Consider the following 129,449-nt stretch of genomic DNA (forward strand, 5'->3'; position numbering starts at 1 on the left):
AGATGTAACAAAATAGATCTTATTATTAATTTATTACCAAACAGAAAACAATAAACGTGCGGAAAAGGTGGTATACCGCAAACATGAGGTGCAAAATTTGTACACCATATCCAGATTTCGACAATTAATGTCTCTTCAGTGATGTTAGGAATCGAAACGGTATTTGGAAGACCATATAATTTACCTCAATTTAGGATAGACTCTTGAATTTTGAAAGAGTAAAAATAGGATGAACGAATCATATAAACTCGAAAGCAAATATAATACAAGCCCAAACGAAAAAATATAAACAAGTCTTAATTGAAAACAACGTTCAAACCTATGATTGCGTTGGATAAAAACCGCAATTTTTATACGTGTGCATGCAAAACAAATGTCTTGGTAGAGGGGTCTAAATACAGCACAAACAACATTTTCAAAAAGACCAAATGAGTGAAAAAGTGTATTTTAACAAAACGCATTTGACTAGCAGGTCGAACAACTGATGTTCTTAAACCCTGCTGACTGCAATTGGCGGTTGCCAAATAAACGGATCACAAGATGTAACAAAATAGACCTTATTATTAATTTATTACCAAACAGAAAACAATAAACGTGCGGAAAAGATGGTATACCGCAAACATGAGGTGCAAAATTTGTACACCATATCCAGATTTCGACATTTAATGTCTCTTCAGAGATGTTAGGAATCGAAACGGTATTTGGAAGGCCATATAATTTACCTCAATTTAGGATAAACTCTTGAATTTTGAAAGAGTCAAAATAGGATGAACGGATCATATAAACCCGAAGGCAAATATAATACAAGCCCAAAGGAAAAAATATAAACAAGTCTTAATTGAAAACAACGTTCAAACCTATGATTGCGTTGGATAAAAACCGCAATTTTTATACGTGTGCATGCAAAACAAATGTCTTGGTAGAGGGGTCTAAATACAGCACAAACAACATTTTCCAAAAGATCAAATGAGTGAAAAAGTATATTTTAACAAAACGCATTTGACTAGCAGGTCGAACAACTGATGTTCTTAAACCCTGCTGACTGCCATTGGCGATTGCCAAATAAACGGATCACAAGATGTAACAAAATAGATCTTATTATTAATTTATTACCAAACAGAAAACAATAAACGTGCGGAAAAGGTGGTATACCGCAAACATGAGGTGCAAAATTTGTACACCATATCCAGATTTCGACAATTAATGTCTCTTCAGTGATGTTAGGAATCGAAACGGTATTTGGAAGACCATAAAATTTACCTCAATTTAGGATAGACTCTTGAATTTTGAAAGAGTAAAAATAGGATGAACGAATCATATAAACTCGAAAGCAAATATAATACAAGCCCAAACGAAAAAATATAAACAAGTCTTAATTGAAAACAACGTTCAAACCTATGATTGCGTTGGATAAAAACCGCAATTTTTATACGTGTGCATGCAAAACAAATGTCTTGGTAGAGGGGTCTAAATACAGCACAAACAACATTTTCCAAAACACCAAATGAGTGAAAAAGTATATTTTAACAAAACGCATTTGACTAGCAGGTCGAACAACTGATGTTCTTAAACCCTGCTGACTGCCATTGGCGATTGCCAAATAAACGGATCACAAGATGTAACAAAATAGATCTTATTATTAATTTATTACCAAACAGAAAACAATAAACGTGCGGAAAAGATGGTATACCGCAAACATGAGGTGCAAAATTTGTACACCGTATCCAGATTTCGACAATTAATGTCTCTTCAGTGATGTTAGGAATCGAAACGGTATTTGGAAGGCCATATAATTTACCTCAATTTAGGATAGACTCTTGAATTTTGAAAGAGACAAAATAAGATGAACGGATCATATAAACCCGAAGGCAAATATTATACAAGCCCAAACGAAAAAATATAAACAAGTCTTAATTGAAAACAACGTTCAAACCTATGATTGCGTTGGATAAAAATCGCAATTTTTATACGTGTGCATGCAAAACAAATTTCTAGTTAGAGGGGTCTAAATACAGCACAAACAACATTTTCCAAAAAGACCAAGAAAGTGAAAAAGTATATTTGAACAAAACGCATTTGACTAACAGGTCGAACAATAAATGTTCTTAAACCCTGCTGACTGCCATTGGCGATTGCCAAATAAACAGATCACCGATGTAATAAATGGATCTTAATTATCAATTTAATACTAAACAGAAAACAATAAACTTGCGGAAAAGATGATATACCGCAAACAAAAGGTGCAAAGGTTTTTGTACACCATATCCGGATTTCGACAATTAATGTCTCTTCAGTGATGTGAGGAATCGACACGGTATTTGGAAAGCCATACAATTTACCTCAATTTAGGATAGACTCTTGAATTTTGAGGAGTCAAAATAGGATGAACGGATCATATAAACCCGAAGGCAAATATAATACAAGCCCATACGAAAAAACATAAACAAGTCTTAATTGAAAACAACGTTCAAACCTATGATTGCGTTGGATAAATATCGCAATTTTTATACGTGTGCATGCAAAACAAATTTCTTGTTATAGGGGTCTAAATACAGCACAAACAACATTTTCCAAAAAGACCAAGAAAGTGAAAAAGTATATTTGAACAAAACGCATTTGACTAACAGGTCGAACAACAAATGTTCTTAAACCCTGGTGACTGCCATTGGCGATTGCCAAATAAACAGATCACCGATGTAATAAATGGATCTTAATTATCAATTTAATACTAAACAGAAAACAATAAACTTGCGGAAAAGATGATATACCGCAAACAAAAGGTGCAAAGGTTTTTGTACACCATATCCGGATTTCGACAATTAATGTCTCTTCAGTGATGTTAGGAATCGAAACGGTATTTGGAAAGCCATACAATTTACCTCAATTTAGGATAGACTCTTACATATTGAGGAGTCAAAATAGGATGAACGTCTCATATAAACCAGAAGGCAAATATAATACAAGCCCATACAAAAAAACATAAACAAGTCTAAATTGAAAACAACGTTCAAACCTATGATTGCATTGGATAAAAACCGCAATTTTCATACGTGTGCATGCAAAACGAATTTCTTGTTAGAGGGGTCTAAATACAGCACAAACTACATTTTCCAAAAGACCAAATGAGTGAAAAAGTATATTTGAACAAAACGCATTTGACTAACAGGTCGAACAACAAATGTTCTTAAACCCTGCTGACTGCCATTGGTGATTGCCAAATAAACAGATCACCGATGTAATAAATGGATCTTAATTATAAATTTAATACTAAACAGAAAACAATAAACTTGCAGAAAAGATGATATACCGCAAACAAAAGGTGCAAAGGTTTTTGTACACCATATCCGGATTTCGACAATTAATGTCTCTTCAGTGATGTTAGGAATCGAAACGGAATTTGGAAAGCCATACAATTTACCTCAATTTAGGATAGACTCTTGAATTATATAAAATGACTGAATAATAGCCAACGATTAATCTTACGGGGCGATGGATCATATAATTATGATACAGTAGACTACAAAATATAATATATAACCAGTCTAAAAGGGTACAACATCACCAAAAAGTAACAATAAAATGAACAAATGTAACTATAAATATTTCTGATAACAAATATCCCTCATCAGTATGATCATGATGTTAAATGAATCTTATCAACCTATTCTCATTATAAAACTATAGCAATCTTGAATTCTATACAAAAAAAACCCAGTTTTACCAGAACATCATAGAGACGCTAGTATAATTCTAAAATTTCCAAACACGGCGCAACGACATACCTAAAATGAAAATAGTAATAATTTGCGATATGAGCTTGCACAACTTTAAAATACCAAAGGTGACGACAGTTAAGATGTTACAACAACTGCGTGGAAATACATTCCCAATAAACAGCACTGACCGATCTAAGCTTGTATAATATTTGAAATTTGACAACGGTAGAGTAATTAAAACAGAGGCTGAGTATTTAAACACCCCAAATAAATAGCAGTTTGATAATGATAAGAAAACTAATTGAACGTGACTGCATACTTTTACATCCATCCCAAATGAGTAGAAGCCTATAATTAAAACTAGTACAATTAAAAAATTCCTAAAAAATGTATGCCTAATCATCTTGTACAAAAACTTCCAGATTATGTTCTATCGTCGAGGGCGGACAGCTGGTTTTTACAATCACCATTGCCCTGTCAAAAACAAATGCTGGTGCACGACAAGTTCTGTTTGTAGCATACGCAAGATTTGCTCCAAATAGTTGTACAAACAAGGTCCTGTAAAAAGTCAGAGGACATTGGAATTATAATACTAGTATACTGAACCCATGGAGCTATTCACAATATCCATATTCCAAAGATGAAACAGGTGGTGGATTTGGCGATATAAGCATTCATCCAGACGTACACTTAAGAGTGAAACTCGAAGAATGTGCTGTCTGAAAGATGCATCTGAAGGAGGTAGTCTCACTAAATAAGCACCTTTAGAAAGCGCCGACTTCACTCTTGAGTTTATTCAGATCATCATGTACTGATTGAGCATTGCTTCTGGAGTCATATTGATCAGCGATGAATTGACTTTTCACTGCAACAGATGTGTCAATATTAGAACCAGCTAGATTAACAGACTTTGATACATGCATGGGTTTTGTTTCGAAGCCTTGGAATTGTCTTTTTTGCCAATTCAGATTAAAGAAGACGTGTCATATCCTGTAAGAGCGTGAGCAGCTGGTAGTGTGCCAGACATCAGTGGTCCAATAACTAAAAAAAAGTTGCATATGTCGTGAACAGGTAAAAACCGTCTTGCGTCTTTGGTTGAAGAAACGCTTCCAGTCTGAAACCACAATCCATCATGTTTGACATCTGAGGAAAAGACCTTATTAGAAATAAAACATAAGTTTCTGATGATTTTAATATAATGCGACCTCTGGAATAACTTTTTACCATCTGTTCATTAGCAAACAGAGACGGCAGAATAAAACTTATATCTGCCTCTTCGGTCACCTACAGATCCGTTACAAAATTGCGTCACAGTCTATAGATTTTGAAAAGATCCCGCTAGGAATATTTCGTCATAATCTTACAAATCAAAACCATTGTAGTGCTTGAGTGCATAGTCACCTACAAATCTTATCAACCCTTGTTTATTTTCCGGTGCACAATTATAGAAATTTCTTACACTCTCTAATTGATCTGCATTCGATGACTTGAAGAATCTAAGATCTACCACCATTTGAAATATACGTTGTTGTGTCTTTGACTCATTCCCCATTTTCTTTCTCAATTTTACTCATTATTCTTTCTGCTGTTTTTGTAGAATGTTCCACATCATATCGATTAAACATGTCCACGACACACCCGAAGTTTTCAAAACAAGCTATTAGGGTCTTCGGCCAAATCTCCAAAACTGTTGTACATTTTTACATAGAGACTTTGTAAAATACTCATACCATCTCTGATAACGGGTGTGCTGGTTTTTAATGCAGGGATATCACACACTCAGCTAAAGGTATACATATCCGTACAGTATCTCATGAGAGTGCATTGTAATCATTATCTATATGAAAATAATTGTCATCTACTAACCAGGCAAAAATATTTATCAGAGAGGCAGGAATAAACTGTAAAGCTGTTGGAATAACAAATTTTGACGGAAATAGATAGTAATAATTTGAATTTTCGAACGATCATAAACTGCATTTCACATTTTGTCCGCATCATGAAGGATCTGAAAGAAAGGAACAATATGTATCTTGCAAACTATACGACAACGAAAATTCTTTTTTTTTCACAAACAGATCATCATAAAATTGAGAATGGAAATGGGGAATGTGTCAAAGAGACAACAACCCGACCATAGAACAGACAACAGCAGAAGGTCACCAACAGGTCTTCAATGCAGCGAGAAATTCCCGCACCCGGAGGCGTCCTTCAGCTGGCCCCTAAACAAATATATATACTAGTTCAGTGATAATGAACGCCATACTAAATCATGTAGACTTTCTGTTACTTTCTGGAAAACAACATCATGCTCCGACTGATTTGAAGCATGCGATGCAAGTTAATTTTTTTCATTTCAGCCAGTAGTAAACAACGCATGCTGAATGATGTAGCGCCTTGTCCTTGAAGTAATCTAAAGAGAGTAAACTTGCCACTGGATAGTCTGCCTGGTAATTTGCGTCATTTAAAACATAACCGGCACGCTCAAATGACTTGACATGCCTTAGTTGCTTATCTCGTTGTATGACTTTTCCGCAGAATAATCATTTGAAGTAGTAATTAATGCCATGGAGCGTGATTAAACGAAAGTTGATTCATCATCAACCGCATGGGTTTTTTCCCAAATTCAAATGTATCAAAATCTATTCTTCTTGTACATGTATTGGCTTTATAACACGACCTTAGCCATTTTAATTGTTCTTATTTAATGGAATTAGCAGTGCCTATACTTTTCCGGATTAATTCGGGTGTTGCCAGTGAAACAAGATATAGCTATTCAGGTGTTTTCATTTTCAGTCTTCAGATGGATATGTTATGCATTTCTTCATATATCCCTTCAAATTTTTCATTTTGGATTATAATTCGCAGTGTTTGAAATCTATTCGAATCAATGTGCATAAAAAAATTGGGATTTATTTTTATATGAATTCACTTCTAGATGCCATTTAATTTTGCTTCTTAAAATGTGACTTTGACTGGATTGTCATAAATGTATCAAGGAGGAAATAATTCATTCAAAATGTTTTGTGTGGATTTCACATGATGATGTACATGTAAAAGCCAAAACAATTTTGGAGTATACCGTGCAGTATTTTTCTTTGAAATCTATTAGGATGTTTGTGCTGAAAATACTGTGTTCTCTCAAGGGAATTCTTTTTTTATAAGATGGGATTTAGTTCATCAAAAAGGTACAAAAATTCAAAACTGGAATGCCAGATATATTGAAGAAACATATCAATCTCTGTAAAAAAAAACTTCATCTAAGATACTGGTAACTGGTCCTGTCTTAGTTCGTGTTTATTTTGAAAGAACGAGAAAAATGATTGAGATGTCAATAATAATGTGTTTCAACACATACCCCCTACAACGATTCAGTGTCTTAGAGATCGACTTTTCTATATTATGACGCAAGAAATTATAATAATCTATTATGTATTGGTTAACCATTCTGTTTTACTGGGTCACTTTGGTATTTATGTACATTGCAATTTCCTGTTTGATTGATTTCAATTCAATAAATCCTAAAATATGGCATATACTCAGAAAAATATTCATTGATAATACAGTAATCGACTATCCAATTAAATAGTCAACTTTTAAAGCTGGAATGTGTTCCATTTAACAATTGTTTGTTTTCCTTTTATGGTTTAATTGATTTAGTTCAAAACCTGATGAATAATTTTTCTATATTCAAAAATCACCCTTGATTTTATTTAACTTTCAATAGACGCTTTTGAAAGGGGTAGCATTTCTGTCTCTCTTTGCTATATTGGCAGGACTATGTACACTTAGTGACCTTTTTCTAGACATTTTCTAACATTTTAAAGTCATTTGAATATATGAGTTGACAAAAAAGAACTAAACATCGGCTTGAGTACAAGAAATCTGAAATCTCGGACAACGATTCATTACAAATTCATAAAAGTATTGTATTTTTACACATGTATTAAAACTTGTTATTTGATAAAGTTTTTCCACTTGATCGAAATAGCACGTGCAAATCTATTTTTGTTCAAATCAAATTCGTTACAATATATGCACAGACCGTTTATTGTGCACTACTCCGGAATTTTAATCAGTCCCTGGTCTACTAATGACATCCGCCGTAATGCTCATAACAAGTAAAGTTCTGGTGACATTTAGCATTCGATGATGTTATAAACGATATTGGAGGACGGGATTGTGGCTTCGACAAAATGAAACCTATACGTGGTCATCTGTGATAGATGTTTCATTATGGTAACAAAGTAGGTTTTTTCTTTGAGACGATATCATCTCTACCGTTTAAAACCTTTCCTGTGAGCAGGAACCCGCTTCCAGTGAACTCATTATGGAACATTATCCATGCATTTGCGTATAAATTGGAGAATATTATATGTTACTCTGGGTCTTCACATGAGATTTAGGCGCATATTTCCTTTCAATAGTTTATATCCCCTGGGCCGTCAGCACAAATTCCCTACCAGTCTGGGATATTTCACTCCACTATAATATGCAGCTTATACCCAGATACTGCTGAATGTTGTCAAAAGTTAAAAGTGAGATTGTTGAAGTAATATAATTTGTCGTTAAGTTCAGATCTCGATCGAACGGTTAGTGATTCGATGCAATGCATTGATATAAAGAGAGAAAGCCTTCTTTCTGCATCTTCGCAATCCTTTACTGATAGATGCGGTCCACATCGATTGTCCCTTAGAACACATACAGCTGACTTCTACCCGTATAAGCCTTAAAAGTAGCATTTTTTGTGTTTACTTACAATCATTAATTCGTACGTGTATCAAAAATTGTCATTATATTGTTTTTGAACAATTTAGTAAAATGAAAATTAAAATTGAATTGAATTTAAGAACATTGTAAACCACAAAAAACTGTTGAAAGTAGTTTAGACTGCATATATGTGATTTATAAAAAAAATTATAGATTCCAAAATATAAGGACAAGAAGCTAATCATTTTTTTTGATAGAGTTAGGGACTCGTTTTATAATGTAAACATTTAAAGATTTAAAAATCATTCATTTTTCAAAACATCTCCTTATTCTTATGTAAATACTTTTTTTCAAAAAGTAAACATCATGGCTATGTTGTAAAAGTAACAATCGATCATGCATGTTTTCTATGAAACCTTCGATATCGATGCAGTGACGTAAGAAATTCAATGACGCTAAAAGAACAGTATATGGAATGCAATCAATTAGTACAAATTATTATAACATTATTTAATGTTTTTCAGTTAAAAACAATCAATATCGAATAGATATCAACCCATGTGTCGATGTGAAATGACTGGAAACCTTCTGATAAGTAAAATCAATCTGGATTAATTTACATTCTTATTGTTTTCATTGAAATTCAAATACGAACAAATCTATAACTCTTAACAAGGACAACAGTGGTGCTGAAAGACAACAAGATATACACGACACCTTTGAAATAATTGCGTACTTATATATTTCCTATTAATTAGTGCGACGAATACGGAATCAATGCGTTCGTTCAGTTAAGAAAGGCAAACAAGTTAAAAGAAATTCGATAATTGGTAGTTATGAAAACGGGGGTTTGAATATGATTGAAATTGAAAGTCACTTTGAATCACTAAAAGCATTATGGATAGGTAGAATCTTAAATACAGATATTGCCAGATGGCAACTTATACCTTTAAAATATTAACAAGTTTTCGGAAAAAATTGCCTAGTAGTTTATATGAATATGGATTATAATAAAGTGGATCAACATTTACCAAATATTCCAAAATTTTATAGAAATGTATTAAATGCTGGATGAAAGCAGGAGGAGGACAGACAGATAAACCAAAAACCTTTTACGAAATTAGAAAACAAATTATTTGGGGACATAAATACATTAAATTTGATAACAGAAGTCTATGTTTCATAAAATTGGATAAACGGTAATTTGATTTATATAAATGATATTTTAGATGAAATTGGGAAATTTCACAAGATGTAATTTTGCAAAAAAAAGATAATAAAACCAACTGGATAGCTGAGTTAACATCCTTAAAAAACGAAATCCCAAAGGATTGGGTACAATGTCTTAGATCAGAGAATTCCACAAGAAGTAGAGTCAATGTAAAAAGACAATGTTTGTCAATAAGTGGTAATTATATTGACATTTCTTTTTTGTCAAATAAGTTATTATATAATAAATTAGTAAAGACAAAAAGTTGTAAAACCGATTGATATAAATATATGGTTGAATGTATTACCAATTACAAACAGAATTTCATTTGAAATCATTGTACAACTTTATTTTTTACCATTTAGAAGAAGATAAATTGAAGATGTATCGATGGAAACTTTTGCAAAGTATATTACCTACAAAAAAGTTAATGATTAGATGGAAGGTAACAAACAATGATTTATGTAACAAATGCTTTACTGAAGAAGATTATCATCATACTAAAAAGTTGGAAGAAGTCAAATTCTTAGTCAATGTGAAAAAAAAACATTTATTAGATTGATGTTTTATGATTTATTAATATAATAGAATTGTAAATTATATTTATTCTTCACAAGGAGCTTGGACTTGTTGAAGACAATGTAACAAGCAATTGATGGAAATAAAGAAAAAAGAATGGCAAACATATAAAACGTTTACGTTATCTAGATATTATTTCTTTTTACATTGATAAAACATTTGGTAATCGTTTATGAGACAGTAAACCAACGACACAAATAACAATACAGACATCTATGAGGGTCAACATATCATCTTCAACAACAAAAAAGCTGTGAACAGGCCTATGGTAAAAAAAAATCACTATTCATGCAAATAATAAAAAAAAACCAAGAACAACAACAAATAACAACTATAAAATACAATAAAAAAAACTAGATACAAACTGGGAAAACCAAACGAAAACACAAACAATTGTAATAACACACGCACTATCGAAAATAATAACAGTGTAATTAGATATGCTCCCATACAAACAGTCTAGTTGTGTACAGAAGCATTTTAAAGTGTAACTTGTACAGTTATTTTTATTTTTTCATTTTTCTTCTCAGTAGTATGTTTTACCGAGGTATTTTTACTGTTTCGCTCTTTTCTGTATAAAACATCTGATATAACTATTCTCGTTGAAGATATTACACCCTCTCCTTGAGCTATATTGCGATCACATTGTCCGTTCGTTCATTCGTTCGTCCAAAACGTTTTTATACTTTTCTCATTGACAATAGACAGAATGACTTCGTATTTGTCACCAGCTTGCCACTGAAGATTCGTAGCGTGTGAGCATTTTTAGGATCTATTATATACCCATTTCCTGCTTGTCAATGCTGTTCGTTGTCTGTGTATTTATACTATTTATAAAATGTTGAATTACTCGAAATACTAAAGTTTTCAACCCCTAGGCATATATTGGCATTGGTACAACTTTTAAAAAAAGTTTTTTTTAAGGCTGTTCAACTTCGTATTTTATTTGTTCGATTAACTATTTTGATTCTAGTGTCACTGGTGAGCCTTATGAAGATGAAACGCGCGTTTGGTGTAAACTAAATTATAAGCATGGTACATGTATCTTTGATAAGTTTTGTACTGTTCAATATGTTGAATGAACTAAATATTTTCTTTACACATTCATCCCTCTTCCTGTTTGTCGTTACTTTGAATAACGAGTCGGCCAATGTTTAGCACGGCAACACGTGAAACTTCTTGTTCATTTTGTGTATCATTTCCCAGCCTTAAAATTTAATATATAAATACCTGACTTTTTGGGACAAGACTATTCTTTGAATCCTCGAAAAATATTTTCTCTCACAACTTTTATTCATTATAATATAAAAAAGATAGAGAATTTAATAAGATTTATATAATTTTCGATTCAAATATATTAAGCCGCAACAGGACAATAAAATTTGACTTGACTTTATTGAGTAGGATATCATACCACAAATTTTATCTGATAAAGAGAATAATTAAAAATTAATCGATGGCGTCAAATTTTAATATAGTTAGAAATAATAACGAAAATATAAAAAAAAAATGTGTCTGAAGACACAAATGCCCTCATCAAGCTTGCTTATAATATGTGAAAATACTTTTGGGACGAACGAAAGGACGGACGGTGAACGGTAACACATAATGCTCCGTTCGCCTAGCGGCGGGTCATAATAATACTATATGAATACTGCGTTCGAAGTGGTTTTCTGGATTTGCCATCATCAGGAATGCCTTAAACCAAAACAATGTTATCCAATGTAAGGCAAAGATTTAAAGTACACGAGCATTTCATCTAACTAAGTACTAATATGTCAGTCGAACTCCTGACGTTTCTTATATGATGTTTCAATATTCATATTTACTACAGGGTTATCATTTTTCTTGTCTTTATAAAAGTGGGCGACTGACTTGTTTTACTTGCAAATGACATAACATATTGAAGCAAGTTGTATATGTCAGTAAAACAAATACCCAAAAATATTGAAGCCTCTGTAAATGGTCCTTTTAATGCTCAACAAAACCTCCTTCCAAATCATTAACAGCTAACGTCTACATAAAACTCATCAGTGGCCCTTGATTCAAAAATAGTTTACATTTCAAATCACAAACTAAATTAAAGAGCATCAAAGAGCATTAAAAAAGTAAATAACGAAACGTTGTGTGATATACCGTTAAGACAATCTATACTCGTACTATGAACAACAAATTTATTAATTTTGTAAAAAATGTTTATTTCCGTACTCCTAACAACAAAAATTATTATATTTAAATTTACCTGTGTACATTGTTTTATTTAACGCCATTTTGTCCTAGGTAAGAGTTGTCTGATTGACAATCTTCCTACATCTTTTTATTACTAACGTAACGTCTATTTTATATAGGCACCTATGTATTTTGTATTTATATTCTGTCATAGATCAAACTTATTCGTTAAGTGTATGTTTACTTGTTTTTGTTTAAATGTCTTTTTTATCGAGTTGAGCCATTTCAATTGCTATTTTATAGACTGAATTAGACTATTTACCGGATTTGTAATAACATTAGCAACACGACGGGTGCCACATACTATTGTTTGTCTGTTTGTCTTTTTATTTTTGGCCATGGCGTTGTCGGTTTGTTTTCGATCTGTGAGTTTGGCTGTCCCACTGGTGTCTTTCGTCCCTCTTTTATAGTGTGTCTTTTTATGTTGTAAGGGTGTTGTTAGGGTGAAGGTTGGCACCTGTTAAAACGTTTAAATTAGCTGCATTTTAATGCACCTGTCCTAAGTCAGGAGCCTGTTGTTCAGTAGTTGCCGTTTGTTGGTGTGGTTCATAAGTGTTTCTCGTTTCTCGTTTTCATATAGATTAAACCGTTGGTTTTCCTGTTTGAATTGTTTTACACTAGTCAATTTGGGACCCTTTATAGCTTGCCGTTCGGTGTGAGCCAATGCTCCGTGTTGAAGGACGTACTTTGACCTATAATTGCTAACTTTTTATACATTGTGAGTTGGATGGAGAGTTGTCTCATTGGCACTCATACCACATCTTATTTATATGGAGTAGATCAAACCTTAGTTTTGAATTGCTTAAACAATCATAAATCTGTTATCTTTCATGAGATATCTAACATATTTCAAAACGGGGATTTAGGGTAACTATCAAATTACCTACTCGTCGGATTAATGAATACGACGTGAATACTAATACATTATCAAAATCTGTTGAAGTATATACAATCAATGTCATTCTCCTTTAGCAATAGTAATATTTACATATAAGGAGATTTTTCATGATTGCCAATGAGACTCTTTTATTCAATAGAGACCGAAAAACCAGAATGTAAATAAACATACTCGATCGTACGACCTTCATTGTTATACTTAAAATCAGTCAGCTTTAAAATGCCCCGAAATCATAAAATGTGAAAAAAAATTAATGGTGAAAACAAACTGCCTGATTTTTGACAAAACAATAAAAGCACTTAATCACAAGCTACTGACTTTGGACAGGCACATGAAGAATGCAGAGGGATTAAGCATGTCTGTGAGTCCCCTTTCCCCTAACCGGAGACAGTGGTGTTACAAATATTTATTGTCGAAATGCGCATTTGGTGCAGACAAATATTGGTACCGTTAATGTTATTACAGTACAACATAAGGCAAATTATAAAAATAATTTGAATGGCTTGACTCATCCGATCGTCACGAAGATAAAAAAAAAACAATCAAGATAAAGACAAAAGACACGATGTACCGATCTAAGAGTACTCGCCGTTAATAAAAGCTAGTTCGAAGTTAATTTCAACTAATAGATAAAGCATGTTTTCCAAAACTAAAATATACATTTAAACTCTGTTACATATAGTCATCATTATAAACTTATATACAGATTGAAAATGTTAGCTCATCGCACATGCGATCGTCGCCCGTCGGCATCCGTTAACTTTAACAAAACGCTTCTCCTCTGAGACGTTAAGCCAAATTTAACCAAACTTAGCTACAATCATTATCGAGTTTTTAAATGTGCCTATTGACCCCGCCGTCAAACCAACATGACCGCCATGGCTAAAGATAGAACATTGAGATAAAGATGCAAGTCTATTATCTTGAAAACCGCTATAAACATGATAAATAGAGAAATCCGACAGGAGCAAAACTATTGTCATTTTATATCAAAATTGTCAGACGACGTCTTATATGAGTTATTGCCCTTAAATGACAAATTTTACCAATTTTTGTCGTTGACTATTATCTTCAAAACTATAATAAATAGAGAGAAACTTTAAATGACAAAAATGATTAGCAAGACAAGATCTACAAATTAGATAAAAGCTATAAATCTTCCAACAACGACTCCTTATTGGAGTTATTGCCCTTTAATGATGAAGTTTATCATTTTAAGCGTTCTTGCCTGATATCTTAAAAACTATAATAGATAGACAGAAACTTAAATAGCAAAACAGGATCTACAGATAAGTAAAACAAGACCGAAATCGTATTGAATGATGATTTTTACCTATTTTTAGTGTTTTGTCTATTATCTTGAAAATTATAATTGATAGATAGACACTTTAGAAAGCAAAAATGATACGCAAGATCAGATCTCCAAATAACCGAGCATGGTAGAAATTGTCTGATGACTCCTGATTGGAATAATTGCCCTTTAGTGATGATTTCTACAAATCTATTTTCGTGTTTTGCCTAATATCTTTAAACTTATATTAGATTGATAAAAACTTAAATTAAGCAAAAATCATCAGCAAAACAAGACCTACAAATATGTTTAATGTGCAAAATCGTCAGTTGACTCCTTCTGGAAGTTATTGCCATTGCATGACAATTTTTACCCATTTTTAGAGTTTTTGTCTAGTATCTTGAAAACTATGATAGTTAGTTAGACACTTTAAATAGCAAAAATTATCAGCAGTACAAGATCAACAAAAAAGAGATTTGTGTCATGAATTATATTCTAGTCCCCAATGTTGGAGAGTGACCATTGTCGAAGACGCAGATAGGTCTATGTAAGCGACACATGATCTTTAGAGTCTCTAATTTAACTTAAATTGGTATTCAGTTTTTTATTATTATTGGGAACGTGTTCTTCAATAGTCAATCGGCATTGCTATTGCCACAAACGGTGATCGTCTTCTTGTCTTTTTTTTTCGGTGTCGTAGATGGAATTTTTTACGTTATTTTGTGCTTTTTTAATTATGATCTTGGTGCAATATCGATGGATTGAATTTTGAATGCACACGATAGCTGAGCATGCCTTTATAGACAACGCCTTGTTCATATCATTCATTTTGTTGACCTTTAATACAATATAGAAGAAGACAAAATAGAATATTTGATAATTTTAATCACATCCCCGTTCACCACTTATTAACAATATTCATATATAAAAAGTGTATGAGATATATACCTTGTGACTATGAAAGTATAAAAACAATAATAATAACACATTGTGTGACATGCGCATGTACATTATGAACAAGAAGGGAGACATAATGATTAAATATGTGCTTTTTACACGTAAAATATTATGACTCCTCATACTACGTAACAGTAATGACAATTTAAAAACAAACATTTTATTTAAGTTTTAATCCCACTGAATGTATCTTTGATCGTGTGACAAAGTGCAAATAATTGTTCCTTAACAAACGAATTCAATCATAATCATTTCGAAAATCGTAACAGCTATTTTGCTATTAGTCATGATTCAATCTTCATAAAAAGATAAACATAACATTGCTCAATGGTTTATTTGTGTACATGTTAACGTTAAATGAAAAATGCATTTTGACTTATTTATTTCTGCTAACACATTTTGGCCACGTTTAAACAAATTTGCAATATATTTTACAACAGAACCTATACTTTAAATGATGAGCTGTATTAAATGGTAGACCGTGTAAACAATATTCAACAGTTCAACTTTTTTCAGCAGAAGTAAATGAATAAATATGCTTACAAGGATGCATGTGCTTTAAATTGCGAATAGCTAAATGATTACCCTTGCATCTTGTTTCAAACCTGGAAGTATTTGTTAAAAGTTTATTGCAGTGATAAATGAACATATTTTTTAAAAAATGTATCAACGTTTTGTGGCAGCCAAAAAGTGTAGAAAATTTAGCGTATGTTTAACAGCAACTCATCAGCAATCATACCACATCTTCTTATTTCTATTATTAATATACATTACTGGTTTTATAACAAGACCTTTGGCTGGAACCTGGGAGGGCATACCATATTATTTCTCGTTGGTAGACGGTGTCAATTTTGTTAGTTGTTACTGTTATCTTTGTTATGTATTATGTATGGCCACAGATGGGCGACTTCGCAATAGAATCTATGGCAAATGTGATGATTTCATCTTTCCGGTTGTCAACTTCCAATTTTTCAGCAGTAACATACCCTCTGCCCTATCGTATGTCATAAATATGATAATTAATAGAAAAACGACTGAAATAGACATTACATAAGTTTAACGGTCACCATCACGAATTGGTTGACCGAATCAACTCACTAGAAATATGCGATCTTATTCGAGATAACTGTAGAACTGCTAAAAAAAATCTGGTAATATTAATCAGGTTATTATATATTTGAATATATACCGCTTAAGAGAAAGACATACTAACAAAGAAGTAATGTTTTTCTATCACACAAATATAATGCGTAACCCCTTATGAAGTAAGAACTGCCATTATTCACCCTCAAAGATGTATTGAGGAAAGTAAGATTTGGGGCTTGCATCAAGACATGATTTTATTTGCAAATAAATTGAACAGGTATGGGATATCAATTTTGTTAAAAAGCTCATTACTATAAAATTTGTTAAATTTCCACAGCATATGAATATGAGTATATACTATGTTTTAATTTGAAAAAAAAGTATGTTCATTGTTTTAATGTAAGTTTTTGCTATCTGTGATATTCATTATTGTAATACTCATTTCACTATAAATAACCTTTTTTATTCAGTAATTTTTCAAAGAATTTTTGAAGTATTTTAGCTTAATGCAAAATTGTATTAATTGTAAAATTGAAATGAAAATGATTTTACATCATCAGCCAAGCTAAAAGTTATATATAAAGATATTCCAACAGATATATCTTCCCGTCATATTTTTTTTATCTTAATATCACATAATTGCTATTTCCTTTGTATTCTTCCATAACAAGGTACCAAACAAAACCAGGATAACAAATATGTTCCAGCCAATTGACTTTTATATATATATATATATATATACATATTCGTTGTATGTGAACAAATCTCACCAAATCCATAACACACGTATACTATAAATAAACATATCATATGCGGAATACGGACTTGAAAAAATAGATATGCTCGTTCCTGGTTTAAATTATAAGCCTGTATCTTTGAGAAGTTATTTTAAAACATTTGTTTCTCCCAAAAGTTTACGATACTGCATTTATTTTCTGAAAGATGACAGCAAAACACACACAAACCAATAAGATTACTTTAAAATGAAACAATGCGACATTCGCAGATAGTTTTTCTTTTTACCTTAACGATGAAATTGACATACGATTAAGGACTATTTTGTTTTACAAAAATCGCTTAAATAAAAGATATTTTTCATACATGTTAAACGGCTTAGTAAAAAGCATTGTGTGGGACCAAGTACACTAATCATTCTACGAAATCAAGTTTGTTTTCTTAAATACTAAACGTTAGGATGAAGTCGTCGTCGTTCAGCTTACCTTTATTAATGTCCCAGCCTCATAATATTTAATCCGTTAATGTAAATATGAATAGTTTCATTCTACTCAGATTTCTCTATCTAGGCAATCTTTCCTTTGGCTCATGCCAATTGAATATTCATCTTTAACATCAAGCTTGGAAGCAACGAATGCAAAGTGTCTGTTGGAAATGTTTTATCAACAACAGATTCCTAAATATTACATTACATTAGTCATTATTACAGCAGAATGTTCAATTATATTATCTATTTAGTTAACTAGACTGTTGATCAATGCTTTTGATGTGAAGATGGCGTTCCTGACTCTTCACTTAGACCTTCTTTGACGTTGTCAAGAGGACTGAAAATAAAACAAAGAATAAAGAATAAAACACAGTAAAATATTTAGCTTTTTAGAACATAGCAGGTTACAAAATTATTAGATAGCGATAGAATATTCCAAAGGTTGATTTATAAAAAAAATAATTTTGAGTGTTATTGAAATCATCCTTAAGGGGTGGCACGTTTGAACGCGTAGGAAGTATGTTTTAGATGCTAATTGCTTTCGGAAAGTGACTTCTCTTTAGTTTGATCAGTTTATAATATCAAAATTTCAGTTAAAAATTAAAAATTCAAATTTCATTACACAAGAATTCACTACAGAACCGATGATATTTCCATCCATGTATAAATAAATCTGTCCGAGATTATTCATCCTTTAGCATTTAGATAGCATCTGAACTTTAAAAAAAATATTGATAACTGAGCACATGATGAAATGAACGTCAAAGACTGGAGTAAAGATGCAATATTTAACATTATAAACAAACAGAGCAGATTGAAACCCCATTTTTTTCTCTTTTGTTTAAATTATTAAGCAGACTGGTGATTATAAAAATATTTATAGAAAATTGTGATTGATCTGTTGAAAAAATTATGCTTTATAACAGTATTTGCCAGAAGGTTGATGAGAAATAGATTGATAATCAGGCATTATAACATTATTAATGAAACAGATGTCGACCGTTCTTTGTTAAGACTTAGATATCCATGTATAAATTGAAAAATATAAGACAAAAATTATTACTAGTAGGTAACTTCATACTATATTAAGGGCATATGACGTGCATTACTGCATACATTTAACAACAGGTACTTATAATCGTACAATCGAAAATGGAAAACATTAGAATAACAGTAAGCCTGTATAAGATCTCCAAAAAGTAAAATACAATGTAATATAACATTTTTTTTGGGGAAATGAAACATTCAAAATAAAGATATTACAGCTCACTAAAATACACATTTATTCAACGAATCGGTCTTTTTCGATGTCTTGCTATTTTCATATTTGCCTCAACTTCTAGAAATAAGTCTTATTCAGGTATTCAGGTACTTGTGTAGTAATGCTGTTATATCTATGGTGGCCGGATGCGGCCATTTCGCGTTTTCGCGTTTTCGCGTGTTCTCCTTTCACTTTGCAAACGCGAAATAGAGAAATCGGGAAATCGGGAAATCGAGAAATCGAGAAATCGGGAAATCGAGAAAGCGAAATCGAGAAATCGGGAAAAAAAGAAATCGGGAAATCCAGAAATCCAGAAAGCGAAAACGCGAAATCGAGAAATCTATTTCCCGTTTTCACGTTTTCGCTTTCTCGTTTTCTTGTTTTCGCTTTCTTGATTTCTCGATTTCTTTAATTCCGATTTCCCGATTTCCCGATTTCTTGATTTCTCGATTTCTCTATTTCCGATTTCCCGATTTATTGATTTCTCTATTTCCCGATTTCTCGATTTCTCGATTTCTCGATTTCCCGATTTCTTGATTTCTCGATTTCGCGTTAAAGTGAAAGGAGAAAACGCGAAAACGCGAAATGGCCACATCCGGCCACCATATATATCTGATTTGAAATTGCAATTCTATGAAAAGATCAGAAGCTATCTAAATGTGCGTGTGGATTAATATTATACTTACACGCATTCCATTCTGCTTACACTAAATAATCGCAAGAGATATGACCGTTGTTGATTAATTTGCTGTGTAGTTGGCACAAGGAGGTATTGTCCTGGGTCAAGGAAGAATCGACCCGAGGTCTCTCTATATTCAGCATATGTTTCTTCATTTTCAGGCATAAGTGGATCATTATGATCAAAAAATGTTTTGGTAAGTGCAACAGTTGGCTTGTTAAAAAGCTGAAATACGGATAATATAGTTATATTATTATGTGTGTGTGTGTGTGTTTGGATTTCAAAGAAAAGAAATATTCGAAATTTCCGTGTAATCATTTATTCATTAGAATGCGGTTTTGACAAAATGTTGTTATTATCACATACATACCTGAAAAATTTCAAATCCAATGGCGAACATTTCCCCACCATCTAATTTATGCTGCCTTTGGAAGACTTGTAGTAATGATACAACAACCGGAAGACGACCATTAAATCGTCGCTGAACGTTTACTGAAAAATGAAGAATATATGTATTGTTAAGTTGTACTTACAATGCAACACATGATATCTTAATTGTCTTGGTTGTTTTTCAACTGGAAAAATTTATTTTCAGAGAATTTGTTCAAAGAATTAAATTTGTTGTAAAATATAATCCTTATCAACTATTAAATGTTATTTCTGTTTCATGATACTAGTATTCGAAATATAATTTTAAGTGAATCGCTCTTATGCATATACAGTTATATACCAAAATTGCCTATGTACTACGTTTATGTATCTAAAACAGTGTAAAATTATTACAAACTATATTTAGATATGAAGCGTCAAATTGTGTTTTTGAAAATTAAATGATAAACTTACTGTCTGTATGGAGGGTAAGAATATATTGTGGATTTGTATGGAAACTTTCACACTCAAGCCATCCACCAGCATTTAATCCACGTGCCCATCTACCATAAAGATTCAACTGATACTCTGTAATTCAAACATGTCTGTGTAAAGTATTTGAAAGGTGATCTTGCAGTTTTGTTTTTGATAGTTGTGAAGTTATCGACCAAAGCTTCCTAAATGTTCATTTGGTTCCTTGTTTTAGATTTTTTAAATTTTTTTCGATCTTTATTTACTATTCAGCACGTATATGTTTTATAAGGTAAAATTGCTTTTCAGGATCAAGAGAAAAATCATATTTTTATGTCCCATTTATTAATTAAAAAACCCCACTAACGTACAATTGGAAAATATAAAGAAACGTTATTATCAACCTGATGTCTTTGTTTTAGCTTTTTGTATATATTTTTTTCTTAGTGCTTTTTCAGCAATAACATCAATAATTACCAACCTAGAAATACTTTAATGTTACTAAAATAACTATCTAACAAACTAAAGCGCAATGTCATATTAAACTTTATTTCAATAACCAACTTTTGAATAGAGTCCGTCTAGAAATGACATGCGTGACGTAAATCATTTTTAACGATACAGATTTTCCAGCAACATAAAAGAACTATCGTGAATTCAAAAAGGCTCAAGTATTTATTTTATGCAACACTCGTGTCTTCTATGATGAACATATATTATCAGATTTTATATTTTATTGTTCTTTGTTGGTATTTCAGGAAATTAAATGGATAGAGATAAAATAAAATGAGACTGAAAAAAGAACGCAGTCAAGCAATAGACCTTTTGTTTGATGGTAGTCATAGAAATAAATGTGTCATAACTCAGTTTAAAATATAACGACAAATGAAAGTTTGAACTCTTTTAAGGAATACAGATACGTTATCACAACAGAGTAAGGAAATAAAATTGAGAATGGAAATAGGGAATGTGTCAAAGAGACAACAACCCGACAAAAGAACAGAAAACAGCCGAAGGCCACCAATAGGTTTTCAATACAGCAAGACAATCCCACACTCGAAGGCGTGCTTCAGCTGGCCTCTAAACAAAAATATGTACTAGTTCAGTAATAATGGACGTCATACTAAACTCCGAAATATATAAAAGAAACTAAAATTAAAAATCAAACAAGATTAACAAAGGCCAGAGGCTCCTGACTTGGGAAAGGCGCAAAAATGCGGCTGGGTTAAACATGTTTTTTGAGATCTCAACCCTCCCACTATACCTCTAGCCAATGTAGAAAAAAACAAACACACAGCAATACGCACAGTAAAACTCAGTTTAAAAGAAGCCCGAGTCCGATGTCAGAATAGGTAACAAAAGAAACTAAACAAAATGACAATGATACATAAATTAACAAAGGACTACTACCAGTTACTGACATGCCAGCTCCAGACCTCACTGAAACTGATTGAAAGATGATGTCTTCATCATATGAATATCAAGCACAATACCTCCCGTTAGGGGTTTAGTATCATACCATCATAAAATATATGAGAAGAACATAACCCGTATCATGCCAACAACTGGTTTTAGAATAAATGTGTTTATTTCCGATTCAAAGACCCTATAAGTGAATCAATATTAAAGCCAAAATATGCCATTTTTAATGACCTGACAACAGTATCGTAACTATATCCTTTAATAAGTCTGTTTAACGGTTTTGTTAGCTTTAGATGTGAATGCCGACATTTTTGTGCTTTGTAAAGAATATACCGATGATAAAATTTAGTAAATGTTTTGACTAGTTTGTGATATCGAAAACCCTGGTGTACTAATTTTTCGGTAATACATAGATTTCTTTCTTTAAAATCTAATACGTTGTTACATAAACGAGTGAGTCGTACAAGTTGAGATATATAAAAATATTTTGAATTCACTCACAAATCAGATGCCTTAGTGTTATGTAGCATAAATAAACAAGTATTAAAATTATTGTAAAATATAACCCTCATCAACTATTAAATGATATTTCTGTTTCATGATATTCAAAATTTAAATTTAAATGAATCGCTCTTATGCATAAACAGTTATATACCAAAAGTGCCTATGTACTACGTTTATGTATCTAATACAGTGTAAAATTATTACAAACTAAATTTAGATATAAAGCGTCAAATTGTGTTTATGTATCAGATACTCAATCGATTTATGACTTTTGAACACCGGTATACTACTGTTGCCTTTATTATACACGAGCAATTTGTGTTTAATACAAATCAAATATGAACTTTGGCATAGTGCGTATATATTAGTTACACACTTAAAGATTTAGATTGAATTGCCATCTGTGTTAACATTGGCCAAAAAAATAAAAACAAAAACAAAACCAAAAAACTAACAAAAAAAACAAAAAACGGCAAATCCACTTCGCATTATACGATGAATTCCAAAAAAATACCTTTTTTATTCTTTTTAATTTCTTAAAATGATAACCTGGTGTTCACGTTTTTGAATTCACGGTTGCTATTACTCAAAGTTGACATAACTCAGTAAATTATGTTTCATTTACGATCATCGTTTAAGAAGTATATATGAAAAAACCCAAATCAAGTAGAAATACTAGTCGTAACACTTAATACAAAGCTTTATTCGCCCCAATGTTTCAGATATATATAATTTATTCAGTCATTTTCCTACAATTAAGTAGACTCTTAGAGTAAAATAAAGTACTGAAACATCTACATTGACTGAACAAAACGTCCCGATTGCTACTTGTCTATTTCGACAATTTTACACTTACTATTTTCTCCTCTCATCACTCTGACTCGATAATACGCATAACGTCTTAAGCAGGTTATATTTACCAATAAGGGGTACAAGCAAATTGATATCACTACTGGTTTGTGTATAACACAAAGTTTAAAGTCTTCTCTGATTATAAACATTTAATCTTGTTTTTTCATACAGCTGTCCTGTTACCTGTTGTCTATTGTCTCTGGCTAACACGTTTAAAGTGTTATTTTTTATCAAAGTACTTCCGTTTCCATGTAAAGTTGAAATATGCTTTTCTATACTCAAGTAAGCATTATACAACAAACCATCAATATATAATGTTCCGTTGAAAAGACGCATTTTGTAATTAAATCTTATAATCACTAAGATAAATGTAATGAAAATATAAAATGATAAGAAAGGCAATATGTTAAAGAAAAGACCATTTCAATCTATAAGTACATGAAAAATATAAACCTATCTAACCACACTCCCCGTAAAACATGGTCATGCTCAAATATGTTTTCAGGTTTGAGACATTTGAACAGATTAAAGTCGTTTAAAAGGTATACATATACAGTGCAATCGTTTGTAATCTAAAACTTAAGGAGCATAGAGTGACAATGTGTCATTGTTTGTTTCCAGCGACACGGAATATGGACTAAACAAATCGCATCCAGTACTTCATTTCTTTTTAGGGCTATGATCACGGTTTTACCAGGATTTTGGTTTGATATTCTGTTTTAAATAGGAATATACTTTTAGAAAATTGCTGATTCTCTCTGATTGTTGTACATCGGTCCTTTTGCTTTTTTAGTTGCATCACCCCGTGTTGCCTTCCGGTTATCGATTTTTTATTTCCTTTAAAATGACGTTGTTTCTTTCTCTTTTACCTTTTATTGATTTAACTACACGCAAAATTTTGACAAAGTGCTATAACATCGCAATTGATTATCTGGAAATTATTTATCCTTTCAAAACAATCATAAATGGTTTTTCTGAAGCTTACGATTGAGATCCGTTGCAAGCTTAACTACAAGTTTAGTCTTCAGTTTATACATGGTGCAAAATCACTACACAAAACTTGACAAAACCAAAAGCACAGGAACAGCGCTTGTGTTACTTTTTTTCATTCTGAAAGTCATTCTGACCTTCAATTTGGAGTAAAGGCTCACAAGTAGTTCAAGGCGGATTGAGAGGATTTCTTAGTTCAAATTTGGTTGATAAAGTCCATCGTTCAATTTTGACAGTTTTTATGGACTTAAATGGATTTACTTTGGAGTTCGGTATTTTTGTTATACCTTTTGAGCTAAAAGTCGATCACGCTACATCTGTGTATTTAACAACACTACTGGGGGATAATATCAACAAACTATATCCGTCAAAGAAATCTAACAAATTCTTGATACATTTTAATGAAATTAAAAAAATTCTGAAAAACAACATATTGATAGAGAGAGATAGTGGAGTAGTACATATACCTAACGCCATAATGTTGAAAATATAGGAGAACGGGGAAACATTTTACGGTCTCCATACAGCACGAGACACACGAAACGAACTCTGTTAATATATTGAAAACAATTATAATCACTACACCTATTCGCTAAAAGCAACTGACCAGCATTATTATTACTATTTTTTCTTTCCAAAGTTACAGAGTGACCTGCAACATGGAGCAAAGATAACACATCACAGTTAGATCAAGACGGCCCCTAGCGTTTATACACTATTTGTTGGTGCTTCTCTAACATAATAGAATTTTCTCTTATGTTTGAACATACCTGCTTTATCACTTATTCCATCATGGTCAAAATCAGGAGACAAGTTGCAAACAATCATATTGCAGTATTCTTTCCTGAAGTCTCTATAATTCATCCAGAATTCCCCATCATCTTGTGTCTTTAATTCTAATTCTAACTGTACAGATTCAGGTACGTGACACCACTCGTCACTCCTTAAAACAAGAATTTAACATGTACATTTATTTTCAAAATTCCGTATAATATTTGACCACGTGATGAATGAAAGCAACATCAATAGAGTTCGGTAATTTTGTTATACTTTTTCTTTGGCCAATTTTGTAACGTCAGGAAACAACTGATTGTCTCAATATACTTCGGCAAAGTCTTGGTGGAGTGAAGCAATATGCACATTTTTTGTCATATTACATTATTGTAATATAACAGTTCGAATATTGTCTAATCTAATCATTAATTTTCAATATGGTGTGGATACATTGTTTAATAAAGTTTGAGTTTGAGCTTCATAACTTTCTTTTAGTAAAATATATGCAATATTTAAAAAAATAATGTCATAATATCCGTATACGTATTGCATACATGTTTACAATGTAAAAATACGTATGTATAAATTTACCCGTCACACCAAGCACCGTTCCACTCTGTATCACCCCAAGGATTTCTCATTCGAATAAGTTTAGCAGTATTTTGTAAGTAAGGGATTTCTTCCACTCCGGTAATGACATAACTGTGGTTGGACACCATTCCTTTCTTTTCCCGTTCATCACGATCGCCTTTATCCTGGATGGAAAAATGTCAGACTTCTTGAAGGTTTTTAGCATGTTTTTCGTTCAGAGCAATTTGAGAAAATAAAACATCTAAAACCAGTAAATTACTAAAGAAATATATCAATACCTGTTGACAAATAAGCAACGGAAGTTTACTGATGTTCAAAACACGTAAATTCATTATGAATAAACAAACCAAGAAAAAAAACCCGAGGGAATTGCATAAACCTAAAACGAAGTGAGAATGGGTAAACATGGAAGATAGATTGATACAACAAGTAATATGTCAGGAATATTTTTCTACTGAGAGTATGAATTTCTACCCTCTAATATATTCAATATAAATATTTTATTCAAAATCAATAAATCAATTTTCATCAAGTTAATGATCCCTGCATTGTCTATTTTGACCATCTCACCTTTGTCAAAATCTTGATGTCAAATATTACTGGTGGCAAAAAATAAAACATTTAAAGTAAATTAACCAATATAAGCACACAACCTGCATATCTTTGACAGATTCCGTATTTTCTGTTTTTAATGTAAACGTTTGGTATCAGCGCGCACGGTAAGTCTTTAAGGAATAATTCTCAACAGATATGCTAGGTCAAAAATTTTTCTGAATATTTGTTGTATCTATACTTTTTACATTTTAAAACGTTTTGGTAGTTTATATATTTATTTATAGGTCCGTCTATATAGGAAAACGATTGTCTTCTGTCAAATAAAAGAGACTTCCATGATAATTAAGATTAGCCTTAATAATGTTTGTTACCCAAAAAAAGATAAATAAGAATTTGGACTTCTGTGAGTAGAAGACAGATAATATATATTACTTGTAAAACTGTTTTCTACAAAGTGTGCATTCGTGTTCTTATCTGTCCAAAAATATACACAGTAAATTTGACAATGATAGTATATATAAGTAATAAAACTAATAGCTACAAAACCAGGGTAATAGAGCCTTGATGAAATAAAACGTGCTGTATTACAATAAGATGCAAAGCATTTGGCAAATATAGTGGTCATTAAATTTATTTGTCTTATCATGTAATGGTTTATCTTGATGTTTTTTTATAAATCTATATCTTTTCCTTGTCTCCATCTCACACTTGGTTATATCATTTAATCATTGTTTCCTTTTATAATGCATGTACCGTGAATTGTAATATATAAGGAAGCATATCTACATCTCTTTTTAGAGTTTTACAAAAAGACCAATTTAAGTTCAGTGTTCATGTGTTTTCATACCTTGATCAGATATAAAATGGCCCTGTCTCCCATCTTCTCTTTTAAGTTTAATTTGCAACTTGAACACAGCCAATAATGATATTCTTCCTTTGAATAACGGTAATTATTAAGAAATATTCTTTTTTTGCAAAAACTCTACCAAAACTTCATTTCTATACTATAATGTTCTTTAAAAAAAAAATGGTTAAGGAAAAATCCTTTTGGCCTTTTTTTCTGGAAAAAATTCAGGGAATCACTCACCTGTATCAAAACCGTCAACTAAATTTTAATTGATAAAGTTACAAAAATCAATTTTGTTGTTTGAGGTAAATCTATGAAAACTTAATAAATGACTTTTAAATAGGTTTGCCAAAAAAACACAACAATTAAAGATATAAGTATATGTGCTTGAAAACTAAAATTATAGTTGTAGAAAGAAGCTAAAATCTGAAACAAAAACATTCCGTGAAAAGGAAGTAAACGGTGTGTGACAACTAAACGCTTTCCTTCAAGTCTGCAAATTCCAATCAAAGTTTCCTGGTGATCACTAGCCACATGCATTAGTGAAGCAATTTTTCTAATACATGCTATTCTTAGATTACGTAATGGTGGCTAAGGATTGTACACTTCTTTTTTTCACCATGTTTTCGAAAGATTAATTTGACCTTACTACAATTTAGGCCAGTTTTAACTATATTGTTTCTATAACGATAGTCAAGCTATTCTTGTGAACTTATATTTGTTTCTTTGGACCATATATTTTGTTTGCTCTTCTTTTCCTCCTTTATCCAAAGTTGCATTGTGACATTTACGTTCAAAATGACAGTTTCACAAATAAACGGTTTCGAGAAGACTTTATCTGTTTTCCTTTAAACATTTATGATAAACATATTAATATTGAAGAATAGAAAAACGACTCAATAACAAGCTTCAGGTAGATAATCCATTAACGGATACAAGATGATCCCCAAAAAGGATGAATAGCAACCATTTGATTATCAATAAATTCATTTATAGGCAGCGCACACTACTTTAAACTAAACAAACTCGTATACGCAACTGGGACGTATATAAGATATTCCGAAAGGGTAAGCATGTAGACGCGCCTTTTAAACTGTCCTCTACTTAGTAATTTCTAATATCTGTTTTTGAGTCAAAATCGGTATGCGAAAGGGAAACATTACATTTTAGAAGGTTTTAGTGGCGGTAGATATATGATGGCCAATCAGCTCGTAATGCTGAACTTGGTACGTTTGATATGACGTCACCATTTCTGTCTAACTGTAATCCTAACAGTACCTTTTGAGATAGCTATATAGTTTGTTCGAAAATCCCTATAAGTGACAAATGCTCTTGTGTAAAAAAATAGTTGTGAAATGAAAAATACAATACACAGGAGACATGCAAATTACTATAGTAATCCATTTGATAAGGGAATTTACGACTTGATTTTTCCTTGGAGCTCGGTATTTTTGTTATTTTACTTTTTTATAGGTCTTAACGTTACGTTGGAAGCACATTTTTGTTTTAGCCACCCTTTGCAACCAATTGGTATGCAAATATTAGAAAGCAGGAAGAAGACAGGTTTGATTTCTAGCTTATTGAGATTTAAAAATAAAAAGCAGGTTATATCTGAACTGAAAGTTATTTGGAATAGTACATAATCTAGTTATCTGAAGCTGAATGAAAAGTTCCGTTTATCCTCTTCCTTTCACGCAATGAATGAAAAAGCACATGCATGAACTCTGTATACCATTGATATGGTGATATTTACATCCCTGTCCATGTTTGTATAGGATGAATACTCAACTGGTTCAATCTATATACGCATAGGAATACATTATATAACTGAATAATGATTTAGACATCAATATCAAATGAGAAGAGGCAAACAACAGCCTAAACGCATGAATTCTATTGTCTCCATTCTATTTTTTTGTGCTACAATGTATAAATGTTAAAGAAAATATGCATTCTTAATACTTCTTTATTGTTTTTCAAAATGAAAATGGAAAAGAAAACATGACTACAATTCGCTTAGTGTCGCTATCATGCACATGTACGTCAACTTTATATTTCATTAGCGTAAAAGTGAATGTTTATTTACAATACTATATAATGTGTATATGTAAAATCATCGTGATAAATATAAAGTTAATAGCAAATGACAATCATTTATCGATGCCAAAACATTCTTGTCTTACCTCAACTTTGATTCTAATTCGACATCCCTGAAAGAAACACAGAGGATAAAAGCGAGACAGAAAGATTATATAAATGCCAAAGATTGGTTCATTTTAAATAATATCGTTAAAAGAAAACATGATTTTTTTTCCAAATACTATCCAGCGAACAACCATTCTGTAAGTGATATGAGAAACTTTTCCTTGACAAATCCTAGGAAATGCAGAAAAAAGAATAAATAAATAAAGCAGAAACTCAAAAAGACTATTACGAATAAGAAAAAAAAGAATGATAGTGTGAATATGAAAATGAGTGCGAAAATATTTGATTAAAAAAAAACAGATAAAAGACTATGTAGAACCGAATGTTACGTTTTATGCATTTTCTTTTACACCTTGCACTTTAGAAGGACGCTGAAAAACTTTATGTCAGCAGTTTGTAGAAAAATGAAGAGCTTATAAACCAAAAAGGACAAAAGGTACAGACAAAGCTTGGAAGCATCAGAGCTTTGCAAGAGGAAAATATTATCCTAAAATTTAGAATAATTTCCAAAATTTTGTAACAGCAAATAATTTCGTGCGTCCCAAGCGTTTTTCTGGTTAACCTTCACCAGTAACTCTCAAAACTAAACAAAATTTAAAGGCTAGTCATGAATAAATATGTAGAATCATTGGGCACTATATGATCAAAAGGTACCAAAACGAATAGTCAACTTAATTTTAGTAAGCCTTTCCTGAGGTTGCTGAAACCTTGGTTTGGTATTGAAACAGTAAAAAAAGAAGCGGAAGATACCAAAAATGATAATCAAAATTCGAATAGAAACCAACAACACCATAGCAAAAAACAAAAATTGACGAAAGAAAACAATAGTCTACAAATGCTACATAGAAAATTAAAGATGAACCCCACCAAAAATACGTGGGTGATATAGAGTGCTCCAAAACAGTAAGTAATGTTAACACACAAAAATAACTACAAAGTAGGCAAATGGCAATTTTTTATATTCATTTTTGCTGCTGAGTTTTAAAGATATATCAAAACTTTACATAGTAGTTCAAAAGGATCTCAAGCTTTGATATAAGAAGTGTCTCTTTCAAGCACATTGTGTACTTTGCAATGCATGTTATACTTGTTGAAAACTTAATAATCGATTTGACTATATTTGGACCACTGTATATGACTTTCAGGAACGACTGGTTACAATCCTGTCTGTAAGTCAATATGTATTGCCTAAATTTAGTTTTCAGCGATGTATGTTCTTTACATTTATGCTTATCTTTGTTATTTATCGTGTGCAAGTATTTATTTCAGGGTTTTAAAACCATTTAATTTTCCTGCAAGGCAATGGATCAGACATTCCTCTTGCTTCTACTTATCATGGAGACTAAATTTGAAGACATTTTACAAATCATGAAAATAGCATGTTGTCTAAAGATAAAGTTGCAACTGCGATTACCACAAACGAGTATATAACTATGCATGATACACCTTCAATTCTTTTAGTTTAATTCACATAGTAAGACATGTCAGAGTAAAATTACAGCTTGTAAAACAACGCAACATTAATATACATCGTGGAAACATTTCATTAATCATTCAAGTAATTTAACTTCCATTACTTGTGCACCTACCGTATCTATGATATCCTGCATTTCAAATTCAATGAGATACATGCAATCAACAGTGTCATCACATTTTTAATTGTTCTATAAAATTCTATGTGTACTGTTTCCTTTCATTCGTATGGAAACTTTGTTTTTTGCAAGAGCGATAAGACATAACAAGGTGATTTGACAAATTGTAATTCATTCAAAGTCGAGTAGTTATTAATAGCTTTTTTTTTTTTATCTTGCATTGATAATTTCCATGCGCATGATCAAAAACATCTAAAGGTTACACTTTGATTAGTAAAACGTTGGTACTATCGATGTTTCTGAAAATTATCCATTTTTTTTCTTGATTAACGAAAACAAAGTATTGACTGTCAAAATGATAAATTGTTCAAAAAGTTATTATGAAAATTAAATTTACTAATATATATGGTTTCGATTCGTATTAACATTCATATACAGACTCCCGGATTTGTAAGAGTAAAGACATTTTATTTTATTTGTTTAAAGTTACAAAGAAGATCTGAGAGTAAAACAACTATGTCTTTTGATTCCAGAGAATAATCCTTATAGAGTCACTAACGATATCAATGTGTTGAATGGAATTTAGGCAACAGCAGTTAACCGATATTTAAATCTTGAAAATCGATTACAAATACAAGAATACAATCAAACACAGACATTTAGAAGATAGTAAGCAAATCGTGCTATGCATGCATCCGCCAATCCACACTCAGTCAATATTTCACAATCGGGAATCGGACACCATCGGTAAAATTACAAATTAGACGTCTAGTCTGGTATCTAAGATCTAAGACTGCGAAAACATATCACTAATGAGTAGAGGAACACACATCTTGTATCGGTCTGCCAAATCATGACGGTGATCGCAACATTTACTATATAGTATGCAGTGTTGATTTCAGTCTTCCTTCCTCGCAAATCTTTAGGGGGAAATGGGAAGTTGACAATTGAATCTTTACACCAGAGACTAAATGACGTTTGAGTAAGCATCTATATGTCACTGTACGGCCTTCGACAATGAGCAAAACCCGTACCACATAGCAAGCTATATATGCGCTTGTTTCATTATAATAGCAATAAGGTGTGGTATGGATGCCAAGGAGACAAACAACTTTTCACCAGAGACCAAATGACGTACAAGTTACCAACTATAGGTCACCGTACGGTCTTCGAAAATGAACAACAATAATGCATCGCACAGCAAGTCATAAAATGACCCGACATGACAAATGTTAAAAAATTCAAACGAGAAAACAAACCGTCTGATTTATCTACAAAACAACAAACGCAAAACAGATATGATATGCAACAACAAACGACAACCAACACTGAATTACAGGCTCCTGACTTGGGACAGGGACATGCATTATGTGGCAGGGTTCATGATGTTTTGGTGCACTCAAACCTTCCCCAACCTGTGACAATGGTGCAACAGCACAACACAAAAACAAACTATACAAAACAATAAACAAAAACAAGTATGATAAACAGTTACAACAACCAACGACAACCATTTCGGACTTGGGACAGGCACATATTGAATGTGGCGGGATTAATCATATTTGCGGGCACCCAATCTTCTCCCTAACCTTGGATAGTGGTGTAACTTCACAACATAAGAACAAAAAATAAAAATCAATTAAAAAGAGTTCAATTAATTTTATATATACAAAACAATCAAAAACAACTAACAAAAGGACTTAAGGCACACAGATCAGATCTGAGAGTACTCACAGTTTCTAAAAGCTAGTTCAAAGTCAATAACAACTAATAAAACAATCATGCATCTAAGACCAAAGCATTTAGTGTAAAGATGTCACAAACAGACTGAGAAACATGATATTGTGCAATGTCATGTATAAGAATCGACAGAATGTAGGACCGTAAATGTTCGTAGCTGTATAGAAATAATATTTAGTTATGTTTTAAATTTTATTTTAGACAATATTTGTTTTAGATTACGTACTAAATGTACTTGCTACAATAAACTAACTTAGACAAGAATTTAGTGGCGGATTTTGAAGGATCAAGATATAAATATGAATAAAATGAGAGGTTGCATATACGGCAATGAGACAGACATTTAGAAGTCAACATATAGTCTTCAACAACAAACAAATCGATTCGTGTTAATTTAATACATTAATAAGGTGTATATGTGTTTTCGCTTTGTTGCATTAATTTTCACTAGTGTTTCGATACCAAAAGATAGTAGATCTTTACCCTGTACTCTTATAACGCAAGAGTTAAAGTTTATTATCTCCGTTTTGGTTTTAAATTTTTTTTTAAAGTTACTGACCCTATAAAAGTTTTCATTGAAAATCCTTTCAAAACAATAAAATTATCCTATAAACATGTACATGTCATACATCTCCATTCAGTTGTCATAAAAATTGATAAAAAGGCGTATGCAAAAACATGAAAGGGAAACAAGGAATTTATTTCTATTATGACAACATTCGGCCTTGCTTTCTCAAATTTAGTGTTGAAAAAAAACCGAATACTTGTAGTGCCATTACGCCCGGAATAAAAACAAAATATCATCACTAATTAAAGGGAAGCATGTGCAATAAAATGTATTCGTCAAATTATTATTAAGGAAGACATGAAAGAGACCAACATCATGTCTTTGTTTATTACCCTGTTTGGCTGAACATTAAGAAAAAGGAATTAGAGGCATTTGTTTTAATAGCGTGAAAGAATTTATATCAACAGTGTATATATAAACGTTCAAACTTTATATATAAACGTTCATACTTATATATACATGTAATAGTTGTACCTAATTGGCGAGAGAACTAATAAAGATATACCAAATTTGCGAGAGATCAAAGACGTTATACACCCCCACTAATACAGTTTAATAAACTGATAATATTACATGACCAAATAGCTACCATAATTCATAATTAGGCAAAGCATGGGATTAAATTATTAATTGTTCACGATTTGTATTTTTGGGATTTTTATATGGGGAATCATGTAGTAAAGGGAGTACAGTTATTCTTTATAACGATTTCAATACACAATAGTAGCCGTTAACCAACTTGTATTAATTTGGTTTTGCATAATGTTAGACAGTTTAGAACACATTGACAATGTTAAGCATGTCGATTTTTTTCCAAAGTCGATTGCATTTAAAATTATTCTCCACCAGAACGTTCATAGCCAAAATTTATGACATTCGAATAACTATAAATACATGGGAAACTACAGAACAGGCCTTAATCGAGAAATCAAAACTGAAATAATATCAACACTATGTGCAAGATCAGGTCAACGGAAAATAATGTGACAGAACATGACACTTTGGTACGTCAAACTAAAACAATACAAACTTCGATCAGACCAAGAAAAGAAGTATTTCATTGTATCATAAATAACCAGGCCAGAAAGCTACAACGATACCAAATAATGGAAAACATGCAAATATGAAAGGAGTAAGTTTACGACGGATTAAAATTGGCCCTAAGATTTTGATGTTTTTTTAGTCAGGCAAAAAACTACAAATTTCACATATAAATAGTTGTGATATTACTATTAATACAAAATAACTTCATTTTGGCACATCACATTAAACATGACGAAGTATTGACTCCTTAAGTATGCATTATTTGTGTTGTAAGGTCATATTTGGTCAAATTTTCAATAATTCTTAACAGTTTTTAGCATAATTTACTTTGGCCGCTACCCATGATCCAGAATGTTTTTGTGTCCAAGGATTCAATATCATCTTTAGCAACTTTTGGTACAAAACATTTTTTATCCTAGGTTGCGGCACGAGTTTCCTCAAGCTTTTAGGTCCAAAAAGTGCACAAAATCATCGTATTTTGACAATATATCCAAATAAGCTGATTTTGAAGCCAAATATGTACTTTTATGAAGACATCCATTTAAGATCCAAATTAGAGCTATTTTGAAATTGTGTGATTAAGTTGAAATTCAAGGCCATATTTGGCCTAAAGTGAACCTTGTCCTTTATTTGTTCACGATAACAACGTCCGTTGATTGCAACCCAACTTGTAATAAAGACTGCATTATAAGCTAATTTGCTGTCATACGCAGGAAAAGGTTTTTTTTCCCCTCAATTTTACTCAATTAAAGGAATGATGAATTTTACTGCACAAAAGAATCGTGGTATTTTACTGGTATGTTTATATTCGATGTTAGTAAAGACTAGTGCTATAACTTTGATTGACTATTTCATAAAATTGAGAATGGAAATGGGGAATATGTCAAAAAGACAACAACCCGACCAAAGAGCAGACAACAGCTGAAGGCCACCAATGGGTCTTCAACGCAGCGAGAAAATCCCGCACACGGAGGTGGTCCTCAGCTGGCCCCTAAATAAAAGTCAACCTTTTTATTCTTAGGTTGCCTGTATTATCAAATTTCAATGCAAAAGATGCAAGCACTCATTTTCATGTTTACGGGATTTTTTATTCCATATATGTTGATACTATTTATATGCTTCATTAAGCTTCACGCCGGAAGATACAGCGCCATGCTTTCAATTGGTTATTCCACGCAATATACAGTAGGGAATTGGAAACAGGCAATAGAATGCATGATGAATTATCAGTAGTGCAGTCCGTGCTAAAATAAAAAGGTCGATACTGATATCTGTGTGCATTTCGCGTGTTTCTTGGATAAACTTCATTGGGTAGAAATTGGATCATTAGTTTGGAAAGCAAAATATATAAACGTGAAAGGACAAACAAAGCAAATGACCTAAACAATACAGTCATAAATTCATCAGGTCATCTTTGCCTATTTTTGTTGTTGTTTTTGTTGGGGTTTTTTTTTTGACGTTTTGTTTAACTATATCTTGAAAAAAGGTCAGGGATATATAGGCAAAGACAAATTCTTGTTTTGTTTTTGTTCATTACAATGTGAAACTTTCGTTTTATGACTGAGAATCTTCTCAAATGTCTCCAAGTTTGCAAACTGTGGTGGTCAGATGTTGTTTTGTCTGGTATTCCTTACATAGCTTGAAAAATTAAATAAAATTTCGATCTTGTTCATTTTTGTTTTGATTTAATTCATTACCAGAAAATGTAAAGGTTTTGGAAATCGCTCTTTTCGAAAAAAAAGGTAACTGCTGAAAGTGGTTTATCAGCTTAAAGTAACTGATTTTCTGCTTCATTCATAAAAAAACCCAGGATTAACCTAAATTACAAAAGCTAAAACCAAACGTTTGAAAAGGCAACAATGTATATATAAAACCTATAAAATGATCAATGAACCATAATTTCAGGTATACGCACAAACATACATAAGAATAAAGGGAGAAGAAACCAAACAGAGAGAGAGAGCCCAATATAGAGTCTAAGTGTCCACATGTTAGGGATTGGTCATCTCCAAAAACTAGAAAGGCTATTCAATGATATTTAAGTTATGCAACTAAAATAAGGTTTGCCTCTAGATATTTTGTCAATAGGAAGCTTATAGAAATTTAATTTTAGTTTTGAAATGTATAGGTATACTAAGTAGATTTACATATATCAAAATGCACTTTTGTAAATGGAAACAGGAAGGATATATGGAATAGAAAGCATAATGTATAATAAACAGTGCTAGCTAGGAAGCAACTACAAAGAAGAAATTACCTTTAGTTCTTGGTATTAGAAAATATTTGATACATCTGCGTGTTTAATATCTTTGACAGAAAGAGCGTTCTATACAAAAGAAAAGCAATACCACTTTAAAACTTACAACACTCAAACAGCCAATAACAGCTCCGCACTGAAATGCTGCTCTTATGAGGTAGAAATCTTCTTCTTTTAAATCAGCAGGATTGTACCACTCGGCAAGTCCCCCAGTCAAATCAGTGAAAGCATCAGCTTCGAACCCATATTCCAATGCTTCGTAGGATCTGTTAAGTCTGAAAACGTAATTCAAGCAACAAATGTATCGTTGTTGGCGAAAAAATAATATCGTTGATTTAACATTAGCATTTTTTCCAAGAGTGACGTGTTTGAAAAGACTTAAACAGTTATTGACATATTCTGCATCAGTTTCCAGATTGGTAAAGTTTGAGATAAGTAAAACCTTCTTATACATGATGGATGGTTAACAAAATCTTATACATTTGCTTTCTATTAAAAAGATTAAGATAAGAAATTTGCAAGCGAATTAATAAAGTGTTGAAACGAGGGCATTTCTTTTACCACTTACACATTTTAAGTAGCATATGCGAGGGCGTTACTTAGTGATGTAATTCATATACATTTTAAGAGCACTTGATTACGAAGATGCTAAAAATGAATTCAATTAAAATCGTTAACCCAAAGAACAAAGTTAGTTTTCCGCTGACTTAAGGATGTGCAAATTGCAGAAACTGTCTTCTGATATCATGTATAATGTATTCACAATGTTACATCAGCTGTCCACTAGAAGCTGTTGTTACTAAAAAAATGGTAAAAAGCTCGTCATAAGTAACACATATGTGAGGAGTTATGTCAAGAATGGAAATACCTTCTTCAACATGACGGATGGTTAACAAAAAACCTAACCTAGTTATGTCCCTTTATAATGTTATATGCAAGCGGGGACATCGTCTGATCTGTGTCCCATGGACACATTCTCTATTTATTTTTCTTATGTTGTGCTGTCACCACACTGGCCGAGCTTATGGGAAGGTTAGAGCTTACAAACATATTTAACCCCGTCACATTCTGCATGTGCCTGTCCAAAGTCAAGAGTCTGTAATCCAGTTGGATGTTGTTGATTGTACTATCTGTCATAATTGATTTTCGTTTATTGTTTTAACATAAAAAGTCTGCATTTTTCTCTTTTGAATTGTTTCACATTTGGTATGCAGGTGCCTTTTTATGACTTACTATATGGTATAAGTTTTGTCTAATTGTTGAAAGCAGTACGGTGACATAAAGATATCAATAGTGATGATTTGGTATCAGGTGGATATTTGTCTCATTTGTAATCATACAACCTCTCCTTATTTTATATTTAGTTGTCCATATACCGTTCTAGTACAATGCATCCGGTACCGTGAAATGTTATGGTCTTAAACATATTTGATGCAAAAACGTTTGTGGTATGGACAAATGATGATATAAAATGAAATATCAGTTTATGAATTTCGTGCTTCCAATGTGTTTTTCTCGATTTACCTTCATCAGGAACGCTCTGGTGCAAAAGTCCAAAAGTCAAGGATGTACATTGTATGTCAAATACATTAGGATGCTACATGCATATCACAAAAACGGACATAAAAATAACCAAATTCACCTAAGATCTACTCCAATAAAACAAATAATGTTTAATAGCTGTTTTGTTTAAAAGTTGTTGTATTCATTCTTGAATGAACACGAATAAAAGTGAACCGTAAATTTACTTACTTTGCATAGGCTTTTTCAACTAAGGACACCCAAAATTCGGTAGGATCTGATGAATGAGCAAATAGTATATCCCCATTCACAGTTGGTAGTAAATCGTCTATATATACATCAACCCATTTTCCAAACTGCCAAAACCGACAGTGGAATTTCCCATTATATGCTGAAGTTCCGAATGTATTGTCTACTGGTATGATCTATAAAAAAATCATTTATTTTGTTAAAAAAATCAAAATGATAATCTTCACAGCTGATGAAAGTTCATTCATATGTTGTCGCAGTGAAAAAAAATTGACAAAAATTGATTATGAGACTTTTCGGACATTTTGTAAAAGATTTTGTAAAATCACTGTATTTGTTATATTTGCAATATTTCACTTAGGGATTTTGTTAATTTTATTGTAAAAGATTTAAGTCAAGTTTAGAAGATTAAGATAATCCAATTTCATGTTTTAATTTGATTTTCAATTAGCGACATTTTACTTCAATTGATCTATTATTCGTAAATGTTTAATGTATTTAATTTCATGAATAAGTCTATATGTTCTATTGTTAATTATTATCTATGTGCTAATTTTTCTGTAATCCCTTAATTGAATTTTCTCACTCATTTGGAGAAATATTTGTCAAGTCTATTCTAGTAATTTTTGGTTTGTTATATAAACTGTGTTATTATTTTGATGTGGCAGATTGGATTTAGTATTACACTGAGCAGTTCCAACTCTGTACAATTGTATTCCATGCTGAACTTATTAAATTATACATCGCTCTAACCAGAGTCGTCTTTTGTTGCAAGAGTTAGTCCCAGAGTCAGAGGCGGTACAGACTAGTCGTATTGTTTATTGTGTGTGTGTGGTTCCAGGCCAACACATTACCCAGTCACAAGATACACCCAGTTTCTATTTGTGACACATAACGTCATATTTTGAACCAAAAAAAATTACGGAAATCTAAAACACGAAACTAAATGATGTATTATTAGCTTTTAACAATCTGAGTGATCCATAGTTAAGTAATGATTTCTAAGATCATTTCTAAATTTAAATGATCATATATCATGTTCTGGAAAACGGATTAGAACTTAAAGAATAACTAAATAAGATGTCCTTAACAGAATGTTACTGCGGTTACAGAAGACGAGTTTCTTTACAAAGTTCTTTTAAGTTCAGCAATTGTTATCCCTTAAGTATACTCAGTAACATGTGTATGCTTCTTATTATGGAAAACGTGACATAAATCGCAAAATTCTATTTTCCGTGAAGTAATCGATTATATTCCTCCTATTAATTATCAAACGTTTTGCCAATTAAACTCATGTCAGCAATTAATGGTGATGATGTCCTTATGTAAATATTTTGAAAGGAAGCACACATTTCAGGATATAACATATTTTTTATCAATTACCTTTTCCATCAACTGCGGCTTTTCCGCAATCGCAGACAAAGTTGAAAGGAACCAACAGTCATTTAACTCCCCTTGCTTCATATCATGTCGACTGGTTCCGTCTGATACCAACACGGGATTAAAAATTATTTCCTGTTAAAATAAAATGTTAGAAACATTTTCACGTGTAATTTTTTTCGAGAAAGAGGATTTTTGTTTAATTGTCTCTGGCTTGCATTTTATATGAAAAAAATGGAAAAGAAATATTTTTTTAAAATAATTGACGAACATGCTCCCATGCTGTCTGATTATAGCAAAAATTAGACACAGGAATAGTATCAGTTCTGCATAGTTTTTTCAGTCATTAGTCATTTGTCTGCTTTGCAGATAGGTCAAACCTAAATGTGAGCTTTCTTACACTTCCTATAATATAAATGTGCTAGAAGCAACAAAATTTTTCTCTCATCTTTTTAAAAACAGTATTATTGTATATATGAAAATAAAAAGATATGGTATGATTTCCAATGAAACAGCTCTCCACAAGAGACCAAATGCCACAGAAATTAACAACTATAGGTTACCGTATCGCCTTCAACAATGAGCAAATCACATACCGCATAGTCAGCTATAAAAGACTCCAAAATGACATACGTAAAACAATTCAAACGAGAAAACTAACGGCCTAATTATGTACAAAATAATGAACGAAAAACAAATATAATACACAGCAAAAATCGACAAACACTGAATTACAAACTCCTGACTTGGGACAGGCACTTACAGTATGTGGCAGTGTTATACTAGTTTGAAGGCGCCAACCCTCCCCTTACCTGGGACAGTGGTGTAATAGTACAACATAAGAACGAAATATAAAAATCAGTTGAAAAAAGCTTAACTCATCAGATGGATACAAATAGAAATACATCTAACAAAAACACAGACTTGACGTGGCAGGGTACTTATACATCCCCACAACAAAAAGACACTAAGTACATATCTGAGAATACTCGTAGTTACTGGCAGCTAGTTCAAAGCCAATAACAACTAATAATCATGCATCTAAGACTAAAATATCAATCAGTACATATGCAACATCCAATGGATTTAGTATAGAGACGTCATTAACAGTCAAAAAGAGAAAAACATGACCTTGTGCAATGCAAAAATACAGGTATCGACAGATTGTAAAGCCATGAATGTGTATATGTATATAAAAATGATATTTAGTTAGATTTTAATTTACTGATAACAAATCAATATTAATACCAATAAAAACAATAATCAAAGATCTAATTACAGTGTTGAATTGGTAACCTTTTAGAATAAATTTATTTAAAGGATCGGTAAGTTTATCCGGATCGTATCTAAATTTCCGGGCTTGGTAAACAACATCTCTGCAAAAATAAGATTGTGCTATCCCGTTTGAACAGTTTTCTACAGGTACAACCAAACTTCAAAACCAAATATTTATATCTATGGAAGAATTTAGTAAAGGTTTTAAATAATTTGTGGTAACGAAATCCCTGACTTAATAATTTACCAGTAATACATAGATTACATTCGTTGAAATCCACGTCACAACAGACACGGGCATAGCGAACGAGTTGTAATATATAAACACCATAAGATGGTGCCAAGGGAACATCACCGTCCAAAAAAGGAAAATTAACAATAGTGAACGATTAATAGTCCCTTTTGTCGTAGTGTAGAGTTTCCCGTGTAAAACAGAAATATTTAAATCTAGGAAAGGACAGTTATTACCGTTTCTATCTGATTTATTTAAAGTAAGTTCCTTTGGGTAAATTTCGGCAGTATATTTAGAAAATTCGTGATTATTCAACGAAAAAATATCATCAAGATAACGGTAAGTATTGTTGAATTTATCAATTAAATGCAATTTAGACGGGTCTGTACTGTGTTTGGTCATAAACTGTGATTCATAGCAGTACAAGAACAAGTATGATATTAAAGGGGTGCAATTAGTACCCATAGGAATACATACAACATGTCGATAAACTTTATTGATATAGTATTAAAAGAAATACAATGTTAGGAAGCGTCAGCTGTGCTATGGCCAAACTATCCTAGTGTACTGTTCTTGTAGAGTAGTATTTCTATTGTATTGGTTTCAATGGGAGAGACAGTTAGAGAGGATTAGAAAGTTGATGAAAATTATTTGAATTTGAGTTTAACATTTTTTAAATTTATAATTTACATGATTTTCCAACACTTGTGCGGATGAAATCCATAAATCGGAATATTACTGAAATTATTACACTCTTATAGTCCCTTGTAGATAATGTTGTTCAAACATCGCGAATTTTGTTTTATGCACATTTACATTGATATCTTGAAACTAAACCATTAATTTGTCTTTGAAAAAAAGTTTATTGGTAAACTTTCGGTCTTCGATGGGGTTTAGTTTGGAATGTTATTTCTTTACCCTTTTTTTTTTAGATAAATACAGAATTTTCTGCTATATTTTAGCATTTATTGTTTCTTTGCATTTTTAGAAATAAAACCTAACATGGTCATAACCTTAAAGTACTCACATCTAGCTGTAACATTACGACTTTCAGTAAAGATTCAAGGCCGTGGGAAATTGAACCTGCTTTTGAAAAATCACTTAGAATTGACCTTTTATTTTTGTTGCACACCTATCTATCTAAAATGTACACCAGCACGAAGCGCAGCTAGTTCGTACTTTTCCCTTTTATCTGGCATATGAACAGTGAATCCAATCAAAAGTTACTTTCCTGTCTATGACCGGAAGATTGTCTTACTAACAATGGACGTAATTTAAAAATGACGTGATCATAACTGTCTTGTAGTGGATGAAGTATTTGATTTAACGTTAAGAAAAATAAAAACAAAAACGCATAACTAGTTTTTATTTGTTGATAGGATGACATAAACGTATTTTTGATATGTTATAATGGTTAAATCCGACAAAGCCAAGATTTTTTATAAGTGTGTAATACATAAACTATCTTTTTCCTGTCATTGTTTTTAAATTAATTGTGATGAATAATTTGCTCTGTTTTACGGGTTTATTATACGATTGTTCCGTAGGCCAAATATTTTAATTAAACTGTTTGTTATTCCTTGGGCATACTCATAACTTTCTTAATCATGGATATTTTTCGACACAGATCAGAAATTATATTTCGTATATTTGATTGACACAAGTTGGCCATATTTTCCACTTGTAGTATCTGTTTACTTGGTAAAATATTTCCTATAATATATCGGTCTATTCGTTGGCTTAGTAACTTGTAATGTCATTTCAATACTTACATTTGGTCGTTTCCAGATTATTTTCTTTGCGGTCACCTTATGTTTAAAAATGGAAGACATATCAGCACGAAAGTCTGGATCAACAAACAGTTTACCATTTCTTCTTGCTTTCTGAAAGATTAATTTCAAAATGTCTTACTTTCAACTAATCAGGTTTTGCATATCGAGAACTAATGTAAAAATTTTAAACCATCTTAATTGTCTTTTTGGCAGTTCGCCAAAACTCTTTTATCAATCATACATTTTTTTGATAAATAATTTGAATTCAATATAACGCGAGTATGTGAATATGTTCGTTTCGTATTTATTATACACTTTCATGTTATTTCCATATTGTATTCTGTTCAAACAAAACGTAAAAATCATGTTATATTCCCCATACATCTACATTTGTACTTAGCCAAAATGAATATATTAAAAGCAATCATAATGACCACTGTATTGATACAGTATTCCCTCATTCAATATTTTTTGTTTCGGTTGACGAAATGTTGCGTCCATTCTTACATATTCTTAAAATTTAATTTCAGTTGTGGACAAAATGGGATTCTCTTGGAAATCAATTGAAAGACCTTGTCATTTTTGGAGCGAATCTCTGCTTTTTATCATAGTTGTGATAGGCTTAAGGTGTCTGGATCTTTATCGATATGATAATTCACCGGAATAATTCAGGTTATCCCCGTGATCAACTCTCCAAACTCGTTAATATAGCCATTGTAGAACAGAGATATATAACGACTGAATCATTAGAGTTGCAAAATAATTTTAAAAAATGGAGAATGTGTCCGTGGGACTCAACATTATAAAGGGGCATAACTCGAGAACGGTAAAAGTGACGCCACCCTAATTCAAACTTTATCTGTTTTTTTTTTTTTTTTTTATTTTTTGTGGAAATAAGCATTGTGTATAAGTTTCATAATATTTGGTTTCCGTTCACTAACTTTAGTTTGCCTCAACCAATTTCGGGACGCACGTACGTACGTACGGACGGAAAAGGGTAACACGTAATGCCCCCTCCGCTGAAAAAAAGAGGGTAGAAAATCAAGCAACGAATTATTTAAGTTTCAACTCCATCAGACAAAGCTTACCTATGACGGATTTAGCTGTTCTATTTGGGACGTTTTTATTTTCATTTTCTGATTTGTTTATATTTTTCGGCTATCCAAAAAAATTAGATCAGGAACGTAATGAAGGTAATGAAGGTAATTCCAGAAAGACATGTTTTTTGAACGGAAATATAATCATTTTGTTTTTTTACTTAAATTTCGACAAATGTTCCAAAGAAGAAGACCCCTCACCTAAAAACCTTAAAACCTAAAAAACAAAATAACAAAAAATAAAATACAGAAAAAAACATAAATAACAGTGTGACACAAAATCTGTTTCGACCGGAGCCAAACGTTCGGACAACGAAAGGTGTATACATAGATTGTTATCTGTTATAATCATCTGATAATTTTAACTTTCTTCGTTTTACTATTTATAAGAATAGAATTTAATAAATTGTGTAGAAACTTGACTACGTGGCAGATTATATCGTCGATTTTCATACAGTTCTATCGGTCCAGTTGTGCTAAATCAAATTCGAAAGTACCGAATAAGGTGGTTCGAAACGCTTTTCTGGATTTACTTTTATCTGAGCGGCCCAGATTTTAAGATAATGGGATAAAAAGAACTCTTGATTACTGATTACTGCTTTATGTTAATAAATATGTATGCAAATAGCAAACACAAAACAGAAACCTTAAGCCAACCATTATGTTTTGAAATTACCACGGACAATCAGCCATATGATTCGCCAAGCTTTAAATTGGACACATGTAGCTTTTTGGCACATTTCGAATAATTGAATAAAGTAAAGACAACAAAATCAACATCGAATGATAATAGAAAAAAAACAAACAAACAAGAGACAGTCATACCACTGCTGACATTTCTAACTTTGGATAGGAACACAAAAAACACATGTTTTGTTGAACTAGTTTCGGTACGAAATATTTTGTAATTTTCAAGAGCAATTAATTCTATTTCCGTTTGCAGATGTAAAATGAACATATTTTCAACTGTTAATTCATCATTAACCCCGTGTCCGACATATAACATTAGCATTATCAATTAGTTTGGAAAATCGGAAAGGAAAAAGGAAATTTCACAATTATCACTATGTCGCATTGCAAGAAAATTGAAACACTTTCCATTATAATGCTTTATCTGCGATAAGAGTAAATTGTCATCTTTACTTTAATCTATTTAATTCATTTGACATTTGATATTCAAATGAATTAAGTACAATTTATGAAGGCTGAAGATCAATATTCCTTGATTTTCCTGTAAATATCTTTAATGGTTTTCTATTTTCATAGCGTTATTAATTCTGTTTATTCCATTTCAATAATTGCATTGGTTTGAAGGTCTAAATTTGGAACATTACTTTACGCTTTGTAAAGCGTATTATTTTCAGATTCAGTAAAATGGGTTGTATCATTATTATCAAAAAACTGTTGATAAATTTTCAAAGAAATAACAAGAAATACAACATCTTATGGGTTTTATAGTTTAAAGTTTATACTTTAAAAAATATATATAACCCGGAAGGAACGTAAATGTTTTTTCAAAATCATTTTATTACACGTATTTTACATTCCGGGAATTGATCATGATTGACGGACGAAAATAAATAAAATATTATAAATCTACCAAAATAACGTCCTTCAGATATTAAAAAAGACATTACATTACTATTACACATTTTTGTTTAGGGGTCAGCTGAAGCCCGCCTCCGGGTGCGGGATTTACTCGCTGTGTTGAAGGCCCATTGATGGCCTTGTGCTGTTTTCTGCTCTTTAGTCGGGTTGTTGTCTCTTTGACACATTCCCCATTTCCATTCTCAATTTAATGAGTCTGTTGGATATATTTATTTATATATTTTGTCCACGTATTTTATTAGGGTTTCAAACTTTTTACATCTAGTGCAAAGCAGAAAAATCTGCTAAAATAGTCTCATTTTGAGATTTTGTAATTAATATTTAGGATTATTAAATGATATGAGCAAATCAGCCCTAATACGGACAAATCAGCATGTTCAATACTGATGACGTTGCCCTGTCGATATAAATCAAGAGTTAATATTGCTTTTCGGACAGGGCCAATACGGAAAAAACAGGGCCAATACAGAAAAAAACAGGGCCATTACGGAAAAAAAGCTGTATGGGCCCATGGGCTAATACGGGACGTTCACTCCCGGTTTAAATTTTCTTACGCCTTACTTAGCTTTGGACGTATCGTTATGCATAAAACACATTTGTATTATTTTTTTTTAACTTAAAATCAAGTTTAAATGATGTTCAGTGTTTTGTAACGTCTTGAAGTCTTGAAACGGAAATGTTTCACAGCCTTTTCGAGTACTACTTTCGATTATTGACACTGTTTCATTTCCGTTGATCAATCATCAGAACGCAGACGATCCAAGAGTAAGAATAGTTAAACTGTCTGATTTATTCTCTCCAGCTACTTTATATTTGCTAGATAAAATGAATTGTAATAGCATAATTATTATTAAGTACTCGGACGAGAAATCAGAAATTACACCTGACAATGTTGACAAAATATCCATGGACGTGAATGCGAAAAGACAAGTTCAGATATGAAATTCTGTATCTTCTTCACGGTAAGTTTCTTATTTTATTCTAATTAAAAGAATTAAAATCATTTAATAAAAGTGTTATGAACTGGCTGTTTCTGTATTGGCCCTGTTATAGATTCTCGATCAGCTGTATTGGCCTCGACTCTGCGAGTCTCGGGTCCAATACAGCTAACCTCGAATCTATAACAGGGCCAATACAGAAACAGGCAGTTAATAGCACTATAATATTTACTTTTGAGGTACAGCTTTACCCAAAAAGATATTTTGGTACAAAATGTAAATTACAAAATGTGAATGTATGTAAAATATCGTTTTGGTAAAGCTGTATAATTATATATATGTTGACCAAAAATATGCGCGAAATGGCCTTGTTACGTCAAATACGTAAATTTCTTTATATCTATGACATCATAGTGTCATTACTGTTTGCACTTAATTGTACAGATTACATTTATATGTTCTTTTATAAATGAAATTAACATAATTCTGAAACTAAAACGTATATCCGAATTACAAAAACTCAGGCACGTGCAATCGTATAACGGCGATTTTTGTTGGTCTATTCGATTTAATGTCATTGATTACAAAATATGTAAATCATCGTTGTACAAGAATAAGAATGATTTTTGTGTGCAGAATCAGTCAAAGAAATGAATCTTCCCCGTTGCTCCCTAGTTTCAGTTTTCAATGTTAACATTCTTTTCTTTTTAATAACTGAACATGCCTTAAACATGCGTTACCCATTTCCAGTTGAGGATTGATTGAAGTTCGGTGAATACGTTTCCAAATGAGTTGAATTATTGACTTGCAAGCCAATAATACATTAACGATGTTTTAAGCTTATTTTGACGAATTGAATCAAACTGACTGCTCATAGTAAAATAATATTTCACAATTCAGCTTTAAAATATGTTTTATTTTGTGTCAAAATTGTAACTAATGGCCCTTTAAAATATTATCTTAATTTCAAAAACATATGTACATCTTTTCAAAACAAGTATATATTATATTCTTGTATGATTACTACAAATGCATTTTCATGTAAATATATGAAAATGAATATAAAATAAAGTCAATTGGTACACACAAACACACACATAAAATAATCTTGAAAACAATAATGAAAATTAATAAATAGCAAATGCATGTAAGTAAAATAAAATTGGATTAAAACAACTCTTTACATTGTGTAATTTCTAACGAGATGTCAACATTGTGAAAGGGTTATATAAATTGAAAGGAGTTTTATATTAAACCCCACTAGGAAGTATCTTAAAATTATTATGTCCATTCGTCCCTCATATATTTTTGTCATATGTTCCTCAGAAACCACTTAACAGAATGGTTTTATTTTTGGTCAGTAAATTGACAGTGATGAGTTGTAACGTATGATCACTTTACTGCTCTGTTAGAAACCTACGTCCTGCTTGCCGATACTTTGTTTTTGTTCTCAATATGTTGAATGAACTGAAATTGTTTGTCACATATTTCTCAAAAACGGATAAACTAAATGACATCATATTTGACAAGCAGCTCAACAGTGATGACTTGTAACGTTGGTGCACTTTTCTGATCTACCAGATACCTACTCCCTAATTTCCTATCATTGAATAACGAGTGGGTATGCTGAGCACAACAACGCAAGTTATTTCTTATAGGTAGACCTTATATACAGCTATATATTGTTCTTAAAGGTTATACTAATAAACACTATATAATGTGAGGAAAAGTATTGATGAGTTGTAGTAATTTTCAAAGCGCCCATAACGCCACATTAGACTAAACATCAATTGGTCAACGCGACTGTTAAGCAGCAGAAAGTCTTGTGTTTCTTATCGATTATTCCAGCGATGCTCATGTTTATTCCAAAAAAAAACATGTTGAGACAGATAATTCGATTTCAGATGACAGGATGATTGGAATACATTTCAATTCTCAGTTGGAAAACAAATATTTACATTTTTTGCTATACACTATCGAAAGCAATTAAACTTAACGCAATCAATCTACTGGATATATTTTATCCTGTTTTTGAGACGTTATAAAACATCTAAATAAATTGAATCCTAATATGATCATACGACAATTACATTGTAATGACGTCAAAGTTGAACTATTGTATGACCCTTCATGAAATACGAGTATTAGAATTGATATTAAACATAAATCGTTTATCATAACAATATCAAATAACAATACTCGTGAAAAAAGTAAGTTTCTGAATTTTTGCGTCCTCTGATTTATAGATTTATTAAAAAAATAAAGTAAAAGAAATTTAATGTCAAATAAATAATATATAGGAATCTTAAAGGTCACCAAATGGTATTAGAATCAATGATTTACGAAATGAATTAATAAATATGCAAAAATAAAATCATGCAAAACAAAATAATTATAATTTTGAAGAATATACATTAAAAGAAAAAGATCTCCGAGATCAGTATATTACGGCAAATTCAGAATGATAAGCAAAATTATTAAAAAAAGTAACATATCTATAACCGTTACCACAAAAATGATATTTTTTTATTTTTACAGTACGATTTGAACTCTTTTTATACTTATTCTTTATAAGTGATCAATTTATGGGCGTCTCATGATACTATATAGATATAAAGAAGATGTGGTATGAGTGCCAATGAGACAACTCTCCATCAAAGTCAAAATTTATAAAAGTAAACCATTATAGGTCAAAGTACGGTCTTCAACACGGAGCCTTGGCTCACACCGAACAGTAAGCTATAAAGGGCCCCAAAAATTACTAGTGTAAAACCATTCAAACGGGAAAACCAACGGTCTAATCTATATAAAAAACGAGAAACGAGAAACACTTATGAAACACATCAACAAACGACAACTACTGAACATCAGATTCCTGTGTCCATTATGTTATCCCATTAATTGATGAATAGAAATAATTCTATTTTGACACGATTGGAAACCTTTCGGAATTTTGGGTCCTCGATGCTCGCCAACGTCGTACTTTATTTGGTCTATCTAACTTTTTTATGAGAGCGTCACTGATGAGTCTTTTATAGACGAACCGCGCGTCTGGCGTTCAAATTTTTAAACCTGGTATCTATGATGAGTTCATTCTCTACTATTTGTCCCATTGTGCCAAATAATGGCTGGAATCACAATCCCTATTTTACCAACACTCCTATCAAAGACATCTGTATAATAATGAATTACAAAACAAAAACAAAATAAATGGCATGCTGGGTTCAAAGTAATGCATCGCAATGATTCCACGCTACATTAAGTGCTGTACACAAAGAACCATTTTTCAAAATAGAAGAAGCAACAAAAGAATAGTAGGCTACCAAATTACATGCAGTATGAGGTGAATCAAAAACAGTGTGCGTGCTTGGGTACCAAAAAGCATCTATTATATAACTACATGTATGATAATGTACAATGTGACAATTGTCACTCTGAATGTGATATCATGTCAGATATAAAGAAAATGTTTCAGGAAACCGTCGTTCATCGTCAGCATGATATTGTACACTATATCAATTTCGAATTAGTTTATAATGCCTAACTACAGCAAAAAATAAAGGTAATGCGACAAAAAACATTTTACTTGATTGTGACAGGGATATTGATTAAGATCTCAATCCATCTCCTTTGATCTTAATCAGTAAATTAACAACGTGTCCATAAAAGAACATACAATAAAAATATACAGGAAAAGCATTTAACGATAAAATAACGATACAATAACAGTGAAACAGATATAAAAAATACATAAGCACAATATTTCAAGTCTATTCTATCCATTAAGAAAGGTCTGAAAGACAATTCCGAAAAGTGTTAGTTGCATAGGCAAATAGTAAAATACTTGGTGTGAGATGTCCATTTTGATCAAATGCCTTTCTTCCTCATTGAATCTCTATATTTGTGATACAATCTAGTAAACATGGTAAACATTTCGGTCAATTTATGATATCTTTATTCCACAGTAAACACACTTATTAGACATGAAAATATTACGTCATTGAAATCTGAGAAAAATACACGAATATCGAACCAACTTAAAAATGTGCATTCCATATATGACAGCTAATGAATCATTCCCATCAGTGAAAGAAAAGATAACAATAAGGGAGGAAAAACATACCGTTTATTAATGAGTATTATTTGAAAACCTTAAAATTAACAATAAATGATGCATGCGATTTACACCCAAAAAAAACGTATATATAGTTACTTGGATAAGATAGTGTGGTCAATGTAAACTAGTATTATATTATTCCTCAAATAAGTTTGAGACAACCTACTAAAAAACTAGTTCTGGCTTTATACTGAGTACTAATATCGCCAAACTTATCTTCAAGAATTATAACGAGTTTAGCTTTATTCAAAATAAACAAAACAACACAGTTCATTGGAACAGTAGCATAACAATTGTATCAATCCAAAACAGAGACATCTATATAGGTCATCTATATAGGTCAACATAATTTTTTCAACAAAAGACTGGTGCCTCTACCATATGTCGAGCTCTAAGTCGCCCACGTCTACATGAAGCAGTTGTAATAATAATGGATAGAGACAACCAAAGGGTATGCATGCATGTCAAATATGAGCAAAAGGATATGAAAGGAATACGTCAATAAAACAGCCATGAAACAACAAAAAAATCGTAAAAGACATCTAAAGTCGAACATGCATTTTTCAACAACAATTTTGATTTGTTCTCTTTATTTTTAATTTTTTTTTTAATTATCTCATACTTTCTTTTATTTTTTTATCATCAAGTTCTTTAAATGTATATTGATAATGCATGGATTCCTAGCTGTAAATAAAGATAAGAGAAAATGTGTGTGTGTGTGTGTGTGTGTTTTAACATGTATTTCTATTGACTTCAGAACTACAGAAAAAAAAGTTTTCAAACACAAACGATTATTCATCACAGCATCATGGTTATGTATTGCTTGTACTTCCACATATATTAATTTAAAATTAATCTAAAGTGAATATTACATTTAAAGCTGACGTTCCTTAATGTGTATCATGTTCTCGTAAACTTGCAATAATATGGATTCAATTTGGAAACCAATGCTCCCAAATGTCAATATTTCAAAGGACAAATTATTTTTTTCTATATTTATATTTGAAGTTGATATTTATATGTTGAATGAGTTTGCTTTAATTGCTATAGAATAGATATATTCCGCTAATTATGTTCACCAACAGAAAGTAATCAACGCGTAGTTAAATATATTTGACACACTGCGTCTTGTATTTCTATGAATATTAGCTCTCTGTATGTGTACGCGTGAAACGTAACAGTAGTATTATTTTCATGTTGTATTCGGATCTATTTTTATGATCATTACTATTATTATGCATTAACGTCATCCGATATTTCTAGCGAGTATTACAACTTTGGTTCAAAAATGTACTCAGATTTCACAGCAGTATGGTGAATAAAAGAATTTGAAATGTACATGTAAACAGTAAATGTAGCCTTACAGTTCACAAAAAAAGACAAGCAGTACACCTTAAACAAAAAAAAATAGAAAATTATTGCAATTTTTTTTTTTTAAATCATTGGTTTCTTCTTCGCCAACTAGGCGGTATTGAGGAGTAGGAGCAAAGACCGGTATACTCGAATACAGAAAAATGTGTCTGAGAAGGTATGCATATGTCTTCATGTTGACTGTCCTCGGTGAGCTAGCACGCTATAAATCAAATGCAGCGTGTCAGTCAAGTAGAAAGTATGAAACATTAACATGACTGTTATCGTCCTGAGAACGCATGCTTTATTTACCACCAGACGTTGAGTAGAAAGTATGACACATTAACATGGCATTGTCCTGAGAACGCGTGCTTTATTTGATAATAAGAGTACAGAAATGAATAAAGTGCATTTACCAATATATAACCACCCACTGAAGTAGTGTTTACAATATAAATTCGTCTTGATGCCTTCCCTTTAGGATGTCATTCATTGTCATCACAGACATACGAAGCTTAAGGCAAAGTAAATTGCAACAAAGAAAATATTTATACTGTTGCTAACATAAATATTTGCTTTTTGCGTCATCTTTCAATTTAGGATGGAATATAATAGTATTTTGTTGCTTTGGAATATTATAATTAGTTCCTAAATAATGAAATAAAAAAAATGGACATTATCAAACCATTGTTTGCAATAGACTCTTTGTACAAATGGAATAATACTAGCAATAATACAATATGCTATGAATTTAAATTAATTGAATGCAAGTCATATGCAATTTGTTGATCATCTGTATGGAAAGTATACATTAGTACTTTGTTTTTATTAGAATCGATTTTTACAAAAACAGCATATTTCTTTTCTCTTAATCCTACTGAAGAAAAGTATATTGTAAAAAAAAAGATTAAAGGTAATTTCGCGATCATGACATAAATTGTGAATAAAAAGTCGCATGATAATATAATTTTTATAATGTTTTTAGTTCGTGAGGATCAATAAGAACATTATTTCTAAACGTACCTTTTAACTTCCGATAAGAAATTTAACGATTTTTTATTCTTAAGGCAGATCTTCCTATATCTCTTAACTCTCATTGGAATGGATTTAGCTTTTATGATTAATCTGAGTTTGAGAGTAAATATATCTAGTAGATAAAGGAATCGATCAATCATTGCCCATGGTTAGAAATCAAATAGCAAGAGGATCGAGACAGCTGAAACATGGACCAGATACATTTAGAGTCACACTACGGCATACGTTAATCACGCAAACACCAATGATACCAAATAATGATATGCTAATAATGTGAATTATGAATACATTATCTTCACGTATTCAATTATATTTTCATACATGACGTTTATTTTGAGAAGCTTTCAGTACTTTTTTGAAGGGAAATCTAGAAAAGCGCTTCGGATGCACAAATCCCTAAACTTATATTTTGATTTTATATCACTGGGTCGATGCTGCTGCTGGTGGACTGCTAGTCCTAGAGAATATCATCAGATCAGTAGTCAGTGCTTCAGGACTGTCATGATTTAAAACATGTTTTCTTACATTCTCCGTTAATAAATTTAGAAATCATAAAGAAAATAGGGTTCCAAATTCAAACAAAGTTTCCCTTGGATGTACTTTGTTATTCTTTTTACCCTTGTATGTCTCTTTCTTCATGTATTCAATTACTAATACTTATACAACCTTGGCTTTCCGTTTTTAGTGTTAGCATTCCCGATAAAGGTAAATCCAGAAAAGCGTCTTGGGCGCACAAAGTTTATAAAGTGCTATTTCCTTGGTTATGCATGTTAGACAATGTCAAAACTGAAATGTACAGCTTAAGCAATAGGAATTTCAATAAACACAGACGTTATATTAAATGCTTGCCAAAAAAAATGCTTCCTCGGTTTTTGGTTATACTTTTTGTACTTTTTGGTTTATAAGCTCTTCATTTTTGTAATAAGTTTTGGATTTTGAAATAGTTTGGCCCCGAGTATCCCCGAAGAGATATTTATTGTCGAAATCACTATTTAGTGTAGTAAAATTTGTACCGTTAATGTTATCGCAAGGGTAACATATACTTAAACCTTAAAAAGCAATCAGATCAAAAATTAAAATAAAAGGTGCACAATTACAATTTAAATGAAAATATTCTGTAGTTTTGTTCCAATGACACAATTAAATCATATGATAGGTTCAAATCCCTCCCACTATGAGGAAATAGCAAATCTACACCGCTACGACAAACTACAAAAATATCTGACCAGGAATAAAATCGGAAATGCATGTGATATGAAGTAACTTTGTCCAGTTTCGTTCCATTTCAATGTAATTTTAAAAGATATTTTAAATTCTAAAAGATTTTGTGTTGACATAGGGACTAAGTTCACAAAACACGGAGATGTAAGCATACCCCAATTATACAGCATTCAAAATTTACAAAAACCTTTAGAGGTCAACACACGGTCTAGCAATATGGACATTAATTATAAAAGCTTTTAATTATATTAATGATTATAGGAAATAATTTTAGAGAAAACACAGTTACATGAATTTCTAGTCTAGAATTTTTTTTCATATTTAAATTGACGAGAAACGGAAAACAAACGTACATGTACATAATTTTTTTCATATATTGGATAGTGGGTTGGGAAGTTATTTCATCAAATACTTAACTCAACTTTAGTCTGGGAAACTTGGTCTATTTATTAATATACTAAGTAATTGGCCTTAGGAATACCTTTCAATTACTGCGAGAATTGGAACTCTTATATCGGTTCTTTATGTGGCTTTTGTCATTTTGTATCCTGTTTTTCTTCGGCTTATCGTCTTTGCTTGTTCCATTACTACATGACATGTGCATCTATTATTAAAATATTCTTCAGGTCGAAAAAACTCAGGGAAGAAAAAATAATAAACAAGTTTAAACGTTTGAGCAACAAGACCAATAAGAAAAAAACTGAAAAACTAAATTGCTCGACAAAGCGGAAACTAATTTTGACATGGAAATAAGTTTCATTTATGTAAACAATTTTTAAATATTAAAAGTAAACATATATAACGTTAATTATGCAACTTTGGAGACACACTTATAAATATGATCATAGACTACTGAAATCCGTTGGTGGACCACCACCTATAGTAGAAATAGTAAAGAAAATCAGAGAGAAACCAGACATGTCCAGTATACCGAAGGTTTAAGAAATCCGAAGCACCGATTCTTAAAACAAAAAAACATATTATAAATAATTATAAGACTAAATATGCAATTGTACAAACAATTCAAATTAAAAAATATTAAACATTTCTCCTCGATCAATCTTTATTATTTTGTTGTTAACAACGTAAATACACAGTTTTGTCACATTTTTATTTTTCGACCGATTTTTATTCTTGTTTAGTTGTTACCAACGCACATATTCAGTTTGCGGTAACATTTTCAACAAATTTTAATTGTTGTTAAGTTGTTACCAACGCAATTATTCAGTGTGTGGTCATCAACCGTTAATATTCGATCTGAAATAAACAGTAAACTTGTAAACGGTAAACAAAAGTAATTTTCATCCTTTCAAAAGATTATCCAACACTGTTAGAAAGGGTTTACCGGTGGATGTCGAACCGTTACAATAAAGGTTATTTTAAGGAAAGTTTATTCAACCTAGTATTGAAATAACATTGAAGTATCAATAGATATAAATAATAAATGATTGAAATATTATATTTGAAACACCATTGTTTTAGAATCGATGTATACGAAAATACTATTTTGATGCTATTTAGCATTTACTATAAACCAGTAAAAGTCAGAATGGACAGTATTTGTACTCTGTACTGATTCTTACTCAACCATCCTGAATAAGTCTGAATTTACTGGAAATTACTTAATCCCAATCTTAATCATATTCGACTGTACTGATCTGTAGTAGACCCTAATCTAGACCATACTTAAAAGTCTGAACTAGTACTTGACCAGTTTGAAATAGTCTTAAATAAAGGCAACAGTAGTATACCGCTGTTCGAAACTCATAAATCGATAGAGATAAAAACAAATCCGGGTTACAAACTAAAACTGAGGGAAACGCATCAAATATAAGAGGAGAACAACGACACAACAAAAACACAACATTAAAATGTAACACACACAGAAACGAACTATAATATAACAATGGCCATTTTCCTGACTTGGTACAGGACATTTTAAGAAAAAAATGGTGGGTTGAACCTGGTTTTGTGGCATGCCAAACCTCCCGCTTTTATGGCAACGTCAAACACAACACCAAAACGACAACATCACGTGACAGGACCACAATACAAATAAATGGGAGAACATATAGGACAAAGAAACACACGAATAATAGCTAACAAAAGGTACTAGGCTTAAAATTCAATACGCCAGACGTGCGTCTCGTCCACACAAGACCAACCAGTGACGCTCAGATGAAAAAAAGTTTGAAAGCCAAAACAAGTACAAAGCTGAAGAGCACCGAGGACCAAAACTTCCTGACCTGTACTTAACCCGTTCTCAATCTGTTTTCAATGTCTGAATCATACACGACCAAAGGTCTGAACTGTACTCGACCAATTCTTAATCATACTCGACCAGTTTATTTCTATTTTTATTAATCTTGATTTTGTGACTGACTATATTTTCAAACTATTAGACGATATTTCTTGTCAGTTTTAAATAAATGCAATTAAGACTTGCATTGTTTACGTTTATGATGAATACATTACCATTCAGAACTATAAAAAAAAGATTAAATTATACACAAATACAAGCATATACTACGGCCATCAAAATGACCATGCAAACAACTTTTAAAGTTAACATTCAGAATGATCGACTAAGAATCAGTACATTTGAGTACGCACACTGCCCGTTTCGGGTTTTTACTGGCTTGTAGTGATTTACTTTGAAAGGTGACTTTGACTGCGCTAATTTACAGAATAAGATATTGTGTGAGTGTAGTCTTATAATGGTAATAATTTTTCGATTTCTTTCGAAAAAAAAAAATTTTGTCCAATGGCGATTTAGCATTTGCTTTCATATTCTAATTAAGATTTTCACACTGAATGAAATTCGATACAAAAATATCATAACTATTATGCTAAAATATAAAGAGTATAACCCAATTTAAAAATAATACAAAGTCAAAATGGACATTTCATATCCTTTTAATATGCTCATGAATGTTAAGGTCCGATGTGTAATTGGGGAGGAGATAGTTTTAAATGCAACGAATGATTGTCGCGTTGTATTTCGGAGACAATTAAATGTATTATGGATACTGTTTATTTGATAAAATAAATATCTACAGGTTGAATATATTTTTCCCTACTTAATTCCTGATTTACACCAATTCATTCCATTTTCTTTTTTTTTATTATTTGATATGCTATGTTACATACAATCATATCTTTCTTTACTGAACAATCTGAACAATCATTCGTGTCTCAAGTATTAAATTGAATTTAGAGGATACCATCTACCTCTAAGTCTTGTTTGGTTGTTGTATATGTATCATTTACTTTTGCCCTACACATCCTTTTATTTTCTATTTTATTAGAATTGCTAATAGCGTATACCAATAGTATAACTAATATAAATTCTTGACTTTAAATTCATAACTCTTTACTTTTTGAAAAATAAAACAGTTCACTACTTGCATACATGTTTTGAACAGCTGAACATTATACATTTGTGTTTTCCCTGGTTGTTCACAAATATAGCACAACAAGGATGATATGTTATAGATAATGCATATTTTAAGGTTTTTCTTGTCGTAGAACACCCCGAGGTGTGTTCTACGACAAGAAAAACCTTAAAATATGCATTATCTGACTTATATACCGTCAAAAAAATATTGTTTTTTATAAAGATTTGCAAAATTTAGCATCCTATTTTACCGACCACACTAAAGTGGGATATTCCTTTCTCTTGCGTTCAGGTTTTAATACGCCCTACGGCTCATTTGGAATGTGAAATAAAACTCACTAATTAATCTAGATATAAACCTTAGAAATTATTATTATCCATACACAATAAAAATATTACTGTAACTGCATGAAGTAAGACACAAATGGATTGTTACCATCTGATAACGGTGTATGAAAAATACAAGACACTTTGTAAGTAATTTATTGTACCAACTTAGTTTATGGAAAGGGGGAGGTGCTATGTTTTTTTTTTTTGCCAATTTGTAATGACATTTTATCGCGGAAAAGTGATTATTTTTTCAATAATCAGGATATAATTATATACCCTCCCCCCCCCCCCCCCCACCCGACCTCATTGTGAGGTACGTGAATGTTATTCAATAGAATATAAGAATATTTTATTAGTTAATCATTCGATAGAGTAAAAGGTATACATAAATGTTAAAAAGTTAAGAAGTGACACGAAGGGGGCACGAAATCGTGATACATGTACATGTTACACGAAAACGAATATCAATACATGCTGTTCGGTGTGAGCCAAGGCTCCGTGTTGAAAACCGTACTTTGACCTATAATGGTTTACTTTTATAAATTTTGACTTGGATGGAGAGTTGTCTCATTGGCACTCATACCACATCTTCTTGTATCTATGTAGGTCACAGTATGATTTCCTATTCAGTGTGTATCGTCCTGAACATGCATGAAATATTTGCCACTGGACGTTAAGTAACCATCAATCAATCAACCTATTCAGTGTGAATCAATAAGATTTTCGAAATCTTACACACAAATATGATAAATCTGGCTTTATTTTAAAGTGCTATGAAAGTTTTACATTAAAATTTATCTCGCATATATGATAATGTCTCTGTATTGTAGCGTTAAATTAACAAAACTTTCACATTATTTGTTTCTAAAATTAAAATTCGGGCAATGACGATTTTTTTTACACCTATCATAGATTGAACTTTAAAAAATAAATTACCAAATCGGCAACAGAAACTATCAGACAAATATAATTTTGAAGTAAATTATAATTTGCATTTTTATCAAGGAAAATAATGACCTCACACAGGTCATTATTTTATGCCTTTGAGCATATTTCATTGAAACATGGTATCGTCCGGGTTGATTCTTCGAAAGAATGACCTATCGTTCTGAAAGAAAATAACTCCATATAGGTATATAAGTTTAAATCAAAAGAAATTTGTTATTATAATTACGAGTTTATACTGCTTTCTGTAGTTGTAGAAGACTTTTACTTCTTTATTATAAGAACACTTGCTTAATGTATTATAATTCTGATATTGAAATGTTCGAATTCTTATTCAAACCAAACAAAAACTGCTCCCGATTTAAAGTTTACTAGTGTACTATAAAATTATTACCTTATACACTACAATAAATGATGTACTTACTCCCGCCCCTCCTCCGATGCCCCCTGCCTTGACCACACTTGTCCAGTTCCGTGGTGTTAGCTTGTCCTTTCGGACTTCTGTTTGTTCAGATGAGTTGTCAGTCGTTGCAATTTTAGGTTTTATAACATCGTGGGTTTTTCTTGAACTAATGGTAATTGTGCATCCCATTTGAGGCATAAGTCATATTTCCCTACGGCATAATTTTTTAATATGTATTCCAGTGTGTCATTTTAATCAAATTCCGCTTTATTTATGTCGATTTAATTTTCCAAATTATGAATTTACTCTCTTTTGTGGAATTGAACATTCTTTATGTTTGTATATACTACTTGAGAGTCAAAATCCTATAACAAAATGAGAGTTTACTATACTTCACTATCCGTTAGCATGTATTGATAATACCCTGAACAAATACGCTTAATAAAAACAAACTACCTAAACTAAATGAAATCAACATCATCAACACCACGTGGTTACGTTTCAGCAGGTATTGCAGGCGGACCAATCAATACCAATTTTACCTGAGTTAAAAATGCTTTTAGTTGTCTCCCCTAACAAAAAGAAAAAAAAGTATTGTAATTTAACCAAATATCTGATTGTTTCATCAATCAATATAAGGATCCCGTGTCTATGAAATTTTGCCTTTTATAGCATTGGATCGATACACTATTGAATTTACAGAAGTAAAACGCATTGAAACTATTAAACGGTGATTGGTTTTCCATAACATTATAAATAATAAATGAATATCTGACGTCAGAATATTTAATGTGATTAATCTCCAATTGAGCATGGTTGAACATGCAATACAGACATATGAATAGTGCCCTAGAGGTTGCTTAATTCACGTTTTGTATTGACTCTGCAGATATAATACAAAGGTCAGAGCAAAGAACGAACATAATTTTTCCATTCTTGCTTTGAAGGACTGATCGATACTTTCATTTTGGTAAATCTAAATTATTGATAACAATTATTTGACTAAGAGTATTTAAAGGAATAAGTTATACAAATGTACATTTCCATATAAACAGAATATTAAGTTTATTTCTTATTACATGACCTACTCTTAAACAATCTTCATGGACTGGTAACCTCCAGGTAACATTTCTTAGATTCTTTCAGAACTGTGACGTATACTGCTAGATGACGTTACATCAAAATTAACGATAAGTTGGAAAATTTTCAAACTAATAAAAATATTGACTATTAACAACAAGACATTATCTTTCCATTTCTTTTCTTAGTCCTTAAGGCTGTAAATTGTAAAAAAAACACAAATACAATCAGAATACAATTGGTAACTAGAACTCTGAACATTCTTAAACTATACCTATATTTATGTCAATTGTCAATGTGGTCCTTTTCAAACATTTGATAAAAATATATGTAATAGACGTAAGTCACACAGAAGAAGAAGAGAAAAACATGAATTAACCAAATGATACCTACCTAGTCTTTGTTATGCACGGAGGTTCATAAGGCAAGGACTAGATATCCAGACTACAATGCAAAATTAATATAAAAAGGAAACAAGCTTAAAATCAAAAGACAAGTTCTTTAGCAAACCCTTTAACGTAGACTTTTAGCAATGCGATCCTTAAAAAAAACATGAATGGAATTCGGTGCTCTTAAAGAGCATATCTTGTTCAAAGAGGTTTACATTTTTAATATAATCGGTAACACATTTTCAGCTTCAGGTCTCACTAAGTAGCAGCACAAACTTAATTGGTTAGTATCATATAACGATTCTGAATATTCGTTCTATTGGAAAGCCTCGGCGGCGGGTAGTCAATGGTTCGGTTTCCGGCCTGGTCCAACCAAAGACATTAAAATTTGTATATGTTGCTTCTCTCCTATACACGTAGCATTTTGATTTAGATAAAAGACTGGTCGGCTAGGATTAAAAAATGTATGTCCTGCAAGGGAGATGACCTCTACTGTTTAATTTTATCTAGTCCATTAGCACGTTAAAACTCGGAGTCAGTGTGTTGGTCTTGTACAAAGCAGAATTTATGCATATTAACATTTTCTGGTTCTGATATGCATTCTATATTTGCCACTGGATGTTAAACAGCAATCAGTCATCATCTAGCACCACTTCTATTTAGGGACTTGGGACAGGAACGTGATCAAAAAGTAAAATAACAAAAATACCGAACTCCACGGAAAATTCAAAACGGAAAGTCCCTTATCAAATGGCAAAATCAAAAGCTCAAACACATCAAACGAATGGAAAACAACTGTCATACTCCTGACGTGGTACAGGCATTTCTTTATGTAGATTAAACCTAGTTTTATAGCTAGCTAAACCTCTCACTTGCATGACAGTCGCATAAAATTCCATTGTATTGTCAACAATGTGTGAACAAAACAAACAGACATAATAGATAAAAATGTCAAAAATTGGGGTACAGCAGTCAACATTGTGTTATAATCTTAATCACTATAAAAACAAACAAATATGTCAAGTGACGTGATAAAACTTATTTTTTTCAGATCTCAACCCTCCCACTTTTCATCTTGATCAGTGGAAAACATATATAAAAATCGTTCAATAAAAAAGAACATAAAATGAAAATTAAAAAAATAAACATCTAGCTTTATAAACCAGTAGATAAGATAAGAAAAATATAAAAGTTATCAAAGGTACCAGGATTATAATTTAATACGCCAGACGCGCGTTTCGTCTACATAAGACTCATCAGTGACGCTCAGATCAAAATAGTTATAAAGCCAAACAAGTACAAAGTTGAAGAGCATTGAGGACCCAAAATTCCAAACAGTTGTGCCAAATACGGCTAAGGTAATCTATTCCTGGGATAAGAAAATCCTTAGTTTTTCGAATTATTCAAAGTTTTGTAACAGGAAATTTATAAAAATGACCATATAGTTGATATTCATGTCAAAACCGAAGTGCTGACTACTGGGCTGGTGATACCCTCGGGGACGAAACGTCCACCAGCAGTGGCATCGACCCAGTGGTGTAAATAGTTATCAAAGGTACCAGGATTATAATTTAATACGCCAGACTCGCGTTTCGTCTACATAAGACTCATCAGTGACGCTCAGATCAAAATAGTTATAAAGCCAAACATGTCAAGTACAAAGTTGAAGAGCATTGAGGACCCAAAATTCCAAACAGTTGTGCCAAATACGGCTAAGGTAATCTATTCCTGGGATAAGAAAATCCTTATTTTTTCGAATTATTCAAAGATTTGTAACAGGAATTTATCAAAATGACCATATAATTGATATTCATGTCAACACCGAAGTGCTGACTACTTGGCTGGTGATACCCTCGGGGACGAAACGTCCACCAGCAGTGGCATCGACCCAGTGGTGTAAATAGTTATTAAAGGTACCAGAATTATAATTTAATACGCCAGACGCGCGTACAGCAAGAATGTACAGAAAGAATGCTCGCAGTTATTAAAAGAAAAAAAGCTCAACGTACTTTACAACGCGCGTCTGGCGCAAATACTAAATTCCAATGCTGGTATCTATGATGAGTTTATTTCCAGATTATAAAACCATGCCGTCTTAACTGTACTATCCGGCGCAACAAGAACAAAAAGACATGACCTGGTGAAACATATGCAGAATTTCAACGCAGATAAATCAAAGAAAACGTTTTGTCTTGTTTCAATCAAAATTTATAGAATCATATTCATAGAAAAAGGAAGAAGCAATATGTAATTGATTTCTAAATTTCTAACGCATAGTGAACATGATGACGGTACTTCAAGAAACAAGTGCCATGCGCGGTGAAATCTATTATATTTCATAATATAGTAGCAATGGTATCTTTTGAGCAGTTAACCCAAAGATTTAAGGTTGAGTTAATAATATTTTAATAACAAAAAGGCTCAATAAGACCGTATCTCACTGCAAATTTCTATTTTATGACCATATTCGCAGTAATCAATACTGTCGTAATTGTATTCATCTTCAAATATAGATGAACTGTGCACAGGCACTTGTCTATGATTTTTTCAATTTTAATATAACACAAGGTAACCAACTGGTTGTCTATCCCACTGAAACTTGTTATGTCGTAAATATATCTTACATTATCTACAAAATGATGTATAACACGCTTATTTCTGTTGTCGGAATCATATATCCAATGAACATTCAGTAGTTTATTTAGGTTGTAAAAGGTAGTAGCAAAAATCAAATATATAACTTGAATTGTGTTTATCTGGATTTTTTTTTTTAATTCAAAACAATTTATTTCCAATATCCTGTTACAATTACCTTACAAGCTCGACAGAGCATACATACCTTTTCCACTCCTGTCCGAGGAAAACAGGCAAATAAAATGTCCACTTTACAACTCTCCTAGATTTTAATGGGTTTTTTTCTGGAAATGAAATAGTTATCTGTCTTAAAGTTAGCTTTTTGCTACATACTACAGAAATAAACAAACACACAAACAAACAAATATAACATACATAAACAAAAAATCAAATATCACACAAACAAAGGAACAAACAACGTGATCCTATGGAATAGAATGTGTATTGATTCTTAATATAAAATCGACAAACGCTATTATTAATACACAAAAGAACAGCGCTTTTATTGTTGTTCTTCTCAAATTCACAAGGAGGTCTTCAGCGATCGAGGACCAAAAGCTTCCCAGCATCTCAAAGACGGATCATATGCACCATGAATGTGTCAGAGAATTGTACCTTTTTCTGAACTTACATATTGATTTGTTTGTTAAGTTTGAACAAACAACACTAGTCCTTATGAAAATATTTTACTAATAATTGGATATTAATATAAAGTGAACATCAAATTAATACCAATTCGAAATTATTTTTTTTCAAAATGGATGAAAAACATGAAGAGTGACAGTTATATGCCATGGCGTTGTCAGTTTGTTTTCGATCTATGAGTTTGACTGTACCTTTGGTATCTTTTGTCCCTCTTTTATACGCAGAGTTAAGTATCAATTAATGGGTGTTTTCATAATGGCCCTGTTATATATACAAGGTCTGTAATAATTAGCTGAGGATGTCTGCTATGGCCTGCTCTAACATAATAAAAAAATATGAGGTTGAGTAATTAATAAGAATAGAAAAATTTCCAGTAGATTACTTTATAAATGATTCAGTGTCTGCCTACTTATTACGCGAATTGAAAAATAAATGAAATCAAGTAAAAAATAGTATACTTTTGTTAAATATTAGTTATTATAAACCACATAAATTTGTTCAATTAAGTGAAAATTCTTATTGGTAAATTGCATTGATATTTGCTGACTTGATTGAACATCTACACCTATTGTGTTCTGCTATTTTACAAAGACTCCCATACCACCTTAAAACATTAATTCATTAGGTTTTACCCTAAAATTAAGAAGTTAAAAACCCTAATGCAAATATGTAAGACAAAATTCAAAAAATATAAATACTGATGTTTGACAGACTAATGTCAAGTATGAACATCTGAAGGACGTTATTTGGTAGATCTATAATATTTTTTTGATTTTCGAATTCAAGAGCCAAAAGGGTTATCATACCTTCTCCTTTCTTTAATTGTTTTCCTTGGACAACTTAAAGCTGTTTTAGTGGTAGAGGGTCTTAAATGCTTGTAATTAGAAAATAAGTAGCTTTACAAAAAAAAACCTTTAAATTGGACAACTTCATATGGCCAAATTTTGAGTACTTTGCTTATTTCCGTAGCGGCCATTTTGCCTTATCATGACGACAGCCATTTCAATAGATTTATACATACCCCTAAAATAGATATGAAATATGCCGAAAAATATCCAAAAAGCTTGGAATTGGATAGCTATACAATTTCTAAAGAGCTTACCTCTCAATGTCACACTGTCAAACATTAGATTCAATAAGCGAACATTCATTTCAATGACATTTTGAGGGTTAAAGTTTTTCTAAAAGGCTTTTAAAAGGGCAGGTTAGCTTAAATTTACTTGAGATATGACCGTCTCAAATGAGATAATATAGAAAATTAAGGGTATTTTGGGAATGTACGGATGTACAGACGGACCAGGGTAAAAATTAATGCCCCCTCAGCTAGGGAGGGGGCATAAAAAGATGCCCCCTCAGCTAGGGAGGGGGCATAAAAAGTTGTGAAAGATATAATATTTTAGATCTTGCAAATACATGTAATAATACATTTCAGCAATTGGCTGTACTTTTAAGTTTTTTATTTAGTCTATTGTTTGAGATTGTGTATTGACCTCAAAACGTCTTTCAATTATCTTTGGCAGTGGATTGTTTTCTTATTGTTGTACATGTATATTAATAATCCTTGTGGCATTTATTTAAATGAATATGAAAGGAATATGACAAAGTAGATTGAAAGGATGAACTTCTTACACCAAAATACTAATACAAAATACAAAATACTAATATGCATGTGCATATACATGTAGTTTTTAAGATGATGTTGATGGTGGTCTTATTGTAATTTACTGAGGTTTGAATTTTTAATTTTAAGCTGTAACATGCCCAAGATTTAATGTCAATAGACCATGACAACCATGACGAAGGGGGTTGACAACTAATCCCCTTGGATGAGATGTTGTAATTCTGATACATGTACAACAACACACCAAATATTATTGACTTACCAGTACTGGTTCCCCACAAACTGAACTAATCAGATTCAGCATACAACAGAGCTCCACATAAGAATTCACAAATGGGTTTTTTCTATGTAATTGAGTGAAATAGTTTTTTTCAATTGCATTATTGACTCCAATTCACCCTTCAAGCAAATATCCAATTGGGTTTTTCACCACCAAGCTCTTTAATGTATTGGGGTTTTCCATTAAAATATTGAATTTAGGAATGTTATAATGAAGTTATACCAAACCGAGATGTTCTTCCATGATTTAAATATGTTTCTTTCATTATTTATGTGATGGCTGTTTTATTTGGTTTATACCATTGATGAGCAATTGTTCGTTTAACCTTAGTCGGGTTTGTTTTAACTGTTCAGCCAGTTTTGTATTTTCTCTCAAATTTATATAAACTGCTATCACTAGTGGGGCATGCAGTAACTAATTACCTTTCTAGAGCACATTCGATCACCCGTCGGTTTATTTGGGGTAGGTGTGGCTAAATTTTTAGATTTTTATGTAGTAATTGTGAACATTGGATCCTGTAAGACAGTTTTGCCAGTCCTATCAACTGTTCAAACGCCAAAAAAAATAGTTGGATGATATTATATATATATATATATAATTAAGATACACCTTAAAACTTGACTGGAATGACCATGTTAATGATATGACCGGCCAGGGGTGGTTTAATGACTGAGATCAATGATATGACCGGCCAGGGGTGGTTTAATGACTGAGATCACACTCAATTTAAATGATCCTGCAACATCAGATAAATAAATGACAATGTTGTACTACACTTGATACATGAATGTTTTTGTTTAATTGTATTTACATAAAAGTATCTGGTCATTGGTTGTCCCTTATTGTAACTTTTGGTTTCCAATGCTATTCAACTATATATTTGATTTTTGGCGTTTTACTGTTACAAACTAATTTTATTGTTGCACCGTAGATTAGTCATATGGAGATGAAACCTGTGTTTGTCATACTAACAATATCCTCGTTAAGGCGCGTATAGTCACCATAAATGCATGGTTTTCTGTCTGGATGAGCTCTGCATGAACCCGTGCGTCCGAGGAACGCTTCGTGATAACACTAGCTGGGTCTAGTTATCATAACTATCCCTCAGCTAGCAAAAAGAAGCTGAAATAATAAAATTTAGAATGGAAATGGGGAATATGTCAAAGTGACAACAACCCCACCAAAGAGCAGATAACAGCCGAAGGCCACCAATGGGATCCATGCAGCGAGAAAATCCCGCACTCAGAGGTGGGCCTCAGCTGGCCCCTAATGGGCTGAATAGTGAAATCTGTGTTTTAAATTAATATTCCTAAAGTAATGAACATAGAGATGTTCTCGCTCGGACACACACTCCATGAAAACATGCTTCTATTTAACATTTTTACTGGAAATTTACTTTCGTTTTAATTCATTCATAATTTCATTATCATAAATCCCGAGCAATACCAAAATAATTATGATCACTTACACTAAGTTGATAAACACAGAGAAGACCGTAATCTATTTACATCAGCACATTTACCTTTTTGAGCAAAAGACAATTTCAACTGGGACCCAGATCAACTTTTTGATGTAACGCTCTATTTTAAGAATGTACGGACAAGGGTTAAACTTAATGCCCCCTCCACTACGACGGGGGCATAAAAATAAAGGGAGGTTATTTCAATAAATATAAATCAGGCAACAAAGTTAAATACTGTTCAAAGCATTTTTGAATTATTATCTGCAAACTGGGAAATCCCCCCTTTTTTATGAATAAAATCCCATAACTCTGAAACCTAAAACCTTAAATTTATAAAATTGAAACGGAGCTTGCATCAATAGATATAAACAATTAACCAAAGTTTCATGACAAATGACAACTGCTTAAAGCAATTTTGAGTTAATGTCCGAAAACATGGAAATCCCCATTTTTTGATGATTAAAACCCCATAACTCAATAATGTAAAGTCTAAAATTCCTAAAAATCTAAAGGGAACTCACATCAATAGATATAATCAATTCACCACAGTTTCATGCAACTGTGAAATTCCCCCTTTTTAATGAATAAAATCCCACAACTCTGAAACGGAAAAAACCTAAAATTTAAAAAATAATCAATTCACCACATTTTCATGCAAATTGGTGAAAGCGTTACTGAGTTAGTGAAAAAAAGCATTTTTAGAGTTAATGGCCGAAAATATGAAAATCACCCTTTTTTAATGAATAAAACCCCACGACTCTAAAATGTAAATATAAAATTCCCAAAAATCTAAAGGGAGCTCACATCAATAGATATAATCAATTCACCAGTTTCATGCAAATTGGTGAAAGCGTTACTGAGTTAATGAACAATATGCTGGCAACAGACAGATCAGGGCAGACAGACGGACAAAGGTATACCATAATATGTCTCATGAACAGGCGTATGAAAACTGCAGGTGCCATACCACGACAAAACCCTACGAAGGAAACACTATAAGGGAGCTTTCATTAGAGTTTTATGACTTGTTTTTACATAAATTGTCATCCAGACTTTTTTTTGGCAAAGTGTCTCATCCTGCCTTTTTATTTTACTCAAACTCTTGTCCTGACTTTTTTTCAAATTTCATCCTAGTCCCCCCCACCCCTACATCGACGCCATAGTAGTTCAACCAATCGGGGAATGTTTATTTGGGGCATACATCTATTTTTACTGCAGGTTTTGGCATATTTCAATCGAAATTAGAGAAAAATGGAATGATGTTAGGAGATACAAAACAGAAAATAATAAATATTTTTAGCAAAAGATGAATTGGATCGGGGTTCTGTGTATTCACATTATTTGTACAACTCTCCTTACTGATGGCAAAAAATGGAATTTCCGTGACCTAAATGGTTCGCGAAAATTAATATTTTTATATATAGTATAGTAAATATATCAATTGTAAAATACATCGAAATTAATACAAATGATTTTTTTTTTCTTTTTTGGTAATTTCATTTGACAAAGTTTTTAACAAATTTTCCCTAGTGTAGAGATAAAATGCACATAATTAAATGTAAGAACTTATCCACCCTTAACCAGTCGACCTGTACCGACAGAGTTATCGACCCTTATTTTGACTTGCATAGCTGCGTATGTGAAAACAAGAAGTCCAAACATAACAAAAACAAGAAAGAAAACAAAATCTGTTGTGCATGTACATAGCCTCACCCTAAAATAAAACAAACTATATTCTAAGCCCGTCCTTAACTATAATATCAAAAGCAAATAATAGTTTTATTCTTAACTTTATCTAAATTTTGACAAAATATTACCTACCTTGTAAACACTGAAAACTAGATATTTTCAATGTTTGTCCCGTTGTAGCAAGGATGCTATCGATTATAAATTCACGGGGAAAAGTTCTGGTAAATATCCAAAATAGAAATAAGTTGCAATTAAAACAAAACTACCATTTAATGTTATCATTTTCTTCCTTAAATAGCAAACGACGAGTACTGCAGTTTATAGGAGCTTATATACCACATCTCCTTATTTTTATATTGATGCTAAATTGGTTTAAAATGTTACAATGCGAACAAATTTCCTGAGTACCAACTTCAAATTATTTTTTCTACTGGCTGTATACCTCTCTAGAACATGCTAATTATCCGTATATATATGCAGCTAGATCAGAGTAGTTCAGGGAAAAACTTTCAAAGGGATAGATTAATATGCAGCAAAGATTAACTTAACATTTTTGAAATTAGGTTACTAAGCAAGTTCAAACGGACCTTATCCCAATGTAAACATTGAATGTGAATTGATTGAGAAGACCACAATTACATGTACAAAAATCGAGATGACCTTTTGTTAAAATTGTATAAAGATGTCTATTTTATGAAAATATTTATCTTTAATTTTTTAACCTGCACAGACAGACTTTTGAATTGTTATATTCACGAAAAAACATTATTTTATATATTGAAGAGCAGACCGGTGTACTCGAAAACTTAAATGTGAAAAATAAGTATATTTTGGGAAATTGTAACATGCTAAGGACTTTGTGGAACACTCCAAAAATTAGTCACACGAAAGATCTTTAGAATTTGTTTGTACTTGATACTTTCCAATTTTTGTTATCAATATGCAGCAATGATAACACTTTTTGATTTCAGTTATACAAGCTTTTAATGCAATTATCTCGATAAATACTGAACATATTTTAAAAAAAATAATTTCTTTTAAATGTACCATTGTAGTTAAGAAATAACTTTTGATCAGTATCGTCACCGGCATTGTTTTATTGTTGATTTTCTCGACATTCATAAGAAGAGTGAATTTTCTATTGTATTCGTTCACTAGATTTCCCACTGTTACGGTAACGTATATTTATAATGACAAACTAGTTTGTCGGTCAGCTTGGTTTTGACATTGTGTTCTTATTACACATTTGTATAAATGTTTTCTGACTGTTCTCCTTTCTTACACATCTAAGTTGTTGATATAATATATGAATAAAATCTGATGTCCTATATGTTCACAGTAATCAACAACTTTTGTAATGGAATAGGCATAAATGAAAATCTTGCTGTAATACTATCGTTTATTACAAATTCTAAATTATATGAGAAGACATTTATATCATAATTAGATTTTATAGAGACGCATTGTAGATATGACAAATTAAGTCTAATCTTGTGGAAGGGAAGAATAAAAGACTTTAAAGCATAAATTCGACGTATTTACAATATGATATGTAACACTCATTTATATATCTACATTGTAATACATGCATACTAGTGGTGAACTTATCACCATCAATTGTGGATAGTTCGCCACAAAACTTTTTCAAAAGGAATTTGCTGTATAATCTCAAACGATACAATTTTAGATAGAAGCTTAGACGTTGGAAATGTGGATGAAATACTAATTGTGTACATTGATTCATTTTATAATTGCCTTATTGCCATCATTGATAAAGATTTTGAATAGTGTAGACGATCACATTTTGTAATACTTTAGAAATTTGATACACAAGGAATTATAATATTATGATCTAAAGTATTAGTCTTCTTGCATGAGTAGAACCTATTTTACAACTTGAATATGCAATTTACTATGTCTGTATTCAAATAGAATTCAAATATAATATAAACACTATTGCATTTAAATGACCTTTATAATTAGAGTCATCGTATTTGGAAATACCTACTTCCTTGTTTACGTACTTACTATTCATATACACATGTAACTTGGTCCTCTTTTAATACTTCAGACAATATTCGTAAATTTCAACAGGTTCAATAATGTCTTAAATTCCTTAGCTCAATTTGAAAACGATAGCTGTGACTTCTTACTGTTTTCATTATAAAGGTAATAATAAAAGCAGCAATCAGTATAGTTTCATAACTGCTACTATTTATATTAATATTTTTTTTTATTAAAGAAATGCACATTTATATCCCTAAAGGTTGAAGGCATTTAAACAATACAATTTGAGTAATAATACCTGTATCTAAGCAAATTTACATTTTTTTAATCCAAATATTGGTTCATGACATGTACTTATTTGAAACAGGAGAATATGAAAACATTTAGAAGAACAATGTACTGGAATAAGGGAGATAATCAGCATAAAATCCACCAAAAGATATTGTTTACCAGTGGGAAATCTATTAACAAAAGATTACATCCCCTTTAAACACTGAAAACTAGATTTTTTAATGTTTTTACCGTCGTAGCAAGGACGCTATCGATTATAAATTCACGGGAAATCGTTCTGGTAAATACCAAAAGTAGAAATAAGTTGAAATAAAAACAAAACTTCCATTAAATGTTATCATTTCCCGCCCTAAATAGCAAACGACGAGTACAGCAGGTTAAAGGAGCTTTATGCAAAATTGGTTTGAAATGTTGCAAATAAATTCCTAGAGTACCAACTTCAAATTATTTTTCTATTGGCTGTATACCTCTCTTGAACATACTAATTATCCGTATATATGTGCTTTTAGATCAGAGAAGTTCAGGGAAAAACTTGCTAAGGAATCGATTGATATGCAGCAAAGATTAACAATTTTGAGATTAATTAACTAAGCAAATTTAAACGGATCTTATCCTATGGCAAGCCGCTCTCGTCAAAACTATGTTTAAACCATTTTTCGAAAATTTACACACTGAGAATTAAAAAAAAAACACAATGAGATTGAAAACATAAAAACACACACTGAGAATTAAAAATTACACACTGAGGTTTCAAAAAGACGCACTGAGATTACAAAAAATGAAAAACAAACACTGAGAATTTAAATTACACACTGAAATTCAAAAATACACATTAAGATGAAATAAACTGAAAACACACACTGAGAATTTAAAATTACATACTGAGATTTTTGCGCACTTTTTCTGTGCACATATCTAATACGCATACTTAATCTGAATCTATTACAAGCTTATAATAACTAGGGGACAGAACTAAAGACCAATAGAACAAGAGAAATACTCACTTACTTTCATTACAAAATATAACCAAATGGTAAAAAACTTTATTAAAATTATAAGAAAACATTGGAACAATCTGCAAAAAGACAAACTATGCAGTGAAATGTTTACCCAAGTGCCTATTATAGCATATAAACGTAATAAAAATGTAAAAGATTACCTTGCTAAATCAGGATAACAGTTGAAAGACTTTTGAAAAGGAACCCTGCTTGAACAGTTTTAAGCAAAAAATCCCGATAAACTGTTAGTAATAATCTGAATTATAGGCAACAAACTTATGAATATGAGTTGGTAAAAAAAAACGATGTTAAATCTTGAAGTTTATTATGAATGTTGGTTGAAGGAGCCGCATTTCATTATAGTGACGAGAGTTCGGGAGACAAAGATATTAATCTTTAAATTATTCATCTCATGAATATTTATTAGTAATGTGCATATTAATCTCAGTGTGCATTTTTGCAATCTTAGTGTGTAATTAACAATTATCAGTGTGTGTTTTTCAATTTATTTCATCTCAGTGTGTAATCTTAAATTCTCAGTGTGTGTTTTTCATTTTTTTAAATCTCAGTGTGTAATTTTGATTTCTCAGTGTGTGATTTTAGGTTTTTAAATCTCAGTGTGGTTTTTTTTTTATTATTCTCAGTGTGTAATTTTTTTGAAAAAAGGGTTTATACATAGTTTTGACGAGAACGACTTGCCATATTATCCAAATGTAAACACTGAATGTGAATTGATCGAGAAGATGTACAAATACATGTACAAAAATCGAGATGACTTTTTGTTAAAATTATATAAAGATGTCATTTTTATAAAAGTATTTATCTTTAATTTTTACTAAGATGACATTAAGAGGTCATCCGTAGTAATGCAATGGCAAATTCTGAGTGTGCATTTGAACACACATTACTGCGTATACATACTTGCGCAGTTTTTATCGAGTGCAAAATAGCATTCTTAATTGCTTGATGTCTATTAATATTATTAGTGAAATTTCACGGAAATTTTTGTTTAAGAACATTTATTTATGCATGCTTTGTCGTGAAAAATGTATATCAGTATAAGCATGTTAAGGTAGTCACACACAAATATGTTCAGAGCAGTAAAAATTTAATTTTAGAAACGATTTCATCCTTTTTAGTCCCCCAATGACGTTGAAGTAGGAAATTGCAAGTTCACAACAGTATATTCGAGTAAAAGTAATGATTGTAGTTATATTTCGGCATTTTCTCAAATAATTATTCCTTATGTCATGTTCCTTCACAATTGTAACATTACAATATTCATGGAATGTTGAGTATTGCATTTTTTACAGGTTTTAAATTTTGAAAAATTCCCTGATAAGAAAATTATTGATAAATTACTTTCCTCTAAAAATTGGAACCTATAAATTGCTGTCTACTCATAAACACCTTTTTGATAGATGGAACGATACAAGTCCTTCTTTCACTTTGTTGCAATAAAAACTTTGCATCAGTATTGATTTAACAAAGTTACTAGTATATCGATTGAAGAATTTATAGATTCTTTGACTTTGTTTGCTGATCAGATAAAAAAAACCAAAAAACATAGTGATATTTATACATTCTAACACAACATCAATTGTGAAATAATATTACTCTTCTAGAGACTATTCAATTTTCAGGGTTGCGAGAGCAATATACATATTGAAGATTTCATTGTCAAGAGTGGAGAAATAACGTATTGATAGATATTCTGTAGGGGAATGTTTCTCTTCAGCTTTTTCTACAGTACATGCATGACATGTATGTTAGCAAACTATCTTTTTCAATGACCTGCAAAGAGATGGGTTCTTGTTATGTAACATCGATGATCGTCAGGCATTGTTATTGGTAGCCTTTTTCATGATGTAACAAAAGCAAATTCAGGGGAAAGCAAGATTTTTTAAAAGGGTTTTATGCTGAAAACGATATATTTTCCAATGAGTGAGGGGGGGGATATGCTCTCTATAACCCCCTTTAATCCGTCACTGCCTCTGAATTACTAATTGAATTTTGACCATTGAATAAGTGATATCAAACCCAAATGTTGTTTATAAAAAAAATGATATGGTTCAGAGAAAGCATTCGATTAAGAAAAAGAGAAATAAATTAGGAACACGCACACCGCTTTTATGTGTGGGTAAACTGCAGGACCAGTGCAGCGCCGTCTAGCGAACCAACAAGAGAAAGAATTGATATCAAGTTCTGTTGTTGATACTTCACCATAACTCGTGTTACAATTAAACATAACTTTCCATTACAATAAAATACAATATTGAAAAACTAAAAATCTAGACAATGCATGCTTCAAAATTGTGAACATTGATATTGAATTGATAAAAGATCATTTGCAGTGGACTGAATTTTAACATTTTATTATACCCCATCTTGCTTTAAGATTTGAAACTTCAAGATAAGAAACTATATGAGATGTACAAGTGCTGCTGCTGGCTCTAAATTGTCAAAAAAATCCAAACATCCACAAATCTAGAAATGGATTTAAAAAATTACAAACAATGAAAAGAAAACTGAACAAAATGCTGAAATGCAATATGATATCATACAGATCACATTATTTCTGTCAATAGAAGTTTGAGAAATTTTTCTTAAATTTAAATTCAAATGTACTACAAATAAACAATGAGTTTCAACAAATGGAAAGAGTCCTTTATTTAAACTATTGGTTAAATAATGAATGAATTTAAGGTGATCAGTAAATAGAGTCTGAATATGCTTTTTAGAAATAATAAAGTGTTATATCATAAAATTAACTGCATCAGCTTTAATTTTTTATCCAAATCCATATGTAACTGCTCAAAGAGGCGAAGGCACAATTGAAAAACAAAACAAAACAAAGCTGACTTGAATACTGTAAATTCAGAAATTATTGCTTGCATTTGATATTGTGAGTTTTGAAGAATCATGGACAAAAATGCGAGATTAATGATTGTAATTTCAGGAAAATCTGTATAGTATCAAATATCAGAATGTGAGTTCTTATTATTGCGATAATCACTAAGTCGCATTATTTGCATTAATAAAAACCTCACAATAATTTCTGAATTAAAAGTATTTAGCTTTTCAAGCTCTATGCTCTTCATTGTCTAGGCCTTGATGTGTTTGAAATACTGTCAATTTTGCTAACTTTCACCAAAAATCTCTATCTTATTTATAAATAGATTATTAACATTTCAAAGTTGAAACATATATACGTGTGTCAAATATCAGAATGCTAGTTTGTATTATTGCAATAAGGAACGGATCCAGAATTTTTGAAAAGAGTTTTATGCTGAAAACGATGTATTTTCCAATCAGGAGGGGGAAGAAGGCATGCTCTCTGTAACCCCTTTAATCCGTCACTGCCTCTGAATTACTAATTGAATTTTGACCATTGAAGAAGTGATATCAAACGCAAATGTCGTTTAGAAAAAAAAAATGATATGGATCAGAGAGATCAATCGTCTAAGAAAAAGAGAAATAAATTCAGAAACACGCACACCGCATTAATAAACACCAGTTTTTGAATTTAAGGCCATTGTTAATGGCCCAAAATGATAAACTGGAATCAGTACATAAATACTTAAATGAAGTGTTTACACAACAAACGTGGAAATTACAAGCATAGTGACACCATTTATACAACCAAATGTTATTGTTGATACAGAAAAATAAATTGAAATCTCAAAATGACAACATGTAAATCATTGCAGAATTTATTTTTTTCAAATTATTGAATGTTTTTTAGTCATCTACTTCAAACAACCCATAGTTAAATAAGATGTTATATGATCGCCAATGAGACAACCATCCACTAGAGTTCAAACAATGTGGCTGTAAGCAGTTATAAGTCACTGTACATACATCAACAATGAAAAAACCGGTACATCGTTTTCAGCCAGCATAGGATAGAGAGGAATTGTGGCTTGGTGGCTTTCCAGTGGGAGCTTACAAGTGGTACTCTAGAATCAGATAAATAAGAAAAAAGGGAGACCAGAAATGACAGGACTTAGCCGCTTGACTATATATAATGTGTCCCATTACTTTACCTAAGAGGAGCTGCTCTATTCTTAGAAAAGAAAGATGTTTGGGACTTAGCCAGAGCGAGAAGAATTTTGAGACATAGGAACAACAGAATAGACGCGGGGCCACTATCTATATATAGGCCAATCTGCCAGCTTTTCACCCGCCTATGAAAATTAATGCCTAGGTCGGGAATTGAACCCACGTTCGTCTTCTCCATTGTTCTCTATGAACATGTATAAAATATATTAAATGCAAAAAATGCAGCTGTAATGTGAACATGGTAAATTGACTCGTGACATCATTGTAGCCTCAATTTTTACAGGGACATAGCTAGACCTTTCTTCAGGCAAAGTGTATTATATAACTCTTGAAAACAATAAAATATCATAAGTAAATACTAACTATAGTTACTGTTAATAATAAGAACAAAAAATTGGTTATTGCTGAGTAAACATTGGAATCCGCAATTTTGACATACTGGGAAATAAATTCTTTTTCAATCTTTGAATTAAGGATATTGCACCAATTGCCACCATATCCTGCATAATCAGTCATGTGGAAATATATCTTTAAATTTGTTTCTACACTTACTATGCTTTGTTTCAATTAATTTAATGTTTTGATTTCATAAATAACGGGACATCGTTCAAAAAGACGACGAAGAAAAAAATATAGGTGGCGCTGATTATGGTCGTAAACATTTTACATACGGGTACTTTTTGTGTCGATAGATTGACCTTTATCTGCGAAATCCTAACCCGAATAATATGTCGTTTATATTACGCTCAATATCGATCACTATATTGAAAAGGCGAAGAGAATCGGAGACGGTAAGGGCTTGAATTATTCGAGTTCGTCAAATCCAGGCGTTTGCCGTTCAACTGAATGTAGCCATTCAGGCAATGAATGAACATTTGCCTTATAGGTCATTAAGATGATCTTCTACACCACTGTCATACATATATTGATATGATATAAAGCAGCACTCCAGATTATAATGATAGTAGGATGATTCATATAGGTGTATCAAAACAACAGTACAAACAGTATTACAGTGAGATTGAAATCCCTATCATTTATTCATTATCCAACAGATTTTGAGGTAATCCGAGTAGTCAGTACTTAGTACTTTGATTAAACCTGCACAGACAGACTTTTAAATTGTTATGTTCACGAAAAGACAATATTTTATATATTGAATGTTCACGTGACAAGAGTAGACCGGTGTACTCGAAAACTTAAATGTGAAAAATAAGTATATTTTGGGAAATTGTAACATGCTAAGGACTTTGTGACATGAAAGATCTTTAGATTTTATTTGTACATGATTTGTTTCCAATTTCCTTTTTTCATCAGTTTGACAGATTAACACTTTTTATATTTCAGTTTCACAAGCTTCTAATGCAATTATCTCGATAAATACTGAACTGTATTTGCATGTATATTTCTAATAACACAGTTTTACAAATAATTTCTTTTAAATGTACCATTGTTGTTTGAAATAACTTTTGATTAGTATCGTCACCGGCATTGTTTTATTATTGATTTTCTCGACTTTTTCATAAGAAGAGTGAATTTTCTATTGTTTTCGTTCACTCTACTGTTACGGTAACGTATATATATTATGCCAAACTAATTTGCAAGTCTGCTTGGTTTTGACATTGGCGTCATTACTTGCACATTTGTATAAATGTTTTCGGATTTTTATCCTTTTTTTACACATCTATGAACACAATCTGATGTCCTATTTGTTCACAGTAATCCACACCATTTGTAATAGAATAGTCACAAGCAAAAATATTGCTGTAATTCTATCGTGGATTACAAGTTTTATATTATATAAGAAGAAAAAATAGATTATATTTAGACGTTTTAGAGGCGAGTTGTAGATATGACAAATTAAGTCTAATCTTGAAGAAGGGAAGGCTAAAAGACTTTAAAGCGTAAACTCGGTCTTATTACAATATGATATGTAACACTCATTTATATATCTACATTGTAATATACATGGATACTAGTGGTGAACTTATAACCATTAATTGTGAACAGTTGGCCACGAAACTTTTTTGAAAGGAATTTGCTGTATAATCTCAAATGATAAATTCAAGATAGAAGCTTAATTAGACGTTGGAAATGTAGATGAAGTAGTGATTGTGTAAATCGATTCGTTTTAGAATTGCCTTATTGCCATCGTTGATAACGATTTGAATAGTGTAAACGATCACATGTTCTAATGCTTTAGAAATTTGATACAAAAGGAATTATAATATTATGATCTAAATTACAAGTCTTCTTACATGAGCAGAACCTATTTTACAATTTGAATATGCAATTTACTATGTCTGTATTCAAATAGAATTCAAATATAATAACAAGTAATAGCTTTTCAAAAAAAAGGCTAGCCGTCTCTTAGCTGATGAAAATGGAAAGTGTTCTCGCTTTGTAGATTAATTCATTCAGAATAGTCTTGCATATCAATCAACAAATTTTACCACTCACGTGAGGTCACACGTTATGAAGTAGTATATCGTTTAACGTTGTGTGTGTTTACAAAACTCCAGAAGATTCGGCTATTTATAGATAAAAGTTACCTCTGTACCAATCTCATGAATATGCATGATTAATGACCAGGCAAAATCTTATTGATAAAATAGAGAGGACAAATCCGATACTCTACGGGATTGAAAGACATTTACTAGGTTTGGATTGTCCTAACCAATCAACAAACTTTGATTATTCACGTCTCGTAATATCTTCCAATCAGGTAGTAAGAGGCATTCACGCACTGACTGTCCATCGTTCAATTCTTAATAACGTCTCCGAGGAGACGTTAAACACTATTGCATTTAAATGGCCTTTATAATTAGAGTCATCGTATTTGGGAATACCTACTTCCATGTTTACGTACTTACTATTCATATACACATGTAATTGGGTCTTCTTTTAATATATTAGACAATGGTCAAAATTTCTAAAAGGTTCAATAAGTCTTAAATTCCTTAACCCTACTGAAAGCTGTGACTTCTTACTGTCTTAATTAAGGTAAGCACATATAAATCGTTTGTTTGTTTGGTTTTTTTTTTCTTGTGTTTAATTTTTTTTGATTGACAAATTGTAACCATATATATATATTTATTCAGAGCCTTATCTTAAATTATGAAATAAACGATTTCATGAATGTATGCAAATATTACAAGATACTGGAATCAATTTGACGGATAAAGGCAACAGTAGTCGTTCAAAAGTCATAAATCGATTGAGAGAAAACAAATCCGGGTTACAAAAAGTGGTGTAAACGGGAAAAATCTGATAAAAAATCTCTTGATTCTTATTTAAATAAATGTATGAATGTTGTGGATATTCGAATATCACATTTTGAAAATAATTCATAAATAAATAAAAGAGTACATAATACGCCTATTTCTAGAATAAGAAATAAACTTCAAGAACTTTCAAAGCGGTTTGTGTTTGTACCGGCCGACAAAGCAGCCAACAAAGTGGTGGTGGTATGCCGTAAATACTACACGGACGTTCTTAAGAATGAAATTTTAGATTCATCTACATTCAAGTCCGTACGCTCCATAGAGAGTCATATAGTAAACAAACATATCATAACCACATCAGAGCTTAAGGCCTCTTCTGAACATTTGAAAGTCCCTACTATGTATTGGTTACCTAAACTACACAAAAAACCAGTAAAATATCGTTTCATCTCGGCCTCTAGTAAGTGTTCTACAACTAATCTTTCAGTGCTTTTAACTAGTTCCTTAACTACTACCAAAGAACTTATGATTAAGTTTTGTAATAAAATATATGAAAATAGTGGAATTAACTATTTTTGGAGTGTAAAAAATTCTTTGGATGTTTTAGATAAATTGCATGCATTTGATGGTCCTTTTGATTCTGTTGACAGTTTTGATTTTTCAACTCTTTACATTACACTTCCACACAATCTTATCAAACAAAAGTTTTCCTATTTAATTACATAGTCGTTTGGTAAATCTTAATGCAAATACATTTGCTGCAACTCATTTAAAGCCTTCTTCTCTAATGAGAAAAGTAAATATGCTAGATATACTTACTGAAGGTGTGATGAGATGATTGAAGCTGTTAATGTTCTCCTTGATAATATTTATGTACGTTTCGGCAACAAAGTTTATCGACAGGTTGTAGGTATTCCTATGGGCACTAATTGCGCCCATATAATAGCAGACTTGTTTTTGTACTGTTATGAAACACAGTTTATGACCAAACTCAGTAAAGACCCGTCTAAATTGCATTTAATTGATAAATTCAACAACACTTACCGTTATCTTGATGATATTTTTTCGTTAAATAATCAAGAATTTTCTAAATATACTGCCTAAATTTACCCAAAGGAACTTACTTTAAATGAATCGAATGTAAACCTTCATAACTATCCTTTCCTAGTTTTAGATATATCATGTATACACGGGAAACTCCACACTAAAATTTATGACAAAAGGGACGATTTTTCGTTCCCTGTTGTTAATTTTCCTTTTTTGGATGGTGATGTTCCTTTAGAACCATCTTACGGTGTTTATATATCACAACTCGTTCGCTATGCCCGTGTCTGTTGTGACGTTTTGGATTTCAACGAACGTAATCTATGTATTACTGGTAAATTATTAAGTCAGGGATTTCGTTACCACAAATTACTTAAAACCTTTACTAAACTCTTCCATAAATATAAAGATTTGGTTGTACTTGTAGAAAAAATTATTTCAAACGGGATAGCACATCCTCATTTTTACGGAGATGTTGTTTACCGTGCCCGGAAATTTAGAAACGATCCTGGGAATAAACTAATTCTACAAGGTTACCAATTCAACACTGTAATCAGATCTTTTAATATTGTTTTTATTGGTATTAATATTGATTTTGTTATCAGTAAATTAAAAGCTAACTAAATATTATTGTTATATACATATGCACATACATGGAACTACAATCTGTCGGTACCTGTATCTTGGCATTGCACAATGTCATGTTTTTCTCTGACTGTTTATGACGTCTTTACACTAAATCCATTTGATGTTGTATGTGTAATGATTGATAATTTAGTCTTAGATGCATGATTTTTTTTGTCAGTTGTTATTGGCTTTGAACTAATTGTCAGTAACTGCGAGTACTCTCTCAGATCTGTACTTAGTGTCTTTTTGTTGTTGGGATGTACCCGGCTACGTCCACTCTGTGGTTTTGTTAGATGTATTTCTATTTGTATCCATCTCATGAGTTTATCATTTTTCAACTAATTTTTATAGTCGTTTTTAAGTTGTACCGTTACACCACTGTCCCAGGTTAAGGGAGGGTTGGCGCCTTCAAACTAGTTTAACCCCGCCACATTCTGTATGTATGTGCCTGTCCCAAGTCAGGAGCCTGTAATTCAGTGGTTGTCGTTTGTTGATGCGTTACATAATTGTTTTTCGTTCATTATTTTTTTGTACATAAATTAGGCCGTTAGTTTTCTCGTTTGAATTGTTTTACATTTGTCTTTTCGGGGCCTTTTTTTGCTGACTATGCGGTATGGGCTTTGCTCATTGTTGAAGGCCGTACGGTGACCTATAGTTGTTAATTTCTGTGTCATTTAGTCTCTTGTGAAGAGTTGTCTCATTGGCAATCATACCACATCCTCTTTTTTATAAAACCGAGGGAAACACATCAACTATAAGAGGAAAACAAAGAAACAACAGGAACACAGAAATGCAACAAAAACAAACGCCAACATACATAGAAACGAACTATTTGATAACAACTGCCATATTCCTGACTTGGTACAGGACATTTTAAGAAAAATGGTGGGTTGAACCTGGTTTTATGGCTAGTCAAATCTCCCGCTTATATGACAATGCTAAAAAATATCACTAAAATGACAATATCACGTGACAGAAATACAGCACAAACACACACAAGAACACTCATCACAGAGAAACGCACAAACAAATAATATAATAGTCGACACAACATGCAAACCGCAGAACAACAACGAACATCTTCCATCAACGACAGACACCACACGACATCACAAACAGTGACGCACTTACGTAACGAACATGCAATCTCGAACTTTTCACTTGAACCACTCAAGTATACCGATACATGAATGCACGTTTGAAAATGAAAAATAGAATGCAAAAGAAAGTTTATACTCTTTAAACATGTATAGTCGACAAAAATGTTAAGGACCACCTCCATTTAATAAAATATTATATTTTCTACCTTTTTTACATTTTTTTTTCTCAAATGCTATAGGTAAAACTACTGTGCTTAGAAATACAACGCCTGGCAGGGACGTTCATTATTATCACGACAACAATTTATTTTACATGTGCATCAATCAATGTTAAATGCACATCACATAGTTTCATGTCCACATCGTATAAAGACAAAACCACACAGCTTCCAGTTACGATTTTCAGTTTAAAGTTTCAGAAGCAGGATCTGCTTACCCTTCCGGAGCACCTGAGATCACCCCCAGTTTTTGGTGGGGTTCGTGTTGCTTAGTCTTAAGTTTTCTATGTTGTGTCATCTGTACTATTATTTGTCTGTTTGTCTTTTTATTTTTGGCCATGGGGTTGTCAGTTTGTTTTCGATCTGTGAGTTTGACTGTCCCTCTGGTATCTTTCGTCCCTCTTCTATACGGTATGGGTTTTTTTCATTTTTGAAGGCCGTACTGTTGCCTTTAATTGCTTACATCCATTTTATGAAAACTTGAACGCAATGTCATTTGTTATTACATTTGACTTGCAATTAGTGTATTCTATAGTCATCAAAAAGGGTAACATGAATGCTAAAAAATATCGCACTTTATATCTGACCACAGCAGCCATCAGAAAAGCCTACATATAAAACAAAGATAAACAACAAATTCTTTAGATTGCCTGACATAAATGTATGTTTCGTATAAACATCATACTGGACGAACAAGCAGGGAAAAGAAGTGTTTACAAAACAAAGTAGCATAATTTATTAAGAATTCCATTGCCAAATACATGTTTCCTTGCGAATAACTTTTAAAAGCACGTTTTGAATCTGCAGGCAGGCTTTTTAAGGTGAAACTATTTCTGCCATAGGGGAATCTTGAAGATTTAAATACCTTACTAAGGATATTAGCTTCACTGGTAGACCAATAAGCATTAATTAACACTTTTGAATATTTTTAAGAAATTTTATAGAATTATAATCACCAAATGCGACTTATTGCAGAATTTGAACTATAAATGATAAGTAATAAATTCTTATTGTGCTTAAAATAGGTTGAATTTCATGACAATTCACAATTTCAACTAATTTCTGATCATTCAGAAAATAAAACCCATTTCAAGTCATTATACAGATTGCAATTTAAAAGAAAGTGAATAAACACACAAAGTATGTTATGAACTGGAATTAGCGGCCTGGCATACCTTCCGGTTTCGTGTTTTGTATTCAAAACTGAATTACTCACTTCTTCATTTACATTTAATAAAGTAACCGTTTTAATCACTTCATAATTCCATCCTTTTTTTCGTCTTTATGCCCAAAGCCAAACCATTAATATGCTACTAAACTACCTAGGCCAAACTCAAATTTACAGAATTTAAGTAAAACATAAATGTTGATCGAATCTTTTGAAATGTGAATTAATGCAATATTTAAAAGCAATACTTTAATTTAATACTTCAGGATATCAGAGAACATTTTGGTAATGATACCCAGAAAGAATTGCACATTATTTGAGTCCGTACGGTGACTTATAGTTGTCAATTTCTATGTCATTTGGTCTCTGGTGGAGAGCTGTCTAATTGGCAATCATACCACATCTTCTTTGTTTTATATTTAAGACATTTAGCGTCTGTTTGGCCTTGTGAGCTTCGTCCCGTTTACACTGATTATGTAATGATATGCAATGAGACTCATCCGTAGGCTTGTCATAGTAAATAGGGGATCGAAACACATTTCGAATAGGAAAGAGCAAATGACATTATTTCATATCTTTTGGTTTATAAACATAAATCTTAAAACGAAGGCAATAAGATTGTATCAATTTTGAAAGCCGTTAGAATTAAGAAATAGAAATGAAATGAAAAGATAGCTGTTGAGGACCAGCCTTTAAATTATTATTTAAAATGTTGCTTTTTTATCATATTGATATAACATAAACGTTTCGTTTTTACTTTTTGCAATCTAATTAAAATATAGAACTCGGATTTCGTCATACTGCATACGAGATCTAACGATGACCCTAATCTCTTTCACTTTTGTGACCTTTTTTTTGCGTAATATTTGACCCCAGAAAGAATTTATATCGACCAATCAGAATGCTCCTTATGTACGCGACCTAGGAATATGTTGAAGATGGCGACACAGAAATGGAAAAACAACTTAGAAAATGCATTAACTGAAATTTTGCCTTAGTACATAGTGAAAGAATTGAAAATCCCGTTAAATATACTCCTGCCAACTCGCCCCACTTATGAAAATGGGTAAAATCCAGATGAATATATAATAAAGTTTGCCAACTCGCCCCACTTAAATGAAAACTTATCTACATGTACCCAGAATACAAAAAAAGTACAAATTTAATATATGATTATTATTGAATTTAAATGATGTTTCACTTCTTAAAATATAATTGTAGATACATTATTTAGTATTATAATTTACGTATTTATTGGAGACTAACTTTTTTCTTGCAAGCTTAGTTATTTGCAAAATAATTGCAAAGAAACCTGTTAATTGTATCATAATCCGATATATTTTCATAACAATTTAAGGATTCCAATCTAACATCAATTTGTTTTTATAGCAATTAACGGATAGGTTACTTTTGTCTTTGAATTAATAATAATTAAACACTTACGAGAAATTTAAGGGCTTGGTTTCAAAATTATAAAAAGAAAAGAATTAAAAAAAATCAAGATGCATTAAAATATTTTCTAAGGTTTTCATAGGTATTCATTTAGTTCATAAGTGGGGCGAGTTGGTAGGCCATAATTCAGTACAGTTTAATTCTTTTATTCATAAGTGGGGCGAGTTGGCAGACCTATATACAACGGGATTGCATCATTTTTCATCAGTTGGGCGAGTTGGCATGTAAAATTTTATCGGGATTTTTCTATTTTCCATAAGTGGGGCGACTTGGCAGACCTATATTCAGCGGGATATTAACCCTTTTCATAAGTGGGCGAGTTTTCAGACCTATATTCATCGGGATTTTACCCTTTTTCATGTGGGGCGATTTAAAAAAAAAAGGGGGGGGGGTAACATTTACATAACATAATGTATGAGGGTCAGGATGGGAACATAAAGGAATCGAAATGAATGATGAATAAAAGAAATCATAGGTACAGATAAATTTAATAGTAAAACAATTTTCTTGAGGAGTTTACAGAATTTATTTTTGAACTTGGCAGACCTATATTCATCGGGATTTTAACCCTTTTCATAAGTGGGGCGAGTTGTCAGACCTATATTCAACTGGATTTTACCCTTTTTGGCGAGTTGGTAAACAAGATTGGGGCGATTTTTTAAAAAGTGGGGCGAGTTGGTGGAAAAGTGGGGCGATTTGGTGTGGGGCGATTTGTCATGGATTCAAAAAAAATGTTTGTGGAGGATTTCACATTGTACTTTAAAAAACATTACAATATCCCAGAAAATACATTTCAAGTCTTCCAATGCATTCTCCTACCAAAAAATTATAATTTACAATGTCAATGAAGATATGGGATCAGATAAATCTAAATTCATTAGTAATAGTATATAGATCATAATGATATTCTACTGTGTACTTGCAAAGATATACATGTATACCTACGCCGGTACATGCAGAAGAATTTTTTAATTTCAGCATACTTTTTTACTTCTGTCACACACTGATACATGTAGATAGCATGTGGTGCTCCAGATAATTGTTAGGAGAAATTTTCTGCTAAGAAAGAAATTTATTGTTCACTATTCTTGGACTCGGCCACAGTGGTCAGAATGGCAATTAGTGTTTCAGTGTTCATTAAATATTAGTTAAATGCTTTGTGAGAAAAATAACTTCATCCTGTTCATGTACATGTATGTTAACCAGATATCTGAAATTACAGAAAGTACATTGTTACATGTATGCCCCCGCAGTATACGTAGCTGAGGGGGCATTAAGTTTTACCCTTGTCCATCTGTCCGTGCGTCCGTCCGTACATCCCAAAGTTGGTTTCCTTTCTCTAACTTTAGTTTGCATCAACCAAATGTTATGAAACTGATACACAATGCTTATTACCACAAAACACAGACGAAGTTTGAATTTTATTGGCGTCACTTTAACCTTTTTAGAGTTATGCTCCTTTACAAATGGTAAAATTGCTGAATTTTTCGTTTCCATTCTCTAACTTTAGTTTGCCTCAACCAAATATTATGAAACTTATACACAATACGTATTACCACAAAACTCAGACCAAGCACAAATTTGGGTAGCATCACTTTTACCGTTCTTCAGTAACGTCTGTTTATAACTTTATATGATCTGCAAGAGTGGGCATCATCTGTGTCCTATGGACACATTCCCTATTTATTGTAGTCTTTCATGCTCAAATATTTAGCTTTAACTACACAAGTAACTTTGCAGAGGCGGATTTAGAGGGGGAGCCCAGGGGACCCAGGCCCCCTTTTTTGTGAAAAATTTGGTTGATCATATAGGGAATCACTGAAGCATGGCTGTACAGGCCCCCCTTATGAAAATTTCTGGGTCCGCCATGCTTTGTTTTTATTCGTAATATTACTAGTATAAATAATTTTGAAGACTTGTTTAAGTAATTATGCTCTTAACTGATAGAATACTCTGAGGCTCTCTCTTTACTTTCAACATGTCCAATACATATACTTGATCAATATATAGAAGAACAAGACAGATGAGGCTATCTCTATCATAGAAAATACATGTATGTTAAATTGTTCAGAAAACAACCAACCATCAAACAAAATCAATAGGTATCTTATAAAATTAATGTCTGGAAATGATGATGCTAAACAAAAAGTAAAAATGTGAAATGAAATGAAATACAAGTTTAAAGATTTGTGTACTGATTCTGATAATAAATACGTACACATTTAATTAGGGAATCCACACCTCAAGGAGTAATCCCATAAAGGATTACTCAAGGGCCAGTGTTTTTATTCCCCCAAAAATTGTTCAAAGATAAAAAGATGTGGGTCCTACAAATGGATTCACAATGTCAATTTATAAATTTACTTTAGATAACCTATCTCTATAAGTAACATTTATTTAAGGACAATAAAACATTCTGTCATTAACCAGAGGAACATATCAAATAAAACGTGTTTGAATAAACACTAGTATTAAGTAACAGGTTATGTACATGTAGGTAGGGAAACCCTAAACAAACATACATGTACATTTTTTCTTCACCTTTTAGTCTGGAAAAGTTAGTAATAATTATTAAAGAAAAAAAATAAATGAGATCCTTTGAAATGGATGTTAAATAATCTTAAATAAGCTTTATAATGGAGTCAACATTGTTTTGAATATTCCATAAATATATTTAAATTGATATTTCAGGAGCAAACATTCTTCCCTGGTCTATATAGCTTCATGGTGATGGAAAGGAATCAGACACAGAAAGTTTGGGGAAATGAAATTGAGAGTTACTGTGAATAATTCACACACATGCCAGACATAAAGAAATGGACAGACACAGGCTCAGCTATAGAATCTGTATCAACTGGAAGCAACAGCATTTTCATCAGAAAACATGAATTATGCATTTGGAAAACATGAAATATGCATTTGGAAATGTTCAGCCACCAAACAAATAGATATGCCAGGAAATGCAAATTGTTTGCTTATATAAATGTCAATGATGTCTGTACAAAAGCAAAGATATAAAAGCCTTTTTCATTTAAACATGTAACAGTCATATACAATCAACAGACATTCTTTAAATCTTTGGTAGCCACGGAACCTAGTCGTAGACATTCCATATTTTCAACTCGTTATGAAGACATATTTGACCAATCTGGTTTCCAATAGAAGTTTAAAAATAAGTTCTACATGTACATGACATGATGATCACCAGCAATGAAGGTGATATAGGATTTAATATTCAAAGTAATGTTGAGAAGTATAAAGTGAAGTTGAACCTCCCACCATAATAGCATTCTGCACATTTTGGATCACATATGGATCAAGCTGTTGTACTTGTGAACTAAAAGATTGTTGCTTGTCAGGTACATTGTACATCTTGACAGTGCTATAAGTTCATTAAATAAAATGCAGTTCAGAACAGTTAGTAATAGATAGATTTCTTGTCTTTATTTGAACGGATAAACCAGATAATTAAAAAATAATTTTTCTGACAACTATGTCTGTTCTGGAACTGAAGACTACATGCACTTATTGTATCTTCCTTGTTCATTTTCCTCCAGATAAATGTACCTTTTTTTACTGACTATCACAATGAGGCTTATAAGGAAGCTTAATTCCTCCAAGGTCTCCAGTTTTGTCCTGCCTGTGACAAAAGTTTCAGAATACAAGACATGCAAGACATGAAATGCTAATCGGACAACAACATTTACTATTTATATAAAGTTTTATATTTCAGAGGGTAGAAATCATGGATTTTTCATACTTAAAATCATAATATATAAAGAATCCTTATGTTTAGAAGTTTCTGTCAAGTCATATGTCCATTGTCCTTATCCTCATTTTCATTGTTCAGTGACTCCTTAAAACACTACATGTGTAGTGATTTTATCAAGTGAATTTGTGGCATATTATAAGTAATATGATAACTATATTTGGTATACATGTATGGGATCCAAGGTTTACATGTGTTGTCAGACAGGGTTCAACTTGTCTCTCAATTTTTTTCAACTTATAAGTCTACAGATATCTAAATAAAACATTAAGGTATATATATTAGGTAAAAATAAAATCAAACAAAAGCCGGTGTTCATGTGACCCCAACCTCATTTCACCCATCAGTGATTAAGGTAAATTTTTTGTGCAAATTGTGGTTAATTCCATTTCCCAGATTCTACAAAAATTTATATAAAGCAGTAGGTCAAAATTTACATACGAACAAGAAGAGATACTATACATGAAACGTTTATATATATATGTCAATAATGATGATGATGGATAGCTGCTTACAGTCCAGTGGCAAATTAATATGCATATTCAGGACGAGAATATGTTAATGTGATATGAATATTAACCCTGCTTTGTAGTAGACTGACAGCAACTGAAATAGCAAAAAATAATTAAATGACATCTAGAATGAAACCTACATGTATATATAAGGCTTCAATAGAAGGAAGGGCAATTGTCTATGCAATATGTCAAGCTCTAGTCTTTAATGTGTCTATAAAAGTAGTGAATAAATTTTGCAGAAATATCTTGTTCATTGTGTCTGTGATAATCATTCATGTACATGTAGATCACTACATGTACCACATCTATTTTATATAGATCTGTCATATGCATTCAATACACAATTCTAAAAATAAAAAAATAAAAACTATATGCCATGCAACATGTACTACAAGTCTACAACAGGGTTTATGCTTGGTACAGGCACATGAAATGTGATTGAAATAGTTTTTGTGTCACCTGAGACCATTGTTGCAAAATGCGACACTTAGGGTCTACAAACAGCGTAATCATGCAGCAGCATAAACCAATTGAATAAAGTTTGATATTTCAGAAGATAGATGACCTGGATGTTTCATACCTTGTACACAGATACATTTGTGTGTACCTTATGTGTAGTCACTAAGTTTGTCCATCAAATGTCCATTGTCCTTGACCTAATTTTTATGGTTCAGTGACTGCTTGAATAAAAATCATGCTTTTTTCTCATGTATTATGGTCAAGACTGTATCTCAGATTCTATAAGCAATAGGTCAACTATATTTGGTGTATGGAATAATTGTTAGATGTGCATGTTGGACTAGCAGTTTTCATCGAACCTTGACGTCTTTTTCATGGTTCAATCTTTAGTTGTTGTGGTTTAGTCCATTTCTCGGAGACTAGCAATTAGGCCTCTACATTTGGTGTATGGAATGATTTTAAGGTGAACATGTCCGACACGGGCATTTTTTTTCTGACCTTGACCTTTTTCATGATTCGTTATATGACATTTATTATTTATGATTTTGGTCTATTTTGCAGACATTTGAAGCAATAGGGCCACTATATTCTGCATATGGAATGATTATAAGGTGTTCATGTCTTGTCTGGCAAGTTTCATTTGACCTATCCCTCATTTTCATGCCAGGTTCATTTGTCAGTGCTAATTTTTTGGTTTTTTTAATCAGTTTATCAGATTAGGTATATGAAATGATAGGTACCGGTATATATTGAATATGTTTGTTTGGCAGAATTCATATGACTGTGACCTCATTTTCATGGTTTATTTGTCAATGGTAAGTTTTGATTTGGTCTTTTTTCCAACATTGTGTCCAAGTACTCAAAAATATAAGACCACTATGTTTGGTGTATGCAATGAATGTAAGGTGAACATGTTTGTCTGGCATGCACTAGAAACTGCTCAGAGTCTGAAAAGACCATATTTTGTACTCAACCAGAAAGGTCAAGCACAGATTTTACTTGACGAGACTCAACCGTACTTAAATGTAGTTGACCTTTGTCTAGACTTACTTAAGTCAGATTGAGTACTTGATAATGTTGGTAAATATAAAAATAAGAGGATGTGGTACAATGCATGATTGCCAATGAGGCAACTCTCCACAAGAGACCAAATGACAGAAATGAACAACTATAGGTCACCATACGGCCTTCAACAATGAGCAAAGCCCATACCGCATAGCAATAAAAGGCCCCGAAATGACAAATGTAAAACAATTCGAACTAGAAAAATGGCCTAATTTATGTCTGAATATATAAGTCTCCACAAATGCTTGACCAGTCTTGGCCAATTCTCGAATCAGTTTTGAACTTTTCATTTAATCTCAACTGCTCTCGACCCAGCCTGAATCAGCCCATGGCCATCTATGTCAATTATATCTTGATCTTATAAAATGACAGGTTATTGATAATTTAGTTTATTGCTTTCAAATTTAAAAATTTGATTAAAAGGTTAAAAAAGCTAGAATTTTCATTTTGGACTAAATTCAGATAGTCACTTTTAAAAATGTCTATAACTTTTTCAAATTAACTTGGATTTTAATAAAACTCCACAGCTATCTCAATCATATATTGATCTTACAAAATGCAAGGTTATTTGGAAGTCTGGTTTATTGCTATAAATGTAAGGATTTATTTAAAAGGTAAAAAAGCAAGAATTTTCTGTTCGAGCCAAAATCACAGCTACATGTATCTAAATCATATATTGATATTACAAAATACCTGGTTATTAGTCCCCTACCGACAAAGTCGAAGGGGACTTTAGTTTTGCACTCTGTCCGTCTGTCTGTCTGTCCATCCGTCAGTCCGGCAAATCAGTTTTCCACACTTTTTTTCTTTGTGCTTGAAGATATTGATTTGATTTTTGGTGTATTATTTTATCATGACAAGTTACAGATCAAAAAGTTGGAATTTTATTCCGGTCTGATGATTTTATGTATATGTATATACAGATAGATGGGCTGATTCAGACCAAGTCAAGACTGGTCGAGACCATATTCATACTAGACCAAGATTATCAAGTATTCATTTAGACTGATTAAGTAAAGTCTAGACTAAAGTCAAGTACAGTTAAGTACTGTCCTGATTATGTTTAGTCCTTACAAGTAACATCTGTGCTCTACCTTACTAGTTGTGCACAAAATATGGTCCTTTTGAATTCAGACAGCAGTTGATAGTGATGGTTCATCTGACCTTGACCTCATAACCATGGATAATGTTCAGTTTATATGATGCTTGTAGTGAAATCTTCATATAACAGACTTTCAACATACATTCAATCATATGTAAAGCAGGCGAGCATTTCAGCTTATACACTCTTGTTAAAGTATAGATCTTAACCTTGCCACTTTTTTTTGTCTAGATTTTAAGATTAATAAAATGCACATATAAGAAAAAAATAATAAAATTTAGTTCTATAAATGAATTTTTTAATTGATGTATTCTAATGAAGGAAGGTGTCTACCAAACAAGCAGTAAAAATATCAATTATTATGTCAATGATAGACTAGGATTGGTTTTTGGTAAATATGTATCCACTACAGCATGGGAATTGTATAGGAAATACACGTGTATTTAAATATATAGCCAACTACCTAAGATTTTTTTATTACTAGATTCAAAATAAAAGAGCCCCCCCCCCTGACAGTTCACAAAAATAGAAGTGTAAGGCACCTCTCTAGTAGACTCTACCAACTGAGCTAAAAAAAACTTCACCAGAGCAGCTAATAGAGGACAGTTTTTTTCTTGTATGCAAGCCGAGGTTGGGGGAGGGGGTGCTTGTGGCGCTACACATATATATGTATGGTTTATCAATGCTTAGACTTTTTACATGTCTCATTCAAGCTATGCATAGTTTGCACCCCCTTATCAAGATCCTTAATCCAAATCTGGCAGAGGGAGGCACCGCTATAGTGTACAGTTTAACAGTGTTTCCCGTACTCTTTAATTTCCACGATTACGATCCGACCTCAAGTCATAAAGCATATGAGGCACGTCTGAAAACTATGACAAACGTCCACATATTTCAAATATTCATGGCTATAGTTACAAAATGAAAGAGATTTAAAAACTATTTCCAAACGATTAACAATCGAAGCGATAAATTTTAAGTCCCATTGTGAATTCTGATTGGTTAAAAAAGTCACATGCAAAATCCGTCAGAAGTGAAACCTTATACGGGTAGTTGTTAGATCTCGTATGCAGTATAACGAAATCCGAGTTCTATATTTAAATTAGATTGTACTTTTTGTACTTTAAATTTTAATGGTTAATTTGCCGCTCTAAAAATATAAATTTTACATACATGTACACTGTATATTGTAAATTCACAGAAAAGACTAAAAAGTAAAATAACAAAAATACCGAACTCCAAGGAAAATTCAAAATATTAAACGAATGGAAAACAACTGTCATATTCCTGACTTGGTACAGACATTTCCTCATGTAAAAAAAGGTGGATTGATTAGATATAAGAAGATGTGGTATGAGTGCCAATGAGACAACTCTCCATCCAAGTCAAAATTTATAAAAGTAAACCATTATACCTGAGGTCAAAGTACGGTCTTCATCACGGAGCCTTGGCTCACACCGAACAGCAAGCTATAAAGGGCCCCAAAAATTACTAGTGTAAAACCATTCAAACGGGAAAACCAACGGTCTAATCTATATAAAAAACGTGAAACGAGAAACACTTATGAACCACATCAACAAACGACAACTACTGAACATCAGATTCCTGACTTAGGACAGATGCAAACAATTGCAACGGGTTTAAACGTTTTAATGGTACCAAACCTTCACCCTTATCTGAAACAATAGTGTAACATCACATCATAGAAAGACACACTATAAATTATCAATTGAAATGGCTTAACTCAATCAAAAGACTTATTAACACCAGTGAACATACACTGAACAAGTTAAAGAGTTTAAATCAATTTGCATTTGGTGGGCATACATTTGGCAGCGAATGGCCCTCTAAATATACCGATTGTGTCGTTGATTAACAACAACATTATCAAATCAATTATCGGTTCATAAGATAAAGAAGCTAAATATCCGATAAAAATTAAAGTGTTTCAAGAACGTTTTGCTTGTAAGATAGTGTTATTACATGTATAACCAATAATTATCCATACATCTTTCATGCAAACTTACTAAATTATGGAATGGATTGTAGAAAAAATACCAAAAAATACACGTTGATGCCATATCTGAACGAATCGCCAAAGCTCTGTAAAATAATGCTTGCTTCGCTAATTGATCTTGGGTACAGAGTTCTGGAAACCTCCGTTTTTACACTACGATAATATTTTTTATATTTTTTCATTTTTCAGAAATGGCTGGGTAATATGTTTCAAAATACACATGAAGCAATTACAAAAATTATAAAATTTCTTATAATTCTTAGCTTGGCTGATCAATTATGTTGTCAATCGTAAGTACATGAAAGTAAAGTAAAGTGGAATCTATTAAACTCTCATACTGAAAGAAAAACAATTCAAAGTCATATGAAACGAGTTTCTGGTGATTATATTGTTAAAAAATAACAGAACAAATGCATTTATTAATACCAAACTATGTCCTGTATGCATTTTGGTTTACATTTATTCCGAATACATAACGTATAATCGACAACAACAGCTGATTGCTGATAGAAAACTTTATTAATTTGGCTGCTAATCAACTTTCCGGTCTTTTTTTGCCAACCTTTACTGAATTGTTACTTAGGTGAACAATAAATACAGAAGCATAGAGCACGTGAAACATAAGTGAGATGATACAGCGATGTTTAGTCGTTTTTTTTTTCTTCCATGCGTTTTCATTTGTTTATAAAATTTTGTTGTATCAGTTGTTAAATAATAATAATAATAATAAATTCTTTATTTAAAGAGGGTAACTCGATTAGAAGTAGTCTAATTTTCATTGAGGCCCTCAAACAAAATACATGTATACAGTTAACATTCATACATTCGATTCATACATTAAAATACAATATATATTACTAGTATATACACAATTCAATCATTCAAACATACAAATGGCAATAAATGGCAATAATTGGTAAAGTTTTGATTAAATTTTCTTATTCTTACAATAAAAGAAAGAAAACAAATTATTCGACTTGCATAGAATTTTCAAGAAAATGATTATAACAATGTTTCTTAAATAATTCCATATTTCGACATTTTTTTATTTTGAGTGGTAAATTATTCCATACCTTTGTTGCAGAATAATGAAAAGATTTTTTATAAAAATTTGTATTTGGTCTTGGAACAAATAGATCATTATTAGAGACAGATCGTAAGTTGTGGTGTTGCACATCATTAATATTTAGCATTGTTCAGTAATCAGGTGTTAGTCCATTTACAATTTTATACATTAGAATTGATTGTTGGTATTTTATTCTTTTTGTAAAAGATAACCATTTTAAAGATGAAAACATAAAATTAGATGGAACAGAAATATCGCATTCAAGTATAATTCTTGCTACTCTTTTTTGAAGTTTTATGATTCTATCTGAATCTTTTTGTAATAAATTTCCCCAAACTGAACTACAATAGTCTATGTATGGTAGAATATATGCATTATAAAATAGTTGTCTTGTGTGTATAGGCAAATATACTTTAATCTTAAACAAAAGTGATATTTTAGATGAGATAATCTTGCATATACGATCAACATGATCCTCCCAGCTTAAATTTTCATCAATGTCAATTCCAAGTAATTTGAAAGAATGGACATTTTCAAAACATGTTTCATTGACGGTAATACATAATTCTGATAGTTGTGTAAGTTTTTGTTTTGAACCCAATTTCATGCACTTTGTTTTTTGTGCATTAATTTTCATACTGTTATTGCTACACCAGGATTGTATAGTGATGATTTGGTGTATTTTTAAGATTTCTTTCAGAATAGGTTAATACTAAATAATTATCACGCCATGTAAATCTTTCAGTATCAGGATTTAAAGCTCTCCGTGTATCTACATGGTGATTGAAGTTGAGCATATTCGATCGCGTCCACCATACATAAATATGTATAACTTCATGCATCTACATAAAACTGTAGAACCACGTTTGCACACATATAAATTTCCTTCACTACTGGTTCATTTTCTCTTTTGCTATGGTCATTCTAGGCTAAGACGGATTAAAAGACTGGCCGTACGGTTGCATATAATTGCTTACGTCTACCTCCTTTGAACTTTGGTGGATAGTTGTCTCATTGGCAAATCATACCACATTTCCATATTTACATATTGGTTGTATTGTGTTTAATGACAATATAACGTATCATAAAAATCACATATACATTTTGTGAATAGGTAAAATCGTTTTTTTTCCAAATCATGTCACCACTGATTATTGAGCAGATGATATCCTGGGGGACTATCAGTGCAAGAAAAATGAAAATAACACTTAGTTTTGTGAGTCCGACGCTCTTTACTCGAAATACCTTCATCAAGAACGAAAACATTTGTAGGCCAAGGACATATGAGTACGTGAAAACGTTAGAATATATATCATTAAAAGAATAGCTAAATCAATTAGATGTCAACTTTGCCAACGTTCCTGTTTTTGGAATTGGTAGCTACTGTAAACAGCAAAAATGATGAGCCATCACGTGACAAGATCTACAAAAATAGAAATACAACCGAAACCATTTAAAGACTTCTAAAGTCATTGAAGATCTTCCATAACGAAATTTGACTCATATCTATGTTTTTGTCTGTTGTTTTGATACATTGTAACTACGTGTACCAAATTATGTTGTTATGTCATTTATATCGAAACGTATGATACACAGGTAGCTATAGAAACTGTAACGAATGATCAGCCATACGATATCAACAAAAATGTCAATATGACCAAAACAATAGGATGGTCTATTAAGGAGTTATTGCCCTTAAATGACGATTTATTTTTACTAATTTTAGTGTTTTTTACCAAATATCTCGAAAAAATATGATAGTAGAACCTGTAAACATCAAACATGACCAACTATACAATTTCTACATAAATGCCAATATGGCCAATATATAATTTTATGATTCTTTAAAGAGTTATTATCCTTAAATGATTGTTGTTTTCCAATTTTTTGCGTTTTGGGCAAAATCTACCGCTTACCCTATCGACGCACCCGATAAACCTTTTGGAGTTCATTTTATTATATAAGGTTTTATTTAACCTTCATTTGTATCTTCTGAATGTATCTTTTATGATTTTTGAACATTGGTAAACTATTGTTAACTCTAATTTAATGATATCTTTCCCAAACTTTTGTTTCTTGTTTTTAGGATATGTGGGTATTATTATACAGTATCTGCTACCACTACTACTCATAGTTGGTTGTGCTTATTACTTCCGACTTGGTGCACAGATGTTTGGTATGATTTTGTTTTAGAAGTACAATTAATTAGAACGACAAAAGTAACCTGTATGTTTGCTCAAAATCGACCCCATATTGACACAAATGAAATGTCTTGATCATTATCAGATCAATGAAAAAAACAAAAAAATGGACATACCGAAATAACTTAAATAGTAACCACCTTAAAATAAAAAAAAGAATATCATTTATAGTCATTTACTCTTTAAGATGTTGGGTTTGTTAAGCAATGATCCTCTAAATATGAAATCTTTTAATCTACTTGTGGATCATTAATTAAAAAAAACCAAGCATGCTGATTTGAATATAACATAAATTTTCATCCCCTTTCTTATTTAATTGAAATTAACCATACATGTTGCACCTCCCCACACACAATATTGAGCATCGACATCATCATTTAATTATATTCTAAGTTAATCAGGAACCAATATTGACTATCCGTTAAATACAAAGTGCAAGTGCTTGAAATACTGTGGTTTTCACCATCCGAAATTTAGCTTCGATATATATGAATACACTATGACATATCCAACGATATAAAAGTATATTAACTTTGAATTTCTATAGGTACGAGACAAGATATGAAGAGAAGTGTTGTCCTAATTTCGAATCCTATCCATATTGCTACCGTAAGTTTTATAACTTCAGATGTTCATTAAGCAGATCCTGTAATTCGCTCCGTCGTAGTTGACTAATCAATAATGCGCCAAACAAAATTCGAATTAAAAATTAAAAAAAGGCGAACAACACATTGGCAAAAAAGTAGAGAGAAAAACAGGCAAATAACAGTCTAAACAAATCAACAATGCTAAGCATTTTATGCCGTACTTGTGGCATCATACTGTTGATTAATAAAAAAAATGATGATACGTCGCATTTAGCGACTGCTGTGAATGAAATTTTTAAAACTATCAATTTCTTTCTGTAAATCAAAATAAAACCTACCATTTTGCTGCATTTTGGTTCACCATCTTCAAGAGCGCTAAAAAACAAAGGTTAAAAAATCAGCGTCGTAAGCGGAATGTGCTAGAGCAGAACATGAATAGCCAAAGTATTAAGTTTTCTTTGATTTTGTAAAAATTACAAAATCTTTCAGCGGAGAATTTGTCAAAATATATTCGACAAATCATTACCAATGCTTACTTGACTGATGGTGCTGTACATTCTTAACCTTATATTTGGTTAACTACCTACATGTTTCGCTCCGTCGTCGCAGTGTACTCTTCTTACGCCAGCTTTTTTTGTCAGTGTATCTAAATAAAGCTTTATTTTTAGCGTCAAGCAGCATACCATATGTAGAGTCCACACTTATTGATGGACAAATATACCCGATACCCAACTTTGATCCTACCCCAAGCCTTAAACCTGTCTTTAAATGTGTCGTTAATGACACGTGATATGGCAACGATTCAATGGATATCAAATGGACAATTGATGGAGATGACATTTTAACGTACAAGAATGTATCGTTCACGGACATAAACCCAACAACAATTCTCAGGGACGCTGACTGGATTGATACGCACCAGATGAATATGGAGGTAGGATAAATAATAAATGTTAACTATTCAACGCCTTTTCAAAAGAGAGGCGAAAGATACAAAAGGGATATTCAAACCCATAAGTCGAAAACAAACTGACAATGCCATGGCAAAAAATAAAAAAACGAAAAACGATCAAATGACAAATAAAGGAATACAAAATCAAAACATAGAAAACTAAAGACTGAGCAACACGAACCACATCAAAAAACCGGGGTGATCTCAACAGTATACATGTACGCAAATTATAATTTCTACATCTTGTTGCGACGTAAAATAAGTGCAGGACGTTAGGATGACATGATTTTATAGTACTCTGAGATTGCTTTAAGCAGCTGCAAGCCTTCGTAGATACCGTATACAATTGTTATTTTTTTTTTCTTCTATGTTTTTGTTATCCATTATACAGTTTTTAAAAGCAAAACTGCGATCTTAAGAAACAAGTTTTACGAATCCCGACTCATTCATGTGCCTATCCTAAGTCCAGAATCTATTCAGGAGTATCTTATGTCATGTCGTTATGACATGTGATTTGGAGAATTTTGTTTGTTGGCAGATCTTTGATAAATATACATGTACTTTATTAATCGTAGTAACTTCATTAAATTCGGGACGATTTGGTGCTTGATATAATGTATAGAAACTGGTCTCTAATTGGAGACTTTGTTCAACCCTTTGAAGGTTTTTTTGGCTATTTGTGTCAGTTGCTTGTCTCAAAGACGTGTACCCACATCTCCATTTATATATAAAAACTAAATGAGGTTGATAAGCATAGTGCTACTTATAAAATTCAGAAAGAAATATCATTAAAAGTGAGTTGTCACAGTGATTTAATTTAAATTACAGGTTCAGTGTGCTATAAAGGTAAACGATTCAGAACAATTCATCTTTAGTCCAGTGTTCAAAGCAGGAATTTACGTATGTTCTGTAATTAACATCTTAAACATATATTCAATTTTCAACCATGCATTAACACAAGTACGAATGGAATCTTTTAGATATATTCAAAATATTGGGTTTTGTTCCGACGAACAGCCTGGGTGCATCTTTATGACGAACGATAAGTGTCAAAGGTTCGGGAAGTGAAAGGGGCATACATACTTGGGGAACTGTAAGACCCAAGCAACTTTCAAAGGAATTGCCATGAACAGGAGATGAAGGCTTAGTTTAGGTAGATATTTATAAAATGGTTGGTATGACATTATTTGGCCCTAGAAATTTGATAACAGATCATTATATTATAAACTAGTACGACAATTTGAGTGCTAGTATTTTTATCACTATATCAGTCGTCTCAAAGTCCAAAACGATGACAGGTGTTTTGAATTTGGTAGGATGATAATAATTTACATTCTCTTAAAAAAAAAGAACCATTTGTGCTGAAATAACGAAGAATCATTAATACAGCTGCAATGTACATGGACGGTGTTTGACATAATTAACCGTATTGAAAGCAACATTAATGAAATAAAAAATACATATTTTAGCAAATACTCAAGTATCGTCTTTTCCCATACATTTTATCTAATAGATTTGATATAAATTATAAATTAATATAAATTATATTTTCATTTTATTTAGCCCGAGCAATTTGAATACACCGTTGTGGAAGGTGAAGATATCGACATTAATTTTACAGCTACAGTACCAGTAGGCTGTATATCCTCAAACAGTCAAATACGTGCTCATTGCTATCAAAACTTTTACATATTTCAACCAAATTATGACAAAAGCACAGTAAAATGCTCGAACAATGACGCCAGTAGGAACATGATCTTCAACAGGGAATTTTGTGGAATTAGAGTGAGTAGTTTGGATTGGGAAGAGACTAAGAGTTTACAAGTTTATTGGTTCATTGACGGTCTTTATAATTACCGAGATCGAGTGACATACATTCGAATATCTACGTCGTCAACGTCCAACCCAAATGAAATCTGGAATGATGTTAAAGTTCCAGATATAAAAGTGAGTATGTTTGTCGATATGTATCTTTCCCGTTAATTATTGAATTAAGATATTATTTAGAAACTAAGGTTCCAACTAGCTCAGGCAAATTAACCTTTTGGATAAATTGGTTATTACCTTAGGTCCCATTTGTTCATGGCTTTGAAATATTTAGATTTGAGCGTTCATGAAGACAAATCACGAAAAGCCCTTCGGACGCATGAAATTTATACAGCGTAACTTCATTTCATCATTAGAAATTGTAACAGATAGTTATCAGATTAAAAAAACAAATCTTGATCACCACTAAACATTTCGGTTCTGTACTAAACCTTGATTTCCATTGTAGGTGAAGGTCTTGGATAAAGATGCAGTTTTGTAAAAATAGACTGTGTCAGTCATTTAATGATCCATATATAAGGACATATGACGGCCAATTTTACCATTATATGGAAGTAGGAGAATTTGTAATGTATCGTAACAACAAAGGACCATACTGGGTACACAAACTTTAATGCTCGTTCAATATTTGTGGCAATACTTTCAGAGATAACCAAATGATAATATATGTACCTAGATATTTGAACATCATGGCAATGAAAGAAATAAAGATTTACCTATACACATATAATTTGTGTTGCTAGCTAAGAACTCATAGAGTGAGTGACCCATATTCGCCGCATAATTCGTACATTCCCACTTACATCCGACCTGCATTCGAATATTTGAAACTTTTTATGTAGGTTACAGAAATTTAACCATATGAAAAATTGTTTGATAAAGGAATCATCTTCAAAACATTTGTTAAATGTTCTAAAAACAAACGCAACTCCAGAGGAAATCAAGTTGTTCGTGTACCATGGGGGACACATTTTCGCCGCAATGTATGATATGACCATCCTCATTATCCTGGTATTTTATAAAAAACGAATGTTTGCAATAACATGAATTAGCTTGAGAGATCATTCCTATACGATTTTTCTCACAAATATTTACGTTAAGACTGCGCATGATTGCCATATAAATCTTACATAATTGCCAAAATCGTGTAAAACACCTGCGTATTTCTTTATGTGTGCGAATAACCTTGGAAATGGGGTAAAGAGGAATATCAACAGTTCGAACATTACAAACAGCCTTTACCATCTTTTTAGGCAAGTATTGGGTAAAGGCACAAACATTTTACAGAAGAAATAGCAAAACGGCGAAAATGTGTCCAAGGCGAATATGCGCCACCCACTCTATGTGTTTTCAAAAATCTTTAATAGTAATTTCTATACAATATGATATTTATTATCGAACAATATTTTTAGAAAAGGCAAAGTTAGCCATCATGAACGAAAGAAAAGAAAAAAGAATCCAACAAAATAAACAAATCACATACACATTTTGTAAAGGGTCAGCATGTAAAAGTTGATAATTATCAGCTATGGATTTCATCATGAATAGAAGTTATGAATACATCTTAAAAAGATACAACCAAGGTATCGCATTTTCGCTTTTAATGGACAATTTAACTTCTAGAACTGAACATTCATGAAAATGCTCATAATGTCTTTGCAAGTTTAATATTTTAGAACAAAATTTTAAAAGCGTTGCAGAATGTTTTTATCACTTGAAATAAAATCTTTGATGGTAAATGAATTTCGTCATCAGTTATTATTTCTTCTTATTAAAGTCATTATTCTATTGTGTCTCTTTACATCTATATTTTGCAGTTTTAATTACAATCCTTAAATTGTAATAATCTTGTTTTAGGTTCATGCTTTATTCACAAATTGTGGATTCGGATGGGCGGGTTCTTCATGTCATTGTGGGATAGCTATACGAAGTCGAAACTCATTGTTCGTTTTGCGAACTTGTCAGAGTATCTCAAGAACTCAAAAACATTTACTGAGTCAACCGATTACCCTATTACGACGCTGTGATGAATCTGATATCATTATAGAGCAGACAGGATACAGATATAAAGTAATTTCTCAACTTGATTTTCTTCTGTGTTTTTTGTTGTTCCGTAAAATTAATTAGGCAACACTTGTAATGCAATATATCACTGACTGATTTAGAAAATACGGAGTTCCTTCTTGTTTGAAAAATACTGATATAAATCAGTCTTTCAATCGATTAATCAGATTAATTGCAAGTGAGAATACAATGAAATTTTTATGAAAATACAGATTATATATAAAAATAAGTTTTATTTTCGTAAGGTGACCCTACCCACAGGAACGCAGATAATATTTACTATACCATCATGGTCAAAGTTTATTACTGGGATATCAATTAAGCCATCAATCTCCGACTTAGAAGAGGCAAAAGGTCTTTGTGGCTTTCCAAATACAGTTAAAAACCCCAGTGATGACTATATGCATCGAGAAAATGGAGTCGTAAGCAGCTACAAGGAGTTTGCAGATTCCTGGAGGTATATATGGAATGTTTAAATAAAAACAGATACAAAGTATAGTATAACTTTTTCTATATCAAGAACTGAAGATAATATTATTGTAAATATCATATAGGTGTGGACAAACCAAAATTCAGTCAAATATTCTTTATTGGTTTCTTCATATCAGTTTTTATGTACATACGTGACGATTTACACAGCTTGCCAAACGTTATGGGCGCTTGTACAATGTTACAGGCCTTGTGTGGGAATCTGCATACATATTTCGGTTAACCTGTATTGTATGGTTGCAGGTTCAACGACATTTATTTCACCTTACCTTTTATAAATACACATATACCCTGCCACGTCCGGTCTGTGTTTTTGTTTTGTTTTTCTGCTTTGTATCGATCTGATGAGTAAACCCTTTTCAAGTGATTTTTATAGTTTGTTCATATGTTATACTGTTACAACACTGTCCCAGGTTAGGGGAGGGTTGAGTGTCCGCTAAAATGCTTAAACCCGCCACATTGTGTATGTGCCTGTCCTATGCCAGGAATTAAATTCAGTGGTTGTTGTTTGTTGCTGTATATCATATTTGTATTTCGTTCATTGTTTTTACATTAATCAGGCCGTTAGTTTCCTCGTTTGAATTGTTTTACATTTGTCATTTCGGGACATTTATATCTGATTATGGAGTATAGGTTATGCTCATTGTTGAAGGCCGTACAGTGACCTATAGTTGTAGACTTCTATATCATTTGGTCTCTGGTGGAGAGTTGTCTCATTGGCAATTATACCACATCTTCTTATTTTTATACATATAGTATTATTTGCATTTCCTATCATGATTTCCTTGATAGAGGGTTCCTGCTTACAAGGAAGCTATTGAACCAAGAGTTCCAAGTGGTGAAGTTGAAATCATTCCTTCGAAAAATTGTACAGACACCATCACAAGTTGGTTGACCGTAATGGAATATCGATATCTGTTTCACAGATGACGCCGGATATGTTCCAACCGTTTTAACGACGATCCTGTCCTCTTTTCTCCTCAAATGTGACCTACCGAATTAGACTTGTCATCGTATTTGTACTTAAATGAACAGCATGACGGGTGCAATATGTAGAATAGGATCTGCTTCCCTTCCGGAGCACATGAGATCACAACCGGTTTTTGATGGGGTGCGTGTTGCTCAGTCTTTGGTTTTCTATGTTTTGTTTTAGTCCTTATTTGCGATGGCTTTGTCAGTTTGTTTTTGAATGAGTTTGAATATCCCTTTGGTTTCTTTAGCCTCTCTTTTGCATTAAAAGTATTGATGTATACAGCGAAGATGTGTCTGTATGTATTTTTTTTCATTTGGTGTCCTTCATGTAAAAACGCAGAATGAATTCCTTAGTGTTCTATTGCTGTATTGTATTCAATAAGTCATTGAATGGGACGATTAATTTAATATGTGTACATAGTAAATATAAATTTCGAGTGAACAAAGCTGCTTTAAGTACAAAAAGTAATGTTGAAATACATATTATTGATGCATGTCTAATAATACATATCATCAACCATTTCAATGATGGTAAATGATAAAAAAAAACATGTGTATGTACCTTTTTTCTTTGGACTGTTTCCTATAGGTACCAGATACCTTCAGAAACGGCTGGACAGAAGAGAGTGCTAGACATGCCTGCTTAGAAAGTATACGCGATGCAGTGCTTCTAATTTATACAGCGATTTTGGAGATTTATCCGAGGATTTTTTCGTTCAGACATGTACTATGGATATAAAGGTAGAATGGAAAATTAAATTGTTCTACTTATACATCATATCTAAAAATAGCATACGTCGGGGCGTCAATATTTAACATGCTAATTTTCTAGAATGAAGAAGATGGAGATTTTGGCATTGATAATTCAAATCTATTTATCGAAAATTACTTGATGATAAAACAAAAGTAAACTAACTAAAGTGAATTCAACATAAAAAAGGCGATGTTTCTCTTTTGTTTTTATTAGGGAGGGGATGAAGTTAACCTGGGTTATGTGCATGCTTTTATTTTGTTTCGTTGTTGATTTAATTTTGATTTTTGGTGTTTTAACGCCACTTTTAAGCACCGCTTTTGGGCTATTTCGTGGCGGCCAGTTTTTATTGGTGGAGGAAGCCGGAGTGCCAGGAGAAAACCATCGACCTTTGACAGGAAAACTGACAATCCTAGTCAATTAAGGTTGGAGTCGGGTGCACCCGCACGAGCGGGGTTCGAACTCACAACCTCAGTGTTGACTGGCTAGTGATTACAGGGGCGTGTTTTGTTGTTCTTCCGTAGTGAGCCAGAAGAGGTCCATTTCTGTTTTTTTGCATAGGGAAGATCTTCTGGCTCTCTTCCACCTCTTCTTTTTTGATAGGTAGTTTAGACGGCAGAGGCACATAACAAACATGGCGTCGTTTAGTCTAAATGACATTAATAAATTTATGAATGCAGATATATTAGAATGTAAGCTGTGTTATAAACGTTTTTATGGTATGACAGTCTTAGAAGGACATCCCTGTAAGACGATAAGCTGGATAAATATAAAAACTACACGGACAATAACAGTTAAGGGACTACTATTTGATATTCTAGGGAAGGGATTTTGATTGATTGGTGTTTAACGCTACTTTCAACAATAAGTTGGGCTATTCCGTGGAGGTCAGTTTAAATTTATAGATGAAGGATGGGGAAGGGAAGAGGGCATTATTAACTTTTTAAATCTGTCGCTAATTATGCCTATTTTTCAGCTCTTACCAGCCAACCATATTCATATATGAAATCCTCCTGCCCCCCACCCCAATAAATGAATGAATATCAAATGGTTTTTCTTCTTATTTAACACAAGTTTAAATTGATTGATTGTTTGTTGCTAATTTTTAACGCCCAGTGACAAATATGTCATGCATGTTCAGGACTCGGTTCAGGAAACACGGGTTTAAAAGTCAGGTAAATAAATAAAAACGTAGAAATGTATGATTGCTAATGAGGCAACTATCCACCGGAGTTCAAATATGAAGTGGATGTAAGCAATTATAGGCAACCGTAATTAAGGCCTTCAACAATGACAAAACCCGATGCTGTCAAAAGGCCCGACGTGAAAAGTGTGAGAAACAATTCAAACGAAAAAACTTACGGCCTAATTATACATAACAAAATAATTTACAAAATATCAAATATGAGTCGGGACATGAACCAACGACAACAACTAAACTACAGGCTCCTGACTTGGGACAGGCATACAAAGAATATGGCAGGGTTGATATAAAAACGAAGATTGCCAATGAGACAACCCTCCACAAGAGACCAAATGACAAGGCAATTAACAGCTATAGGTCACCGTACGGCCTTCAACACTAAGCAAAGCCCATACCGCATAGTCAGCTATAAAAGGCTCCAAAATCACAAATGTAAAACAATTCAAACGAGAAAACTAACGGTCTAATTAATGTACAAAAAAAAATGAACGAAAAACAAATATGTAACACAGCAACAAACGACAACCACTGAATTACAGGCTCTTGACTTGGGACAGACACATACATACAGAATGTGGCGGGGTTAAACATGTTAGCGGGATCCGGCCCAACCAGCCCCTTAACCTGGGACAGTGGTGTAACAGTACAATAACATGTTTGTGAGCGCTCAACCCTCCCCGAAGCTGGGACAGTGGTGTAACAGTACGATATAAGAACAACCTGCACAAATCAATTGCAATTAGATTAACGCAAAAGATCAGTACGAGACACACTAAAAAAACTTACATTAAGACAATAGACACAAAGCACCGAATTAAGAGTATTTGCAATTACTGGAAGTTTGTTCAAAGCTAATTACCACTATAGTACTGAAATAAATCTTGTTCTCCCAGACTGAAGTATCAATCAGTACACAACCAACGGATTTATCAAAAAAAAAAAAAGAAAAAACAGTCTGAGAAATGTCTGGTATACATTGTATACTTGCATATAGATCCATATACAATGACAATTTTTGAAAAGTGGTGGTCCGAAGGTTTTAATCATCTAAATTATGCAATAGAAAAAATAGTTAGGACCAGAAGGACCACCAGAGAAAAATGATTTTGAGAACTTTCCGATATCTTTGCTTTATACAAAAATAATCCAGTTTGGTTACTTTTAAAAAATTGAATAGACAAGATGTCCTTTTTGATCATATTCGAGACAAACATTGACGAATTTTTGTGCAGTTTAAGATTATTCTTAAAAATCAAATAGTGGGGGTTTACGCCTGATTTGTCTAGAAAAATTGAGTTAGAGGAAAGAACAAAGAAAAATGTCACGAACAGAGCACACTTTTACAGTCATGTCTACCGGACGTATCTTAATTTTCTATAAAATCATCGTAAACTTCATTTAATATGTCATCCTACATAACAAAAATCTGCTATATTCGACGGCAAATTGAATTTTTGTTTTATTGATCTTCCGTAGAATATCTCCAGGTTATCTCCAGATTCATTTTTTTGGACTCTTCACCAGAAGACATTCTGGAGATGTGCAGAAGAGACCAATAAAACACGCCCCAGTAGTAACTACTTAGACCACTTGGCCACCTAGGCCCCTGTTTCGTTGTTGATAGGCGTTACGAGTTAAGTAGTATCAATCAAAAGGATGGGATGATCAGGAGCATAAAGTGTTTAACATACCAGACCTATAATTTAATGTCCAAAAACTCGGACCAAACATGACTGTTTATTATCGTTCCTCCTCAAACAAAACAAAGCCCTCCAAAGCGGATAATCGTAAGATAAGAAGCTAAGGTCGGGTATTGGGTTGTATTTAAAAGGTAAACACGGTTCTTTTTAAATATCAAATACGTTGTGCTTATAAATTCTGAGTCATCGAATACATGTAGCTTTAATCATTCATATGATTTATAGAATACTTGTAACCAAGTGGTCCAAAGAAGGGTAATTGGAAAGATTACGAACACGTGATACCAAGTGGTCAAAATTTACAGTTTGGCGTTTTTCAAATCATAAATAAAAGGAGATGTGGAGTACTAGTCAATGAGACAATGACTAAATGAAACAAAACTTTTTTTTACAAAAGACATGTAGTCAAATAATGCATTCAATAGAAGACAAGAGTTTATATTATATGTCAAGCTCTAAGTCGTCTATGATCTAGAAAAGTTGAACATATATTTAACATATTATTATTGATCTGCAATCACCACCAAATTTTCTAGATGACAACACAAATTAAGATATAACTAGACAACTCGAATGAGAAATGATTATACAACGAGGTAAAGTTAGATTTAGATTTTGCCCTCACCCTTTGTATCTCGATTAAATGAGTAACAAAGTGGGCATAGATAAACGTGAAATTATAAAAGTACAGAAAAAACATTTGCCTATAGTACCTATTAAAAGACTTCTTAAACAAAAGTACAGATGACACAAAAATAAACATTGATGTAAATTGTTAAGACATTTTACCTTATAGTTAGTTGGCGATATGACATTTCTTGCTGACACCATTGATGCTATGGTAACCAGTATTATCATGGAAGCCGTACGCAATGAATCTTTGTTCACCCAAGAGACTGCATCAGGAAACGAGACAATATTAACTTATATCACAAGTCTTCTTTGCCCAAGCAACTGCAACAATAATGGTAACTGCACTTCAGGTGCGTATGATTTTCTTATATTTGACTTAACCGAAAGGGTTGACTGGGGTATAGGAATGTGATCACATCTTAAGTCTTCCTTGCCAAAGTGGGGCGTTTGTTTGGCTGAACAGGGTGTAAAAATTCAAAGCCACATCCGGCCAGAATGGGAACATTAAATTCGACGACCAACAGCCCGTTCACATCCCAATTGCAGGACCTGCTTATGTTATTCGTTATTCATATGAACTCGTCTTGAACATGCATGACATATTTGCCACTGTAGATATAGCAAACAACAATCAATCAATCATTTATATTTGCTTTTGTATGTATGTGTATAAGCGCTTTCTGGTCAGATTGTGTCTTTTGGGTGCACATGTTCGCATAATTATATCTACACATAAGTCCGTAATACGTTTGATTCATATCGATTCCAATACCAAAATACTGTACATTGACTTCTGACGTCATTTAATGTTTGAGCTTGATTGGAATTGAGGGTATTCCAGTGAACTGTTGCTCAGGCAAATAAACATTCCGGCTATTAGTCTCATTCGGTGATCTCACAATCGAGTAGAAGAGGGGGGGATTGTAGTTACGACAATTGAAACATATTTGCGGTCATATGTGACCCAGATATTCCATAACGGCCATCAACTAACTCATGATTGTGTACATAAACTTTTGAAAGGATGACTTACACTTGGAACCCTATGTTTAATAGCTTCACTGTTAACAGCAACCTTGACATAAAACATGACATACTCTCTGACCTTGTATACCGCCTCGATGTTCTCATAAATGCGTGCTCGCGAACTTTTTACTGTTCATTTACATGTGCTTTGTACGTCGCTCGTGTGAGTCCTGGATTTTATTTAGCATATTCTGCGTATTGTTCACAGTAACACGGTTCAAAAAGTTTGTCTAAAGGTAAAGCATGGACTTTCCTGGATACCGAGTTGCTTGTATTTTTTTCTGCTAGCAAAACATATTAAGTGATAGGGTTTTTTATGCCATATACAATATCTTGGCCGTCAATGACTCCTTTTAAATGGAATTCTTAACATTCATTAAGCCGTATCACATTTTGTAATCGCTTACGACTACGCATACACTATTTATTATATATGATCTTTCTTCGCTGAATAACTCAGCATACGTTTTGCAACCCATAATCATATATACAAATTCCAAACAGACCCTCACCTATTCCTTTTAGAATTTTTTTCTGACGATAACGTTTATTGTGTATCATTCATATCCTAAAATGGGGGTTATAGGGGCCTAACAACACCAAATTATATGTCCCACTTGGTCATTAATATGGTGTAAATGAGTAAACAAAATAATTAATAAAGGCAACGGAAGTATACCGCTATTCGAAATTCATAAATCGATTGAGAAACAAACAAATCCGGGTTACAAACTAAAACTGAGGGAATAAAATTGAGAATGGAAATGGGGAATGTGTCAAAGAGACAACAACCCGACCATAGATCAGACAACAGCCAAAGGCCACCAATGGGTCTTCAATGCAGCGAGAAACTCCCGCACCCGGAGGCGTCCTTCAGCTGGCCCCTAAACAAATATGTATACTAGTTCAGTGATAATAGACGCCATACTAAACTCCAAATTATACACAAGAAACTAAAATTAAAAATGATACAAGACTAACAAAGACCAGAGGCTCCTGACTTGGGACAGGCGCAAAAATGCGGCGGGGTTAAACATGTTTTTTGAGATCTCAACCCTCCCCCTATACCTCTAGCCAATGTAGAAAAAACAAACACATCAAATATAAGAGGAAAACAGCGACACAACAGAAACTCAACACTAAAATGCAACACACACAGAAACGAACTATAATATAACAATGGCCATTTTCCCGACTTGGCACAGGACATTTTAAGAAAAAATGGTGGGTTGAACCTGGTTTTGTGGCTAGCCAAACCTCCCGCTTTTATGGCAATGTTAAATATAACATTAAAATGACAAGATTACATGACAACAAGTAAATGTATTTAAAAAGTGACCGCCACGAATTAGCAAAATAGTGCTGAAAGTGGCGTTAAAACGCCAATCATTCAAATCAATCAAATTTAAGAAGTGTGAACAAAATTTCTAAACGCATTCATTTATTATTACAGGCGTTTGCATTTGCAGCGATGGCTTCATGGGTATCGACTGCTCAAGACAGACATCAGCGCCACCATCTGGTGTCAGCATACAGTACAATAGTATTTGTTCCAGCAAAACACGATCGTGTGTGAAAACAAATATTTATGGCGATTTCCAGTCATCTATAATTTGGTATAAACGAAGGAGTTTTCAGGTTAAGTAATAAATGTCTTTGATAATCTATACTTCTAAAATAACAATTTTTAGCCGGCCTGACGTAAAAACGACGAATCAAAGAATTCAACTTAATATATAACTATTATAGAATAATGGTGTTTAATTCAGACACGGACCGTCGGCATGTCGCGGGTGTGTTCTAGTGGGTTCTTAAAAAAAATCTAACGTATTTGACAAAAGTTAAAGTATGTTCGTGTTTTACTTTTACACATGTGACAATACATATCATAATGTACTACCAATATTTGAATAGTAAGGGCTGATATGTCTATTGTTAATCATTTGCCGAACGTCCTCTGTACTAGACTTAGTCTTAGTTTAACTGTCATATATTCTTTTTCATCTGATACCAATTTAGCCGTATCATTTTCAGGGGTTCAGTTTTTCAAACTATTTATTCCCCATCCCTATACATGGATCATCACTCGTCCTCGATAGAAACTCGGAGAGAATCTATTAATTTCAATTCACTTTAATATTGAACCGTGATTATCAAACCTTGTTTTAAAAGAAGAGTTTACAAAACATTAGAAAGACAACCGAAAAACTAAGCAATAGTTAATCACCGATTAACTTATTGTTATTTATGAATATGTTATTGAGTGAAGAATCGAGCCGTCATAATACCTACATTTAAAGATGCCTACTTCATAGACTTGCGTTTTGCTCACTTTATAGCACAGCCGTTTGAGCCTTTTAAATTCTTATTTTACTTGCGGTAATGAGTTATGCGACATTTTAGGCTTTTGATCAACAGTTCGAGATCTTTAAAAGTCAAATGTATTGTCATCGTTACTACAAATACAATTTCTTAAGAATTCAGAAAATACTGAAAGTTCTTCCTCTTAGAAATTTGTTCGATGGTATAATATGTTGTTCCATTTCAAACAAATCAATTCAAAAAGAACAGAAATTCGACCAGTAGCAAGAGCATAACTAAAAATCATATTTACTTTCAAGGGTTTCATGGCATTTTTGGCGCAAGGTGATCCTCTGGGTAGGTTTTTCAAATCATTCATTTCTGATACAAATTTATATCTGTAGATTCTGCAAAGTTCAATACTCTACACATCTGAATTCGAAATACTCAAAGCTGAATTTAGAAACGTGTTCATGGTGACTGTTGAACTGAAGTCATCAAGACGTAAAAGATCTACTCAGTCAATAACTACGCCAGAAGGATACGAGATTAGCTTATCAAACGACGGAATCAACTTTGGAGAAAATTTCAGCATAATCATATACGATGAAGATTGCTACTCATGTAATTCTACGTCGGTTTCGTGTATTGCCTCGGTAAGATTTGGTGTAAAGGGCCACATTGCATCTTTACTGTGAGTAAATTGGTAAATTTCAAAGTTATATGTGTGTATACCACCAAAATTGGCATTTAGAACCATCCAATAACGCCAACGCGTCATTAGTGTATACAGACTGATAATAGGAGTACAAAAAAGGAAAAATTCTGATGGCGCCCATGAGAACCTTGCTTATTTTAAAAGCATAATGTACATATGTACATGTATATAACTGCTCTTATTAGTTTGGTGTCCAAAGGAATAAACGCCTAATAGTTATAAACTTATAACTCTATTTCATATGCATAAGAACTTTTCGATATGTTTTGTAGACTTATTTGTTTAAGTTTATATCTTTTAACCTGCAGGTCATCTTCAATTTCGTTTATATCCACGAAAGATTAACATTGAACTATACTGTCATTGTTAATTCATGCATATTTTTTGTATATTATGGATATTTTCATTGCCACAACCGAAGATGCCATGATAAACAGGCAAATGAACAAAGTTACTACGATGTTTAGTTATAACCCTTATATCCAGTACACAAATTCATGTAAGAATTATAACAAAACCGGAAATACACTATGTATAGACAGACATGTAAAACCCTTTGAAGAAATAGAAATATATATTTAAAGACACTGGCATGGCTAATGAAATTGTGATAGCAACTGATATAGTTAACTTTCATTATCGACAAGATCGTCAAATCTTATATATATAATTAATCAAACAACATTTCAGTGAAAATTTGGTTCAAATCCTCTTAACGTTGGTAATATTCAAATCTAAATATTGATATTACCTGAAATATACTTGCACCCTAGAGTTACCTCTCTTGACACGAAAGTTGTTGCTGATATTTTCAGGATTTCAGGAGAGTTGTCAAGCAACAGAAAGCAGTAATAATGGTAAGTATAAAAGCTTTCAAACATATTAAACAACTATAACATCCGGTTGTGTATCTGGGTGTCGTAGCTGACTTTAAACCTCATCATTGATATCAGGATTATAATTTGGTTGTTTCGTCGACATACGACTACGTCAAATATTTCAGCTGGAAATAAAATTTTGACAATAAAAAAACATAAACACAGTGATACTTTTGAAAGGGCATAAGCTAAGAGTTTAGAGTACGATTCTTTTTGCTTCAAGAATTAATGAAAGCAGAATTTTGAAATAATATTTCGTTACAAGCAGTTACTTAATTTGGTCCTAATTTGTCAAAATAAGCCCAAAAACATCGCTGATGTATCATTCACTTACAAGTGAATAATTCGACCTTATGTGAATCCGTATTCATGTGAACTTCAATTTAACCCATTAGCTGGAGATGAGTGACGCATGTAATAGGCGCGATTGGCTATTAAAAGGGACATAATGTCAATATTGAAAGTGAAACAAGGGTGAACCATTTCGACTGATTCGATCCACAAAAAAATCGTTCTTATACAGATACAGATACAGATAAAAACGATGATTAATATTGTTTTCACCGATAACATGAAATCAAACAGGCCTAGAAAAAAAACATTTGCACGTGGTCGCTATCTGTTTATATTTATTCGGGTTAATTGACCGTCGGATGTCTTCCGAGGTCATCTCGATGATTAATTAGTTGGCATCCAGAATAACATACACACGAAATGCTGATCATCGAGTTCATGCATAGTAATTTGTTTATTTTTGACTTTTTGAATTTTGGATATACGTTTTAGTATATTTTACATCAAATATGAGAAATTAAGTCAAATCGGTGAACACGAATTTGATAGCTTATGCCCATTTAAAGATGAAATTGTCCCTAGAAATCTCAACTTATATCTGTTTTTCATTAAAATCCAATTCTTTTCATTCCGACATCTGATTAAGTTTTTAAGAAATTCTAGTAATTATTTACATAATTGAAATACAGATATTACTTTCAATGCAATTTACTCGATTTTGGCATTTTTGAAATATATCTTTACCTTACAGTTGAGGGAAACATTGTGACAATCGGAATTTCGGTGGGCATTGTACTAGCAGTGGCTGTAATTGTAGCTGTACTTGTTCTTTGCAAATGCAAATCCAAAGAGTAAGTAAATAGGAAAGTCATCATATATTAAAATGTATGAAAAAAACTGTTTTTTCCAAAACCTACAAATATTTGCTCAAAATAGATGACACATATGTATGCTTTCCTATGATAAAGCTACGTTAACATATGCTAAAACTGATGATCATTGATATACGAAGTATTGAGGACATCGTCAACAAAGAAAGGATACATGTACATTTCATTCAAATAATTATCTATAGAAAAGGTAAATTCACGATTGAAGGCTGACAATCAACTTTTAAATCAGTATTTGTCTCGCAAGGTTTTCTATTTTGTTTTAAACGGTTCATAGTTATAACAATACACCACAATATTATAAGAAAATTAACCAACAGAAAATTGTAGACCAGATTGTCTATAAATGGAGAGAGATCGAGCTCTGAGAATAATACTTCACCAATATTGAACAATCTCTTTCTCTCGGGATTTCTATATCGTTTATCATTTTTTGCCACGTCGTTATGGTAATTTTAAAATCATGAAATTTTATTGACGCTTGATTTCATCTTTAAAATTGAAATTGACAAATAAATTAGAAAAATGAAAATGAAGAAAGCAACGTTTCCCGAAATTATATTTGGCAAATGGATAATTTATATGTATCATTTTGTAACAGTTTTCTTTCCAACATGCAGCTAATTTTACACGCGGAGTGTATTCGTGGTGGGAAACAGAAATGAGTGTTTCCTGAAATATTTTACCAATTATATACTTATTATGTTAAAAATCTTACATCAATTATAACTTATGCTGAAATAATGATTATTTTGTTACCCAGGAAGAAAATTCCTATGAACTCAACATCTCACTGTAAAAAGGTTACTTTTACCGATTTGGAGACATTTGATGCTGAAAGCAGATTTAGAACACCAGTTGATTTGTTTCTGGTAAAACAGAAGTGACATGATGATACAGATTACTACACCACATAAATTATTCGACAGAGATCTATCCTTCCGGTTATTATTTTATTTTGTTTTGTTTTCTAAATACATGATATATGTACTTATTTTTGCTGGTTGTTTGTTTTCTGGAGACTCATATTTATAACTAAACTGTTGTTAATATTTTTATATTTTTGCTCAAATCTAATGGTACCAAAAACTTACGAAATACATGTTTTTGTATGATTGATTTATTATTATTATTTCATTAGCACATTATCAAAACTCCAAGGATTTGGTGTTCTATTTGGGTGTTCTACATGTATCTCTCGCCTAATCTTATCAACTTCAAGTTTATATTGTTGCCTAAAGCAAAAAATAAATAACTCGTATAATTATTCATTGTAAATAAACCGAAGAATGCATTTTTTTCTCACACGCAGTTGTCCGACGCGTTATACAAATTAAATATATAAATATGAAAAATACACAGAGCTGTGTGAAATACAGCATTGACACAGGAGTTTTGTTTCACGAATAAATACAATTTATCTATTCTTTTACAACAAAAATCTACAATCCAGTACAGTAGGCAACAACAACCAATGCTTATACACTGGACCGGTGTGGATAATTTCTTAAAGTTTGATAATTGGTGTTAGTTATATGCAAATATATATTTTGTTGTGCTTATATCATGTTTATGATTGATTTGATATTTTTTCTCATGTTGCTTGTCATGCAGGATCAGATAAACACCCGGTAATGAAATGTATGTAAATGTATGTGTTTTTGTTATTTAATTCCTGCTTCAAAATTTTCAAAAACTTTATATTGATTTTTATTTCATTCAGTTTCTGGTCATAAAAATTATTCGTATCTTCGATGCATTTGAAGAATTTGCAAGGACATGGTAGTTATTATGAGTTTTCATTAAAATTTATTTGATCCTTGAAATATGGTTATCGGCTTTTCACTGTAGTTGGATACCCAGGTTTCTTTTCGCTGTCCATCTCTAAGACATACACATCTAGTTATGCTAAATAATTATATCTGCATATCTGCTATGACTATGACAATTAAAATCCGATTATGGCTGCATTAACAATGAATCCTTTAATTTAGCAATTTAATCATATTGATATTGACCAGACATTTACTAGAGAAAAATTTATGAATTATTGTAATTTTGTTAAAGTTATATCAAATCTACTCAAAAATCAGATTTAGATGTTTTTAACAAAATGCAGAATAGCAATCAGACAAACGTTATTACAAAATACAATTTTTCATTGTCAATTATACAGTTATATGCAAACTAAAATGCATTTATGAGCAAATAAAATAAAACAAAAATTCAATTTTACAATCAATTTAAGCAACAATACTGAAGACTACAAATTTATTTACTACAAATAGATATTACACCAAAAGCAATAATTGAAGAGAACGATAGATATCTTAAGACTACGTTTCTCTCTCAAACTTGCTTAAGCTCAGCAATTATGAAAAGGGTAGCAGTATTGGGAAAAATGCAATCCATGTACATGTAAAGCGTGGGGCTGTTCTTTTAAACACAAGTTACTTGAAAGTTCCCTGGATAAAATCTGCAAATATCTATTAAAAATTTGGACAATTCAGCGATGAAGAATCCCCAAACAGAGGAAAATATCTTACACACGATAGTTATTATGTTAGAACTAGTGATAGAACAAACATTTGATAATAACTTCAAATCAACATTACAGAAGTTCGCCGTATATCATCAAGGGAGTCATCTGTAGAGAAAAATCCTCACATCATTAGGGTCCATTAGACTAGAGGCTGTAATAAAGAGCATGTGTTGCTCACCTAGGTCTATGTGCATATTCAACAATCGACACTCTCAACATTGTAGACTAGAATAGAATAGAATTTATGACAAAAATGTCTTTTTTGATGTTTTTTTATTGCCGATAATTTTTTCTGTTGACAGTTTCTCTATATCTCCTTTAGTTTTTTGCCCAAAAAATAAAAGAGGGTAAACAAATAGTCATTTAAGGTCAGTCACTCCTACTATAAAGAGTCTACTAACTATTTCAGCAAAATTTGACTTGTTTGTAGAACAAAAGATCAACAGGATATCAATTTAGACATATGACGAATCCTACATATTTGAAAACAAATTTTTTCTAAATGAAGTACAATTTAGAATGGGTCAAAAATGGCAAAGAAGAACCATATATTATGCCACGGTAAGCATATCAAAAATGGTGACCAAGTCGTAGCACCTTTGCGAAAAATAATCGAATTGACATACCAATGAAGATCAGCAAACATATAAAACTCAGTGGTAGAGATCATATTAAAAAAATACGTCGACCAAAAAGAAAAGTATACAAATCCAATCTATACAGTTCCCTACAAAGGTCTAGTCACAAGCTAGAACAGATCCTGAAACAGAAAATGCCAACATTGGGATTAAACTCCCCCCTAAAGATGTATAAACACAAAAATGAACCATAAATACTTAAGTCAACAAAACGTCAGGTTTATGACAGAAAAATATCTGCTGGCGTCCGTCCAACTGACCAAGAATACAGCACGACAGGTGCCACATGTGGATCTGGATTTGCTTACCCTTCCGAGGCTACTGAGATAACCCCGAGTTTTGGTGGGGTTCGTGTTTCTCAGTCTTTCGTTTTCTATCTTGTGTTTTGTATACTGTTGATTGTCTTTTTGGTTCTTTTCTTTTTTTTCCATGGCTTTGTCGATGTATTTTCGACTTATGAGTTTGAATGTCCCTTTGGTATCTTTCGATCTATTTATCAACGTTATGACTTACCTGCTTAATGACACAGGTGAATTTTTGACGAATGAGTAGTGACAAATTTAATTGCCAATGAAAAGCAAACTAAATGTACAGACAAAAATCACGATGAAACCAAACGCCTGTATATTTGAATAGACTATTATGTATATGTTGGTGTTTGTACTTTAAACTAAAGTTGGTTTTTGTTTGAAATGATACTACTCCATTATTGTATTTGATCATATGCATGCAACTGTATTATATAAATAGACATACCCTGTATGTGAGCTTATCCTTTTTGGAGGTAAGGGTTCATGCTATCAGTTTTTAAATTATAAATTTTTGACCTCTATCAAACTTAAACAGATATGGTTAATCCGACGACAAAAACGAATGCTTTGGTTACACGCGACCGATTTCCGATATGCAGGTGCCCTACGTGTACCTGTATTATCATTATAGTAACAATAGATTGCCTAACAATTAATAATTTTAACATACTATTTGGAATAGTTAATTTATTAAATATTTACAGAGGGATGAAAAAGTAGCGTAATATTTCGCTACACAAATTAGCGTCATAAGGCGTACATCTTTCAAAGGCAAATCTGATGCTTGTTTAAACTTTACCTCCACGATGTATAAATATTGGTCCCAGTTTCTCTGTCCGAGGTGAGCCTTCAGTGAGCGTCCTCTTGGCTGTGCGGGATGTACAATTACACAGCATTTACCATCGGAATTGAAACACAAAACCCGAATTCTCGTCAAGAGAGAATTTCACTCTTGCATATGTAAGAATCCTTGTGATAACTTTTTAAGTGATCCGTATGTGGCCTGTTGAAAGGCAAAATTTCGGCCCTTCTCCTACATACCTTCATTTATCAGTTGCAGTCTAAATTTCTTGGCTCTCATCCCGGTAAACAATCTTTGTAAACATATCTATTGTACTATTTGTAAATTTGTTCTCGTCCTGAATATGCATGCTTGAAATATTTGCCGTTGACTGCGGCAAGATCATATAATTCAACAATGTAGTTTATTTGCGTTCAATGTATTTGGTGAAACGTATTCTCGTATTACTCTTTGATCAATGATCCTGCCGTGTAAATTAATTTTAATGCAATCAATGTAAGCTTCCTGAAAGAAATTTGAGTTGAATTTCAATCTTGAACATGTACTCTTTGTAATTAACAAAAGAAAACCAGCATAGTCAACATCACAGGGGACTTAATCTTATAGAGGAAGGCTTCATTTGATTTTTTATTGAGAAATGTTCTATTTATATGTAAATGAATACAATCTGTAAAATATCTTCTTCTGATATCGATGAATCTAAACAGAACGAGAAGGAAATGTTTAATTTGTTAATTCTAAGTTCAAATAGCATAGGAACATGAAACAAAAGTTGTAATATGTAATTGTCATTAAAAAAATGTTTTTCTATATTGGGCAAAATTAGATTCTAGTTTTTATGATGAGTATTTAACTGTATAAACTGTTTAAACTCGTCTGAATGGACTCTATACCAAATCACTTTGAGTCATTTGTCATATTCATTTTTATTTCAAAATCTTGAGAATTTGAATGGTGAGCACAAAGCAATCAAACGATCAATAAGAACTTGATATCAAAAATTAATAACTTAAGTTCAAGTAAATGTGCCAGTAAAGAGAAAAAAAACATTTAGGTGGTTGAACAATAAGAATGTTAAATATGACTTTTCATACAAACCTTCTTCAGAGTTCAAAGTAAAAAATGTGTAATGTTAAATACATATTTTACAAGCATTTAGAGTATGAACAAATAGCATCAAGAACAGCAAAAACCGTTTAAAGTCGTCTATGCGTCCATGAAGCTATAAAGTACACTATCAACTGAATTTCAACCAGCATATTTAAATAATGCATATTGCAATGTCAATGCATCAACATTTAACGAAATGCGCGTTTTGCATTTAAAATTATAAGCCTGGGGCTGGTAACAACACATTCTATTAAGAGAGATCGTAAGTATTGAATTAGGGGAAGTTAAGATAATCCTAAGATCATTCAAAGAGTGTAAATCAAAGCTCCCTCAGGTTGTTCGTAGATCGGTCTTATTTCCCCCCTTAAGCTGCATCGTAATAGTTTTCAATTTACGAGTTCTTAATAATTTTCCGGCGTCTCCGTGTTAGGTTCCTCGCAAAGAAAGTAGAATCGTCTTAAATGAATCATACAAACGTTTTAATGAACGATGAAATGCGCACAATAATCAACTAGCCATTTAACCTAAGGAAAACAAAGTGTCAAAGGCACTTTTAAAATCAACGAATGAACAAAATGAGTTTCTATGGAACGCCGCAGCTGTCTTACGTGGAACTCTGATATTACGTTATGTTGTTCTATTATTACTTGATGATAGTTTGTCTTTACATAATATGGTTTTGACATTACGTAATGATGTTTTGATATAACTCAATATGGAAAAGTCATTACTTAATGATATTCCGATATTACATGATATGGTTTCGTATTGACTTGATATAGTTTTGTCATTACTTAATATGGTTCTGTCATTACTCGATGTGGTTTCATCATTATTTAATGTGGTTACAGGGGCGGATCCAGGATTTTGGAAAGGGGGGGCGTAGTATTAAAGGTTTTTTTGGACCTTTTTTGGCTAAAAAACATAAATTAAGTGTAAAATGCATTTTATAGTTAAAGTGTAGGGGTTGGACATTTTTGGTGCCGTATTCTCTCTATTAATTGTCTATTATAAAATGATTGGATGGATCCAAAGCTATGTACTAATTAATATATTTGATGTGGGATTTGTCAGTAAAAAATGGACATGGAAAATTCTCGTTTGTTGTATGGTTAGTTAGCATAACCTCACAGATTTCTTGTTGTAAACAAGATATACGGCTATTCAATAAAATTTACAATACGACCCACACGAAGAAAGACAAACAAGCAATTTTTATCCAAATATTTGGTTGAAATGTTTCAACCAACAAGGGAAGTGAGGGGTTCCAAATCAACCAAATGCTACGAATGAGTCGGAAATGACAATGAAGTTGTGAATGACGGTCGACACATGGAGACTTAAAGGCCACACTCAGCAGGCAGGTTGCAGTTGGGCCTTGAAAAAAGTATTCAATATATCAGTTCGGCAAAACAGACACTCCGGTCAGATATGGGATTCACATGCAACACCCCCCCCCCAAAAAAAGAAGAAAATTACGCCCGTTTCAGTTTATTCATCATGTTCATTTAATGCTAAATAATTTTGTTGAAAATATATTTTTCTAATAGCAAAAAAGTGGACAAGATTATTGTTTTCAATCCAGATACGGTTTAAGGCATAAATCAGGGTCAGAATTTTTTCTCTAAAATATCTCAGATTGCCCCCTCAAATCGAATGGCCCGTACCTTAGACTTTAAATCTATATCTAGAGCTTACTGACTGAGGATCGCTATTCAGCAATGTTATTAATGGGTTGGGGCGTGTTGGGTTAAACATGTTTTCGTAGGTTAATTATATTGCTGTGGAACTTTTTTTTTCATGAGAGTGTAATAGAGTATTACTTTCTGTTTGGTCAACTCCACCGTAGCGAATCACATAACTTTGACATAATCAATAATATATTACAGTAAATACGAGCGAAAAATATATTTATAAGTAAAGAATTGTCGCATAAAAATTAAATACACGGGAAATGGCAAAGTTCGCGAAGTCTAGTCTGATTAATCATTTTACAAAAAAAAAAAAAAAAAGTGCAAGCAAAGGGGGGGGCGTACGCCCCCTACGCCCCCCTCTGGATCCGCCACTGGGTTATGTCATTAGGCAATGTGGTTTTAACATTACTTGATGTGTATGTGACATAACGTAATGTAGTTGTTTCATTACATGATGTGGTTTTGTTATTTCGTAATGATGATTTGTCAATTCTTTATATGGCTTTAACATTACGTAATGATGTTTCAAAATTTGACGATTTTACACTACATGATGTGTTTGTTTCAGTATTTGATGTGGTCATGTCATTCTTGGATGTGATTATCCCTTTACTACTACGAGGTAAAACCACGTGACCATTTTGGAAAAAAATATGTTCTATTTTTAGACCGATTTCCATATGTCGTTTGTGTAATGCGCTTTGGATGAGTACCGCTATTCATTAAGTTAAAGTTCAAATTAAAGTTCAAGTTGTTGTTCATAGTTATTTGGTATGAAAAAGGGGAACGACAGACAAAATTAAGAAAAAAAGAACTAAAACATTTACAGTAATTCGGACATAAGCGGGATATCCCAAAACCACTTGCCGGTTTTTCCTTAGTTCTCAAATGGAAGCAGTATTATAATAAATTCGTAAATGATTCAAAGGAACACTGCTTTATCTTGGTCTTGAAGAATAACTCCTATACAAGTTTTATAACAATTCATGGAGGTTTACAAATTTATCATGTCAAAATAGTTTAATTCGGTAATATTCAATGCAAAAAAAAACCTTACATAGAAATAAAAAAATGTGGTATGATTGCCAATAAGACAACTCTCAACCACATACCAAATGACGTAGAAGTTAACATATATGTGTGACTGTATGGTCTTTAAGAATGAGCAAAATTCATACCACATAGTAAGTTTAAAAAGGTCTCGAAATGAAAAATATAAAAACAGTTCAAACTAGAAACCTAACAACCTAAATGATGAAAACGCCGACGATACTACCGACGACGGCATATAGGTTTGTTGTATCTCACTGTCGCTATATTATTGTCGCAGGTACGACACAAATCAAAAGACTTGTACTGTATTTTACAAAAATTTTGTAAAATAAGAATTCTCCAGGTTTTTTTAGCGTGTATGTTCATTTGAGCATATGATTATTAAACTTTTTTTTATTAATTGCAGTTTCTGATATACCACGCACTAATTGAAAAAAAAACTTTTTGAAGTACTAGTATCTGTTTCACAGGTGACGACGAATAGGTTCCAGTTGTCGTAACCACAATCCCGTCATCTTTTCCTCGAATGTAAACTACCAAATAAAACCAAATCACTGGGTTTGTACTTTCATGAATAACACGACGGGTGCCACAAGTTAAGCAGAATCCGACCACCCTTCCAAAGCACCCGAGATCACGCTGATGGACTTATGTTACCCAGTCATACTGATCTATTTAGTTGAGCCAATTAAAACTGTCTTTACATTTTCTTCTTATGCTGTGCTATGATACACTAGGTTAAGATAGGGATTAGCGCTTACATACATGTTAAACTCCGCCGCGTGCACTTTCTTCAAATGCCTGCCCCAAGTCAGGAACCTGTAGTTCAATGGTTGTCGTTGTTTCATGTGTGTCATATTTGTTTTTATACGCCCGTCAAAATGTTGACGGGACGTATTATGGTATACAAATGTCGTCTGTCCGTCTGTCCGTCCGGCGTAAACATGTCGCACCGTAACTTGAGAACGACTTATCCAAATTTCATGAAACTTAAGATAGATGTTTCTAATGATGGTCAAACGATCTGTAAACTTTTTGGTGAAAATAAGATTAAAACTTTTTGAGTTACGGGACTTAGTAACTAAAACAGGTGTGTGTTTTTTTTCACATGTCGCGCGGTATCTCAAAAACTATTTATGATTATTGCTTAAAACTTTACACACTTCTTAGTTATATTAATCTTAAGATCTGTATACTTTTTGGTGATGATTCAAAATTTTATTTTTGAGTTATTGAGTATTTTGTAAAAAAAGGGGGAGGGGTTTTTCACATGTCGCGCCGTATCTCAAAAACGATTTATGATTATTGCTTAAAATTTTATACACTTCTTAGTTGTATTAATCTAAAGATCTGTATACTTTTTGGTTTTGATTCAAAATTTTATTTTAGAGATGATTTTTTTTTAAAAGGGGGTTTTCACATGTCGCGCCGTATCTCAAAAACGAATTATGATTATTGCTTAAAATTTTACACACTTCTTAGTTATATTAATCTAAAGATCCGTATTCTTTTTGGTTTGATTCAAAATTTTATTTTAGAGATATTGAGTTTTTTGTAAAAAAAAAAGGGGGGTTTTCGCATGTCGCGCCGTATGTCAGAAACTATTTATGATTATTGCATAAAAATTCACACACAAGACGACGGGCGTATCATGCGCTCATGGCGCAGCTGTTTATTCGTAAATTGTTTAGCTATACACTAGACCGTTAGTTTTCTCGTTTGAATTGTTTCACATTTTCACGTGGTGGTCTTTTGTGGCCGACTATACGGTGTGTTGAAGGCTGTTAGGTTGCCTATGATTGCTTGCATTCACTGCATTTAAACTGTGGTGGATAATTTTCTCATTGGCAATCACACAACATCTAACTTTATTTCAATTTCTATGTTGTGTTTTGTATGCTGTAAAATTGTTTTATCTTTTGTACGCATACCTACCCCTGAACCCTCTTTTCGGAAGCTCGAGCAAAAGCCCTTGATCCACGATAAAAAAAAATAGAACTCATATTAGATGACTCGAATTTCAACTCTTAATCTAAATGAGACTCAAATAAGGGTTTACCTCGAACTCTACGTCAAAAGGTGACTCAAATTTAAAGTTGAAGTCCAATTGTAATTCGGAACTCTATCTTTAAATGTGACTCAAACTCGAAGTTCAACTCGAAATTTGGTATGTGGTTGAGAGTTGTCTCATTGGCAATCATACCACATTTCTATATTTCTATATAAGGTTTTTTTAATGCATTAAATATTACCGAATTAAACTGTTTTGACATGATAAATTTGTAAACCTCCATGAATTGTTATAAAACTTGTATAGGAGTTATTCTTCAAGATCAAGATAAAAGCATCTACAGAAAAACATGTTTTCCTCCGTTAAGTGTACCGGTTAATGTACAGTCAGTCAACATTTAATTTACGCTTTTACACTGACAGCAGAATTATCCAGCGAGACTCAGGGTTAATAAGAATCTTTAATTTATTTATTAATTTACAGCTTCCATTTGAGAACTAAGGAAAAAACGGCAGGACCAAATGATTTGGGATATGTCCGAATTACTGTTAATTTTTTAGTACTTTTTTCTTATTTTTGTAAGTCGCTCCTTTTTTTCATACCAAATAACTATGAACAACAACTTGAACTTTAATTTGAACTTTAACTTAATGGATAGCGGTACTCATCCAAAGCGCATTACACAAACGACATATGGAAATCGGTCTAAAAATAGAACATATTTTTTCCAAAATGGTCACGTGGTTTTACCTCGTAGTAGTAAAGGGGATAACCACATCAAAGAATGACATGACCACATCAAATACTGAAACAAACACATCATGTAGTGTAAAATCGTCAAATTTTGAAACATCATTACGTGTAATGTTAAAGCCATATAAAGAATTGGCAAATCATCATTACGAAATAACAAAACCACATCATGTAATGAAACAACTACATTACGTTAAGTAATAATAGAACAACATAACGTAATATCAGAGTTCCACATAAGACAGCTGTGGCGTTCCATAAGTTTTTACCCGATGACAAATAAAGTGAAACAAGAGCATGCATGATAAACATACTGTGAACAGAGTAGCCTTGACGAAATCCTTCCTGTGCGTCTGTTATAATCCCTATTTCGTCAGATAATTCATTAAGCCTACTCTTGCATTCAGAATTGTTGTAAGACTTTACCTAAATTTGAAGTGGGACAAATTGCCCAATAATTATCAAGATTATTAATATCTCCCTTATATTCAAACAAGGTTTTTATTACACCTATTAGCCATGAATCAGGTATTATACCTGAATTAAAAACTAAGTTAAACAATTTCATTTATTATACTTCACGTAAAGATTTTGATTGGCTAATACGATGGAGATAATTTACTCTATCCCATGGCTCAGCGGAAGACAATTTTTTGAATGTCACCCTCGTGCAGACCAATCAAAAACCGATAATTTAAAGGGCAATGAATGGAATTTACATCGATGAATTAAAGACAATGCTCAAGTTCTACGTTTTTGCCTCAGAACTTTTTCATAGACTGCCAAAATAATATAAAAAACATTTTGCTTTAATTACTTCTAGTTGTTGTTTTTCTAATGACTGTAACGTTGTATGTACGTGACGTTATATAGTCAAGTACTTTCAATTTAGAATCTAAAAGTAAAAGACAATAATAATAGAACATTCAGTAAATAACACATAGTAGAGAGGGTGACAGATTGGTACCCTCGAAAGAACATTGTCAACCGCAGTTGACAATGTTTTCTCGGGGTAAAAATCAGCTCTATCACCCTCTCCTCTATGTGTTATTTATATAGAATGTAGGTAGAAACTGGTTAAACGTGCTTTTATGTATTCCTTGACTTATTCATCATTGCCCGGAGCTTTACCATTACTAAGCTTTTTAACGGCTGATAAAATTTCCTCTTTCGAAATACCTCGATCACGAATACTTATATAATATCTTGATTATCAATATTTTCTATTAGCTCGTCAAATCATGATTATCTGTACCTGTATCTTCATTTTTATTAAAAGACTTAAAATAATCGTATAACTGATCTATACCAAATTTAATCTCCTGCGCCGAATTATTTTTGTCTAAAAGTTTCAAAATTTCCCAAAACTTTTTCGAATCTTTTCTGGAGATTTTACGGAGACAACATTCGAAATTATGCTGTGAACTTTTGAAACATCTATTCATCTCAAATTTATAATTTTTTCCAGCTTTCTTCATAGCTTCTCGGTTTTCTTTATTTTTTTATAAACGTATAAACTTTAAAGATAAGATTTTATTATTTGTTGGTCGGTCATAAAATCAAATGGATTTGTTCGATCCCTGAACAATTTTCTTGTGAACTCTTGCTGTTGTACACGTTGTCTCAGTTGTACATACAGTAACAACGGCGTTTTATTCGATTATTAACAAGTGAATGTGCAGCTAAGAGTAGTCGGGACCACTCTTACAAAAAATATCAAGAGAAGCTATTGCGAATTGTTCTTGGTACACCCCTAAGTTGCTAATTAGATATAAGAAGATGTGGTATGAGTGCCAATGAGACAACTCTCCATCCAAGTCAAAATTTATAAAAGTAAACCATAATAGGTCACAGTACGGTCTTCAACACGGGGTTAAGAAAACTTAATAACTGACCAAAATTTAAGAATGATTTTGTGTTACCGGAATTAGTAAGATCGCCTTAAGGTAGACTTAAGAATCGTTCTTAAATCATGCCCTTTTCAAAACATTAAGGGCTGTCACTCATTCTAAGATAGGTCTGAGGTTGGGTCTTGTTACACTTTTAAATCTTAAGACGCTCTTTAGACGTTCTTAAGACATAAGAATGCTTCTTGTTACCGACCCCTGGTATCTTTGATCAGTTTTTTTTAAAGGGAGGCGTCCTTAGGTTTTATTCCCCATGAACAAATGAGGTTTCAAATACTCTTCCTCGATTATCTGTTGCATGTTATATTTTCAAAAAATACCCCCCACCCCTCCCAAAAAAAAATGAGTTGACCTGCTTTTTTGGTTTATTTGTATCATTAAAAATAGAAAATTGCATTTTTTAACATGATTTGAATACATTTCACACTTGAAATTTCAGTTAATTGATAATGCCTATGACAGAAGTACAGTCATCCAATATATTCATTTATTATATACTTAGAGTGGGTGGCGCATATTCGCCTTGGACACATTTTCGCCGTTTTGCTATTTTTTCTGTTAAATGTGTGTGCCTTTACCCAATACTTGCCTAAATAGATGGTAAAGGCTGTTTGTAATGTTACAACTGTTGATATTCCTCTTTACCCCATTTCCAAGGTTATTCCCACATATTGAGAAATACGCAGGTGTTTTTAAATGATTTTGGCAATTATGTAAGATTTATATGGCAATCATGCGCAGTCTAAAGTAAATATTTGTGAGAAAAATCGTATAGGAATGATCTCTCAAGCTAATTCACATGTAATTGCAAACATTCGTTTTATAATATACCAGGATAATGAGGATGGTCATATCATACACTGCGGCGAAAATGTGTCCCCCATGGTACACGAACAACTTGATTTCCTCTTGAGTTTGCGTTCGTTTTTAAAACAATTAACCCATTTTTTGAAGATAATTTCTTTATCAAACATTTTTTTCATATAGTTAAATTTCTGAAACCTTCATAAAAAGTTCCAAATATTCGAATGTAGGTCGGATGTAAGTGGAAATGAACGATTTATGCGGCGAATATGGGTCTCTCACTCTAGTAGTAAATACAGATAAATTGTATGTGTAATACAATCATTGGTAATCGTGCTGTATCAGCCACCCGTGATGATATCGATATCAGCACGGTTGCAAAGGCTTTATCACGCCTTTAATCTGTATGACGTCACGTCATCGATTGCAGTGCAAAGGCTTTATCAAACCCCTAATCTGCATGACGTCATGTCAAACCTATAATCTGTATGACGTCATTTCAAACCTCCTTATCTGTATGACGTCATGTCACATAAAAAACATCTACGTGAGGTATATGTATATAATAAAGTGTATATGATTATGACTTTTTCTATATCACACACCGTATCAACCCTCAACCAATATAATCCCTCGAGCAGAGCTCTTGGGATTATATTGGTGTCTCGGGTTGATACGGATGTGATATTGAAAAAGCCATATGATATTCTCTATTTATACTCGTATAATCTAGCACATTTCAGAATAATTCATATGGATATTAATTGTGTTCAAACTGTCAGTAACTACAATCATTCATGACTTACTAACTGTCCTCCCGTCCTAACTACTGTATTATGTTTATTTACCACTGTGTACTCATTT

At 32.2% G+C, this 129,449-nt stretch overlaps 1 protein-coding gene across 2 annotated transcripts; it reads right to left on the reverse strand.

Annotated features, from left to right (window-relative positions):
* Positions 1-15,498: 15,498 nt before the first annotated feature.
* On the reverse strand, positions 15,499-59,953 carry LOC127733127 (calpain-9-like). 2 transcript variants are annotated; one of them, XM_052242437.1, is made up of 12 exons: positions 59,511-59,953; positions 43,049-43,159; positions 39,773-39,904; positions 38,372-38,565; positions 36,726-36,894; positions 29,397-29,423; positions 25,812-25,975; positions 25,217-25,389; positions 20,682-20,795; positions 20,209-20,330; positions 19,846-20,063; positions 15,499-18,235 (listed from the first exon to the last, which is right to left on the reverse strand). In XM_052242437.1, exons 1-12 carry the CDS (start codon positions 59,685-59,687, stop codon positions 18,166-18,168), a joined length of 1,671 nt encoding a protein of 556 aa, XP_052098397.1. In that variant the 5' UTR covers positions 59,688-59,953; the 3' UTR covers positions 15,499-18,165. The 2 variants fall into 2 exon arrangements, with proteins under 2 accessions (XP_052098397.1, XP_052098398.1); XM_052242438.1 differs by lacking the exon at positions 29,397-29,423 and having other exon boundaries at positions 59,511-59,952.
* Positions 59,954-129,449: the final 69,496 nt, after the last annotated feature.

The sequence above is a fragment of the Mytilus californianus genome, unplaced genomic scaffold (genome assembly GCF_021869535.1).
Source record: "Mytilus californianus isolate M0D057914Y unplaced genomic scaffold, xbMytCali1.0.p SCAF_3, whole genome shotgun sequence".
Taxonomy (NCBI): Eukaryota; Metazoa; Mollusca; class Bivalvia; order Mytilida; family Mytilidae; genus Mytilus; species Mytilus californianus.

Coding starts and splice junctions, on each gene's coding strand:
- LOC127733127 (XM_052242437.1), bottom strand. CDS start 59,687: ATGCCTCAAATGGGATGCACAATTACCATTAGTTCAAGAAAAACCCAC. Junction 39,905..43,048: donor TAATCTGGAAACGACCAAAT/GTAAGTATTGAA, acceptor TTATTTTAACAG/GAAATAATTTTTAATCCCGT. Junction 25,390..25,811: donor AACGGTGCTTGGTGTGACGG/GTAAATTTATAC, acceptor TCTTGTTTTAAG/GAGTGACGAGTGGTGTCACG.